Source organism: Podarcis vaucheri (assembly GCF_965113315.1).
Source record: "Podarcis vaucheri genome assembly, chromosome: 9".
NCBI classification, from domain to species: Eukaryota; Metazoa; Chordata; class Lepidosauria; order Squamata; family Lacertidae; genus Podarcis; species Podarcis vaucheri.
In genome coordinates, this window is record NC_138767.1 from 4172733 (window position 1) to 4301273 (window position 128541).

Sequence of the window (128541 nt, forward strand, 5' to 3'; positions counted from 1 at the left end):
ACAGCGGATGCATTTGCTCAGGCTCGCTAAAGCCTCTATAATAACTGTTCTGGTATTTTCCCCTTATTCCCTCATAAAAGATAAGACACAACACAGTCTTCTATAAAAGTATAAAATGAGTTTACTCACATTCTGTTCACAATCGGATCCCATAAGGCAGACTTATCTTAGAAAAGTAACATACACTTGGAAACTATCTCATAAGGAGACAGTCCCTTTGTCCTCTCTTGGCCAAGAGAGCATCTTTGGCTAAGCAGATGTTGCTTCTTCAATGCATGTAGTCAAAAAGAGAGAGATGGCTGCCCTGCCCTGTGCTTTTGTCATTACCTGCACAGGTGAGGCAACGCCCACCTCTAGTCACATGCAGAGAAAGTCTGTCCCAGCCCAGAAGGAAACAAACATTCCTTCCATGGCTGGACAAACATTCCTCCCCATGTGTAATCATGTTCACTCTAGGAACGTTGTACTTGACTACTCTTGTGTTTCACATCCCACAGCAATCACCCAGGATATCTTCAGGAGAAGAAGAGTCTCAGGAGTAGTCACCACACAAAGCCAGAGTCCCTGAGTGGCGCTTTGTATGCCTCCTTCTGGCAACTCCTGCAGCCAAGCTGGTGCCCATCGTATTGTTCTGCTTTCCTTTGGACCCTGCCTTCTCCAGGATGTCCCCATTTCCATTGGAGGAATGTTGGTGGGTGTGGGCTTCTGTTTGAAGACAGTTGTTTGGAGAGATTCGGAGAGGAACATGAGAGGCAGAGGAGACTGCAGAGAGAGGGAGAGGGAGTAAAAACGATGCTCAAAATCTGATCAAAAACCACACAGTTCTAAGCTTAAAAAAAATGTTTAAGTATAACTTTATGAAAAATGCAGACGTTTTTCTACTAGGGATAACAGACATAGGTATAGCAAGAGAAGATAAGAAAATATTCCTCTAAGCCACAGGAGCGGCAAGGATCCTAATTGCTAAAAACTGAAAAAAAGAAACTGTGCCAACATAAAAGGAATGGCAAGACAAACTGTTAGAGTGTATTGAACTGGCTAGATTAACAGAGACAATTAGAGATCACACTAGACAAGAGTTTCAAAAAGCATGGGGGAAATGTAGAGAATACTTCACAAAACAGTACCCTAAAATACATACCTGGACTTGTTTCGACTAATGTCTGCAGGAGACTTTGTGGATGTTTAAGTTATAATTAGAAAAATCTTAATAATTATTCATAAAGGAAACAGCTTATAAGAAGTAAATAAGGAGGCCAGGTACAGGATAAAGGAAGTTTTTAACTTGGTTGTTTGTATTGTTGTATGTTATGTTTATTGTATTTCTGTACTGGGGGGTGGGGGTTTATGTTATGTTGTAAACAAAATTTCCAATTAAAATTAAAAACCACACAGTTCTGTTGAATATGTTTCTGCACGGTGCAAAAGAACTTGGTGAGATCCGAAAGCTTGCCAGGGCATCCTTCGGCCTTCAGAATCACACCCACTGCAAGATCCCCCCTTTTATCTCTTCCTCTCCAAACTTGCTATGGCAACAGCCGGCGGTCCCCTGGGTGCCTCTGAATGGAAGAGTCCATGCTGGCAAGTCTTCCCTGGGCAAGACACCCTGTGGTCACCGAGCCTCCTGCCAACGTGTTTGTTTTGGAGAGGGCCCCGTGGCCTCGGATGCCACTCAACACACTTGTGGTGCTGTGATGGTTGCCAGGCTGGACGTCCTCCAAGGGGCACTCTCAGAAGATCTCTAATCGCTGGAACTGGCCAGAGGCCAAGGCGGTAAAAGAAGCCGACAGCCGGCATCAATGGAGTGGTCAGAAAGTTAATGAGGAGCAGAGGGTCAAGAGTCAACTTGGAATCTGGGCTCTCTGGCTGCTGTTTTCCCCTAACCCTGGGACTAGGGAAGGGGGTGTCTCTGCCGATTCCATTTCCTCTTGGTTTCTCACTTTTTCCAGGCTTGAGTTCAATTCTCCCCATTTCTGCAAAAAATTTTTACATACAAAGAAATCCTCGTGACGATTTGCCAGATGTACACATTTTTGCAAGAGTTTCCCCAATATAATGCATTTTATTCGTTGGTGTCGCTAATATGTGCATTTTTATGCACGCTTTCTCCTAATACAGAGAGATTTTTGTGTGTGCTTTATTTGGTGTGGGGGAACAGCTTCAACAAATTCAGAAACTGGCAGGTTTAACGGACAGCTGTGTTTCAGTTCACATGTGGTTTGGAAACTGAATTGGGTAGCTTTGTGTAAAAATCAAATCAAACCAAATTTCTCCCTCATTCCTCCTTATCGCAGGGTCTTAGAATCTGCACTTTGCACTTCCCCAGAAGCACCGCTTTATTGTTATTCCATGCCCTTCAGAATGATGCCTTAGTACCCCAAAGTAGATTCTAGATCTATTATTACCACTCTCTGGCTAGTGGTTTCCCCCAGCCCTGAGAGAGACAGGCTTGTTGCTTAGCTGGCAAGGATTTGCACTCTGCACATGCTCAAAAGCACTGCTGTTCTATTATTATTCTGTGTGTTTCAGAGGTACATTCTCATACCCAGAAATAGATTCCAGGTCTTCACGTGTCTAAAATGGCCAGGACAGAACACACAACTGTCAGGCAGCACACGTTGGCTATGGACAAGGGATCGTGACAGGTTGCCGGGTATTGAAGATGAAGGGGTGCCACTCCCTGCACCCCAGTAAGACCCCTGTGCCATCTAAAGCAGCAGCAAAGCCCATCTATTATGCTTCAGAGTTTTATAATAAGAGAAGTCCAAACATTGAATGCCTATTGACTTGCGCCTATCCCCAAATTTGAATTTCCTCCTGTCCTGCAGCTATCTAGGACAAACCACGAAACCCTTAGGAAATTTCCCAAGATCCAGAAAGTTAGTTTCAGGAGGGAAGGCCATCTGAAGCACTAAGAGGCTATAGATGACTTTGCTAAAGGCTGGGAATCCTGGACAGGATCCAAGAGCAAGGAATTGACCTATTGTGCTTGAGGCTGAATAATCCCTGTGGGCAATCGCATCTGGTTCCTATTACGGAGGGTGAATAACTCAGATCAACTTTTGAGCAGCAGCTGCATTGAACATGGCTTCCTCTCCAGACCCAATTTTAAAGGGTTTAACCTCTAAAAGGAAGCTAGGGAGCCTGCTGGCCACCAGATATGGCTGACCTCAAGATCCCATGGTCCTTGACTATTTAGCAGAGCTGGCTAGGACTGATGGGAGTTGTAGTTCCACAACATCTGGACGGCACCACGTTGGCAATGCCTGCCCCGTGTGACAGGGTGCTTTATAATTGTGCAAACCTAAATTCCCAGTATGTCCTGAGTCATCTTAATTCTGCACAAGTTACTGAATATTATGTTTTGCAGCTGAGAACAAGCTTCCCAGATGTTGTGGCTTAATATTTGGGGCAAGAGGGGGAGCTGCAACAGAGGACGGAGGCCGACAAGGCTGTATATTGTCTCCCTGCTTATTTAACTTATATGCAGAATTCGAGAACACTGTCCCACCATCCCTTCCTCTGTCGTCCCCTTCTCCTTGTGCCCTCCATCTTTCCCAACATCAGGGTCTTTTCCAGGGAGTCTTCTCTTCTCATGAGGTGGCCAAAGTATTGGAGCCTCAGCTTCAGGATCTGTCCTTCTAGTGAGCACTCAGGGCTGATTTCCTTAAGAATGGAGAGGTTTTATCTTCTTGCAGTCCATGGGACTCTCAAGAGTTTCCTCGAGTACCATAATTTAAAAACATCAATTCTTCGGTGATCAGCCTTCTTGATGGTCCAGCTCTCACATACTGTGTCGAATTTAAGAAGGATCTTGATAAGCTGGAACGTGTGAGGGAAGGGTGACCAAGATGCTCAAGGGTCTGGAAACCAAGCCTTATGAGGATTGGCTGAAGGAGCTGGGTATGTTTAGCCTGGAGAGGAGATATGATAGCCATCTTCAAATATCTCAAGGGCTGACACGTGGAAGGAGGAACAAGCTTGTTTTCTCCTGCTCTGGAGGGTAGGACTCAAACTCATGGCTTCAAGTTACAAGAAATGGGATTCCAGCTGAACATGAGGAAGAACCTTCTGATGGTAATAGGTTTTTGACAGGGGAACAGATGCCCTCAGGAGGTTGTAGACTCTCCTTCCTTGAAAGTTTTAAAGCAGAGACCATCTGTCATAGATGCTTCTACTATTCTAAGACAAAGGGATTTTGAGATGTGCAAGTAAAAAGACAATGGTCTAGGTCTAATCTCCTTTGGTTGTGGACTAGGAAGGAAGCAAAAGTGCATACGATTTACTGGGTGGGCTGATAGAATCTAGAGTAGGAACGCTGTGCCTCTCAAGCTAAAGCAGAATGACTAAATGCTTCAGCAAATTCAGCAAATTCGGCCACAAGGAGGAAGAGATGACCCATAAATTCTCAGAAGATCAAATCAGAGCTTCATAAAAACTGACGGCTTCAAACTGGCTGAACTTTGCGGAGTTTTTGTTCTGCGTGTTGTTGTGGTTGTTTCTTCTGGCTTCAGTCTGGCGTTCTCAAGATGACTCAGTTTGGCACTTCAGCCAAGAGCTGAGCTTGTCAAATCTAAACAAAGCACTTTCCAAGAAACAGTTTGCAGCTCTCCTGCAAACTAATGGTCTTTGAGGCAGCTGTTCATTTGCCACTTAGGCAAGCCCTCATAGAATGATAGAGTTGGAAGGGACCCCGAGGGTCATCTAGTTCATCTAGTTCAACTTGGCAGGGGGTTGGACTCGATGGCCCTTGTGGTCTATTCCAACTCTATGATTCTATGATTCTATGAACTCCCTGCAAAGGCAACACAACCAAAGCATCCATGACAGATGGCCATCCAACCTCTGCTTACAAACCTCCAAGGAGGAGAGTCCACCACCTCTTGTGGGAGTCTGGTCCACTGGCAAACAGCTCTTACTGTCCTAAAGCTCTTCCTGGTGTTTAGTTTGAATCTCCTCTCTTGTAACTTGAAGCCATGGGTTCAAGTCCTACTCTCCAGAGCAGGAGAAAACAAGCTTGCTGCATCCTGCATGTGACAGCCCTTTAGATATTTGAAGATCTCCTCTCAGTCTCCTCTTCTCCAGGCTTTTGTTGTTGTTGTTTAGTCGTTTAGTCGTGTCCGACTCTTCGTGACCCCATGGACCAGAGAACACCAGGCATTCCTGTCTTCCACTGCCTCCCGCAGCTTGGTCAAACTCATGTTGGTAGCTTCGAGTACACTGTCCAACCTTCTCGCTCTCTGTCGTCCCCTTCTCCTTTTGCTTGTATTGGAGCCTCAGCTTCAGGATCTGTCCTTCCAGTGAGCACTCAGGGCTGATTTCCTTCAGAATGGATAGGTTTGATCTTCTTGCAGTCCATGGGACACTCAAGAGTCTCCTCCAGCACCAGAATTCAAAAGCATCCATTCTTCGGCTATCAGCCTTCTTTATGGTCCAGCTCTCACTTCCATACATCACTACAGTGGCACCTCGGGTTACAGACACTTCAGGTTACAGACACTTCAGATTACAGACTCCGCTAACCCAGAAATAGTACCTTGGGTTAAGAACTTTGATTTAGGATGAGAACATAAATCATGCTCTGGTGGCGCGGCAGCAACGGGAGGCCCCCATTAGCTAAAGTGGTGCTTCAGGTTAAGAACAGTTCCAGGTTAAGAACGGACCTCCAGAATTAAGTTCTTAACCCGAGGTACCACTGTACTGGGAAAACCATAGCTTCTCCAGGCTAAACATACCCAACTCCTTGAACCATGTCTCAGAAGGCTTGGTTCCCAGACCTTTGATCATCTTGGCCACCTTCCTTTGTACCCCTTCCACCTTGTCAAACTCTGCTAAACCTGAGCAGCTAGATTTGATCATGGGTCAAATAAAGAGGATGGGGAGGTCAGGGTGGCAGTGTCAAAAATAGACGACGAGAAGGAGGACCTTCCTGGAGCAACCAGGATGCTGGGTCTAAGCTTATGTAGAACGATCTGTAGCCCTGAAACCACACCTTGTCCTCCCTCCAAGGTTCACCCATTTCCCTTGTTCTCCTGCCTACCTGGGGAACAAAAACTACAAGTGGCAGCGATGCTCGATTGACCTCCTGACAGCCAAGTTGCTGCCGCTTATCAGGAATGAGAGGTGCAAGCTGGCAAGGAGATCAGTGTGGTGCTGAAGCGCTGGATTAGCTGCAGTGATACATTTGCACCATGCTGACCTCCCCACTGCCTTGTCCCTCCTGGTAAGCAGCAGAGAGTCAGCTGTTGGGTCAAAAGATTCCTGCATCACAGGGGTTTGGACTAGACGGCCTTCGTGGTCCCTTCCAACTCTACAATTCTATGATTCTAGGAGGTCAGGGGCGTGTCAATGCCATGCTAGGATGCCCACTCCTGTTACTGACATCCCTGTGGTTGGGGCATCAACATTCCTTGGTGGTGGATCTCCCCACAGATCATCACTGCTTGGCCGATCCTGGTTTGTGTGTTGCTTGGAGTACTGTGAAAGCAGAGCGTGCAAATGGTAGGTTTCATAACTGAAAAGGTAAAACCAGTGGCGTAGCGTGGGAGGTGCAGGGGGGGCCGGCCGCACCGGGCGCAACATCTGGGGGTTAGGATTAGGGGGCGCAAATTCACGGGTTAGGGGGCGCAAATCCACGGGTTAGGGGGCGCAAATTACTTGCCTTGCCCCGGGTGCTGACAACCCACGCTACGCCACTGGGTAAAACAAAACATCTTTGAGTCTTGCAGTGCTTGAAAAACTTTGTTTGTTGCAGCAAAAGTTTTCATGGATTACAGTCGGCTTTCTCAAATGTTTGAGTTACGGGAATATTTATAAACGGGGGGCGGGGGCAGTGATTCTGGTTGTTGTTTTTTGAAAATAATATTTATTTGAAAATAATATTTATTCGGGGGCAGTGATTCTGAACAGTGTGAAGGAAATGAAATGCAGAGAGTGCATAATGATAATTATTAACAGTGGGCATTCCCCAAAGAGTTGGCGATAATTCTTCCTGAATGATGAAAACAAAACAAAAAAATACTTGTTTTTGTTCAGATTCAGATTCAGTTCACAGTTGATGGCATTGCACCACTTGAGGAATTGCAATTCAGCGGTTACAATTTGCCTCCTTCCTTTGCAGTTCCTTTGTTTGAAGTTGACTGTTTAAAATCTGTTACAGAGTCTCCTGCATTCATCTGGAAGCTTGGAAATTTGGTCTAACTTAATAGGATTTATTTGTGGGGGGAGGGGAAAAAACGCAGTTTGCTTTCATCTCTGGGGACTAAACCTTTTAGCAATGGGGGGAAAACTTATCCTCCTGTTCATTGGATGGTCCTGCGTCCTACGAAAATTAGAGCAGAAAAGTTCGACGAAGTGACTAAACGAATTTCAACAGGTTCCACACTTAGGCAGGAAGAATCAGATGCACAAAAATAACATGGGGACACCTGGCTTGCCAGTAGTACATGTAAAAAGGATCTAGGGGTCTTAGTTGGACCACAGGCTTAACATAAGTCCACAGTGTGTTGTTGTCGTTTAGTCGTGTCCGACTCTTCCTGACCCCCTGGACCAGAGCACACCAGGCACTTCTGTCTTCCACTGCCTCCCGCAATTTGGTCAAACTCATGCTGGTAGCTTCGAGAACACTGTCCCACCATCTCGTCCTCTGTCGTCCCCTTCTCCTTGTGCCCTCCATCTTTCCCAACATCAGGGTCTTTTCCAGGGAGTCTTCTCTTCTCATGAGGTGGCCAAAGTACTGGAGCCTCAGCTTCAGGATCTGTCCTTCCAGTGAGCACTCAGGGCTGATTTCCTTCAGAATGGAGAGGTTTGATCTTCTTGCAGTCCATGGGACTCTCCAGAGTCTCCTCCAGCACCATAATTCAAAAGCATCAATTCTTCGACGATCAGCCTTCTTTATGGCCCAGCTCTCACTTCCATACATCACTACTAGGAAAACCATAGCTTTAACTATACGAACCTTTGTCGGCAAGGTGATGTAAAAAAGCTAATGTTATTCTAGGTTGCATCAACAGAGGTGTAGTGTCCAGATCAAGGGAAGGAATAGTCCCGCTTTATTCTGCCTTGGTCAAACCATACCTGGAGTCCTGTGTCCAGTTCTGGGCACCACAATTTAAGAAGTCTATCGGCAAGCTGGAAGGTGTGTAAAGGAGGGCAACCAAGATGATCAAGGAAACCAAGCCTTAAGAGGAACGGTTGAAGGAGCTAGGAATGTTTACTCTGGAAAAGAGGAGACTCAGAGGAGATATGATAGCCATCTTCAAACATCTCATGGAAGAGGGAGCAAGCTTGTTGTCTCCTGCTCTGGAGGGTAAGGACTCAAACCAATGGCTTCGAGTTACAAGAGGGGAGATACTAACTAAACATCAGGAAAAACCTTTTTATGGTAAGAGCTGTTCAGCAGGGGAATGGTCTCTCTCGGAAGGTTGTAGACTCTCCTTCCTTGGAGGTTTTTAAGCAGAGGTTGGGTGGCCATCTGTCATGGATGCTTGAGTTGAGATTTCTTCATTGCAGCGGGTTGGATTGGATGACCCTCAGGGTCCCTTTCAACTCTACAATTCTATGATTCTGTGATTCCCTACCAGAAAGTGCCAGGTTCAATGCCCAATGGCATCTCCAGGTAAGACTGGGTGGGACTCATGCCTGGAACGTTGGAGAAGGGCTGCCAGTCAGTTTAGACAACATGGAGCTAAATGAACCGATTCTCTGCTTGTTTATAAGGGAGCTTCCTGAGTTCCTAACTTGTGAAGGATTCACTGAGTGGTGAATGAATCTACATTGCTGAGCACCAAGGAGGACTCAGATTCTAGCTATCACCGAGTTGGGATATGGTTTCAGGGCAGATATGCAGCAAGGAGAGGGTTATTTCCGCTCTCCTCCAAGCAGATAACAGAAGAGGCATCTGGAAGTCATTTGGTGTTGAGCCTTCCTGTTTCCTTGCCCTCCCTTCACCATGCAAAACAATGTCCTTTTCTCTCCCCTTATGCAACGCAGAATATTTTAACATTTCCCTCTCACCACACCGTCTTCCTTCCTGAATCTCAAAAAGTTCCAGAATTCCCCTACAATTTTCTTTTCTAGCAAGTCAACTCAAGACAATCTTCCAGTTCTTAAGAACTGGCTCGATCCCTTTAACAGCTAAAACCGCAGAGCTAAAAGAAAACTCTTAATAAGAGCACAAAGAACCCAATAACCCAGATCTGTTCCTGGAGCCGAGACAGACCTAAGATGACCTCATTTTCCAAACGCCCCATAAGTCGCCAGAGGCATGGTCCTCATTTTACAGCTTGCTTTTTAAGAGGCTTTCCATGTTCACGTTGTCAGATAGGAAAGTCCTTCCCCAAAGAAGTGAGAATTCCTTGGAAGAACAAGAAGTGAGAATTCCTTGGAAGAAGAAGATGCTTCCTCTGTGTCACCATCTGCTGGTTTGAACAGGAAGTGAGATGGACAGGCCTGGAAACTGCAGCTGTGTACAGTACGGTATATGCCTTACATTGCAAGCACATGACTTGCCCCCAAGGAATCCTGGGAGTTGGTTGCAGTTTGTTGAGGGTGCTGGGAATTGTAGCAGAGTGAGATGTAAACTACACAATCATAGGCAGTATTGTCTGCAGTGGACGCTCGGGTTGCGAACATGATCTGTGCGGGATGCACGCGTACAACCCGCAGCATTTGCAACCCGCGTCTCCCGCATGCTTGGGTTGTGATTCAGCACTTCTGTGCATGTGCAAAGTGCGATTTAGCGCTTCTGAGCATGAGCGACTGCCAAAACCCGGAAGTAACCCATTCCAGTACCTCTGGGTTTCGGCAGTCCGCAACCCAAAAAAACGCAACCTGAAGCGGACACAACATGAGGTATGGATGTGTTTGTTTGTTTGTTTGTTTGTTTGTTTGTTTGTTTTAATTGGTGTGCTGCCCTTCATCCAAAGTTCACAGGATAGCCCACGACAGGGGGGGAAATGCAAAAATAAGAACATAAAATGCATCATAAAACAAAAACAAACCGATAGTTCCCCTCTCCCACAAACATATTTAAAAGGGCATTGGATATCAACCAAACCTTTGGAACACTTTTGCCTGGTGCATTTTTGAAGGCCCCAGCTGAACCTCCCTGGAGAGAGCATCCACAGTGAGGAGCCACTGCAAAGAAGGCACCGTCTGAAGGAAAGCAAAACAATATGTTGGTCACCAGCTTGGCTGCAGGGGTAGCCAGAAGGAAGCATGTGGCCTTGTGTCTAGAGGGAGGTCAACACAAGGTAAAGACTGTTGCCTGGGCGAGATTTCTTCTATGCTGGTTAAACATCTGCCTTACATCAGATAAAGATCCTCTCCTCAGCAGAGTCTTGTCAGACCCCTTTCTTTCCCCAGGGCTACAACAGTTTAACAAGAAGGTACAGCAACTTGGGTTGTCAGTGGAACTTTTGCGATCGATGTCCCTACCATCTGCCAAGGCTATGATAAAAACTAGGTTGTGGGACATTGAACACCAAGAACTAACAGTAGCAGCAGAGAAAACATGTTCCCCACTTTATTTTCAACTTACTTGAGCACATGAAACTAACCAGAATTACCTTGCATTTCTGCTTAAGAAAGAAGGGCATTTTCGCTGACCAGGTTTAATTCAAATCCATCAAACCTCCTTTGGGAAAGGTTCTCAGGCAGGGTGGAAGGAGAAAGAACTTGCCCAGGTGAAAACCACCTGGTGGAAACCCTCACACATATGCTTCTCAATTGTAAACTACATGCTGATTTCTAGATCAACTCTGTATCCCCAAATGGAAACCAGAGTCAGAGGTCATACATTTTCTATTACTGGGGAATGATCAGGAGCTCACCAAGTTAGTGGCGAAATATCTCTATTTGGTTTTTTGTGGTCGAAATACGCTGCAGACGTCTGATCTCCCTGGAGACCAAGAGATGTGACGATAGACTGCTCTGCCTCCTTTCTTTTAGCAGATGTTTTGTGCCACTGGGGAAGTTGTAATTCTGTATTGATTTGTTTTGGATGTTGTATGTGATGCCAATAAAAGGTTTTACGATACAATACAAGGAGGCATACAAGGCACCATCCGAGCGTCTTAGGGACTCCGGATTTGTGTAGGGTTTAGCCTTTCCTTCTGCCGAAGATATCCCACAAGGCACTGGGTACAGATTGTTCCTTTGGGGTTTCCTCCCATGAAAGTTCAGCCACAAGGCAGTAGAGGTTTAGGGTCAGAGTTTTCCTTCTCCTAGATGGGCTCCCTTCCCAGATTGATGAGCTCCAACTGCCTCCTGACAGGTATCCCCGCAGAAACATGCTTGGAGGCGCATTGCTGCGCCCCCTCAGAATTTTGCACCCAGGGCCATGTCCCCCCTGTCCCTCCCACTACGCCACTGTAACCAGATGCCTCTTCTGAGAAACCTGCAAACACAAAACCATCTCTCCCCTCCCGCTGTTTCCAGCAACTGCCACTCAGAAGTACTGCTGCCCTCCAACATGGTAAATACTACTCCAAAATCCCACAAACTCCCTAGACGCAATCAAAAAAGAATGGGAGGATGACATAGGCTATGAGATTAACCCCACTCAATGGACCAGAATATGGTCTAAACCCCCCTTTAAATCCATATCAACGAAAAGAAAAGAACTCACACTGAAACTCACCTACAGGTGGTACCTAACACCAAGGAAACTAGCACTAATACGCCCAGGAATCGCACCAAAATGCTGGAGAGAGTGCACCTCCACAGGCACATACCTCCACATGTGGTGGGAGTGCCCCAAAATCCAACTATTCTGGACAACAACCATACGAGAAATAAGTAAAATAACCAAGCAAGTATTAGAAATCATCCCAGAATTGGCCTTATTAAACATCTTCCAAGACAATAACCCCCCTACTCTCAGCAGCCAGAAGCATCATAGCCAAACACTGGAGAGACCTGTCAGGAGGAAGCATGGACCAATGGTACCAAATAGTATGGGAAACAGCCCTACTAGAAAAATTAACCAATAAACTGAAACTGACACGGGGACAAACAGAAGAAGACGCCTTCACCCTGGTATGGCTTTCCTTTATCACATACACAGCCCAACAAGACAATGACAAGAATCCACCAACAGCATACAAATCATTATGGCTAACCTGATCCAAAACACCCACCCACCCCACTCACACATGAAAACAAAGACCATCACAGCCAACCACAAATGAATAACCACACCCTAGGCCAACCCCAACCTCTCTCACCACCAAAGGAACACAAGTGAATAGCAAAGAACCTGCACAAGCAACGCTGACATCAAACCCTACATATAGTAAGTAAAATAGAAACATCGCCACGCAACCCATCTCCCCCCCCCCTCCACCTCTTTCTAAAGCTATGGTTTTCCCAGTAGTGATGTATGGAAGTGAGAGCTGGACCATAAAGAAGGCTGATCGCCAAAGAATGGATGCTTTTGAATTCTGGTGCTGGAGGAGACTCTTGAGAGTCCCATGGACTGCAAGAAGATCCAACCTCTCCATTCTGAAGGAAATCAGCCCTGAGTGCTCACTGGAAGGACAGATCCTGAAGCTGAGGCTCCAAGACTTTGGCCACCTCATGAGAAGAGAAGACTCCCTGGAAAAGACCCTGATGTTGGGAAAGATGGAGGGCACGAGGAGAAGGGGACGACAGAGGACGAGATGGTGGGACAGTGTTCTCGAAGCTACCAAGATGAGTTTGACCAAACTGCGGGAGGCAGTGGAAGACAGGAGTGCCTGGCGTGCTCTGGTCCAGGGGGTCACAAAGAGTCGGACACAACTAAATGACTAAACCACAAACCACCTCTTTCCCCCTTTTCTTACTAATGTCTCAACAAATGAAACTGACTTGTAAAAATGTTACATGGGGGGGGGGATACGAGAGAGAGACTTTGCACACACTTTTGTAAATCAAGATAATCTTTAATAATAACTGTGCAGGGCAGAGGAGAGTCATTCTGGATTGTCAGTCTTTTCCTCCATGAATCTGTCTAATCCTCTTTCCAAGTTGGTGGCCATCAGTTGGTGGCCCCTTGTGGGAGCCAGTTCCATAGTCTTAACTACAGCGTTGCATGAAGGAGGAAATCCAGAGAGGAATGCCAAGCCCGGGTGAATTGGAAAATTTGGAGGCCCCGAGGGGGAGGAGGGGGCGTGGAGTGCCGAGGGTTTTTTGCGGGTCCCGGCTATTCCTGACAATGCGGTACATGTATGGAAATAAAAAGGAATGTGCAGAGGGGGAGGGAATCTGACAAAAGGGAAAGAGGGGAGCAGCATCAAAAGAGAGAAGGAGAGACAGAGCTTGGAGATTATAAGTCTGGGAAGTGTTTAGTTTGCAGAGGGGGAAAATGCTCCGTCTCTCTCTGCCTCTCCTCGCCATCTGTCTGGCAGCCTGGGCCCCCAGCGTGGTGGATGGGGCCCCCCGCACGGTCGCCCCCACCCTCCTGCAACGGAAGCCCAGCAAGAGCCCCACCGCAGCAAGCCAGGTGACAGCAGCGCTCTCCAGGGCACCTTCCACCTCACCTATGCCCTCCAGGAGCAAGCAGGTGAGGGGGACAGCCCGCCCGGAGCTCACCTCGCCCGCTAACCTCAGGACCACAGTCACACCTGGCAGACAGGGCAAGGAAGCGCCCTTTGCTACCACCAGCCAAGCCAAGAAGACCACGGTGGCCACGGAGAAGCCGGTTCTTGGGAAGAAAGGTACGGGTATTCATTGCCTCTTTACGCACAGGAAGGGGGTCTTTCTGAAAGGGAGATTGTGGATGCGCAGAGAAGTTTGTTGGGTGCAAGATTTGGAAGAGGGAAAAGTCAGGCGATGGAGCGTTCCACTGCAAGGATTTTGCAAAGACACCGGTGTTTTCTCAAAGTCCAGCGGACAGTTTGGGGGTGCAGAGCTTCCTCTGGGGAGATTTATGTAACTGGTCCGGTCTTTGTTCGTGAGCCGCCCCCACCAAGGAAAATGAAAAGCTGGTTAGAATCCAGCTTTCTGGAATTATCGTCACTCTGCCGCAACATCCGGGAGGAGTCCAGAGAACGTGTGAATGGCTGTTTGGGTGTCAGAAAGAGTCCCCCTGGCCGTGTCAGATGATCTCCTTGCAAATGCAAGAGTAGGGTCGTTCGCAGGTTAGGATTTACCTGTGTTGAGCGCCGTGTTGGGAAACAACATCCTAGAACTGTAGAGCTGGGGGGGACGGGACCCCCAGGGGTTCTCTTGTCCAACCCCCTGCGAGAATTAATTTCTACACAGGGTTCAGGCCAGAGATACTAGCTGTACAGCTTGTCACACCAGTGCCACAGGAGAACAGTGGGTTAAAATTAAGAGGCACAGAACCATAGAATTGTAGAATTGGAAGGAACACAGTGCAGGAATCAAAGAATCCCTGGCAGATGGCCATCTCATCTCTTGTTCAAAAACCTCCAGCGAAGGAGAGTTTGCCACCTTCAGAGGTAGTCCGTCCCACTGTCAAAAGTGTGAAGCAAATGACTGTGTGTGTGTACTTCAGCTGAGATGGCTCAGTCGGTAGAGCAAGAGATTCTTAATCTCAGGGTTGTGGGTTCGAGTCCATGTTGGGCAAAAGATTCCCGCATTGCAGGGGGTTGAGTTAGATGACCCTGGGTCCCTTCCAACTGTATGATTACCACTCTGGGTGGATGTGGATTGTTGTGGCATGCATTGTGCTGGGGGGGGGGATGCAGTGACCTCTGGATGTTTTGCCATTCTTGGGGGGCCTCATGCGCAAGCTCTGCAGGGCTGGACGTCAATCCTGCAAGGGTGAGGCGTTGGGAGGCTTACATTGTGCAGCGCTAAGCAATCCCATTTACTTATTTATTTTGAGTACGGAACGTGCTGCCATTTGATGCAAATAGTTCCAGTTCTGGTAATGACACACACAAAGTAACAGGCTGTATGTAACAGTATAACCTCTATTTCAAGAAACAATTCAACATATCATGTCACAATATGTAATTCCATAGACCAAATTATCATATGAGCAGAACATATTCCAGCAGACTGATCAGGAGATGCAGTCTATTCAGTTCTTATATTAGCAATAACCATGAGGTGGAATGCTTATATCAATCTTGTAGAGTTCCACTTGTCGATGCTTTTGAGAATTCTAGCATTCCTTGTAAGTAGGTATCAGATGAAAAACTTGAAAGTATATGGCACATGCAGAAAATAAGACAAGGATTCCAGGATAATTCCTTGTTTCGCCCAACAGGGCTTCGTCGGCTGTGCATACTCTGGATTATATAAACGAACATAATGTAATGTCATTTTATGCAAAACTAAGTAACATAACATAAACATTAAACAATAGATTTACATACCAGATTCTTGTATACCACAAACATGGAACATGGAACATAATGGATTCAGTCATCACAATAACTGACCAGATGTTTCTTTATGTAAAGAGTTCCTCACATGATGAGAGCCAGTGTGGTGTAGTGGTTAAGAGCGGTAGTCTCGTAATCTGGGGAACCGGGTTCGCGTCTCCGCTCCTCCACCTGCAGCTGCTGGGTGACCTTGGGCCAGTCACACTTCTTTGAAGTCTCTCAGCCTCACACACCTCACAGGGTGTTTGTTGTGGGGGAGGAAGGGAAAGGAGATTGTTAGCCGCTTTGAGACTCCTGAAGGGGAGTGATAAAGCGGGATATCAAATCCAAACTCTTCTTCTTCTTCTTCTTCTTTGCGTTGTTAGCGTGTGGCTTGTTGTGGTGGTCAGCGTGTTGTCTGGATGGTACTTTGCTACTGGGAAGGAATTGTGGTGTGCAAAACCAGTGTTGAGTTTTGCAGACCTGAGTTGGGCATTTTGCAGTTCTGGGTCATGGCACGTGCCATGTGGTTTGTTTTGCAGTGTAACCACACTGGCCTGTGTTGTTATGCAGCGTCATTCACATATATTTGCGTTCAACCGCTAACTGTTTACGCGTGTCCTGCGCTTTATGGACCTCTGTGACACCGTTTGCACTTCATTCATCTATATTTACAAGAATATTTACAGACCGCTCTTCCGTGGAAAAAAAGACATGAAGCCATTCCGTATATTGAAGAGTTATAAACAAACACTAAATTCGCCATTGGGGAAGAATGTCTTCTGAATTGCCTGGAGGAACAGAAGCTCTTTCAATAGTGTTTAAAATTGGGCGCAGAAGTTGCCCACTGAATCTCCAGTGGCAGAGAGTTCCACAGGACTGGGTCAATTGCACCAAAGCCCTCGTTTTTCGGTGTTGTCAAATGAGCCTCACCAACAATGCTAATGTATTGGCATGACCGGCATGCCTTTATGGTGTTACGCAAGGGGTCTCCGTGTTATGTGGGGCACCTTTGCACAAACAGCAGGCGGCTTTGCAGTGTTTTGAGCTGACCTACCTACTGCCCGCTTTGCAATTCCTGGTGCTGCTGGGGGGGGGTTGTGGCAGGCTGCCAGGCTGCACAGACCGCCAAGAGCTGCAGGCATCCTAGTGCCAGGGGATGCCACCCTTCTGCTGACTCTGCATTTGCAAACTTGGCATGAGAACAGAAGGCGAAGCTGCCAAAAGGAGGCTTCTGATGTAGCAGCTGCTACTCTCCACGCCTGGAAGCTGCCTTACACTGAACCATCGGCCTATCTAGCCCAATAATGTCTACACTGACTGGCAGTGGTTTTTCAGACAGGAAGACACTGGGCATTGAACCTGGCACCTTCTGCATGCAAAGCAAATGATCTACCACTAACGTACCCTCCAAGTGCCCCCATTTTCCAGGAATTACAGAAGCCATCCCGGTTTCTGACTTGATCCCATGTATATGACCCTAAATATTTTTTTTTCATATGCAAAACAGACATGGGCATAACCAGGAGCAGGGGGGGGCAGCTGCCTTCCCCAAATCAAATAAATAAATAAAAATACTTACGTATTTTTCGCTCCATAAGACACACCTGACCATAAGACGCACCTAGTTTTTAGAGGAGGAAAACAAGAACAAAAATATTCTGAACGAAACAGTGGATGTATGATTTTTGTGGTTCATGCTGTGGCCACAGACATGATATGTGATTTGACGGTGCGTTTGGGGTAGCCCAATGCAAATGTCCCGAGGATCCATGTGGATCTGTGCTTTGTAACCATGTTTTTGCACCATTGCGGCCCCACGAAACAGTGGATGCGTGATTTTTTGGTGCAGGCAAACCTAGACAGCATCTTAAAAAGCAGAGACATCACCTTGTCAACAAAGGTCCATGTAGTAAAAGCTATTCCCAGTAGTGATGTATGGAAGTGAGAGCTGGACCATAAAGAAGGCTGATCGCTGAAGAATTGATGCTTTTGAATTGTGGTGCTGGAGGAGACTCTTGAGAGTCCCATGGACTGGAAGAAGATCCAACCTATCCATTCTGAAGGAAATCAGCCCTGAGTGCTCACTGGAAGGACAGATCCTGAAGCTGAGGCTCCAAGACTTTGGCCACCTCATGAGAAGAGAAGACTCCCTGGAAAAGACCCTGATGTTGGGAAAGATGGAGGGCCCAAGGAGAAGGGGACGACAGAGGACGAGATGGTGGGACAGTGTTCTCGAAGCTACCAGCGTGAGTCTGACCAAACTGCTGGAGGCAGTGGAAGACAGGAGGGCCTGGCGTGCTCTGGTCCAGGGGGTCACGAAGAGGCGGACACGACTGAACGACTAAACAACAACAAACAACATAACCATGGACATGCTATGTGATCTGATGGCGAATCTGGGGTGACCCAATGCAAAAATCCTAAGAATCCATGTGGATCCGTGCTTTGTAACCACGTTTTTGCGCCATTGTGGCCCCACGGAACAGTGGGTGCGTGGTTTTTTGGGTAACTAACTGACCAACTGTGCCACAGAGGGGAGCCTGCATTCCTCGAAAGGCTTTCTTCCCTGCCTGAGAGCTGGCTGGCTGGCTGGCTCTCTCCGCTCCAGGCTCCCACGCCACGCCTGGTGCTGCGGATGCAAGCTGGCTTCCTCGCTTCACTTCGCCTCTCCAAAGGGGGTTGGTTGAAGGAAAGCGGCTGGATCTGATGGAGCTAAGCCAGAGAGCTGAGCTTGCACAGAGCAGGCACTGTTTGTGGGGGCCTCCTGCATCCTGTTCCACAGCGTGGGGCTGCAAGGCTGCTGGGGGTGTGGGAGGGAAGGTTTTGCCAGAGTAAGAAAGGAAAGCCTTTTTATTCGCATGCATGCAAGGGGGAAAACTTCCTGCACAGGATTTCAAGGTTCCACACTTAGGCAGGAAGAACTAGCTGCAAAAATATATACCGTATTTTTTGCACCATAACACTCACTTTTTTCCTCCTAGAAAGTAAGGGGAAACGTCTGTGCGTGTTATGGAGCGAATGCCTACGGATGGCGGGGGGGATCTGCTGCAGTTGTGAGCATAGGATCCATGGTTCCCCTTACTTCCCTCCTCCGTGGCTCGCTTTGAAACAGCAAAGCGGGAGAGGAGCCGCTGAGTGGGGAGGAGAGAGGGACAGAGAGCCTGCTTGCTTTAAAGGAGCAAAGCGGGAGAGGAGAGGAGCCTTCTCCTCTTATACCCCTCTTCTGCATTATTAACAGCATCCTTCTCCACCCACCCTATGCGTGTTCCTTTTCCCTTGAGTGCTTTTCCTTCCCTCCCCACTTAAAACGTGGTTACAAAGCACAGATCCACATGGATCCTCAGGATTTTTGCACTGGGTCACCCCAAATTCACCATCAGATCACATAGCATGTCCATGGCTACAGCTTGCACCAAGAAAATCACACACCCACTGTTGCCCAGGGCCACAGTGGTGCAAAAATGTGGTTACAAAGCATGGATCCACATGGATCCTCAGGATTTTTGCATTGGGCTACCCCAAACTCACCGTCAGATCACATGTCTGTGGCCACAGTATGAACCACAAAAAACATACATCCACTGTTTCATTTAGAATATATTTTTTTTTCTTGTTTTCCTCCTCTAAAAACTATATGTGTGTTATGGTCGGGTGCGTGTTATAGAGCGAAAAATACGGTAGTCTATTTTGGGGGGGACGGACACTCCTGGCTTGACGGCAGGACATGGGACAAGGATTGAGGGGTTTTAGTAGGCCACAAGCTAAACATGAGCCAGCTGTGTGACACAGCAGCAAAAAAAGCTAATGGTATTCTAGACAGCATCAACAGAAGTTTAGGGTACAGATCAAGGGAAGTAATGTTGTTGTTTGTTGTCAAGTCATTTGGTCGTGTCCAACTCTTTGTGACCCCATGGACCAGAGCATGCCAGGCACTCCTGTCTTCCACTGCCTCCCGCAGTTTGGTCAAACTCATGTTAGTAGCTTCAAGAACACTGTCCAACCATCTCGTTCTCTGTCGTCCCCATGGGACTCTCAAGAGTCTCCTCCAGCACCATAATTCAAAAGCATCAATTCTTCAGCACTCAGCCTTCTTTATGGTCCAGCAATAGTCCCACTCTATCCTGCCTTGGTCAGACCCCACCTGGAATACTGTGTCCAGGAGAGCCGCTGCCAGTCAGTGTAGGAAATGCTGAATTACAGGAGTCCTGACTGAAGCCCTGGAAATATGCGAGAGCACCTCCCCTTGCATGCACAAGTTCCCGGGTTCAAGATATGATCACACATTTCTGCTTTCACTGACCTGGTGCCCTCCAGCTGTGTCGAACTGCAAAGCTGTTCCAGAGAGCCAGACTCATTGCTCAGTTTCTCAGGGTCTTAGTCGGACCACAGGCTTAACATGAGTCCACAGTGTGATGCAGCAACAAAAAAAGCTAATGTTATTCTAGGTTGCATCAGCAGAAGTGTAATGTCCAGATCAAGGGAAGGAATAGTCCCGCTCTATTCTGCCTTGCTCAGACCACACCTGGAGTCCTGTGTCCAGTTCTGGGCGCCACAATTTAAGAAGGATATTGACAAGCTGGAAAGTGTGTAAAGGAGGGCAACCAAGATGATCAAGGGTCTGGAAACCAAGTCTTAGGAGGAACAATTGAGGGAGTTGGGGATGTTTAGCCTGGAATAGACGAGACTGGGAGGAGTTAGGAGAGGCATCTTCAAATATCTGAAGAGCTGTCACATGGAAGAGGGAACAAGCTTATTTCCTCCTTCTCCAGAGGGTGGGATTCAAACAAATGGCTACCACTGTATATGAAGCCCTTAACAACCTAGGGCCAGTTTACCTGTGTGATTGCTGTGCCCAGCATGTGCCCAAAGTGCCATTCCAATCTCCAAAAGGTGGCACTTCCTACCATTCCACATTGGCAAGAATTCGATACTTTAAAGTGTGGCAGCACGTACACCTGGGAACTCCCTGCCACTGGATATCAGGCAGGTACCTTCACTGTATTCTTTTTGGTGCCTGCTAAAGACATCCTTGCTTCGGCAAACCAGTCCAGATGTTTAAAAAGTCGGTGTGAGTTTTAAACTCTTTTTAGCCCGTTGTTATTTCAACTTAAATTGCTGCTCTTATTTTTCTTCTTATTGATAATGTCGTTTTATCTTTCTTTTTTTTTGTAAACTGTTCTAACAGATGGTTTCTGTCTTTTTTCTTCTTTTTCTACAATGAAGCGGTGCATAAATATTTTGAAATAATAATAATAATAATAATAATAATAATAATTATTATTATTATTATTATTATTATTATTATTTATACCACGCCCTTCCTGGTTTAAAAACTGGGCTCAGGGCAGCTAACAGCAAATATAAAACATTGATTAAAATGCGACTTAAAAACAGCATAAAACAGCAACTAAACAAAGAAAAACGTATGGCTTTGTCTTTCTCCAGTTGTGAAGAAGGTTGTGAAGAAGAAGGTCGTGAAGAAGAAAGTCAAACTTTCCCCCCAGGAAAGAGCTGCCAAAGAAGCCTCAGGTAAGCCATCTGCCATGGATGCTTTAGTTGGGATTCCTGTATTGCAGGGGGTTAGACTAGATCGTTAGCGGAGAAAACTGAGGGCTCCATTGGACAAAAAACAAGGACACCAGCCAGGAATACCAAAGCAAAAGAGCAGCCAGTAGGCTTGGCCTTTATTGAAGACTGTCACCACAGGACTCCCACCTGCCACAAGGTGGAACAAGATGGAAGCCCCGAACAAAAGAGCCCCCAAACTTTTATTAGCTGCTAATCCCCATGTTACACCCCCCCCAAACTGCATCATGGTTACATCATGAATGGGGAGGTCTGGTGGCCGGAATCTGAGCATCCTGGACCCTGCCCCATGGTCCCCCTCTCCCTCCACCAAACACCCATCAAGTGGAACAAAAGAGATATTTACATTTCCCTGTTTCCCAGCCAAGTTAATCACATCCTTTTGTCTTCATCTGGGTTTGTTATTTCTGGAATGGCTACCTGTCTGGCACTCAGGTATCAGGATGCCAGGGATTATTACTCAGGCAGAGGGGCTGCTGAGGAGCTGAGCTCACGTGTCTATATGAATTTCTGAAGTTTTCCCTGTGAGCCAGTACATAGGAACATTGATCAGTGAATTCTTACATTTGGTATCATGCAGCAAAGGCCCTTTGAATAGATAGGAAGAAACTGTGATAAAGTGTTTTGTGGGGACAAATCACAAAAGTCACAAAAGTGATTGTGCATGATATGTGGGCTGCATGTGCATGATATCTGCTGGCAGGGCAAACACCCACCCACCCCCAACCTATACATAAATTCCTGCAACATAGTTTCTAGCCCTTTTTCCAGAGCAGCCACAAGGCCAACGGCTGCGGCTTGTTGGTGGAGCCCAGAACCTCACACAACACAAATCTTGCGCATATAGGTCAGGCAAACAGACTCCCACCTGAACACACGCAACACACATCCATAGAAAACAGCAGCCGTCCCTTTAAGGCACTCTGGCAAGTGCATTCACCCTGACTTTAAAACTTCTTACATAAAGATGGCTTTGGATTTCCTAAGTTTTAGAGGCCGGCCGGCTCAGGCTCCCTCCAGTTATCCTTGGAAAGCCACCTCTGTTATTCTTTGCCTCGGGGAGGTTTGGAGGCTTCGTTTGGCATTGCGAGCTCATGTGTGTTTGGCCGTGCCAGGCGAAACACTGGCAGGGAATGCACCCTCCCTGCTCCCTGGCATCGCCTCTGTAGATGTGCACATGCCAAGTTGGCCAGGAAAGGGGAAGGGTTCTTGTTGAGCTTGGAGCAAAGAGAAAAGGGACCATTCACACAATCCCAAGACACCCATGTCAGGGTAGAAATTTGTTGTTGTTCTTTAGTCGTTTAGTCGTGTCCAACTCTTTGTGACCCCATGGACCAGAGCACGCCAGGCACTCTTGTCTTTCACTGCCTCCCGCAGTTTGGTCATGCTGGTAGCTTCGAGAACACTGTCCCACCATCTCGTCCTCTGTTGTCCACTTCTCCTTGTGCCCTCCATCTTTCCCAACATCAGGGTCTTTTCCAGGGAGTCTTCTCTTCTCATGAGGTGGCCAAAGTATTGGAGCCTCAGCTTCACGATCTGTCCTTCCAGTGAGCACTCAGGGCTGATTTCCTTCAGAATGGAGAGGTTTCATCTTCTTGCAGTCCATGGGACTCTCAAGAGTCTCCTCCAGCACCAGAATTCAAAAGCATCAATTCTTCGGCGATCAGCCTTCTTGATGGTCCAGCTCTCACTTCCATACATCACTCCTGGGAAAACCATAGCTTTAACTATACAGTGGTACCTCAGGTTAATTACCATATTTTTCGTCCCATAGGACGCTCCGTCCCATAGGATGCACCTAGTTTTTTGGGGGGGAAATAAAGAAGAAAAAATTCCTTTATTTCCCCCCCCCCAAAAGCAGGTCGGGGAAACCGAACCAGGACGAGGAACAGCGGGATGGCGCGCTGCGCCTCCCTGCTGTCCCCAGAGCTTGTGGGGCTGGCCAATGTCTGCCCGGCACGAGGGGCACGCTGCTTCAGGGCGCCCCTCGCGCCAGGCGCCAGGCTGCTATCCGCAGCATGGGGAGCCCTGCGGGACCTCCCACAGGGTTGCCTAGGCTGCGGATGTGTTCCTGAAGCCTGGAGGGCGAGAGGGGTCAGTGCGCACCGACCCCTCTCGCTCTCCAAGCTTCAGCAAAAGCCTGCATTCGCCCCCAGATTTCCCCTTCATTTTTGGAGGGGGAAAAGTGCGTCCTATAGGGTGAAAAATATGGTACTTAATTCGTTCCAGAGGTCTGTACTTAACCTGAAACTGTTGTTAACCTGAAGCACCACTTTAGCTAATGGGGCCTCCTGCTGCTGCCGCGCCGGAGCCCGATTTCTGTTCTCATCCTGTCATCCTGAAGCAAAGTTCTTAACCTGAAGCACTATTACTGGGTTAGCGGAGTCTGTAACCTGAAGCGTATGTAACCTGAAGCGTATGTAACCTGAAGCGTATGTAACCTGAGGTACCACTGTACGGACCTTTGTTGGCAAGGTCATGTCTCTCCTTTTTAAGACATCACCTTGCCAACAAAGGTCCGTATAGTTAAAGCTATGGTTTTCCCAGTAGTGATGTATGGAAGTGAGAGCGGGACCATAATTAGGCCCCCGAAACAGACTTTGGATATGCCTGCTGCAGAGGAATATTTGAAGTCACTGGAAGAGTCAAAATAGCTTCAGGATTGCTCTCCTGTACTATTTCAGACACGTGGTTTATATACTTAGGTATGTGTTTGCCTTGTAACTTTATGAACATATGATTTATATATATGAGACCTTAGAATTCCTATAGCAGATGCGGGGACAGATGGATGACAAGGCTCCTGCGCCTTTAAGAGTTGCGCAACACCCAGAGCTGTGCATGGCTTTGCCCAAGGAACATCTGCTCATGTGACTGGGCTGCTCAGGGTGCAGGATTGCTTGCCAGCTGGAAAGGTCAGCTGACTGCACAATTGGCTCCAAGCGCAGACTGTGCGGCAGAATTTGGATTTCATTTTATCGGTGTCAGAGGCAGACTGGGAATGGGGGCGGAGAGAGGGGTACGTGAACCTATTTCCCCTCCGGTTTTGGCATTTGGAAGAGTTTCAGAAAAGGGGAAAAGTTTCAGCGTTTTGAGGCTTTTCAGTTTGGAGAAAACACAACTGAGAGGTGAAATAGAATAATAATAAAAGTTAGTATAGCTTTTAAAAGTGCCATGTGAGCGAGATGAATAAACACCCAGCAATAAAAGATAATGGGAGAGGATTTACCCCAGCAAATTATTTGTCAAAATTACAAATACCTAAATACAGATGGTCATTTGCCCTTGCTAGATTCAACGTGCTGCTATCTGCCTTATTGCAGGGCAGATTTGAGGCTAAACCATATGCGGAATGAGTCTGCCCCCCCCCCCCCGAGGCTTGATGGAGGTAGAAACTGTCTCTCATGCCTTGTTACGCTGCCGTTTCTATGGGGATATACGCTCGGTATTTATTACCCCTGATATGCAAAAATCTCCAAATGAATCCGAATTTCAGTGTCTGAAATCCCTGGTAGAGAACAAGGATCCTGAGATCACAGGTCAACGACTAAACAACTACAACAATCCCTCAACAACTTCAGTCCTAAAAAAAGCTCAACAACTTTGGTGTAAAATCATAAAAAAAAGTTCAACGACTGCAATCCTAAAAACAGGTTAATAACTTTCATCAGCCTTTTGGTCTGCCCTCACGGCCCTTCACTTCATCAAATCTGGCCCTCTTTAAAAAAAGTTTGGACACCACTGCAAATGGGGAGGCAAATGTGGAAAGCCTTCCCATTGTCTTTTTGCTCACAAATCCTGTCTCAAAGGTGTATTTAGCATCTTGGCCAGGCTGCCCAGGTAATGCAATCAGTGACCATTATCAGGTATCCTGGGAGGCAGGATTTCTGCTGTAGACCGCCTCCTTCTGTGATGTATGTATGATGTTTTGTGGGGATGGTCTTGGGCTACAGGGTGGGCAGTTTCAAAAGTCTATATAAGGGCTTGCACGCTATTGTTTGGGGTTCCTCTCCTCCCTCCCTGAGTGGGGTGAGCGAGGACCCTCTTGCAACAGTTTAATAAAGATCAGGCTTCCTAGCTGCTTTGCTTCTCAATATTCTCTGGCTGGCCTCTGTTATTTTCTCCTACCGATAGGGAACCCACTTAAGGACTCTGTAGGGGCTCTTGGATAACCCATAAGGGAAAAGGAGAGGTTTTTTTCTATAACACATCCATGCACACTCACACCCCAAATCCCGGCCCCCACATGCCTCTTGATTGCTTCAGTCTGCTTGTTCTGCACAATAATCTCCTGGCTGCTGTGGAGAAGGGCAAGGAGGGGGGAGAGACCCATTTTCAAAGAGTGCGGTCAGACTTCTCACCAGCTTAAGCCTAGGCTGTGCTCTGGTGCTTTTGACTCATCCAAGAGACTCGTAGAAGAAACAGTAGTGCGGTTTCGGCGGCCCCTTACAATTGCAGGCTCCCACAGAGACAGGCAGGACCAAACCCCTCTCCTCAATTTCTTTCGCATGGGCTTGGATTTCAACTTATTTCTCTTCCCCGTGGAGAGACATCCTCTGTACCAATTGCAGACACTGGCCTGTGAGCGCTCCAATTGGAGAACGGCCTTTACCAAAGGTGTCATGGGTTTTGAAGACACTCGAACTCAGGACAAAAGGGAGAAACGTGCCAAGAGGAAGGCACGCGTGACAAATCCTCACTGTGATCAACTCCCTCTTGGAAACCAATGTCCCCACTGTGGAAGGACGTGTGGATCCAGAATTGGCCTCCACAGTCACTTACGGACTCACTGTTAAGACCATGTTTATGGAAGACAATACACACACACACACACATATAAATTTTTATTAGTGTTTTTTTTAACATATCATTTTCAACAGTAATTAAACATACTTTTACATCTTATTCAATTTTTTTGACTTCCATCAGTCCTGTCTGAAAATTTTCCACTCTAATCTCTTAGTATGCATTTCTTGTTTTCCCTGTTACATTTCAAACTCATAACCAATATCTCTGCTTTGTAACACTTTGTATATTTCTCCTTACAAAACTTCTTGTAGTCCAACTAGCGTAATTTGTTGATTACAGTTGCTCTTCAAATAATTCATATACTACTTCCAATCTTCTGTAAATCTCTGGTCCCGCAGGTTTCAAATCCTTCCTGTCATTTTGTCCAATTCTGCGTAGCCCAATAATTTTGTCTGCCATTCTTCTTTTGTCGGAATTTCTTCTTGCTTCCATTTCTGGTCTAACAATACTCTATGGAAGACAGTCTTACTCGGCTATGAGTGATCGCCAAAGAAGAAGAAGACGACACACCAAACATTTATAGCACATCAATGCCCTCCCGCAAAGAATCCTGGAAACTGTGGAGAACCCTTCACAGAGTTACCATTCCTAGCACCACCAACAGACCACCGTTCCCAAGATGTTTGGCATCTAGCAGGCACCAGCAAAGGGGGGGGTCATTGGGGGGAAATCCTCATACCTCGATAATTTTGTTGATTCCACCCCCCTCTCTTTGACTCCCATCTCACTCTCCTCCTCCTCTTCCTTTCCCATTTCTAACCAGAATGCCCCCCACTGGGCCTCGAGTCTCTGAGGGTGAAAGACTTCCAGCTCCGGGCTTCTAGCTACAAGCGAATGGGCCTCGGACCCCATCGTGGGAGACTCAACATACAGGTGAACACGCGCAGCTTGCAGTGCCCTCATCCACCAACAGGAGGAGCAGTTGGGGAAGATCAAGGTGGGCTGGGTGCAGGACTCTGGCTTGTGACATCACTGATCGCAGGAGGGCAGAGTTGCTCCTGTGTTTGGGACAGAGGTGTAGCACGCCCCGGGCGCACAATTTTTGAGCGGGCGCAAACCAGGTGCCCACACACACCTGGTGCTCCTTCCCACCCACCAAGGGCCGTGTCGGCCAGCCGGGCTTCCTCTTGTGCAGGCAGGCAGGAAAAATAAAATAGAATAGAACAGAATTTATTATTTTTACCCCGCCCATCTGGCTGGGCTTCCCCAGCCACTCTGGGCAGCTTCCAACAAAGTATTAAAATACAGTAGTCTGTTAAACATTAAAAGCTTCCCTAAACAGGGCTGCCTTCAGAGGTCTTCTAAAAATCTGGTAGTTGTTCTTCTCTTTGACATCTGGTGGGAGGGCGTTCCACAGGGAGGGTGCCACTACTGAGAAGGCCCTCTGCCTGGTTCCCTGTAACCTGTCTTCTCGCAGCGAGGGAACCGCCAGAAGGCCCTCGGCGCTGGATCTCAGTGTCTGGGCAGAACGATGGGGGTGGAGACACTCCTTCAGGTCTACTGAGCCGAGGCCGTTTAGGGCTTTCAAGGTCAGCACCAACATTTTGAATTGTGCTCAGAACTGTACTGGGAGCCAATGTAGGTCTTTCAAGACTGGTGTTATGTGGTCTCGGCGGCTGCTCCCAGTCATCAGTCTAGCTGCTGCATTCTGGATTAGTTGTAGTTTCCGGGTCACCTTCAAAGGTAGCCTCATGTAGAGTGCATTGCAGTAGTCCAAGCAGGAGACAACCAGAGCATGCACCACTCTGGCAAGACAGTCTGTGGCCAGGTAGGGTCTCAGCCTGTGTACCAAATGGAGCTGGTAAACAGCTGCCCTGGACACAGAATTAGCCTGCGCCTCCATGGACAGCTGTGAGTCCAGAATGACTCCCAGGCTGCGCACCTGGTCCTTCAGGGGCACAGTTACCCCATTCAGGACCAGGGAGTCCTCCACACCCGCCTGCCCCCTGTCCCCCCAAAAGAGGACTTCTGTCTTGTCAACCTCAATCTGTTAGCCGCCATCCATCCTCCAACCGCCTCCAGACACTCACACAGGACCTTCACTGCCTTCACTGGTTCTGATTTGAAAGAGAGGTAGAGCTGGGTATCATCTGCATATTGATGAACACCCAACCCAAACCCCCACCTGATCTCTCCCAGCATGGCTCTGCTTTGCTCCCATGGGGGTGGGGCCACATTGGTAGAGAGGGATGGACTGATGCCCCTTCCTGCCCGGTGCTTGTGCACCCATCCCGGGTGCCAGCAAACAATGCTATGCCACTGTTTTGGGTCCTGCTTCCGAGCTTCCCACGGATCCCTGGTGTTATTTTCCTTAGTGGGTTGTGTGTACTGCAGTTTTGAATAATGCTTTTTATAGGGTCAGAGACACTGGGGATGAGTTTATAGAACCAAGGGGGCGGTGACCTGAGAAAGTTTAGGGACCACTGCCATAGATGATGCCAAACAATTAAACCCCTGTGTTGCAAACAATTATCAGTAACATCCAAGGCAATACGATGACCCGAGTGCTTACATAATTTTATGACCACTGCTCCATAGCATAGACGGGTTTATGAAGCATTTCTGAATCCTTCTGCTGTGCTGAAGAAGAATACTACGAAACAGTTGGTATATCCGGAATCACTGTTCACTACGTCTCTTTGCGGACCACTTTGGCAGTGTTGGACGTCATAAAACAAAGCTTTACGGCTTGTTTTCATCAGATAAGAATCTGACCCATTGCTTCTTTCAGAGACTTGCATAGTCTACAAAGACTTTCAAAAACTTATAAGACTTATATTTATTTGGTTCTATGTTTTCAAGAGAATCCATCAAGAGTGCACATTTTGTGACTTTCAGAGATTTATAAGATTTCTGTTTATTTGGTTTTTCATATTGCTCAATGTTCCGTATAGATTATATAAAGAGTTTATATTGATATTGCGTTGTTGTACTTGGTCATGGTGTTGCCTTGGATATTACTGATAATTGTTTGCAACACAGGAGTTTAATTGTTTGGTTACTTATAGATGATGCCAGGCCAGATGAACCCATGGGATGACTCAGGGTAACCCAGGAATATTGCACCAGTCTAGAGCATCCTGGCTCGCAACACAGTGTGCATTTGCAACATTGCTTGCAAGATTGCAGAGGAACCCGGAGTGCGCCTCTCAGTTCCAGTGGTGCCACTAAATGTGTTGTTGCAATTGTATGGCTGGCCTCTGTCACACATACACCCTCCCTGCCAATGCAGCTACCAGAACCCAATCTCTGCTCTCAGCAAACGACTCCTTTGTGTCCTGCATCCTCAGCCAAAACCCCAGCTCCTCTCTGCTTTCCTCTGCTCTAGTCCGGCATCAACGATGGCGATTTCTATGACGGCGGCTGGTGCGCTGGGCATGAAAACAAGAACCAATGGCTGGAGGTGGATGCCCGGCAGCCGACCCGTTTCACCGGGGTCATCACACAAGGCCTGAACTCCATTTGGACGTAAGCCCCGGGATGTTTCCCCATGAGCGAATGTGGACCATGGGCTGAAAGGGATTCCTAGGGGTTCATTAGATTTCCCAGCCCCTAATTGATTTACCTTTGTGCATTCGCCTGTTCAGTCTGCTTTTCTTCCACCAGATATGACTGGGTGACGTCATATAAGATCCAGTTCAGCAACGACACTCACAGCTGGCAGCCGTGCATGAATGGGAGTGAGGAGATGGTGAGTCCACTCGGGTCCTCAGGGGTCCTGGATGAGATGCCAGGCTCTCCGATTGCCTGGGCCTAGAATCCCTGGTTCTCTCTGATTGGCTGGACTTGGTGATGCCAGGCTCTCTAATTGGCTGGATTTCGGGTGCCGGGGTCTCTGGTTGGCTGGACTTGGGGTGCCAGGCTGTCCAGTTGGCTGGACTTTGGGTGCCGGGCTCTTCGATTGGCTGGACTTACGATGCCAGTTTCTCTGGTATCAGTTGAGTATCCAAGAGTTGGGGTGCCACCACAAAGAAGACCTGGCTCTCAGCCAGCCACCATCACCCACTTTAACTGCAAAGAGCAGTGAGCAGCCAAAGAATGGGCTTTATAGTTTACAACCCTCATAAATCGGCAGACTGGCCTAGGAGCAGGCAGCTTTGAGAAAACCTAAATCCCAAGCCAGAAAAGCTGTGAGTCTGAATCAGTAGATTAATCAACTCAAAAGCTTTGGTTGATTAAATTGGTGGGGCTCTGAGTTAAGGATCTGCTTGCTTGCTATCTTAGTTCTTGTTTGTTGTTTCAATAGTACAGCATGAGACTCTTAAAGTCGTGGGTTCAAGTCCCAAGTTGGACAAGAGTCCCACATTGCAGCGGATTGGACTAGATGACCCTCATGGTTGCTTCCAGTTCTATGTCTTTTCTTTCTAACCAAGATGCCCTCAGGGCACTGCCTGAACTTTGTCAAGCTTTCCTTGGAGGTCATAGGGGATAGAAACTCCTTTTCTTCTTCTTATAATTGCAGTGGGAGCTGCGATTCTCAGAATCCCTTAACCTGTCCAAACTCTGGCACTTCTTCCGCAAGGCTGGCAGTGCACACATCGCCGTGTACACATAACCTGAAGTGTTCCATGTGGCCTTTTCAGCATTAAGAGCTACCCTCCGTCCTTAAGAAGCAAATGAACAATAGTTTGACTGAGCTGGGTCTTGGCACCAGGGCAGCCGCAGAGATCCAAACCTGGGTCTTGTGCCAGGAGGATGTGCCAAGCCAACCAAAGGGAAATCAAGGGCCTCTATGCCCTTTTGCCAAAGGAAACCAGGGGCCTCACTGCCTCCATTTAGGGAGGGAGCAGTAGCTCAGTGGCAGAACAACTGCTTGGCATGCAGAACATCTCAAGTTCATTCCTCACTGGCATCTTGGCAGGAGAGAGTCCTGCCTGAAATCTTGGAGAGCTGCAGCCAGTCAGTATAGGAAATGCTGAATTACAGGAAATGAAGCCCTGGAAATGTGCAGGAGCACCTCCCCTTGCATGCACAAGGTCCCGGGTTCAAGATACGATCACGCATTGCTGCTTTCCCTGACGTGGTGCCCTCCAGCTGTGTTGAACTACAAAGCTTTTTCCAGAGAACCAGACTTGTTGCTTAATTTCTAGGGGTCCCAGTCGGACCACAGGCTTAGCATGAGTCCACAGTGTGATGCAGCAACAAAAAAAGCTAATGCTATTCTAGGTTGCATCAACAGAAGTCTGGAACAAAAGTCTGGAAACCAAGCCTTATGAGGAACGGTTGAAGGACCTGGGTATGTTTAACCTGGAAAATAATAATAATAATAATAATAATAATAATTATTTATACCCCGCCCTCCCCGTCCAGAGCCGGGCTCAGGGCAGCTAACACCAATAAAATCAAAGTAAAAACATAATGGGGGGGATAGAGGAGGGGAGCCAATTTAAAATACAGGTTAAAATGCAATTTAAAATGAAGCCTCATTTTAAAGTAGCTGATAAATCAAGACATAAGGGGAGGGAAACATAAGGGTCAGACCGAGTCCAAACCAAAGGCCAGGTGGAACAGCTCTGTCTTGCAGGCCCTGCAGAAAGATGTCAAGTCCCGCAGGGCCCTGGTCTCTTGTGACAGAGCATTCTATCAAGTCGGGGCCAGTACTGAAAAGGCCCTGGCCCTAATTGAGACCAACCTAACCACCTTGCCACTTGGGACCTCCAAAGTGTTGTCTTTTGTGGACCTTAAGGTCCTCCGCAGGGCATACCGGGAGGCGGTCCCGTAGGTACAGGGTCCTAGGCCGCATAGGGCTTTAAAGGTCAAAACCAGGACCTTAAACCTGACCCTTTACTCCACCGGGAGCCAGTGAAAAGAGGAGATATGAGAGGCATCATCAAATATCTGAAGGGCTGTCATATGGAAGATGGAGCAAGTTTGTTTTCTCCTGCCCTGGAGGGTAGGACTCGAACCCATGGCTTCAAGTTACAAGGAAGGAGATTCCAACTAGAGATCAGGAAGAGCTTTCTGACCGTAAGAGCTGTCCAGACTCTCCTTCCTTGGAGGCTTTTAAGCAAAGGTTGGGTGGCCATCTGTCAGGGATGCTTGAGTTTCCCGCATTGCAGGGGGTTGGACTAGATGACCCTCAGGGTCCCTTCCAACTATGCTATGATTCTATTTTGCTGGATGGGTAGCCTCAAAATGACTCCCTCTCTCTCACCCGCTCCAGGTCTTTGCCGGAAACAAGGACCCCGAGACGCCAGTCCTCGGCCTCTTCCCCACTTCAGTGGTGGCCCGATACATACGCATCAACCCCCAAACGTGGTTCGAGAATGGGACCATCTGCCTGAGGCTGGAGGTCCTGGGTTGCGTAGTGCCAGGTGAGGGTCCTGTGTTCGAATCTTGTGGGCATTCCTGGCTCCAGGCTTGGAGCCGGACCTCAGTTTTCGGACTGAATGATGGGGGTGGAGACAGTGGCGTAGCGTGGGGGGTGCAGGGGGGTCGGCGGCACCGGGCGCAACATCGGGGGGGGCGCGCTCGCACTTGCAGCTCTCTGCCCCTACCTGGCTCACGGGTTAGGGGGCGCAAATTACTTGCCTTGCCCCAGGTGCTGACAACCCACGCTACGCCACTGGGTGGAGACGCTCCTTCAGGTATACTAGCCCGAGGCCATTTAGGGCTTTAAAAGTCAGCACTTTGAATTGTGCTCGGAAACGTACTGGGAGCCAATGTAGGTCTTTCAGGACCAGTGTTTTATGGTCTTGGCGGCCGCCCCCAGTCACCAGTCTAGCTGCCGTTTTCTGGATTAAAGGTAAAGGTAAAGGTACCCCTGCCCAAACGGGCCAGTCTTGACAGACTCTGGGGTTTGTGCGCCCATCTCACATCTATAGGCCGGGGGCCAGCGCTGTCCGGAGACACTTCCGGGTCACGTGGCCAGCGTGACAAAGCTGCATCTGGCGAGCCAGCGCAGCACACGGAACGCCGTTTACCTTCCCGCTGGTAAGCGGTACCTATTTATCTACTTGCACCCGGGGGTGCTTTCGAACTGCTAGGTTGGCAGGCGCTGGGACCGAGCAGCGGGAGCGCACCCTGCCGCGGGAATTCGAACCGCCGACCTTTCGATCGGCAAGCCCTAGGCGCTGAGGCTTTTACCCACAGCGCCACCCGCGTCCCAGCCGTTTTCTGGATTAGATGGCTTTAAAAGAGAAGTAGAGAAATTCACAGAGGAGAGGGCTATCAAAGGCTGCTAGCCATAGTAACTACAGTGGTACCTCGGGTTACATACGCTTCAGGTTACAGACTCCGCTAACCCAGAAATAGTACCTCGGGTTAATAACTTTGCTTCAGGATGAGAACAGAAATCGTGCTCTGGTGGCGCAGCAGCAGCGGGAGGCCCCATTAGCTAAAGTGGTGCTTCAGGTTAAGAACAGTTTCAGGTTAACGTGCCCAAGGATTAAGGCTTTCTGGGAGATGATATTTAATGAATTGAAAAAGGTATTTAAATATACCTTCTTGAAGAAACCAGAGGCCTTTCTCCTGAGCATAGTCAGCCAATCGGTGTTAAAGAAGGACAGAACTTTCTTTATGTATGCTACAACAGCAGCAAGAATACTTATTGCAAAGTATTGGAAGACACAAGACTTACCCACTCTGGAAGAATGGCAGATGAAAGTGATGGACTACATGGAATTGGCGGAAATGACTGGCAGAATCCGAGACCAGGGAGAAGAGTCGGTGGAAGAAGATTGGAGGAAATTTAAAGACTATTTACAAAAATATTGCAAAATTAAGGAATGTTAGAATGATGTTGGATTGAAGTTAAGTGGTTTCTAGCTGTAATGGTTTAAAAGAATATGGAAAAATTGGATTTTTAATAGGTAAAAATTTAATGTTATATTATATTAAGATTAAAGATCAGGATAATAAGGAGGGAAAGGAATTGCTGAACTAATAAATTGAACTGGAATACAAAAAAGGGAGGTATGAGGAGGTCCGGGAAACAAGTAAATGAAAGATAAGTGATGTAAAGATGGAATTATTTTTAACTTTTTTATTTCCTATTTTTTCTTTTTTCTTTTTCATTATGTAATATTGTGAAAACATAGAAAAAAAGAACAGTTTCAGGTTAAGAACGGACCTCTGGAACGAATTAAGTTCTTAAGTACCACTGTACGCTGTGCCCTCCACAGCTGGAGGCAGCAGCATTTGAATCATTCTTATGGGTTTCCACAGGCATCTTGCTGGCCACTGTGAGGACAGGACGCTGGACTGGATGGGATGTTAGCTTGATCCTCTTCTTACATCCTTATGGTGCCCAGAGCAAGAGGAGAAGTGAACAGAGGTTGCAGAGCTAAAGATAGCTCATTGATTGCTTTGCATGTTTGTTTAGGAAAAGCAAGTGAGGATTGCCTCGAAAAGCAAAGGCAACCAATTTCCCCCCCTATGTCCTGGGACCTGGCTACGTCTGTATTGGTTGGTTGGGGCCGAGTTGCTCACTTTACCAAAAAGTGATTCCTTCCTTTCTCCCATTCAACCAACCGCTCTAGTTGCCCCTTCCCTGTTGCCAAAACAGCTGGGCAGCCAGTGAAATGTGTTACCCGAAGCTTTGTCATCCTCCTCCCTCTTGTCTTTCCAGACCCCAACAACATCTACTTGTGGGACGCGGCACCTGTGACCACAGACAAATTGGACTTCAGGCACCACAACTACAAGGACATGAGGAAGGTGGGTTGCAAGACGCAGAGAAAGAAACATCTCTAGGGCTGTGAAAAGCTTGCAGTGCACTCTGTGTGGGGCTTCCCATGTACTACTACTACTACTACTACTACTACTACTAATAATAATAATAATAATAATAATAATTTATTATTTATACCCCGCCCATCTGGCTGGGCTTCCCCAGCCGCTCTGGGCGGCTTCCAAAAAATATTAAAATACTGTAATACATCGAACATTAAAAGCTTCCCTAAACAGGGCTGCCTTCAGATGTCTTCTAAAAGTCTGGTAGTTGTTGTTCTCTTTGACATCTGTTGGGAGGGCATTCCACAGGATGGGTGCCACTACCAAGAAGGCCCTCTGCCTGGTTCCCTGTAACTTGATCTGGAAGCTACAACCCAATCACTTGTCTGACCAGGGGCCTAACTTTTAGTAGGTACCTGTATAAAGGTAGGTATTATTATCATTATAATTATGGTTTTTTATATATATTAGTTTTTTAACATATATATTATTATATATATTAGTTTTTTAACATATTGCTTTCAACAGTAATTAAACATACTTTTTCATCTTATTCAGTTTTTTTTTACTTCCATCAATCCTGTCTGAAAATTTTCCAATCTAATCTCTTAGGATACATTACTTATTTTCCCTATTACATTTCAAACTCATAACCAATATCTCTATCTTTGCCTACTTTGTAACACTTCATATATTTCTCCTTACAAAACTTCTTGTAGTCCTACGAGTGTAATTTGTTGATTACAGTTGCTCTTTAAATAATTCATATACTTCTTCCAATCTTCTGTAAATCTCTGGTTCCTCAGGCTTCGAATCCTTCCTGTCATTTTGTCCAATTCTGCGTAGTCCATTAATTTCGTCTGTCATTCTTCTTTCATCGGGATTTCTTCTTGTTTCCATTTCTGGGCTAACAATACTTTTGCCGTATTACCATTATAATTATGCACCCCCTTGGATTGGTGCCCTGTTCGGGGTAATTGCCTGCCCCATCCTAAATCCAGCGCCATTGCAATCTGTTACAGTATGTGGAATGGGTGTGGGCCATTGTGGGCGCCATTTTGCCCTTTGCCTCAGGCAGCAAAATGTCTTGGGCCTGCCTTGATGATGGCGACCAGAACTGGGAGAATGACATGTGAAATTTCCCCCCGCACAGCTGATGAAGAAGGTGAACGACGCCTGTCCCAACATCACCCGGGTATACAGCATTGGGAAGAGCTACCTGGGACTGAAAATGTACGTCATGGAGATTTCCGACAACCCTGGACAGCATGAAGTTGGTGAGTGAAGGAGCTAAGCCTCATCCAAGCCAATTTCATAACAGCTTGGAATGACTCTGGGTTCAGACAAGCCTTTGCAAGCATCCTGATCTGCCACTCTTACCTGACTTGTCTGCTACTTCAAGGCAGTGGTTTAGCTTGGGGTGCTGCTGGAGCGATGGCCCAGGGCGCATTTATCGGGGGGCACCAGCTGCGTAGCATGAGGAGGACATAACAGGCATACACCCTTCAAATTTATTATTTACACCCCGCCCCGCCCATCTGGCTGTGTTTCCACAGCCACTCTGGGTGGCTTCCAACAGAGTATTAAAATACAATAGTCAATCAAACATTAAGAATTAAAAATTGATGCTTTTGAATTATGGTGTTGGAGGAGACTCTTGAGAGTCCCATGGACTGCAAGAAGATCAAACCTCTCCATTCTGAAGGAAATCAGCCCTGAGTGCTCACTGGAAGGACAGATCCTGAAGCTGAGGCTCCAAGACTTTGGCCACCTCATGAGAAGAAAAGACTCCCTGGAAAAGACCCTGATGTTGGGAAAGATGGAGGGCACAAGGAGAAGGGGATGACAGAGGATGAGGTGGTTGGACAGTGTTCTCGAAACTACTAGCATGAGTTTGACCAAACTGTGGGAGGCAGTGGAAGACAGGAGTGCCTGGCGTGCTCTGGTCCAGGGGGTCACGAAGAGTTGGACACGACTAAACAACAAGAACATTAAACATTAAAAGCTTCCCTAAACAGGGCTGCCTTCAGATGTCTTCTAAAAGTCTGGTAGTTGTTGTTCTCTTTGACATCTGGTGGGAGGGCATTCCACAGGGCAGGTGCCACCACCGAGAAGGCCCTCTGCCTGGTTCCCTGTAACTTGGCTTCTCGCAGTGAGGGAACCGCCAGAAGGCCCTCGGAGCTGGACCTCAGATAGCAAACCTGTGTGGCTTGCAGATCACTAGCTCTGTGCAGATTATTCATTAACCACCTTCTCCCAATGCCTCACTTTCTCAAAACAATGTCCAACATCAAAGAAGGTACTCATCACTATCCCTTCCAACAGATTAGGACGTTAGAGGCTGTTCTGATGCCGTCAAAGAGCTTAATAAAAGATAGGGGAAAGGAAGGATAACCATGTCAGATCACTAACACCACAAAATACAAATATCTTCCAGAAAGATTTCATACCTTGGGTTACAGATGCTTCAGGTTGTGTTTTTTCGGGTTACGGACCCGCCGAAACCCGGAAGTACCGGAACGGGTTACTTCCAGGTTTCGGTGGTGCGCATGCACAGAAGCGCCAAATCGTAACCCACGCGTGCCGCTGCAGGTTGTGAACACTGCAGGTTGAGAACATGCATCACAAATGGATCATGTTCGCAACCTGAGCGTCCACTGTACCTCCTCGGGGCGCACTTCCAGCCCATTGTGCAGGGTGGCATGAGGCGGACACAACAGCCGTGCACCCTTCGATCCCAACCTTTTGAATACCCTTTTTCAAACTTTAATAAAATCTAGGGGGGTGGAGAAAAGCTCTTCTCGATTTAGTATACCCTTCCTGAAAGGGTGGCGTAGCGTGGGTTGTCAGCACCCGGGGCAAGGCAAGTAATTTGCGCCCCCTAACCCGTGGATTTGCGCCCCCTAACCCTAACCCCCAGATGTTGCGCCCAGTGCGGCCGGCACCCCCTGCACCCCCCACGCTACGCCACTGCCATCACGACCTGCTCTCTTCTGATTTCAATATCCCCTTCCGGAAAGCCTTCTTGACATGCTCTCTTGCGCTCTTCTCCAGGGGAGCCAGAGTTCCGCTACGTCGCTGGCATGCACGGCAACGAGGCTCTGGGGCGGGAGCTGCTGCTCAACCTGATGGAATACCTCTGCCACGAGTACAAGCAGGGCAACCCTCGCATCGTACGCCTGGTCACGGAGACCCGAATCCACCTGCTGCCCTCCATGAACCCGGATGGCTACGAGACGGCCTACAAACTGGTGGGTGGAGCAGAGAAGCTGGCGCAGGGATGTTGGCAGGAGAGTGCAAGAAAATGCTATGGTCAACCTATGGGCGCGGCATGATGTGCCTCTCTCAGTCAGCTTGACCTCTGGGTCTCTGCGCTGGAGCTACAAGGGCATCTGGGATGTCACGTGCGGGGCAGTTTAAAACCTGGCTAAGACGGAAGGTGGGACGCAGGTGGAGCTGTGGGTTAAACCACAGAGCCTAAGACTTGCCGATCAGAAGGTCGGTGGTTCGAATCCCCACAACAGGGTGAGCTCCCGTTGCTCTGTCCCTGCTCCCACCAACCTAGCAGTTCAAAAGCACATCAAAGTGCAAGTAGATAAATAGGTGCAAGTAGTTAAGTAGCTACCGCTCCGGTGGGAAGGTTACCTTCCTGCCGCAGCGGTACCTATTTATCTACTTGCACTGGCGTGCTTTCGAACGGCTAGGTTGGCAGGAGCAGGGACAGAGCAACGGGAGCTCACCCCGTTACAGGGATTCGAACCGCCGACCTTCTGATCGGCAAGCCCAGGAGGCTCGGTGTGCCAGTGTAGTGTAGTGGTTAAGAGCGGTAGGCTCGTAATCTGGGGAACCGGGTTCGCGTCTCCGCTCCTCCACATGCAGCTGCTGGGTGACCTTGGGCCAGTCACACTTCTTTGAAGTCTCTCAGCCCCACTCACCTCACAGAGTGTTTGTTGTGGGGGAGGAAGGGAAAAGGAGATTGTTAGCCGCTTTGAGACTCCCTAGGGTAGTGATAAAGCGGGATATCAAATCCAAACTCTTCTTCTTGTTGTTGTCTTCCATAAACACAGTTTTAACAATGAGTCTGTAAGTGACTGTGGAGGCCAATTCTGGATCCACACATCCTTCCACAGTGGGGATGTAGGTTTCCGGGTGGGAGTTGATCACGGTGTGGATTTGCCAAGCATGCTTTCCTCTTACCATGTTTCTCCCTTGCATCCCGAGTTCAAGTGTCTTCAAAGCCCAGTTGGTAGAGCATGAGACCCTTAATCTCAGGTCGTGGGTTCGAGACTCATGTTCGACCCCCATTTCAGGGGGTTGGACTAGATGACTCTAATGGTCCCTTCCAACTCTACAATTCTATCATTCTATGTTTCGTATCCCTAAAGCTGAGTAGAGAAGGCAGAAAGGGGTTATCATGCAAAGCCATGCCCTGATGTTCTTCCCTTCCTTCTGCATAGGGCTCTGAGCTCTCCGGTTGGGCGATGGGCCGGTGGACATACGAAGGCTTCGACCTCAACCACAACTTTGCTGACCTCAACACGGCCCTGTGGGATGCAGAGGACAACGAGATGGTGCCACACAAGTTCCCCAACCACTACATCCCCATCCCAGAATATTACACTTTCCCCAATGCCACGGTGAGCCTCATCACAGATCTGCCCCCATCCCTCTGACCCCCGGGTATGGGCAGATGAGTCCTGGTTGGTGTCATATTTAAGGCCAGCACAGCTCACATCTGCCCCACATCAGCCTGCATGCCTTCTCCAAGCCTTCAGCGGCAGCAGTGATGTCCTCTCAGGGCCAACTCAAGAGATTTCATTGCCAGAGGTGAAGGGCACGATGGCGTCTTCTCACATACAGAAATTGAAATATTGAAATACTTTATTGTCACTTGTACAACTTGTATACAGTGAGATTACACGATCACCCCCACTCAGCTCTCTTAGTCTTAATTCCCCTTGTTTACTGACACACACACACCAAACCCAAAAGTCAGTTGCCCTGTTGTTATATTTACATTCAGCGGCCTAACAGCCCACGGATAGAAGCTGTTCTTTACCCTGTTGGTGCGACTAATTATGCTTCTATATCTTCTGCCCAAGGGCAGGAGATCAAGAAAGTGCCGGCCAGGGTGTGAATCATCCCTGAGAATTTTCCTCACTCTCCTGAGGCAACGTTCTTCCGCTATTTCATCCAGTGGATTCACGGGACAGCCCATAATATCTTGTGCTGTATTCACCACCCTCTGTAGGAACTTCCTATCTGCTCGAAATGACGTCACGTGCATGAGTGGAAGCGGCAAAACGCGACCCGCGCACGCACAGATGCGTATTACATTCTACTCAGGATGCGAATGGGGCTCCGGAACAGATCCCATTCGCATCCAGATGTACCACTGTACGTTTGACAACCAAGGTTCCACTGTACGAACCACTGGAAGACTTGCCAGAGAGAATTATTCTGAATCCTTTGGAGTCTGTGGATAACATAACCCTCCATGGTCTTCTGAAAGAGTTCATTAATTTCATTGTATTCTTCAGCAGAAAAGCAAAGGGGGTATAGGGCACTCCTGTCTCCATCTCCTCCCTGCACTTCAGCATCTGCCGCCCGAGGCAGCTGCTTCACTCTGCCTCATAATAGGGCCATCCTTGCACCGCTCCTCAGGCATCCCACACGCACCCCGGCAGGAAACCCCATCGTGCACAAGCAGCATCGGTGCGATTGCAAACACCATGCCTGAATCCCCGTGACCGGGCTGCCTGTAACCAGGGACGTACAGCAGATGCTCGGGTTGCGAACGTGATCCGTGTGGGATGCATGTTCACAACCCGCAGCATTGCGATTCGGTGCTTCCGCGCATGCACAAAGCATGATTTAGCGTTTCTGCGCATGCGCGACTGCCAACACCCGGAAGTAACCCGTTCTGGTACTTCCGGGTTTCGGCAGTCCGCAACCCCAAAAAATGCAACCTGAAGCGGACGCAACATGAAGTAAAAGGTAAAGGTAAAGGGACCCCTGACCATTAGGTCCAGTCATGGCCGGCTATGGGGTTGCGGCACTCATCTTGCTTTATTGGCCGTACAGCTTCTGGGTCATGTGGCCAGCATGACTAAGCCGCTTCTGGCGAACCAGAGCAGCGCACGGAAACGGCATTTACCTTCCCGCTGGAGTGGTACCTATTTATCTACTTGCACTTTGACGTGCTTTTGAACTGCTAGGTTGGCAGGAGCAGGGACTGAGCAACGGGAGCTCACCCTGTCGCGGGATTCGAACCGCCGACCTTCTGATCGGCCGACCTTCTGATCGGCAAGCCTTAGGCTCTGTGGTTTAACCCACAGCGCCAAGCATACTAACCCTGTTTCTGCTGTAACAGGTGGCCCCAGAGACTCGGGCAGTCATCAACTGGATGCAGCGCTACCCTTTCATGCTCAGCGCCAACCTGCACGGAGGGGAGCTGGTGGTCACCTACCCCTTTGACATGACGCGCACCTACTGGAAGGCCCAGGAGCTGACGCCCACAGCTGACGACGCCGTCTTCCGGTGGCTGGCAACAGTCTACGCCACCTCCAACTTGGCCATGGTGAACGACGACCGGCGCCTCTGCCACTACGATGACTTCATGAGGGAAGGCAACATCATCAACGGGGCGAACTGGCACACGGTGCCTGGAAGTGAGTGGATTGGGGGCGGGGATCCCACATGTTATCTCAGAACCCCACTGTCCCCAGTGGGATGGGATTGTTTGTGGACACCAGTGTGCCATATTTCAGTTAATGCTTCCTTATACTTCCATATTGCCAAACTAACAGGGAGGATAAGAGGAGATGTGGTACAAAAAGTGAATAAGGAGTGGGCTATCTTTATGGGATACAGCAAAATTTATGTGGGAAAAGTAGAATTTCTTACAGATATTGAGTGAATCCAGAAAATGATTAAAGTGAAATAATAATAATAATAATAATAATAATAATAATAATAATAATAATTTATTTATACCCCGCCCATCTGGCTGGGCTTCCCCAGCCACTTTGGGCGGCTTCCAAAAAATATTAAAATACTGTAATACATCAAACATTAAAAGCTTCCCTAAACAGGGCTACCTTCAGATGTCTTCTAAAAGTCTGGTAGTTGTTGTTCTCTTTGACATCTGGTGGGAGGGGGTTCCACAGGGCAGGTGCCACTACCGAGAAGGCCCTCTGCCTGGTTCCCTGTAACTTGGCTTCTCGCAGTGAGGGAACTGCCAGAAGGCTCTCGGAGCTGGACCTCAGTGTCCAGGTAGAACGATGGGGGTGGAGACGCTCCTTCAGGTATACTGGACTGAGGCCGTTTAGGGCTTTAAATGTCAGCACCAACACTTTGAAAGGAGAGTAAAGTCAATATAGAAGAAGAGATTAAAGAAATAATGAAATTTGTTTAAGCTAGTTGGAAAAATAAAGTAGCGTAACAAGAACGGCTGGAAGTCAAGTCACTTGATGGGTTTCCGTGAAGGGTAGGTGTGTAGGTATGTTGAGATGTACAGTATAGGTAGGTATTATATAGAGTAATGTGGGTATATTTTATGTTATGAAAATAAGGTAGTGTGTTGTGTATGTGTATTGTTTAAATGTATATGTATGTGTCAGGGGTTCAGGAGCAGAGGCAAGGGCAAGGGAGGAAACAGAGAGCGAGGGGGAGGAGGCAGAAGAAAGGATGAGTGATGACGACGACCCGAGATCTCCGAGTCTTTCCAGTGAATCAGAAGATTCACAGAAAGGAGCACCAGTGGCCAGGGCAAGGGGGGAGCCTAGGGGGACACCCCAGGAAGAAGGGTCCAGAGAGGGTTCAGAGGGGAGCAGTTGGAAATCGGGACCAGCGTCACCAACAGAGAGCAGGGGAGAGGAAGGGCGTCAGGTATCAAGCGCTGGCAGCTCACAACAGGAGGGAGGCCACGAGTCAGGAGTGGCCACACCTCCATCGGGGAGCGAAGAAACGGTCAGAAGGAAAGTGGAAGGTTGGGCGCGCGCGCCAAGTTCAAATGCACAGGAAGGTGGCGCAGTAAGCAGCCCGGAAAGGGAGCCAGGTCCTAAAGCCCGGCGCAAGGAGGCAGGAGGGTCCGGAGGGTCGGCGTCAGAAGAATCCAGGAAGGAAGAGACCCAGGGGGGCAGAGGGACCCAGAGAAGAACAGTCAGGCGGAAAAGGTGGAGTAAGGCTAGGATATTAAGTTGGTGTACAAGGGGCGGAGACTCAGACGGAGCTTCGCCGGTCTAACCCATAAGACGTAGAGTTGCACGCAGCAGCCGGAGAATGGAAACTGTAACTCAATAAAGACTTTTACAAAGTGATTGCTGGCTAGCGTGATCCTCTGTGAGCTAGGATCTGGAAGCAGCCCTGACAGTATGTGTTTTATATGTTAGTAAAGTAAAAATTAAAAAAGCCCTCTGGCCTTGCATCTTTCCACCTGCAGGTATGAACGACTTCAGTTACCTTCACACCAACTGCTTTGAGATCACCATCGAATTGTCCTGTGACAAGTTCCCACACGAGTCGGAGCTGCCCCGGGAATGGGAGAACAACAAGGAGTCCTTGCTGGTCTACATGGAGCAGGTAAGAAGAAGGCGTCTCCCACAGGGGAAGGCAGGACCAGGTGGCGCCCCATTGATTTCTTTATTTGTGCTTTGCTGCTAGGCACATGGGTTACTCAGTCTCAAAGGCCAGGTCCTTTCAGTAGATGTGGTGTTAACCAGGCGTCTCGTTACAGACCCGAAGGGGCATCAAAGGCATCGTCCGAGACAAAGACACGGAGCAGGGCATCGCGGACGCCATCATTTCGGTGGATGGCATCAACCATGATATTCGGACAGGTACAGTTCACATCTGAAGGCAGATCCACCCAAATCTCACTCTATGAAACATCACGAGGAAAAACAATCTCTCAAAGGACCTGTTGATGGCATTTTACCATTGTACTGTGGAGAGTGTATTAACTTATGGTCTGTGTGTGTGGTTTGGGAGCTGCACGGCCAGGGAAAAAAACAATGCTGTCCAGGGTTGGAGAGAATAACTGGGTGCACTCTTCCCACCTTGGATCAAATCTATGCTTCCAGGTGCCATAAGAAAGCTGCAGAGTGCACCCAATAGTGCGCACCCCGGAAATGATCTCTTTCAGCTTCTGCCTTCTGGAAGAAGGTCCAGGGTTATAAAGACTAGGACTAGCCGCCTGAGAAACAGTTTCTATCCAAATGCAATTCTGGTTTTAAATGCAGTATAAGGAGTCTCTGTGGGAGTATATTGTATTTTAAAATGGGGTTTCAGAGTTTTTAGGGGTTTTTGAATGTCTTATGTAGGTGTAGTGGGTATGGGGTTGCTCGTGCGTAAGTTGCCGCCTCTCCTGGCTATGTTGCCTAGTTAAACCTTTCTGTCTGGACAGCCCTTCAATTCGTGGCTGCCTCAGTCGCTAGCAGAATCCGTCAGTGGGCGTTTCTTAAATCTTTTCCAACATAAAAGTTGTTTCACACCCAGTCTCCTCCTACTCTCTCTGCGCGGAAGTCTTCTGCGCAGGGTGGGCGTGGGTAGTGGAGGACCCGTGCTCTCCCCGCTGGTGTCCGGTGAAGAGTCCTGGAGCCCTCTCGCCGATTCCCCCATCAGCCCCTCTATATCCCTGGTGTTGCGCTGATTTGCTTCCCCATCTGCGGAGCTGCCTCTCTCCCTGCTGGGCCCTTCTCCAGCATCATTTGAGAGCCTTCCCTCCGCCTCTAGCTCCGATGTCAGTTCCCTGACAGTAGGTTTTTCAATTTCATTGTTCTGTATGGGACAATGACAATAAAGATATCATATCGTATAGTAAAACATCCTTTGAAACCCGCACTTAGCTGAAATGTGCCATGCAACCTCTCCAACCAAAGGATGCTTACATAAATGCAAGTGGCAGAAGAAAGTGTGCAAAAAAATGAGTACATTAGTGAAATGAGCATACAAAAATGTGCAACATTACAAGAAACTGCTTTCAAAAAGGTGCACGTTAGTCAAAACTGCGAAGAAGAAGAAGAAGAAGAAGAAGAAGAAGAAGAAGAAGAAGAAGAAGAAGAAGAGTAGTTTGGATTTGATATCCCGCTTTATCACTACCTTAGGGAGTCTCAAAGCGGCTAACAATCTCCTTTTCCCTTCCTCCCCCACAACAAACACTCTGTGAGGTGAGTGGGGCTGAGAGACTTCAGAGAAGTGTGACTGGCCCAAGGTCACCCAGCAGCTGCATGTGGAGGAATTGAACGCGGTTCCCCAGATTACGAGACTACCGCTCTTAATCACTACACCACACTGGCTCTCAAATGCTCTTATTGGGAAAAATTTGCATTGAAATGCGCAAGAATTTCCACGATTTAAAAAATTTGCAAATCGCTGCAGAAATGTGGAGAACAGAATCTAAAATGGGGGGCAGGGGGAGGGATGAGAAAATGAGAGGACCAAAACTGATGGATTCCTTGGTGAAGGGCTGTAGCTGTGGTAGAGCACCTGGTTGGCATTCCGAAGGTTCAATCCTCAACAGCATCTCCAACTAGGGCAGGAAATGTCCTTGGCCTGAAACCTTGGAGAGCTGCTGCCAGTCAGTGCAGACTGTACTGAGCTGAATGGAGCAAAGGTCTGGTTCAGGGGGTCTCTTCCAGCTCTAAAATTCAATGGTGAGTTGGCTTCCTATGTTCCTTCCAGCTCTAGTTGCATATCAAGGTTCGAGAGCTGGACTCCCTTAGGGTGTTCCAAGCAGTCAAATGAAATAGTATTAAATGGCTTTTGCAGAAATGTGCAATTAATTGTTACTCTTTTGAATTTTATTGTGCTATTATCTTCTTTAGTGGGTCGTGCAAACTGCTATTCTGGATAATGCTTCTCATGCGGTGGTGTCCAAACTTTTTTCAAAGAGGGCCAGATTTGATGAAGTGAAGGGCCGTGAGGGCCAACCAAAGCTTTTTTTGTTGAGCTTTTTTTTAGGATTGAAGTTGTTGAGGGCTTTTTTAGGATTTTACTACAGGAAATAAATTGTCGCAGGGGCAAGATAAAACCGACCAGGTTAGGCCCCTGAAATGGACTTTGGTCATGCCTTGGCCAGTGAGGAAATGTTGAGGATAGTAGGAGAAGATATATTGATTAAATACTATCCTTCCTCACTCACAGTAGAGAGCTTGTAGCAGGGCAGATGCCTTTGCACATTGCTGGGAGCTAGTTGATGGATTCCTGAGAATCATTTGAGTTAAGCAATGCAGTTTGATTTGTCCAGATTGGCTTGTTTCTGGTCAATCCCCTTTAAAGGTAAAGGGACCCCTGACCATTAGGTCCAGTCGTGGCCGACTCTGGGGTTGCGGCACTCATCTCGCTTTACTGGCCGAGGGAGCCGGTGTACAGCTTCCGGGTCATGTGGCTAGCATGACTAAGCCACTTCTGGCGAACCAGAGCAGTGCACGGAAACGCCGTTTACCTTCCCGCCAGAGCGGTACCTATTTATCTACCTGCACTGGCGTGCTTTCGAACTGCTAGGTTGGCAGGAGCAGGGACCGAGCAACGGGAGCTCACCCCATTGCGGGGATTCGAACCGCCGACCTTCTGATTGGCAAGTCCTAGGCTCTGCGGTTTAACTCACAGCGCCACCCGCGTCCCCTTCAGTTCAATCTTAAAAACAATAATGACACAAGAGTAATGATAAGGTTTATTTACATTCAGTCCTGAAGGCAGGCTTTAGCTTGTAGTTACAGTTACAGAGAAAAGCGTGGGTTCATCCTCTGTGTGCTCCTGGCTGAGAGCCAGCAGACAGCAAAAGGCATCAAGAAGAGATGGGATCAAGAGAGTCAAGAGGAAGATGGCTGCATGACTGGCCCTTTTATAGGGCCTGCCAGGGTCACGCCAATCTATGCGGTCACACACAGAGGGAGGATGCTCCAGACCAGGTGTGACAGGAAGTCCTTCTGGCTGGAGCAACATTCCTCTGTGTGTCCACTCTGGGCAAGCAGGGAATGTTATATTTGACTGCTTCAGTGATGCTACACCCCACAGGGGCACTGGGGGTGAGTTTATGGAAGGGGATGGGGGTTGTCCCAAAAAATTGGGAACCACCGCCTTATCCACCTGAAGCTCAATGCTTCCCTTAACTCCCCTTTTCTTCTCGCCCCATTAGCTTTTGACGGGGACTACTGGCGCCTGCTAAACCCTGGTGAGTACGAGGTCACTGCTGCCGCCGAGGGCTACCATTCCGTCACCCGGAGTTGCCGCGTCTCTTACGAGGACAACCCCACCCTGTGTGAATTCCGCCTGACAAAGACACCCAAGCAACGGCTGAGGGAGATCCTGGCCAAAGGGGGCAAGGTCCCAAAGGATCTCGCCTTGCGCCTTCGCCAGCTGCGGCTGCACAAACTGCGGTCCCAGAAAAGGGCTCAGTGAGGGGGACCCTTTGACTGTCTCCAACCTCTTCCTGGATGGAAAGCTGCTTCTCAGACTCCCATTGCCGCCTTCTTCTGATCTTAGTGGATTCTTTCTTAAGCCTGAAGGTTTTGAGTTTCTAGACACAGACCTCCGTGCCGTTGGCCTTCAAACTATCTTGTGATTTCTGGCATTTGGGGAAATTAGATATAAATCAGCTCCAGAATTTGTTCCCAGCCCCTCAAGCAATCGTGACAATATTATCATCGTCATCATTGTTTCGGCACAATGTTTGCCATCTTGGCACTCATCAAGCTCTGTATATTTTTAAGTTCTACTTATTATGAACATGTCAGAAATGGTGCTGAATTTCTAAAGCAACATCTTTTGGTTTAAGCGCACCTGTGCATGCCTCTCCCGGAAGCCGTTCCCTTTAAGCTGAGATGTGCAGAGGCTGGTTGCAGCCATTCAGCGCTCTGCTCATGTACAAAGAAACACTCATTCCTCATTCCTTCACATGTCCCAGGATCAAACCCTGACACTGAAAAAAATGGTTCTGGCTGAGTCCTGAAGTCACATGAAATCCCGGTTCAAAGCAATGCCATCTGCCCAGAGGCAAGCAAGTCCGTTTTTCCTTCCTCTTGATTATCAGCCAATATTTAGTGTATGAATTGAGTTACCGAAGGACTAACCTGCATGTGGATTTTCCGTGATTTGTCTGGAGTTGGTGTCAGTTGAAGGAAAGCTGAACATAGGGGTGGGGATAAATCCCATCAATAGGGCCAGAACTTTAGAGGGCTGCTGTCCCTTTATGATGGACATGGAGGAAGCCAGGCCATTAGCTGTGGCTTCTTCCATGACTGCAGCATTCTTCTGGGTAAAGCCTCACCTATCCCAGGAAAGAAAACTTCCTTCCATAGAACTCTTAAAAGGGCAGGAACACTCTCAAGGACTGACAAGCTAGTCAAGGGATCCAAAAACGGCAAGCAAGAGAAAACCCCACAAGGACACCCCTTAATAAAATGATGAAATCCATCAAGAACATCCCTGAACTCAGGAATGGGGAACCTCCTCATGTTACTGCACTACAACTCCCATCATCCCTGGTCATTGGCTCTGCTTCCTGGGGCTGATGGGAGTTGTGGTTCATCAATGTCTGGAGCGCCAAAGGTTCACCACACTGGTGCTAACAAAATGGTTTCTTGACATCCCAGAGCCACAATAAATAAATGTTGCTATCTGGGCTCCTAGCTTCTAAGTTCAGTGGGTGCCTTGCTGCTGAGGGCGTTGTCTTCATTCTAAGGACCAGATTCACACAAACAGTGCTGGCTTCCCTTCAAGAACAGCCTTCCTCAACCTTGTTGCCTTCCAGATGTTTTGGGTTGCAACTCCCACCATCCCTGAACTTTGGGAAGAAGATGGGAGCTGGAGTATGGAGGGCACTAAGTTGGGGAAAGCTGACATAGGTAATCAAGACTGAAGAACCGCCAGCCCCAAAATTTCTTCTTCTTCTTTTGCGATCACTCGTAGCCGAGTAAGAGAGCCAGTGTGTTGTAGTGGGTAAGAGCGGTGGACTCGTAATCTGGTGAACTGGGTTCGATTCCCTGCTCTTCCACATGCAGCTGCTGGGTGACCTTTGGCTAGTCACACTTCTCTGAAGTTTCTCAGCCTCACTCACCTCACAGAGTGTTTGTTGTGGGGGAGGAAGGGAAAAGGAGATTGTTAGCCGCTTTGAGACTCCCTAGGGTAGTGATAAAGCGGGGTATCAAATCCAAACTCTTCTTCTTCTTCTTGTCTTCCATAAACACGGTTTTAACAATGAGTCTGTAAGTGACTGTGGAGGCCAATTCTGGATCCACACATCCTTCCACAGTGGGGATGTAGGTTTCCGGGCAGGAGTTGATCACGGTGTGGATTTGCCAAGCATGCTTTCCTCTTACCATGTTTCTCCCTTGCATCCCGAGTTCGAGTGTCTTCAAAGCCCAGTTGGTAGAGCATGAGACCCTTAATCTCAGGTCATGGGTTCGAGACTCATGTTCGACCCCCATTTCAGGGGGTTGGACTAGATGACTCTAATGGTCCCTTCCAATTCTATCATTCTATGTTTCGAAACAGAGACCACCGAGCCTTCCGACTCATCTCTGCTCAGCAACTCAGTTGGGCAACCCTTGAAAATGGCGGCCCCCATAGGCAAAGTTAGGGAAGTGAGGGATGCGGGCAGGTTGTGCCTTGAACAATGGATATTTCTCCCTGAGAATTTTCTCTATCACCCAAATCATTTTCTTGCATACAAGGGCTGCAGATGGATGGGTATTTCCTCAACACCCAGGCAAACCAATGGCATGTGACGCTGGCTCTGACAGGCAGGCCCTGACCAGAACATGCTGTGGTCCATAGCCTTGGTTTCCCCAGGCTGGTGTGTGGGTGGGTGGTTGTCCTTGCCTCGCAGGGGCATTTGGGAAAGTGGAGCCTCACTTTGAGAGAACTGTTTAAAACGAAAATGCTGGCATTGACATGCCCTTGCGAGTCAAGTGGCATTCCGACAGAGCGTTACCAAATAAACCTTTTGCTATTTAACCTTCCAAAGCCTGCCTCTTGTGGAGTTGCTTCTCTGCTTAAAGGTAAAGGTAAAGGTACCCCTGCCCGAACGGGCCAGTTTTGACAGACTCTGGGGTTTGTGCGCCCATCTCACATCTATTGGCCGGGGGCCAGCGCTGTCCGCAGACACTTCCGGGTCACGTGGCCAGCGTGACAACGCTGCTCTGGCGAGCCAGAGCCGCACACGGAACGCCGTTTACCTTCCCGCTGGTAAGCGGTACCTATTTATCTACTTGCCCCCGGGGGTGCTTTCGAACTGCTAGGTGGGCAGGCGCTGGGACCGAGCAGCGGGAGCGCACCCCGCCGCGGGGATTCGAACCGCCGACCTGTCGATCGGCAAGCCCTAGGCGCTGAGGCTTTAGTCCACAGCGCCACCCGCGTCCCGCTTCTCTGCTTACTTTCTCTTTAAACAACAGCCTTGCTGCGTCTGCCAAAGTTGATTGATCAGGCCTGAGACACGCAGTGCAGGATCTTTTCTTTGCATAAGTGAATACAAGAATAACCCCAATGCACACACACAAACCAAGGATGGGGGATATTCACACATGCAAGTGACTCAGGCTAGGGATCCTTACAGCAAGCAAAACTGGGGGAAATGTGATGCCTGACACAAGGAAGAGCCTGTGGGGATTCCTGCTGCTTACCGTAAGTCTTCTCCAAACTGCAATCCTTTCTCCAAGCTGTCATTTTTTTCCGCAGTTGGTCTTCTCAACATTTGGCTCCCCCCCCCCTTTTTTTTCTTTTTCTTTTAAAAGCAGAATAAAAGCAACTTAAGTAACGGACATAAAAACTTCCTAATGTCTCAACAAATGAAACTGACCTGTAAAAAATGTTACTTGGAGGGGGGGGGAAATGAGAGAGAGACATTGCACATACAGTACTTTTGTAAACCAAGAATATCTTTAATAAAAATACATTTAGAAAACAACAAACAACAACAACAAGGACTTCTAAGAGCACTTTGAATGGGGAGAGAGCGGACTACAGAAATGACCGGATATTTCAAAGAGCAGCGATGCAAATAATAGTTTATACCATGGTCTCCTCCTGCGCTGGTCTACTCAGATGTAAAGCGGCCAAGTTCAGGTAAGGGTGCCCAGGGCTGCCCTTAAGGTAGGGCTTGAAGAAGATGGTGTTTTGGCCTCACAAGAAAGGTTTTAAGGGTGACAGGTGAGTAGAGGGGAAAGAGGGAGCTCTTCATCCCACTATATGCCCTGCTAAATCAACACCTGAGTAAAACCTTCCTCCTTCTTGGAGCAGATGAATGTTGAGATGAATGGGACACCGAGCTCGCCATGGCTGTGTAGCCTTTCTAGGCCCTTTAAACCATGGGTAGGAAAAATGTTGCACCCGAGCAGAGACAAAAGGAGCCAAACGACACCAAGGGGTTAAATCCAGAGAAAGAGTTTTGACCCGGGTGGGCAGAGGAGCAAGTGTGATAAGTCACAAAACAAGCACGAAGTTCACAGCCATTGCACATAGTTTTTATATCCCCTTCCAGCTCCCTCCCCCTTCTTCAAGAGTCCTGCCCATGAGTTCCTCTGAGCATAAACAGAAAGCTTCTGTCTTGGGACCATTTTTGGACCCTTCCCAGAAAGGGGGTGAGAGGGTTTCAGTGTGTTCCAGTTGTTTCATTCTTGTGCTTTGGCATGGTTCCCGGACAGAAAGCAAGTTGCAATGTGGTTCTTAGCAAGGCCAAAGGCTCTGAGAAAGGCCTGAGAAGACAGTGGGCTCTGTTCTCTACCTTGTTGCAATCTTTTTTAGATACAGCAAGCGGTGGAATGCTTAGCTAATGCTTTTTGTCTTAGAGGAAAATGCAGTTTTAAAATGCTTAAGGCGAGGCCTGGCTGGGGGGGAATTCACAAACAGTTTTTAGGGTTTTTTGGGGGGAACCCTAACTGTTCCCCTTCAGCTGCGGCTCAAAGTCCACTAGGTTCTATAGGTCTACTCTGGAGTCATGGCTTTCCTGCCAAGGCACTTAAATAGATTTTGTGTGCGCACAAACACACTTCATTCACACAACACACACACACACACAGAGAGAGATATGTGCTGCATGTTCAGCTTGCTTTCAATCCTGTATTTATATATATATATATGCTTTCGTAGATTTTCACGGGTACAGGAATGAAGGTTTTGGTGTCTTCGGGTGTCTTCCCGTGTAAGAGTCGGGGTGTCTGTGCGACGTTTCGACGAGGTCTCACTCGTCATCTTCAGGCTGGTGCTTTCGGCTTCTTGTTACTGGAACAGAGCAGAATCTGGTGTTTGAGTTCCTATAAATACTGTTGAGGGGTGTGGTGTATAGCCTCCAACGTTCTGGGCAGAGAGGAAGTTCCTAGATTAGTGTGCCTTTTCTTCTTTTGTTCCTTAATTACTTGAGGGATATCTTGAGTGATTTCATGAGTGATATTCTGAATACCACTGGGTGGGTCATTAAGTGTAGATTAGTTGCTAAAGCTTTCGTGTCTTGACCTCTTGAGCTTGTGAAGAGTTTTTCTGAGAAGATGGCTGTGCTGCATTTAGTTGTGCTCTGGCTTGGCTTCGTGTATAGGGGCGAGCTGTGGTTTTGTGCTTTGTGCCAGCCAGATCTGTGTAGGGATTGCAGGGGGGTGCAGCATCCGGAGGTGCCACTATAGTTTGGCTACTGGATGGAGTCTGTAATATGTCTGTGGAGAGGGTCTGGGTTTGGGTCTGGTGTGGTTGATTGGTGACGGCGTTCTGTGTGCCTCTGGTTCTGGTGTCGGTTTTTGTGGGGAGGGCTAATTTCAACTCTTTTCCAACACATGAAAGAAACAGGACACGAAATTAATTTTGCAGATTCCAAATTGCTCTTTAACATGGAACATCACCACAAGAGAATAATCATGGAAGCCATCGAGATAGAGAAACACCCTCACAACATGAACAAGCGTGACGACACGTCCCGCCTGCCAGACATCTGGAAATTAGCCCTCCCCACAAAAACCGACACCAGAACCAGAGGCACACAGAACGCCGTCACCAATCAACCACACCAGACCCAAACCCAGACCCTCTCCACAGACATATTACAGACTCCATCCAGTAGCCAAACTATAGTGGCACCTCCGGATGCTGCACCCCCCTGCAATCCCTACACAGATCTGGCTGGCACAAAGCACAAAACCACAGCTCGCCCCTATACACGAAGCCAAGCCAGAGCACAACTAAATGCAGCACAGCCATCTTCTCAGAAAAACTCTTCACAAGCTCAAGAGGTCAAGACACGAAAGCTTTAGCAACTAATCTACACTTAATGACCCACCCAGTGGTATTCAGAATATCACTCATGAAATCACTCAAGATATCCCTCAAGTAATTAAGGAACAAAAGAAGAAAAGGCACACTAATCTAGGAACTTCCTCTCTGCCCAGAACGTTGGAGGCTATACACCACACCCCTCAACAGTATTTATAGGAACTCAAACACCAGATTCTGCTCTGTTCCAGTAACAAGAAGCCGAAAGCACCAGCCTGAAGATGACGAGTGAGACCTCGTCGAAACGTCGCACAGACACCCCGACTCTTACACGGGAAGACACCCGAAGACACCAAAACCTGCATTCCTGTACCCGTGAAAATCTACGAAAGCAAATATCTCACCTCTACGGGGAGGAAACCTTCCAGCTGACAAGAACCTACGAGAAACTAGAAATCCGAAGAGCCACCATCTTATGTGATCTCCTGTTCCTACGCAACTGCCGAGACAACAACTTAACTCCCACATGCTTCCAACTTAAATTCCACTCTAAAACCCCAGCTACCGAAAGGATCCTGAAACGAACTGAACTATCCCTAATCAGAAACGAAATACATAAGAAAAGATACCTACTAAACCAAACCAACAAAGATCTGCTCACTCTTCACCTCAAACTATGTAACAAAATCCACCCTGCACTCTGGGACAAATGCAAACAACTAGCCGTCTGGAGAGCTGAAACTGAGACCTCACATAAGACAGACAGACACACCAACAAACTCTACAAACTAGAGAAACGCCAGAAACCCAGCCACCCTCCACAACAACCCATGAAACAAACAGTACATAACATATCAGACAGGATCCTCACCCCAACTGAAACCAAAGTACTCTCCAAAGGTTTCAACTTTGCAGTCGCCCCGAGACGCATCCCCACGGAAAACATCATATGCGGAGTCGAAGCTAGCCTGACCAAAATCGACCCAGATGAAGCCAATAAAATCAGACTTGAAGTCACCAACATCCTCTGCTCCAGCAAACCACCCAGAAGCAATTTACACAAAGAAGAACAGAAAGCACTCACCAACCTGAGGAAAGACAACAACATAATCATTCTCCCAGCAGACAAAGGCAACGCCACTGTTGTGATGAACACATCGGACTACCAAGCAAAACTATCAAATCTACTCCAAGACCCTACCTACCAACCTATAAAAACAGATTCCACCACCTATCTGGAAAAAACCACCAAATCCAAAATAAAAGCCTCTCCTATCAGTGAAGAAATCCAGCTAAGAATCATCCCCAGAGAAAAATCATCCAGATGCCCCAAACTCTACGGTCTCCCCAAGATACACAAAGAAGGAACACCACTCAGACCAATAGTCAGCTCCATAGGCTCACCTCTACAAAATCTCGCTAAATTTCTCGCTAAGCAACTTCAGCCCTATGCAGAATCCATCGCTTCACACGTTACTAACTCCTTCCAGTTCATAGAAACAATAAAGAAGCAATACCTACATCCCGATGACCTACTTGTGAGCTTCGATGTTGTATCTCTCTTCACTCAAGTGCCCATTAATGAAGCCTTGACAGCCATTCAAAACAAATACAACCCCCCCAAATACATCCTGGACCTGACCAACCACTGCCTAACCAACACGTACTTCATCCACAATGGACAAAGATACAAACAGATAGAAGGAGCACCTATGGGATCACCCCTCTCACCGGTCATCGCAAATTTGTACATGGAACACTTTGAAACCAATGCTTTAGACAAGTCAGAACACAAACCCAAACTTTGGCTCAGATATGTTGACGACACCTTTGTAATTTGGCCACACGGGAAAGAAAAACTAGATAGCTTCCTCACACATCTCAACAGCCTACACCCCAAAATACAATTCACTATGGAAATAGAAGACAACAACCAACTCCCCTTTCTTGACGTCCTAATCTACAAAAAACCTGATGGCTCCCTAGGACACACTATCTACCGGAAAAAAACACACACCAACCGCTACTTACATGCACAATCACACCACCACCCTGCACAAATAAACTCCGTAGCCAAGACTCTCATCTCCAGAACCAAACGCCTGGCTGACAAAGACCACTTGACAACTGAGTTACAGAATCTCTCAAATGTGTTAATCGCCAATGGATACCAGAAAAACAGGGTTACGAAGCTAATCCAAAAAGAAACACCCCCCAAAAACCAAGACACAGAAGAAAACAATGGCATGGCCCTCCTTCCTTATATCAAGGGCACTACAGACAAAATCAGCAAAATCCTCCATAAACACAATATCAAAACAGCCTTCTGCACCAACCAAAAAATAGCCAATATCCTCCGAAACCCAAAAGACAAAATCCAGCTGGAAAACCAAGGGGTCTATGAAATACCCTGCAAAGTCTGCCCAGCCACGTACATTGGACAAACAAACAGACGAATAAATGCACGTATCGCAGAACACAAGAATGCCGTCAAAAAAGAAGAAAAAACTTCCTCTCTTTTCCGACACATGAAAGAAACAGGACACGAAATTAATTTTGCAGATTCCAAATTGCTCTTTAACATGGAACATCACCACAAGAGAATAATCATGGAAGCCATCGAGATAGAGAAACACCCTCACAACATGAACAAGCGTGACGACACGTCCCGCCTGCCAGACATCTGGAAATTAGCCCTCCCCACAAAAACCGACACCAGAACCAGAGGCACACAGAACGCCGTCACCAATCAACCACACCAGACCCAAACCCAGACCCTCTCCACAGACATATTACAGACTCCATCCAGTAGCCAAACTATAGTGGCACCTCCGGATGCTGCACCCCCCTGCAATCCCTACACAGATCTGGCTGGCACAAAGCACAAAACCATAGCTCGCCCCTATACACGAAGCCAAGCCAGAGCACAACTAAATGCAGCACAGCCATCTTCTCAGAAAAACTCTTCACAAGCTCAAGAGGTCAAGACACGAAAGCTTTAGCAACTAATCTACACTTAATGACCCACCCAGTGGTATTCAGAATATCACTCATGAAATCACTCAAGATATCCCTCAAGTAATTAAGGAACAAAAGAAGAAAAGGCACACTAATCTAGGAACTTCCTCTCTGCCCAGAACGTTGGAGGCTATACACCACACCCCTCAACAGTATTTATAGGAACTCAAACACCAGATTCTGCTCTGTTCCAGTAACAAGAAGCCGAAAGCACCAGCCTGAAGATGACGAGTGAGACCTCGTCGAAACGTCGCACAGACACCCCGACTCTTACACGGGAAGACACCCGAAGACACCAAAACCTGCATTCCTGTACCCGTGAAAATCTACGAAAGCATATATATATATATATATATATACACACACACACCAACATATATTGTGTGTATGTATGTGTGTGTGTGTGTATATATATATATAGATAGATAGATATACACACACACACACAAACTATGTATCTGAATCTATATATTTCAAAGTTATTTATATCACATATACACACACATATACACATTACATATACACATATATATATATTTCTATATAGATTTATAGCTCATTTCAGACAAATCTATATCTGCATTTATATATTATATTATATTATATTTCATGCTGCTCTGGCGTGCTCTGGTCCCTTGGGGTCACGAAGAGTCGGATACGACTAAACGACTAAACAACAACAACAATATATTTCATATATATATATATATATATATATGCAGGTTTTGGTGTCTTCGGGTGTCTTCCCGTGTAAGAGTCGGGGTGTCTGTGCGACGTTTCGACGAGGTCTCACTCGTCATCTTCAAGATGAAGATGACGAGTGAGACCTCGTCGAAACGTCGCACAGACACCCCGACTCTTACACGGGAAGACACCCGAAGACACCAAAACCTGCATTCCTGTACCCGTGAAAATCTACGAAAGCATATATATATATATATATATATATATATATATATATATATTTATAAACACACAATATACATATATTATATATATACATTTAAAAATCCTCATAGATATTTGTATGTATACTTCCAGATATATTCATGGTTCATATCTATATAGATATGCGCACTTCATATATAAAGATATATAATACAGCACGTCTCGTAAACTCTATGGTTTCCACCATAGAGAGAGCCGAGCCCTTCCTTCCCCCCCCCGCTCGCTGATTGGCGGCGGAGTCGGGAGAGCCCGCCCACCGCGCGGGGAGACGAGGCTCCTCCCCTTCCCCTCCTTTATAAGCCTCCGTCTCCCTGCGCCGTTCTGTGCTCGTGTATTTTTCCCCCGCCTCCTAAGGTCACGTGGTGCGGGGAGGCTCGTCTCTGGAAGCGACGTCATCGCCAGGCGCAGGGTGGCGTGGGGCGTCGCTGCCGAGGGAGAAGGTGAGGCGGCGGGGCCGCGGGGGTTGCCATGGCGACGGGGGTGGGGTGGGGGGAGGCCCGTCGCCCTCTGGGGTGGGCGAGGGAGGCCGCCTGGGGGGTCAGGGGGGAGGGAGCCCCTCAGGCAGTGGCCGGCCAGGTGGACCCCCAAAATAATGGGGAGCCCCCCCCCCAAAGGCAGGGCCTGAGAGCAGCAGCAACAGCAGCGCTGCCCCCTCTTCCCATTCCCAGAGGAGTTTCGTCGACTCCAAAAGTGGAAACACAGCACAGCCTTCCTGGCTGCTGCCATTATTATTATTATTATTATTATTATTATTATTATTATACGATACGATAATCTTAACTGTCCTTGTCCCATACAGAACAACGAAACTGAAAAAAATCTACACCAGGCATTCAGAAACCAACAACAGGTAGGTAGCCGTGTTGGTCTGCCATAGTCAAAATTAAAAAGTTCCTTCCAGTAGCACCTTAAAGACCAACTAAGTTAGTTATTGACTAAACCATTTTTCACCTTCTCACCCCTTGCCTTTTCCTGTAAGACCTATTGCAGTCATTAAGAGTCGTCAACAGGCTCATCTCAGCTATCTGCCAATCTCCCATTCCCACCACCCTTCTGAGTAATACCCCTCCCCACCTTCTCACTATATAGAAGGATCTGGCAACTTCTGTTTCAGTGTATCTGAAGAAGTGTGCATGCACACGAAAGCTCATACCAAGAACTAACTTAGTTGGTCTTTAAGGTGCTACTGGAAGGAATTTTTTTATATAGAAACCAGCAAGCCTGCTATCCCAGCCTGGTTAACCCCCTAAAAACTCTGATACCCCATAATTAAATGCAATATATTCCCACAGAGACTACCTTACACTGCGTTTAAAACCAAAATCGCATTATATAATATTATTATTACTATCACTATATTTCTATTTTATTTGTTTGTTCGTTATTGCATTATAGTTATTAGCCACACCTTGTGCATGACTTGCAGTATTTTAAGCAAGCCAACGCATGGGTATATTAAAACTAGGTTTTTTTATTTAAAAAAATGGACAACACAAAAAAACAAAGGCAGCTCTGCTTTTAAATGTGTTTGTGGGAGGGGAAGGGGGGATTATTGGGGTTTTTTTGTTCTTGCTCTTATGTGTTTTGTGGTGTGTGTGTTTTTTAAAAATGGGTTTTTATGTTGCGAACTGCCCTGAGAGGTAAGGGTAAAGGGCGGTATGCGAATTAATTAAAAGCAAGCTGACTAAAGTAAAAAATGCAAAAAGTGTTTGGGTTATGCGCTCCCTCAGTTTGTCCAGTCCTCTTCTAAAGCTATCCCAAGCTGGTGTCCATCAGCACATCTTTCACCTGTAAGCTTCATGTGATTTGTTGCTATTCCAAATGGGAACTGCAGGATTAACATGGATAACCTAATGATGATTGTGCCAACAAAACAAAACAAAAAACCAGCAGTAGGGCCACACCCTAAAGCTGGCACTTGCTTGAGGTACTTCTTAATTAAGACCATTCATCTATCTAGATCAGGGGTAGTCAACCTTTTTATACCTACCGGCCACTAATGCATCTTACTTGATGGTAAAATTTCCTTACCGCCCACCAACGCTCGCTGTGCCGTAGAACCCCCTTCAGCCCACCTAGAATCCTTAAGTGTGTGGTGGAGTCTCCTTCTTTGGAGGTCTTTAAGCAGAGGCTTGACAATCATATGTCAGGAGTGCTCTGGTGGTGTTTCCTGCTTGGCAGGGGGTTGGACTCGATGGCCCTTGTGGTCTCTTCCAACTCTATGATTCTATTCTATTCTAGGGACCAGGTTGACAACTCCTGATCTAGATGCTTTATATTAGGGATGCCGGTGGCACTGTGGGTTAAACCACAGAGCCTAGTACTTGCTGATCAGAAGGTTGGCGGTTTGAATCCCCACGACAGAGTGAGCTCCCGTTGCTCGGTCCCTGCTCCTGCCAACCTAGTAGTTCAAAAGCACGTTAAAGTGCAAGTAGATAAATAGGTACCGCTCCAGCGGGAAGGTAAACGGCATTTCCGTGCGCTGCTCTGGTTCGCCAGAAGCGGCTTAGCCATGCTGGCCACATGACCCGGAAGCTGTACGCCGGCTCCCTCGGCCAATAAGGCGAGATGAGCGCCGCAACCCCAGAGTCGGCCATGACTGCACCTAATGGTCAGGGGTCCCTTGACCTTTACTAACATTTTATATTGTAAGCAGCCTTGAGCAAGGTTTGAACTTTGGAAAGGAGGCATACAAATAAATTGTTGACTGATTGTTGACTGTTTGGTAGGTTAGGCTGAGAGGCAACAACCAGCTCCCAGGGTCACCCAGTGAACTTTGTGGCCAAGTGGGGATTCCAGTGCTGTTCTCTTCCAGGTCCTGTTCTCTTCCCGGTCCTTGTCCAACACTCACATATCTCTCTCTCATATGTGTGTTTGTGTGGTAACAACCTTTCCTTTCTGTTTGTTGATTCTAGTGTTCTCCCACTAGCCTGCCTCCTCCAGTGGTGCCCATCTCTGGCCGGTGCACCATGGCGCGTTACCACATCCGCGAGTACCGCCCCGAGGACTACGAGACGGCGCGCGACTTGTTTGCCACAGGGATGAGCGAATATGTGCCCACCCTGTGCGTGCACATGCTGAAGCAGCCCTGGCTAATCCTGCTCCTGGCCTGCACCTTTTGCTTGCTGCTGACCAGCTCCAAATCGCTCCTGCTGCCCATCCTGGCCGTCACCCTGCTGCTGGCCGTCGGCCGGCAACTCCTAGGCTACATCTGGTCCATGTACATCGACCACTGCTTGCAGGAGGACCTGCTGGACATCAAGGCTGCTTACCTGGGAGACAAGGGCTCCTGTTTCTGGGTGGCCGAGGCAGATGAGCGTGTGGTGGCCATTGTGGGTGCCAGGCCCTCTGAGGAACACCTAGGAGAGCTCATGTTGAAGCGCATGTCGGTTCGGAAGGACTATCGCGGCCTTGGCATTGCCAAGGCCCTCTGCAGGACAGTGATCTCCTTTGCCCGAGAGCATGGCTACCAGTCTGTGGTGCTGAACACCCTCATGGTGCAGCATGAGGCCCGCGCCATGTACGAGGGCGTCGGCTTCCGCATGTACCACCACTACGTCCTGCCCACCATCTACGGCAGGTTGGCCAACTGCACCGTTTCCAAGTATCGCTATGATATCCCCTCCGTGGACTGAGGAGGGAAACCGGGGAGTGGTCATGGTGTCTGCTTGGGTCTGGTCTTTCATCCCATTTGTCCCTTGGGCATTTGGTGCTGTTGATTACGTGGTGCCAAGAGAATTGGAAGTGGTTTGTTCTGGTGCTGAGCAAAGGGGTGTCTCCTTTCGGACTTTTCCAGTTTGCTGCAGAGGGCACTTGACAGCCAAGTTCCAAGGAATTCTAGTAATGAAGGAAACCGTAACTAGTAATATTTCCAGAAGGATCCTTTCCTTTTTGCTTCCAAGGTGTTTGTGGGAAAATGGGAGTCCCGGTTTGGAAGGGATGTGTGGCTTTACAGGACTGAGTTTTCATTGCCGGAGAAAGTGGGCTTCTCTGGTGGCCTCATCTCAGCACTTCTGAACTTGCACGGAAGCCGCTCTTTGCCTTGTTCCTTGAGAGGACTGGTGGTGGCCCAAGTGGCAAGCTACCAGCCCAAGTGCCAGGAGAGACTATTGCTGCTGTCACAAGGGCCTTTGTTCTTTTCTTTTTTGCCTTCTGGGTTGGGCTCAGGCCTCAGAGGCCCTTCCATCACATCACCTTGATGCAAAGATTTGTTTGTTTCCTCAGGGCATGCAGCACATTGAGCTCTGCGTCCGATTAAATGTGCAGGAAATTCATTCTTCGTGCTCTTCAATGCAACCCAAATGCTGCTGTTTTCAGATGGAACATAACCTCTTAACTACATTCATTTGAACTCGCTTAATAACTCCAGCAGTTGTCTTTGGCAGAGATCTGTGTCTCTGGTGTGTCCTTTGAGATGTGATCCTACCTGAGGAGATAATGCTTTTCCTTCTTTGCGTTCCCCTTATTATGGTCGCAAAATTATGACTACTGTTTTTCTATAAACCAAGGGCCAAGAATAAATCTCTCCAATACATTTGTACAGGGGAATGTTCTCGCAAGTTTTTCTGCCAAAACAATAATAGCATTAATTTATCATTTATATGCTGGCCATCTGACTGGGTTGCCCCAGCCACTCTGGGTGGCTTCTAACAAAAAACAGTAAAAGCACAATACAGTGGTTCCTTGGTTCTCAAACTTAATCCGTCCTGGAAGTCCGTTCCAAAACCAATCTAACAAGACCACTGATTCATAAAATGAAAACAATAAATAATGTACTACAGTCACACAATCAGTAGCTGAACTGGGTTCCACGCAAAACAAAAACTGGGTTCCAGGCAAAAACAAAAATGCAAAATAAATAGCAAAAACACTAGGGTTAGGGTCAGGGTTACTGTAACACACAAAATGGAAGTGTGGCACTCAGATTGGAAGTGTAACACTCAAAACGGAGCACGTTCGGCTTCTGAAAAAAGTTTGCAAACGGGAACACTTCTGGGTTTGCAGTGTTTGGGTTCCAAGTTGTTTGAGTACCAAGGCATTTGAGAACCAAGGTAGCACTGTACAACATTATGCACTAAAAACTTCCTTGAACGGGGCTGCCTCCAGATGTCTTCTACAAATCACATAGCTGCTGCAGAGAGGGTTTCCACAGGGCAGGTGCAACTAACAGAAAAGCCCTTTGCCTGGTTCCCTGTAACCTCATCTCTTGCAAAGAGGGAACCACCAGAAGCTCCTTGGAGCTGGATCTCAGTGTCCAGGCTAGACGATTAGGGTGGAGATGCTCTTTTAGGTATACATGGCCAAAGCCATTTAGGGCTTTAAAGGTGCTCGGAAACACACTGGGAGCCAGTGTAGGTTTTTTAGGACTGGTGTTATATAGTTCCTGCGGGTGCTCCCAGTCGCCAGTCTAGCTGCCACATTCTGGATTAGTTGTAGTCGCCTTCAAAGGTAGCCCCGTGTAGAGTGCACTGAATTCTCGAAAAAGCAAGACACTTCCGTTAGCCTTGTGGTTGCTCTAGAAAAAGGACAAGAAACAAGAACTGTAGAGTTGGAAGGGACCCTGAGGGTCATCTAGACCAACCCCCTGCAGTGCAGGAATCTCAACTAAAGCATCCCCTGCAGATGGCCAGCCAACCTCTGCTTAAAAACCTCCAAGGAAGGAGAGGGAGTCCATTCTACTGTCAAGCAGCTCTTGCTGTCAGAATGTTCTTCCTGATGTTTAGTCGGCATCTCTTTGTTTCTTGAAGCCGTTGGTCCACGTCATACCCTCCAGAGCAGGAGAAAACAATGGTCGCCACCTGTATTTTAAAGATCTAAGAGCCTATATTTCCACACTTTGCTGTATGTTTTGTGATTCTAAATCTGCTGGGCTTCTCTCACCAATGAATACTTGCACCAAACCTTGTTCTTGCCATCCAGGAATTCTCCTTTCTATACACTTACATTTTGCATTAACAGTTAGACTTTCAAAAAGTTAAAATAAGACTAAAAACAGATTAAAACTCCTACCAACTTTCTAAGCACCTGGGCTGGCATGCCTGAACGAAAACATTTGACGCAGGCACCGAAAAGTGAAGGGGCATGGCCTGATACCACACTCTTGCTCCTGAAAAAATATTGAGGAGCCATAGCTGGCTTATTGAGAGTGTTGGTTTTTGCACATCTATCGTTAGTGATCAGAAAGACTGCATCTTCCAGAAGGGTTTCCCACTGCCTGCCCCAGGGTTTAGGGTGTGCACATTCTCTCCACCTGAGAGGCTTTGAGTTACATGATACAGCCTCATAGGAGTCGAGTTACTTTCATTAATTTGTTTATTTTGTAAAATTTATATACCACTTTGGTTGTAGGGGGAGATATCAAAAGAGGTTTACAAAATAGATAATAAAAACATTTTTTAAAAAATTCAGCTGTAAAAGTAAGTAAAAAAGCAAAAGCCACAATAAAATAGACTAAAACAAATCAAAACTCATTCAGACTTCTGGGTGGGAATGACTTCCGCAGGCGCCAAAAATAACAGTGATGACTCCTGCATGATATCAATAGGGAGTTCCAAAGTGTAGGTGCTGCCACACTAAATGATCAGGTTCATTATTACTATTATTATGTTTTCACGTAAAGTTTAAGGTACCAAACAGAACAATAAAAATTGCAAACAAATGTGGGGCAATCAAATTTTCAGATCGATGGCAGAAGGGTTCCGTATCCATGTCAAATGTCGTCCATAACGTTCATTTACAATCGGGTTCTTATAATAGGGCCAGTTTTGCCATTCAAGTGGTCAACTGGGTGCAGGTGGGGCAATCAGACCTCGCAGGCAAACTGGTCCCAAGTTGTTAAGGGCCTTCCTTATATGCTAATAGTAACACCTTGCTAGAAAAATCCAACCTGTGCTGCTGATAGAAGTAGTGCGACTCACGCAACACGCTGGCGATTAATATACACAGAATAATAATTATACATACTTTATCAACCTTCTGAGAAAAATACAAAACATTAAACAAAGCCGCAGAGACTTGCGAACTACCCAGCCTAAAATGAACTTATGATGTCTGGTTTCAATAGATTTTTCAAATGCTTAACTCAGCCTTTTAGATAAGTTCATGAAGATACCAACAAAAGGTAAGTTCAGTGTTATTCACAATACCAGGAGATACTAGGGGAGCTGTAGATAGATGTTAATAAAGTTGTAGACAATGAAGTTGTTGACGGCGTTTTGCACCTGTTTCGCCCTGGCAGTCCAAGTAATCAAAAGGCCGCTGTTTGCCCCCGATGGAGCCCTTTAACTGGGGCTTGCAGGTAGCACACTCCAAATATTGTTTTCTGGGCTTCTTCAGTGGTCTAATCTCAAAGTCTTGATAACGTATATTGATATTCAGTCTTATAGAGAATACTCTTTCTTGGCTTAAGCTTAAGAGACTGATTTGCTTAGCCATTGTGAATAACACCAAACTTACTTTTTGTTGGTATCTTCATGAACTTACCTAGAAGACTGAGTTAAGCATTTAAAAAATCTATTGAAACCAGACATTATAGGCTAATAGTGTTAATAGAGAAATCTGAGGGCTCCCTTGGACAAAAAACAAGGACCCCAGCCATGAATACCAGAGCAAAACAGTAGCCAGTAGGCTTGGTCTTTATTGAAGACTGTCATGACAGGACTCCCACCTGCCACCAGGTGGAACAAGATGGAAGCCCCCAACAAAAGAGCCCCCAAACTTTTATTAGCTGCTAATCCCCATGTTACACCCCCCCAAACTACATCACTAATACATCACAGTTACATCATGAAAGGGGAGGTCTGGTGGCCGGAATCTGAGCATCCTGGACCCTGCCCCATGGTTCTCCTTGCCCTCCACCAAACACCCATCAAGTGTAACAAAAGAGAGGTTTACATTTCCCTGTTTCCCAGCCAAGTTAATCACACCCTTTTGTCTCCATCTGGGTTTGTTATTTCTGGAATGGCTACCTGTCTGGCACTCAGGTATCAGGAGGCCAGGGATTATCACTCAGGCAGAGAAGCTGCTGAGGAGCTGAGCTCACATGTCTATATGAATTTCTGAAGTTTTCCCTGTGAGCCAGTACATAGATACATCGATCAGTGAATTCTTACATTTGGTATCATGCAGCAAAGGCCCTTTGAATAAACAGGAATAAACTGTGATGAAGTGTTTTGTGGGGACAAATCACAAGAGTCACAAAAGTGTGCTGATTTTGGTAGTGGGCTGCATGTGCATGATATCTGCTGGAGGGGCAACCCCCCCCCAACCTGTACATAAATTCCTGCAACAGTTGTAACACCTTGAGCTTGGCCAGGTAGCAAGCAGATAGACCACAAGTGCAGACCTCTGTGAGCTTTGAGCAAACGAAGGCACCCAGATGGGCTTTTTCCTCCTTAAAAGTTTCAAGGGAGGAACTTCAGCTTTGCTGCTCAGCTGCCCTTCTCACTGATTGCAATGGTGGCAGGGAGGCTGTGATGCGTGCAGTGGGTGGGATCTGGCATCAGAGCACCCTGCAGGGGATGATGTGCGGGGAAGGATCCCAGCTTGCCTGGAGGGAAGAGAAGGCTGGATCTCTGCCTTGGGCTTGCGTGCAGCCTGCTTTCTGGTTGGCTGCTCCCGGAGGAGCAGGAAGAGGAGGAGGAGGAGAATCGCTCACTGGCAGCTGCCCAGCTTGCAAAACCAAGCTGCAAGCAGGTTAAGGGAGAAGGGAGAAGGGGGATTGGAGGTCCTGCGATCAGGACTGCTGACACACCTGGCAGCAGGTAAGAGAGAAAGAAAGAGAGAGAGAGGTGTGCGATATCAGGGCTGAGAGTGTTCCACATAATCAAAGCCTGCTGGACCAGGCCAGCACATAGCTGTTAACCTTCCCTTTTTTGCGGGAAATTCCCTTATTCCAGCGCCATTTCCCCCTGCTATCCCGGATTGTTAGATATCCTGTAGACTGTCCCTGGGACAGGTGAGGCTGCTAATCCCTTATTTTTGAGGCTAAAGGTAAAGGGACCCCTGACCATTAGGTCCAGTCGTGACCGACTGGGGTTGCAGCGCTCATCTCGCTTTATTGGCCGAGGGAGCCGGCGTACAGCTTCTGGGTCATGTGGCCAGCAGGACTAAGCCCCTTCTGGCGAACCAGAGCAGCGCATGGAAATGCCATTTACCTTCCCGCCGGAGTGGTACCTATTTATCTACATGCACTTTGAGGTGCTTTTGAATTGCTAGGTTGGCAGGCGCAGGGACCGAGCAACAGGAGCTCACCCCGTCGTGGGGATTTGAACCGCCGACCTTCTGATCGGCAAGTCCTAGGCTCTGATTTAACCCACAGCGCCACCCGCGTCCCTCTATTTTCAAGGCTCCTGATCCCTTATTTTCAAATCTGAAAGTTGACAGCTATGGGCCAGTATCCCACTGAAGCAAGGCATCCTAGGTAGCCAACCAGATGCCCGTTGGAGGAGTAGGAAACCCTGAGGTGGCCTCAGGTTCAAATCCCGAGTCTCCTATTAAAAAGGCGAGATATAAATGCAATACAGTGACCAGAAACGCGCTTTGCATGCTGAGGGTCCCTTGCTTCATGCCTGCGGCATCCCAAGCAAGAGAAACTTGGCTGCAGCACAGCCAGGCCTCCACTGCACAAAAGGGATAAAGCCTCTGGAATTGCAAATGACCCAGCAATAAACCAACCACAAGATGACTCAAAGCCGCCCAGCCTAATCCTGGCAAATGGGGGAGGGGGGAGCGTGGGGGGCAAAGTCTTGTAGCTGCAATGGAATGCAAGAGTAACCTGACGTTGATGGGGATGGGGGGGGAAGGGTTTCCCCTACCCATCTTAGTTTCTTGTCTTGCATACCACCAACAGATTCCTTTGGGTACTCCCCCTGCCAATAAATAAAAGTTTAATATTTAACCAACTGCTCCTCTGAGTCTCCTTCTGGGCTGTGTCAAAAGGTTTCTTGCTGACCGCTCTCAAAGCACCTCCAGTTTGTTTCCATTTCAAATCATCATCATCATCATCTATTTTAAAATTAATAGTTTGCTTTGGGGGGGGGTCAGGCTCTGATTGCTACCCCACCAAAAACTTTTTAGCGGTCCCCCCCTCACAAAAATGTATCTGTAAAAAATGAGTTTTGTGACACCACCCAAAATGTGTGTGTCCTCTTTTTTTCTTTTTTTTTCAAGGGATTGGAAATACTGGAAGTGATTGGAAGGTCTTTTGCAAAGCAACTTTAAGAACTGGAGTTCTCACCCTATCCAGTTTTGCTCATCACTTGGGCTACTTTGACATGAACCTGCCCCCCGCTCAAGAGTTTGCCATGGGTCATGGTGGTCCTAAGCCCCCAAAGGTCTACCCACTCCAGGAATAGACTGTCCTATTGGCATCTGTCTGTTTTGGGTGATGATGGAGGAGTGTGCTGTTTTTAGATATCTGGCTTTAGAGCCGTGCTTCTCAATGTATTTGGGAATACTAAAACCCACTCCCAGTGGCCTCCCACCCGACCCTGTCAAAAGCATTATTCTGAATAGTGGCTTGCACAGCCCACTAAGAGAATAACCCAATAAAGTTCAAAGCTGTCACAGCTAATTCCACCTGTGTTAGGGTTGTGATACATCCAGAATTTCCCGTACATACACGGAATACTGCAGTCAGAAGCGGTGTCTGGGCAGAAATCAGTTAAATGTCCGGGGAAATCTGGATGTATGGCAACCCATGTCTGCAGTGTCGTATTTGAAGCCAATTTTTTGAAGTTCATTTAAACTTTGGGCAAAAATAAATAAATAGCTCAACAACTCTTGTGTCCGGATTTTTTTCACTCTTTGAAATATGGCAACCCTTCCTTTGTTCAAAATCCAATTGAAGCTCATTAGTTTAATTAGTTCAACAAAACTGATGAACTTGATCCAGGGATGCCAGCTAGTCATTTATGCCTCCATGATACATGACAATATAAAAAAGATGTTTAAAATGAGTTTATCAAAACGGCCCAAAGCATTTCTGTTAGGGATTATAGAGGCAGAAATCCCACCCCCATCAAAATAAGAATGTTGAAGTTATTTATGTATGTAAGAATAGCAGATAGGAATTTATACGTGCAGAAATGGAACAAAGAAGTTCCAACTAAAATGGATAAATAAGATATGTAGAACTGGCAAAATTTACAGCAAAATTAAGAGAATCTAATGATGAGTGTTTTATGGAAGAATTGATTGCTTTTTCAGACTATTTTGAAGAATTATAATAGTACAATGAACTCGTGAGCAGGATTTGAGCTATGAGCAACAGAAGTAATTATAAAATTGTGGTTATGATTCGGTAGATCGAAAATAGGGTGCAGCAGAAGGGGAGGAACAACAGCTCTGGGGAAAGGCATGGGAAGTCGACAAAAATAAAAGACGAAATTATGTTATGACCGTTTGTGCTAAAAATGTTGAAACTTAATAAAATACATAAAAAGTAATTTATGCCTCCGACGTCCCCCTTGTCTCTTTCTGCCCCCCTAGGTGGTAATAATAATAATAATAATAATAATAATAATAATAATAATAATAATAATAATTTTTATTTATACCCCAACCCCACCCTCCCCAGCCAAGACCAGGCTCAGGGTGGCTAACACCAGGTATAGAAACAATTGATTAAAATACAACTTAAAACAAGATTTAGTACAACATTAAAATGCAGACTCATTTCAGTAGAAACTCAAATCAAACAAATTTTGGGGATGAAAACGTCAAATTTTCACCAAGGCCAACTATCCAGACTGGTCCTATGTGGGCCAGAAAAAAGCCAGGGAAGTCCCCAAATAGGAGTTCCATCACAGAAAGAGTAAGGAAAGAGGGGGAGGGGATCAAGTTGATTCCAATCCAAAAGCCAGGTGGAACAACTCTGTCTTACAGGCCCTGCAGAAAGAAATCAGATCCTGCAGAGCCCTGGTCTCATGAGACAGAGCGTTCCACCAGGCTGGGGCCAGTGTTGAAAAGGCCCTGCCTCTGGTTAAGGCTAATCTGATTTCCTTAGGGCCTGGGACCTCTAGGGTGTTGCTATTTATGGACCGTAAGGTCCTCCTTGGGACATACTGGGAGAGGCAGTCCTGTAGTTATGAGGGTCCAAGGCCGTGAAGGGCTTTAAAGGTCAAAACCAGCACCTTAAACCTGACCCTGTACTCCACCGGGAGCCAGTGCAGCTGGAAAAGCCCTGGGTGAATATGCTCCCATGGCAGGGACCCCATGAGGAGCCTCGCTGCAGCATTCTGCACCCGCTGGAGTTTCTAGGACAGCTTCAAGGGCAGCCCCGCCAAGAGCGAATTACAGTAGTCCCACTGCCCCCAAGAGGGACTGCCAATTTAGAGGCTTCCCCTAGCCGCTTGAAACGAGCAATTAGTCCTACCCCAAGGAATCCGACAAGCCGTTTGTTCTGTTTTCCAGGGAGACGAGGAAGGCAAATTAAAGATGGGCGAGTACCGTATTCGCAGGTTTGAAGATCGGGACTACGAAGCCGCCCGCACGATATTTTCCTGGGGGATCAACGAACATGCTCCTGCAGGTTTCCGGCATGTTCTTTCTTGCCCGCAGACCCACCTGTTGCTCCTGGGCGTGCTCCTCACAACCTACCTGGGCACCTCTTCCCTTCTCCTTTCCCTCGGCGCCGTGGCTGTCCTGTTGGCCGTGGGCTGGATTTTCACGAAGCGCCTCTGGGCGGACTATGTGCACGAGGCTCTTGCCACGGACATGAAGGACATCCGCCAGACCTACCTGGTGCCCAAAGACTGCAGCTTCTGGGTGGCAGAGGCTGGCGGCGAAGTGGCGGGCATCGTCGCCGCCACCCACCCAGAAGACCCGTCTCTGCGCGGCAGGGCACTGGAGCTGAAGCGCATGTCTGTGGCAAAGGCGCACCGGGGCCACGGACTCGGCAAGGCTCTCACCAGGACGGTCCTCCTCTTCGCCCAGGAGCACGGGTACAAGGAGGTGGTCCTGGGCACCTCCATGGCGCAGGTGGCGGCCCATCGGACGTACGAGGGTATGGGCTTCCGCAAAGTCAAAGAGATATGCCCCACCGTCCTCTGTAAGCTGCTGAGGTTCTACATCTACATCTACCGCTACGAAATCGGAGGATCTCACTGACACCAGCAACCCAGAGGGGAGATGCCTTGCCTCACGGAGGAAGAATCATAGAATCACAGAGTTGGAAGAGACCACAAGGGCCATCGAGTCCAACCCCCTGCCAAGCAGGAAACACCATCAGAGCACTCCTGACATATGGTTGTCAAGCCTCTGCTTAAAGACCCCCAAAGAAGGAGACTCCACCACACTCCTTGGCAGCAAATTCCACTGTCAAACAGCTCTTACTGTCAGGAAGTTCTTCCTAATGTTTAGGTGGAATCTTCTTTCTTGTAGTTTGGATCCATTGCTCCGTGTCCGCTTCTCTGGAGCAGCAGAAAACAACCTTTCTCCCTCCTCTATGTGACATCCTTTTATATATTTGAACATAGCTATCATATCACCCCTTAACCTCCTCTTCTCCAGGCTAAACATGCCCAGCTCCCTTAGCCGTTCCTCATATGGCATCGTTTCCAGGCCTTTGACCATTTTGGTTGCCCTCCTCTGGACACGTTCCAGTTTGTCAGTGTCCTTCTTGAACTGTGGTGCCCAGAACTGGACACAGTACTCCAGGTGAGGTCTGACCAGAGCAGAATACAGTGGCACTATTACTTCCCTTGATCTAGATGCTATACTCCTATTGATGCAGCCCAGAATTGCATTGGCTTTTTTAGCTGCCGCGTCACACTGTTGGCTCATGTCAAGTTTGTGGTCAACCAAGACTCCTAGATCCTTTTCACATGTACTGCTCTCAAGCCAGGTGTCACCCATCTTGTATTTGTGCCTCTCATTTTTTTTGCCCAAGTGCAATACTTTACATTTCTCCCTGTTAAAGTTCATCTTGTTTGTTTTGGCCCAGTTCTCTAATCTGTCAAGGTCGTTTTGAAGTGTGATCCTGTCCTCTGGGGTGTTAGCCACCCCTCCCAGTTTGGTGTCATCTGCAGATTTGATCAGGATGCCCGAAGAGAGATTGTGGAAGAGATTGTGGCCTGTTTGCAGACAGGTGCCAACTAGGGAGGAGGGAGAAAGAACGTTGATCCGATGAGCCTTAAAAGTGAGCCCACCTAACGTGCACTGATTTGCCAGAGATGCACATACTAGCAACTGTTAGCGAAAATAACCAGGGATTTTTCTCAGCTGAAACTCACCAGAACTCAGTTCTGGCACCCCTCAGGTGGATGCCATTTCCATTACAAGAGAACAAGAGTTCATGGTGAATTCTGGCACCTCTTTTTCAAAAATAATAGCACTGAAGAAAACCATACAGAAATGCCTCCAATTTTGCTTTGCCAAAAATGTGTATATTAGGGGGAGGTTCGCAGCAGAACGTTAGTGAATTTTCAAGAGGATTTTCACAATAAATGAATGAATGTGCAAACTGGATATGCCGAGAACTGATGACTGGGGAAATGAAATTAAATACTTTATTGTCACTTGTGCAACTTGTATACAGTGAGATTACACCAGCACCCCCCACTCAGCTCTCTTAGTCTTAATTCCCCTTGTTTACTGACGCACACCCACCAAACCCGAAAGTCAGTTGCCCTGTTGTTATCTTTTCATTCAGCAGCTTAACAGCCCACGGATAGAAGCTATTCTTTACCCTGTTGGCGTGACTAATCATGCTTCTATATCTTCTGCCCGAGGGCAGGAGATCAAGAAAGTGCCAGCCAGGGTGTGAATCATGCCTGAGAATTTTCCTCACTCTCCCGAGGCAACGTTCTTCCACTATTTCATCCAGTAGATTCCCGGGACAGCCCATAATATCTTGTGCTGTATTCACCACCCTCTGTAGGCACTTCCTATCAGATGATGTCAAACCAGGGTACCACACCGTGATGCAGTATGAAAGAACACTTTCTATTGTGGACCAGTAGGAGGAGGTCATCAAATGTTGATTGACATTGTTCTTCCGCAATGCTCTGAGGAGATGGAGTCTCTGTTGGGCTTTCTTAACCACCTGAGTTGTACTGATTTCCCAAGTAAGGTCTTCACTGAGATAAACTCCTAGGAATTTAAAGGAAGAGACTCTCCACACAGCCCTCCCCGATGTACAACGGAGCTAGTTCTCCTCTCTTCCTCCGAAAGTCCAACACCATCTCCTTTGTCTTGCTGATATTAAGGTGCAAGTTGTTCCCTAGGCACCATGTAGATATGAGACTCAAACTGACGTATTTCGTGGACCAGTTGGACGCAGAGGAATAGTGGGAGAAACCAGCTGGGGGACCCCAAGGGAAGAGGGCTCAGAGCCCAGGGATTGGCAATGGGAAGACCATAAGTGGTCAGAGGGAGAAGATGGGGGGAAGAGGTGGTGTCGGAAGCTGAGGAAGCAACAGGGCTCAGTGAGCGGGGAGAGTCTGTGGCAGAGAGAAGGCCAGACTCAGTGGCAGAAGCTGAAGCAGGCATGGGGAGGAAGGAGGCCAAGAGACAGAGATGGGGCAGAGCCACAAGTGTCTCCCCCTCCTTCTGAGACCAGCTCCCCTCCCCACTGGTCTCCTAGGAGAGGTATGAAAAGGGTTGAGAAGTGGGCAATGTGCAGGCACAGTCTCCGATTGCTTGGAAAATACCCTGGAGAGGAAGAAACTTAGGCAGCTGTGGGGAAGTCAGGACCTTCAGTCTCAGCAACTGCTTCATGGGGTCCGGAGCTGTCGGAAATGAGTTGCTGTGCTCATTAGGTCTGACACTCCTGCGCAGATCCCGTTTTTGCTAATAAAGTATTAACTCCCAGTTGCTCAGTTTGCTCTTTTCAGAGTCAAGGCCAGCGCTTGGTACTGTATACTTGAAGGAGTGCCTCCACCCCCATCGTTCTGCCCGGACACTGAGGTCCAGCTCTGAGGGCCTTCTGGCGGTTCCCTCATTGTGAGAAGTGAGGTTACAGGGAACCAGACAGAGGGCCTTCTCGGTGGTGGCACCCTCCCTGTGGAACGCCCTCCCATCAGATGTCAAAGAGATAAACAACTACCTGACATTCAGAAGACATCTTAAGGCAGCCCTGTTTAGGAAAGTTTTAAATATTTAATGCTGTATTGTTTTTAACACTCGATTGGGAGCCACCCAGAGTGGCTGGGGAAACTCAGCCAGATGGGCGGGGTATAAATAACAAATTATTATTATTATTATTATTATTATTATTATTATTATTATTATTACAGTGGTACCCCGCAAGACGAATGCCTCGCAAGACGGAAAACCCGCAAGACGAAAGGGTTTTCTGTTTTGGAGGCGCTTCGCAAGACGAATTTCCGTATGGGCTTGCATCGCAAGACGAAAGCCCATAGGGAAATGCTGGCGGTCGGGAGCAAAGACTTTCGCCCACAGCCAGCCTTCAGAAGAGGACCTCTTCTGAAGGCCGGCGGGGGGCAAAAGTCTTAAAATGCTGGCGGGCGGGAGCGAAGCGTTCGCTGCCGACCCCCAGCATTTTAAAATCTCCAAGGGACAGCAGAGAAGTCTCTGTCCTGGGGAGATTTTAAAATGCTGGGGGTCGGCAGCGCTTCGCTCCCGACCCCCAGCATTTTAAAACGCTGTTCCGAAGGGGGGGGCGGGGCGTGCTCCTGGGCGTGCTCCTCACAACCTACCTGGGCACCTCTTCCCTTCTCCTTTCCCTCGGCGCCGTGGCTGTCCTGTTGGCCGTGGGCTGGATTTTCACGAAGCGCCTCTGGGCGGACTATGTGCACGAGGCTCTTGCCACGGACATAAAGGACATCCGCCAGACCTACCTGGTGCCCAAAGACTGCAGCTTCTGGGTGGCAGAGGCTGGCGGCGAAGTGGCGGGCATCGTCGCCGCCACCCACCCAGAAGACCCGTCTCTGCGCGGCAGGGCACTGGAGCTGAAGCGCATGTCTGTGGCAAAGGCGCACCGGGGCCACGGACTCGGCAAGGCTCTCACCAGGACGGTCCTCCTCTTCGCCCAGGAGCACGGGTACAAGGAGGTGGTCCTGGGCACCTCCATGGCGCAGGTGGCGGCCCATCGGACGTACGAGGGTATGGGCTTCCGCAAAGTCAAAGAGATATGCCCCACCGTCCTCTGTAAGCTGCTGAGGTTCTACATCTACATCTACCGCTACGAAATCGGAGGATCTCACTGACACCAGCAACCCAGAGGGGAGATGCCTTGCCTCACGGAGGAAGAATCATAGAATCACAGAGTTGGAAGAGACCACAAGGGCCATCGAGTCCAACCCCCTGCCAAGCAGGAAACACCATCAGAGCACTCCTGACATATGGTTGTCAAGCCTCTGCTTAAAGACCCCCAAAGAAGGAGACTCCACCACACTCCTTGGCAGCAAATTCCACTGTCAAACAGCTCTTACTGTCAGGAAGTTCTTCCTAATGTTTAGGTGGAATCTTCTTTCTTGTAGTTTGGATCCATTGCTCCGTGTCCGCTTCTCTGGAGCAGCAGAAAACAACCTTTCTCCCTCCTCTATGTGACATCCTTTTATATATTTGAACATAGCTATCATATCACCCCTTAACCTCCTCTTCTCCAGGCTAAACATGCCCAGCTCCCTTAGCCGTTCCTCATATGGCATCGTTTCCAGGCCTTTGACCATTTTGGTTGCCCTCCTCTGGACACGTTCCAGTTTGTCAGTGTCCTTCTTGAACTGTGGTGCCCAGAACTGGACACAGTACTCCAGGTGAGGTCTGACCAGAGCAGAATACAGTGGCACTATTACTTCCCTTGATCTAGATGCTATACTCCTATTGATGCAGCCCAGAATTGCATTGGCTTTTTTAGCTGCCGCGTCACACTGTTGGCTCATGTCAAGTTTGTGGTCAACCAAGACTCCTAGATCCTTTTCACATGTACTGCTCTCAAGCCAGGTGTCACCCATCTTGTATTTGTGCCTCTCATTTTTTTTGCCCAAGTGCAATACTTTACATTTCTCCCTGTTAAAGTTCATCTTGTTTGTTTTGGCCCAGTTCTCTAATCTGTCAAGGTCGTTTTGAAGTGTGATCCTGTCCTCTGGGGTGTTAGCCACCCCTCCCAGTTTGGTGTCATCTGCAGATTTGATCAGGATGCCCGAAGAGAGATTGTGGAAGAGATTGTGGCCTGTTTGCAGACAGGTGCCAACTAGGGAGGAGGGAGAAAGAACGTTGATCCGATGAGCCTTAAAAGTGAGCCCACCTAACGTGCACTGATTTGCCAGAGATGCACATACTAGCAACTGTTAGCGAAAATAACCAGGGATTTTTCTCAGCTGAAACTCACCAGAACTCAGTTCTGGCACCCCTCAGGTGGATGCCATTTCCATTACAAGAGAACAAGAGTTCATGGTGAATTCTGGCACCTCTTTTTCAAAAATAATAGCACTGAAGAAAACCATACAGAAATGCCTCCAATTTTGCTTTGCCAAAAATGTGTATATTAGGGGGAGGTTCGCAGCAGAACGTTAGTGAATTTTCAAGAGGATTTTCACAATAAATGAATGAATGTGCAAACTGGATATGCCGAGAACTGATGACTGGGGAAATGAAATTAAATACTTTATTGTCACTTGTGCAACTTGTATACAGTGAGATTACACCAGCACCCCCCACTCAGCTCTCTTAGTCTTAATTCCCCTTGTTTACTGACGCACACCCACCAAACCCGAAAGTCAGTTGCCCTGTTGTTATCTTTTCATTCAGCAGCTTAACAGCCCACGGATAGAAGCTATTCTTTACCCTGTTGGCGTGACTAATCATGCTTCTATATCTTCTGCCCGAGGGCAGGAGATCAAGAAAGTGCCAGCCAGGGTGTGAATCATGCCTGAGAATTTTCCTCACTCTCCCGAGGCAACGTTCTTCCACTATTTCATCCAGTAGATTCCCGGGACAGCCCATAATATCTTGTGCTGTATTCACCACCCTCTGTAGGCACTTCCTATCAGATGATGTCAAACCAGGGTACCACACCGTGATGCAGTATGAAAGAACACTTTCTATTGTGGACCAGTAGGAGGAGGTCATCAAATGTTGATTGACATTGTTCTTCCGCAATGCTCTGAGGAGATGGAGTCTCTGTTGGGCTTTCTTAACCACCTGAGTTGTACTGATTTCCCAAGTAAGGTCTTCACTGAGATAAACTCCTAGGAATTTAAAGGAAGAGACTCTCCACACAGCCCTCCCCGATGTACAACGGAGCTAGTTCTCCTCTCTTCCTCCGAAAGTCCAACACCATCTCCTTTGTCTTGCTGATATTAAGGTGCAAGTTGTTCCCTAGGCACCATGTAGATATGAGACTCAAACTGACGTATTTCGTGGACCAGTTGGACGCAGAGGAATAGTGGGAGAAACCAGCTGGGGGACCCCAAGGGAAGAGGGCTCAGAGCCCAGGGATTGGCAATGGGAAGACCATAAGTGGTCAGAGGGAGAAGATGGGGGGAAGAGGTGGTGTCGGAAGCTGAGGAAGCAACAGGGCTCAGTGAGCGGGGAGAGTCTGTGGCAGAGAGAAGGCCAGACTCAGTGGCAGAAGCTGAAGCAGGCATGGGGAGGAAGGAGGCCAAGAGACAGAGATGGGGCAGAGCCACAAGTGTCTCCCCCTCCTTCTGAGACCAGCTCCCCTCCCCACTGGTCTCCTAGGAGAGGTATGAAAAGGGTTGAGAAGTGGGCAATGTGCAGGCACAGTCTCCGATTGCTTGGAAAATACCCTGGAGAGGAAGAAACTTAGGCAGCTGTGGGGAAGTCAGGACCTTCAGTCTCAGCAACTGCTTCATGGGGTCCGGAGCTGTCGGAAATGAGTTGCTGTGCTCATTAGGTCTGACACTCCTGCGCAGATCCCGTTTTTGCTAATAAAGTATTAACTCCCAGTTGCTCAGTTTGCTCTTTTCAGAGTCAAGGCCAGCGCTTGGTACTGTATACCTGAAGGAGTGCCTCCACCCCCATCGTTCTGCCCGGACACTGAGGTCCAGCTCTGAGGGCCTTCTGGCGGTTCCCTCATTGTGAGAAGTGAGGTTACAGGGAACCAGGCAGAGGGCCTTCTCGGTGGTGGCACCCTCCCTGTGGAACGCCCTCCCATCAGATGTCAAAGAGATAAACAACTACCTGACATTCAGAAGACATCTTAAGGCAGCCCTGTTTAGGAAAGTTTTAAATATTTAATGCTGTATTGTTTTTAACACTCGATTGGGAGCCACCCAGAGTGGCTGGGGAAACTCAGCCAGATGGGCGGGGTATAAATAACAAATTATTATTATTATTATTATTATTATTATTATTATTATTATTATTATTACAGTGGTACCCCGCAAGACGAATGCCTCGCAAGACGGAAAACCCGCAAGACGAAAGGGTTTTCTGTTTTGGAGGCGCTTCGCAAGACGAATTTCCCTATGGGCTTGCATCGCAGGACGAAAGCCCATAGGGAAATGCTGGCGGTCGGGAGCAAAGACTTTCGCCCACAGCCAGCCTTCAGAAGAGGACCTCTTCTGAAGGCCGGCGGGGGGCAAAAGTCTTAAAATGCTGGCGGGCAGGAGCGAAGCGTTCGCTGCCGACCCCCAGCATTTTAAAATCTCCAAGGGACAGCAGAGAAGTCTCTGTCCTGGGGAGATTTTAAAATGCTGGGGGTCGGCAGCGCTTCGCTCCCGACCCCCAGCATTTTAAAACGCTGTTCCGAAGGGGGGGCGGGGACACCTGCCCCAGCCGCCCCACTTCGGAAAGCTGTTCCGAAGTGGGGAGGGGGGGCGGGGACACCTGTCCCAGCCGCCCCACTTCGGAAAGCTGTTCCGAAGTGGGGAGGGGGGGCGGGGACCTCTTCTGAAGGCGGGCAGGGGGCGAAAGTCTTTGTCCCCCCTGCCTGCCTTCCCAGGGGCTTTTAAATCGCCCCGGACAGCGGAGAAGTCCTCCGCTGTCCCAGGGTTTTTTAAAATGCTGGGGGTGGGAAGAAAAGCCCTTGTCCCCCCCCCCAGCCTTCAGAAGAGGTCCGGGGACAGTCTGGTCTGAAGGCGGTTTCCCTAGGAACGCGTTAATTGATTTTCAATGCATTCCTATGGGAAACCGTGCATCGCAAGACGAAAAAACCGCAAGACGAAGAGACTTGCGGAACGAATTAATTTCGTCTTGCGAGGCACCACTGTATTATTATAGAAGCTGCATTGGCCTCGCTTAACCAGAGCTGGAGTCTCTTCTCAGCTAGCAGCTAAGTTAAAACCTCGTCAGAGATCCTTCTCCTCTTCCCTTCCCAATTAAGCCACCCATTAGCCTGAGCTGCAGGCCTGCAGGAAGAGCAAAATGAAAGTTATCTTCATCACAGGTCATGAATTCCACAACCAAAGTGGATTTTGCAAGCTCTTAAGGTTGCTAAGAGACCTCAAGCCTGGAAGGAGAAACACCCCACCGGCTGTGCAATAGTCAGAAGACCTTAATGCCCTTCATAATAATAATAATAATAATAATAAATTTTTACTTATACCCCGCCCTTCCCAGTTCAGAAAACCGGGCTCAGGGCGACTAACAACAAATTTTAAACACTTAATTGATGCAACAAAAGCAGCATGAAATACAGTATAAAATGTGAATAACAATAAATTCAGAATTCAAAATCAATTGGGGGGGAAAATCCATCTAATAAACATTAGATGATCACCAGGTCTAGCTGGCTAAATTAGTCCTATTTGGGCCAGCCAGGAGATGAGGGGAGGATTAGCTGTGGGATCCCAGAGCGGGTAATCTTCATAAAAGGCGGAAGAGGAGGGAAGGGAAGGAAGGGGAATAAAAGATCAGGCTGAATTCAAATTAAAGGCCAAGCGGAATAGCTCTGTCTTACAGGCCCTGCGGAAGGAAGTTAAATCCTGAAGGGACCTAGTCTCATGAAACAGAGCATTCCACCAGGTCGGAGCCAACACTGAAAAGGCCCTGTCCCTGGTGGAGGATAATCTGACTTCCTTAGGGCCCGGAACTATGGTTATTCATGGACCTGAAGGTCCTCTGCAGGGCAGACCAGGAGAGGCGGTCCCATAGATACGAGGGCCCTAAGCCATAAAGGGCTTGTAGAGTTGGAAGGGACCCTGAGGGTCATCTAGTCCAACCCCCTTCAATGCAGGAATCTCGTTTGAACATGTTTCTTATAAATGCAATCTCATGTGGATACCAACTTGGACACTTTACACCAGGGGTCAGCAACCTTTTTCAGCAGGGGGCTGGTCCACTGTCCACCAGACTATGTGGTGGGCCAGACTATATTTTGGGGGGTGGGGATGAACAAATTCCTATGCCCCACAAATAACCCAGAGATTCATTTTAAATAAAAGGGCACATTCTACTCATGTAAAAACACACTGGTTCCTAGACTGTCTGCGGTGCGGATTGAGAAGGCGATTGGGCCGCATCCTGCCCCCGGGCCTTAGGTTGCCGACCCCTGCTTTACACCAATGTGTAAGTTTCAATTAAGGTGGGGTCTTGATGGTTACAGTATTTTTAACCTGGCTGGTAAGTTCCAACCCTCTCTAAACTCCCCACCTCCCTTCTGTTTTTCTCCTCTATTCTTTGTTCAAATCGATTTTTAGAAAACTGAAAAAAGCAGGCCAAACTGAAAAAAGTCCTGCTTGCCCGTGAGTCTCTGGAGGCCTCCAGTGCACAGCTGTCAACCGTCCCTTATTTGGCGGGAAAGTCCCTTATCCCAGCACTGTGTCCCGCTGCTGTCCCTTATTGATGATGCCCCTTAAATTTGCTGTTCTGGCTTCTGGGATAGCTGCGCAGCCTGCATTCGCTCCATAAGACGCAAACACATTTCCCCTTATTTTTTAGGAGGGAAAAAGTGAGTCTTATAGAGCAAAAAATACGGTAATAACAACCCCCACCCAAAGGCACTTTAACTCTCGGCTTTTGAGTCCCTCTTCTCCCATGAACTTGTTTCACACCACTCTCGGTTCTCCACCTGTAAAATGGGGACATTTTCACTGCAAAGGCAAACAGCCGTCCTCTGAACAGAAAGACAAAAAGACGATTACCAACCACACTTTTATTATTTCCTTTCAGAGAGGAAAATGCTGCCTTTGCAAAACAGCTTTTTCCTCCTCAAAAATCTGTTCTCCTTTCAGGTAATGCACTTCATTCCAACAGACCCCAGCTGGGTTAGGAGATAAGGATTTCCCCCACACACACTGCTTCACCTTGAGGCTTTTAAAAAACATTATACATTCAGACTGGAAAAAGCTCTCCTGGGAGTCATTTTGGGCAGCTTGCCTGACCCTATGGAGAGGTCTCTGGAGCGAGTTCTTGCATAGCTTCAGTCTATCTTAGTGGGGCTTATGCAGGAGACCTGCCCACTAGACCATGCTCCCGAGACCCTAGTGCAAAAGACTAGTTTCCGTATAAAGTCATGTTCCCGTGTAGAGGAAGAAGCGGAGTAAACTGTGCTGGGAGGGGAAATGAAGATACTTCTAGTAAAAGTCCTTCCTTTGTGGATCCACAAGCGGGGCTCACCTGGGCAGGTGCGTCGCAGGTTGGAAAATGCAAAGAGATGGCACATTTTGCCCTCCCAAACACAGTGTCTGCCTACCCACCCACGCTATGGGTGAATGTGAAAATGGGCTTCCTGGGCTTGCTGAATGAAAACGCCCATAAACAGCCACATTCTCAAAGATGGATGGGAGCACAGCCGGACCTCAACTCCCTGGGGAAAGTCCAGAGGGCCTGATAAGAACATGCAGAGGGCCACATTCAGTTCCCACTCCCCACTGCTTCAAAGGCAGTCTGTCCCACCTTGCACGGCAGGGAAATAGCAGGGGGCTTTGGGAAAGAAGAGTTTCCACCCAGATTCGCTACCGCCCTGGGCGGGACGGAATGAATTTAATGGAGAATATAAAAATCCTGGCCAAAACAACCCAGGCGGTTTGTGCTGATATCAACAGAGCAATAGATCACCTGCAGGTCATCCCACGACTAGGGGCAGATCCCCAACACACCTTTGAAGCACATGGCTGTACCCCCAAAGCATTCTGGGAACTGTAGTTTAAAGGCCCTGTAGGTCTGTGAGCAGGGGAACTACAGTTCCCATGGGTCTTTTGCAGGGGGGAGCTTTAAAACGTGGGCAGAATGCGCTTTGAATGCCTGGTGTGTGTCTGAGATAGGACTACCGAGCTTGCTTTTCAGAGCTGGTAGCGAAGACATCCTTCTTCCGCAGGACGGGCGGTCGAGGTGAAAAAGTAGAAGCGTCCGGACTGGGTGGATCTCCAATAGCAGGCTGGAGATCAAGTGACGAGTCCTTCCACTATGTGCACAGAAGCCCTTGACACCCACAGGCAACCCCCCCAAAAAAACACACACACCCATCCCCAGTCCTGGTATGTTGGGCTGCTGCCTGCAAGAGAAGAACATTCATGGCTGTCGGAGCCCCTGCTAAGAGCGGGAGGGGCGTCTCCAGACGTATTTTGACCTTTGGGGGCGACGCCAAGTGTTTCTGCCGCGCCCCCGCCACGGCCTGTCGTAGGGGTGGGCTCTTTCGCGTTGCTCGTGGGGGCGGTACTGTATGAACTCGGGGCGCCGCCTTCGCCAATCTCGTCTGGAGCGCCCGGCAATTGTAGGAATAGGGGAGCCGTCGGGGTGGTTTTCTGGAGGAAAGCGAGAAAGGGGTCAGAGTGGGGAAGCAAAGCAGGCACAGGAAGTAAAAGCAGCAGGTAAACCCAGAATCAGCTGCACAATTGAGACATCGTGTGTGAGCTTAGGATGAAGCCCTCTGGAGACTTAGGAAATGTATGTACCACTTTCAGCAGCTGAACTGGTTACCAGTCTCTGTTCTAGGCAGGGTAGATAAAAATCAATGGTTTTTTAAAAAAATAAAAAATAAGATTTTAAAAATTTAAATCAGATTTTTAAAAAAATTATAAAATGCTTTGGATGGAAAAACTAAAGATCAAATGCTTTTGGTGAAATAAACTTTCTAAAGATAGTTTTCTATTTAAGTTACATTATAGTCCAAAGGCTATACATCAGGAAATAAGGATGTGTTTAAAGTTTTTCATGTGTGCTAAGTCTAAGTCGTTTGGGGTTTTTTAATCGTTTAACTGCATCTGTTAACAAACATGGATACATATGCTACAATGCTATTGTTTTAGTTAAATAAATTGTTTAAATTGTTTTTAAGTAAATGATTATTTTTCTCCTTTCAATGAAGTGCAGCAGAAAAGTTGTCCAAATATAACTTATTAAACCTCACAATAATTTCATAATTATCTGTCTATGCATTTCTAATAGTATAACCAAATCAGTAATTTTTGATATAACTGTAAAATCTACTCTGAAAATTTATTATTCCAAAAATGAAACCTTCATCTGATCGTAAATATTAAAGATTATACCAGCAAGAATCAGTCTTTCTGTAAAAAAAATAATGTAAATAAAGTCTTACTGATTAGTGATTTAAATCAAATCCACCCTGGTTCGTGGGACAACTCCAAAGTGATGACAGTTCCCTTTCCAGCCCTAAACAGCTTGGATCCAGGATTCCCTACAAAATCATTTCCTCTCCCATGCAGAGAGGGCGAGTTGATGAAGAATGCAGGGTCTTTTTACTGGTTGCACCCAGATTCTGGACTACTTTGCCCTCAGGAGGCTCAGCTGGCCTCCTCCATTACTGTTTTGCTGGCAGGTGAAAATATTAGTATTCAAGGTAAGGAATTCCTATTTTATGTCTTTGCTTTATCTGCTGAACCTCCTCTCTTATATTTATGGAATGGTAACTGTATTCATATGGGACGCAGGTGGCGCTGTGGTGTAAACCACTGAGCCTTGGGCTTGCCAATCGGAAGGTCGGTGGTTCGAATCCCTGCGACAGGGTGAGGTCCCATTGTTTGGTCCCAGCTTCTGCCAACCTAGCAGTTCAAAAGCACGTCGAATGCAAGTAGATAAATAGATACTGCAGGAAGGTAAACGGCGTTTCCATGCACTGCTCTGGTTCGCCAGAAGCAGCTTAGTTATGCAGGCCACATGACCCGAAAAAATTGTCTGCGGAGAAACGTCGGATCCCTTAGCCAGTAAGGCGAGATGAGCACCACAACTCGAAAGTCGTTCGTGACTGGACTTAACTGTCAGGGGTCCTTTAGCTTTTTAACTGCATTTTGCCATTGAGTTTTAATGTTTTAAGCTGCCCCGAGCAATGGGCAGGATATAAATCTCTCTCTCCCTCCCTCATTTTTGTACAGTTGTACCTCTGCTCCCAAATGCCTTGGGAGTCGAACGTTCCGGCTCCCGGGCGATCGAAAACAAGTGGTGAGTGTTCCGGTTTTTGAACTTTTTTTGGAAACTGAACATCTGTCGTGGCCTCTGTTATTGTTTCCAGCGTGCCCGCGCAATCGGAAACCAATTGGAAGCCGCGACTTTGTTTCCAAACATTTCGGAAGTCAAATGGACGCTCCGTCTCCCTCTTCTGCCTTCAGGGACAGCTTGCCCCGCTGTCCCCCGAGTTTGTGGGGCTGGCGGGGGGAGAAGCAGGCTTGCTTCTCCCCCCCCCCCGCCAGCCTCCAGATCAGGTCGGAGAATAGTGGGGTGGCGGCGCTCCACCATCCCCCTATCCCCCGAGCTTGTGGGGCTGGCGGGGGGGAGAAGCAGGCTTGCTTCTCCCCCCCCCCCCAGCCTCCAGATCAGGTCGGGGAATAGCGGGATGGCGGCGCTGTGCCTCCCCGCTGTCCCCAGCTTTTGGGTGCAGGCTGCTGCCCGCAAACCTTGCGAGCCCGCGGGACATCCCGCCGGGCTTGCAAGACTTGCGGATAGCTTCCTGAAGCCTGCATTCGCCCCATAGGACGCACCCAGATTTCCCCTTCATTTTTGGAGGGGAAAAATGCGTCCTATAGGGAGAAACATACGGTAGAAAGGATAATTGTGCATTAAAGGTAAAGGGACCCCTGACTATTAGGTCCAGTCGTGGCCGACTCTGGGATTGTGGTGCTCATCTCGCTTTATTGGCTGAGGGAGCCGGTGTACAGCTTCCGGGTCATGTGGCCAGCAGGACTAAGCCGCTTCTGGCGAACCAGAGCAGCGCACAGAAATGCCGTTTACCTTCCCGCCGGAGCGGTACCTATTTACTTGCACTTTGATGTGCTGTCGAACTGCTAGGTTGGCAGGAGCAGGGACTGAGCAACGGGAGCTCACCCTGTCGCGGGGATTCGAACCACCGACCTTCTGATTGGCAAGTCCTAGGCTCTGTGGTTTAACCCACAGCGCCACCCGCGTCCCATAATTGTGTATTGGTCCACAACAAACTGGTTCAAGAAGTGGAAGTTAGTTTCTTGTTAGAACACAAAGAGAACCAAACTTGTGTCTCAGCTCTAGCTGACGACACTGAGCCGCACTCTGTGCAAGGCAGGTTCCTATGTTCCCCTCTAACATTGGCTCCCTCTCCAGTTGCACAGGACCCCAATGCTCCTAATCCATATGAGAAGAGCCTTCTGGCTCAGAAGCCCAGGAACTGATGAGGAGCCCAATTGTGGGACGTCCTTCTGCTTTGGATTCCCCTTCCTCCCCTGGTCCTTTCCCCTCTCCCCGTTCCTGGCAAGCAAAGCCTCTCTTACCACCCACCCCTGCCCTTTGCTCATCCCCACCCCCACCCTTTTGGGGCTGCTGCCAAACCCCTTCTCATCCGTCCTCCTCTGCCCTCTAAGGAGACAACTCTTCCCAGGTGTATCGTGATAACGGATCGTGTTTGGCTTTGCTGAACTCAGATTGTTGCAAGCAAAGAACCAAGTACTTGCAGATTAAGTTACATCATGCAAGAGAGTGTATTCAGAAAGGACTCATTCGGGTGTCCTACATGCCAGGAAATGAAATTCCTGTGAATCTGTTGTCTAAGGTTGTTAACAGAGAACAACTTAGGGTTTATGTACAGCGGTTGCAGTTGGGTTAAAACACAGGTGATACAGGTTACAAGGAAAGGGGGAGGATGTTAGAATATTCCGTTCCACCTTAAGAGGAACAGACATGATTGTTGTATGTCACATGTCTGTTTACACTCTTGCTGCGAACTTCCGTTTGTGTGTATAGCTATTGCTTTTGCTCCTTGGGCTTGGACACGAAGGGAGAAGATATGTTTTTCCTTTTTCCTGATGTATGCTGAATAAACTACCTGTAGATATGCTCTCACAGCCATCTCCTGCCACCTCTGTTTGCGCAGTGTTATTTACTCGGCTGAGTAGAGTGTGCTCCAGCTTCTGAAGCTGTTTCATGCTGAGCCAAGGACAAGAGATGGCCCGGCTTACCGGCCGGTGGGCTGGAGCCAGCTGGGGGCTTGCAAATTGCCCCCGTTTCCTTGGATGCATCCCAACAGTGGGCTCCTAAACGTATCTCAGAGGGACAACGGTGGTTTGCAGGGACATACCTGGGGGAAAAGGGCCGTTCCAAATCCCACCCCTGTGGCTGAAGGAACCATTCCAATGGTCATTGAACTGAAGGTCAGGAGTGAGCTGTCCATCATCAGGTGGATAGTCGTGACAGTCCAATCCGCCCCCTGGCCCGTCGTCGTACGGATTGCTGTGGTGTTCAAACGGTGGGTGGGCAGGAAGGAGCCGGCCATGGTGGGGCGAGGGGTCCTGGGGATTGTATTCGAATCCAGCCACAGGTCTGTTGCCATAGGGAGCACCATAGCTGTCAGGGGCTTCTCTGTCCACAAGGAGCTGCCTAATAGGAGCGTCACCAGCCAAGAAGTAGTCACGGAACAACTGGGGTGTGGAGGGCAGCTGAGGGGAAGCTGGCTGATGTGTTGCAGTCCCGTTCCAACCAATCCCTGCAAAGTGAGAGGCCATTATTCTGGGGAGGTGGAAATCACACCTGCTGTTCTTTGCAAGAATCTCAACACCAACAGCAGGCTCTGTGGGATTGGGGCAGCCCCTCTCTTTTTGCCCTCCTTCTCTCTTAATCTCAAGGTCATGGGTTCTAAGCCCCACGTTGGCCAAAGGACTCCTGCACTGCACGGGGTTGGTCTAGATGACCCAAGTGGTCCCTTCCAATGCTACAATTCTAGGATTCTAGAGCCATTATCCCAAGGGGCACAAAGGATGACTTCCTGGTCACCCACTCACACACAACCCCCCGAAAGCAACTCTCATGAGTCCCTGGTGGGGCAACTGCATTTTTCCAAGATAACTTCCAAATCCACACACACAATTTTGCATATTAACTACTCTGTTAGTGAGTAGTTAGTGAGTATACTCCTGTTAGTGAGTATACTCCTTGAAAGATTCCAAAAAAAATTGGTTTGTCCAAAAATTTTTGCACATCACTTTGTAAGACAGGCAAGCTAATGCCAGTGTACCAGAAGAAGCAAAGATCACCAGTGTTGAAGCAATGATTCTTCAACATCAATTTCGTTGGACTGGTCATGTTGTGCGGATGCCTGATTATCATCTTCCAAAGCAACTGCTCTATTCTGAACTAAAAAATGCAAAGCGTAATGCTGGAGGTCAACAAAAGAGGTTTAAACTGTCTAAAGGCAAATCTAGTATAAACTAGATTTGATTTTTGTGTGTTGTGTATTGTTATCTTTTGATATCTTTTGATATCTTTTGTGTTGTTGTTGTGTGGAAAATACTAATTCACCAACAACTGGGAAACACTGGCCTGCGAGCGCTCCAGTTGGAGAACAGCCTTTACCAAAGGTGTCATGGGCTTTGAAGACGCTCGAACTCAAGACGCAAGGGAGAAAGGTGCTAAGGGGAAGGCATGCGTGGCAAACCCTCACCGTGATCAACTCCCGCCCGGGAACGAATGTCCCCACTGTGGAAGGACGTGTGGGTCCAGAATTGGCCTCCACAGTCACTTACAGACTCACTTTTAAAAATCTTACTTTTTACAGTCTTACACGGCTACGAGCGATTGCGAAAGAAGATCCACTGAGATCCAGCGCTGAGGGCCTTCTGGCGGTTCCCTCATTGCGAGAAGTAAGGTTACAGGGAACCAGGCAGAGGGCCTTCTCGGTAGTGGCACCCGCCCTGTGGAACGTCCTCCCACCAGATGTCAAAGAGAAGAACAACTATTTTACTTTCAAAAGTCATCTGAAGGCAGCCCTCGTTAGGGAAGTTTTTAATGTTTGATGCTGTAATGTTTTTAATATTCAGTTGGAAGCCGCCCAGAGAGGCTGGGGAAACACAGCCAGATGGGCGGGGTATAAATAATAAATTATTATTATTATTATTATTATTATTATTATTATTATTATTATTATTATTATATAAGAAGCAGCAGCAAGTGAAGCCCCAAAACCCCCTTCTCAAAAACTCTTTTACAGCTATAGTCTTCCGGACCTTCTGCAATCTCTGCCTTCCATCCAGCTCTTCCCCTGTTCACACGCTCACCTGTGCCGGACTTCCTCTTCTCAAGCTCGACTCCCCAGGAATCAGCAATGTAGGTCAGCAGGTATCTGGTAATAAAGCGGTGCGCCAAGAAGTTCCAGTGCACCCCGTCTTCAATGCGGAGATGGTCCACAAAGCGAAAGAAGAAATGGAGGTCCAGGACGTCGAACCCGTAGCTGCGGGCGAGGATGGCGCCGTAGAAGTTGGCTTCAATCACGTCCACGGGAGTCGCTTTTTCTACATCCTGCATTTATTTATTTATTTTATTTCATTTCATAGCATGCACACAATGCTTGATTGCGTAAAAAAAATAAAAAAATAGTCCCAAACCGTCTACAAAAAAGATAAAATAAAATTCATCAATAGGAAAAATAGCGCAAGACTTTCAAAAAGTTAGACGCGAAAGACTAAAAAAAAAAAAAAAAGGTTAAAATTCACATCGATTTTCTAAGCATCTGGGTAAGCAATAGGTGATATCAGGCAGGTGGCTGAAAAGAATATAGATATGTCATCGGCCTGGGATCAATAGGCAGGGAGTTCCAAAGTGCCACATTAAAAGATTGAGTTCTTACAAATGCGGAAGAAGTACTAATGGTATACCCTTCAACATTTCACCGGGACATCCCATAAATAACAACACTTTGGAGGTCCCGAGCCCCAAGGAGGTTAGATTGGCCTCAACCAGGGCCAGGGCCTTTTCAGCACTGACCCCGACTTGGTGGAACGCTCTTGTCACAAGAGACTAGGGCCCTGCGGGATTCAACATCTTTCCGCAGGGCCTACAAGATGCAGCTGTTCCGCCTGGCCTTTGGGAATGGACTCAACACCCCTCCCCCGCATTTATTTATTTATGGAACGCCTTATAAGGGATTTTTGCATATACATTTTCCCTCGGCTCTTTTTGCTGGCCCATGTAGGACCAGCATGGATAGTTGGTCCCGGTGAATATTTGACGTTTTCTCCCCTTATGGCTTTGATCTATAGGCTACCACTAAAACGAGGCTGCATTTTAAGCTGCATTTTACACTGTATTCTAACTTATATTTTAATCAACTGTGTGTTTGGTTTTTGTTTTGTTTTGTTTTGTTTTGAATGTTTTAATGTTTTAACTGTATTCATATTTGGTGTTAGCCGCCCTGAACCCGGTCTTGGCCAGGGAGGGTGGGGTAAAAAAATATTATTATTATTATTATTATTATTATTATTATTATTATTATTATTATTATTATTATTTTAAGAAGGATCAAAAGGGGAACACCAGGAAATAATCTTAACTAAGAGATTCAAATGAATCTGCAAACTAGCTTCCAACTATAGTGAGGAGAATCTGCTCTGCTTTATCACTTACTTGCATGAGTGAAAGAAGGATAATACTTATTCAATATATCCTTTCCTACAATCTTAAACCACAGAGCCTAGGGCTTGCTGATCAGAAGGTCGGCAGTTCGAATCCCCGTGACAGGGTGAGCTCCCGTTGCTCGGTCCCTGCTCCTGCCCACCTAGCAGTTCAAAAGCACGTCAAAGTGCAAGTAGATAAATAGGTACCGCTCCAGCGGGAAGGTAAACGGCGTTTCCGTGTGCTGCTCTGGTTTCGCCAGAAGCAGCTTAGTCATGCTGTCCACATGACCCGGAAGCTGTACGCCGGCTCCCTCGGCCAATAAAGCGAGATGAGCACAGCAACCCCAGAGTCGGTCACGACTGGACCTAATGGTCAGGGGTCCCTTTACCTTTACCCTTTTAACAACCAAGGAAGGGACGCGGGTGGCACTGTGATCTAAACCACAGAGCCTCTTGGGCTTGCCCATCAGAAGGTTGGCGGTTCGAATCCGTGTAACGGGGTGAGCTCCCGTTGCTCAGTCCTTACTCCTGCCAACCTAGCAGTTCGAAAGCACACCAGTGCAAGTAGATAAATAGGTACCGCTCCAGCGGGAAGGTAAACTGCATTTCCGTGCGCTACTCTGGTTTGCCAGAAGCGGCTTAGTCATGCTGGCCACATGACCCGGAAGCTGTACGCCGGCTCCCTCGGCCAATAAAGCAAGATGAGCGCTGCAACCCCAGAGTCGGTCACGACTGTACCTAATGGTCAGGGGTCCCATTACCTTTTTATACTATACATATCAACATACCTACACACCTACCCCACACGGACACCCACCAAGTGACTTGACTTCCAGCCGTTCTTGTTACGCTACTTTCTTTACGCTACTTACTTTCAGGGGTCCCTTTACCTTTACAATCTTTAACATTCCCACATGTTGAAGGGAGAGCGAGGGCATAGCTGTCCCTTTTTAAAAGGGAAATTCCCTTATTCTGAATAGGATTCCTCGCAAGAAAAGGGAAAAGTTGACAGCTATGGGCTAGGGGACAGGTTGACACCCCACCCCGCCCCGCCCTGGGTGGGAGCTGGCCCCCCAGTCACCTCAGCTGAGCAGTAGTCTCCCTCCATCTCTTTGTAGAGGGCTCCAGAAGGCTCCTTCCGTATGGGGAGGGCCGTGTTCCAGATGGCAAGGCAGGTCTGAGGAAGGGCCTGATCCAGCCTCTCAAAGAGCTTTTCCAGGTTGAGCTTGTACTGCCTGATGGCCCTCGGCAGCCGAAGCTTCCTGGCCACCTTCTCTTGGTACCTGCACGGAAGAAGGGGGGACCATCAGGATCTTGGTGGGAAGACACAAAAGGATAACAGCATTGGTCTTGGCCAAGAAAGCTGAAGGGTGTTAGGGTGGATTTGATTTAAATCAAATTGATTTAAATCGTGAGTCAGTAAGACTTGATTTAAATCATTATTCTTTTTTACAGAAAGACTCATTCTTGCTGGTATAACCTTAATATTTACAACCAGGTGGAAGGTTTTGTTTTTGGAATAATAAAGAGAGTAGTTTTTACAGGTATATCAAAAGTTACCCATTTGGTTATAATTATTAGAAACACACAGACAGGTAATTATGAAAACGTTGTGAGGTTTCACTGTTTACATTTGGACAACTTTTCTGCTGCTCTTTACTGGAAGGAGGAAAAGAGTCATTTCCTTAATAACAATTTAAACAATTTGTTTAACTGAAACAGTAACATCATAGCATATGTATCCATGTTTGTTAACTGATGTGGTTAAACAATTTAAACAACAACAACTTAGACTGAGTTTTAGCACACATGAAAAACATGAAACAAATTCTTATTTCCTGATGAATCGCCTTTGGACTATAATGTAACTTAAATAGAAAACTATCTTTAGAAAGGTTTTTATTCCAAAAGCATTTTATTTTGAAAATCTGATTTAAATAAAAAAATCTGATTTAAAATGATGATAATAATAATAATAATAATAATAATAATAATAGATTTTTATCCACCCTGCTGTATGCAGAGGAGGGTGAGCAAGATGATCAACAAAGCCTGATGAGGAATAGTTGAAGGAGTTGGGTAGGTTTAGCTGGGAAAAGAGGAGACTGAGAGGAGATATGAGAGTCCTCTTCAAACATCTCAAGGTCTGTCACATGGAATAGGGAGCAAGCTAGTTTTCTCCTGCTCTGGAGGGTAGGACTCAAACCCATGGCTTCAAGATATACAAGAAAGGGGATTCCAAATAAACATCAGGAATAACTTTCTGAGAGTAAGAGCTGCTTGGCAGTGGAATGGACTTCCTTGGGAGGTGATGGACTCTCCTTCCTTTTAGGTTTTTAAGTAGAGGTTGGGTGGTCATCTGACATGGATGCTTTGGCCGATATTCCAGCGTTTGGGCAGGGGGTAGGACTAGAATTCAGTGAACACCAGTAACTCCCAAAGGGAAAATATTTCATAACATGTATAATACATCATTTTGTTTGCGTGCCCCCTTTCCATAGTTCAAACCATCCTCAAGGCAGCTAATATGAAAAACAAATACCGTATTTTTCGCTCTATAAGGTGCACCAGACCACAAGACGCACCTAGTTTTTGGAGGAGGAAAACAAGAAAAGAAATATTCTGAATCCCAGAAGCCAGAACAGCAAGAGGGATCGCTGCGCAGCAAAAGCAGCGATCCCTCTTGCTGTTCTGGCTTCTGGGATAGCTGCGCAGCCTGCATTCACTCCATAAGACGCGCACACATTTCCCCTTACTTTTTAGGAGGGGAAAAGTGAGTCTTATAGAGCAAAAAATACGGTAAATACGTAAGTTGCAAACATAGCCAGAATAGTCATAAGGCGGCATCAGATACTGAATCCTTATGAAAATTACTATAAAATATCTTACAAGGCAACAACACACACACACACACACACACACACGGTCTCATGTTCCCTTGATTTTCAAACCTGGACAGATGTGAATATAAACAAAAGGGTATTTTCCCAATTCTCCACCCTCCAACATGGGATCTTCTTTGGTAATCAACAAAATAAAAAGGTTGTTTTGGAGACCACCCATAGAGGAGTCTGCCCACCACATCTCTGCATGACTAACTGCTCCAGCGGTTATTTTTTACGGAGAGGGAAGCGCAGTTTTTCTGCTGAGTCCCTGCAAAAAGCAGCAACGAAAGCATCCCCAATCTCAGCTGATGCAGAGACATATGAGGTTTCTGATCAGGGATCAGCAACGAAGGGCTGGATAACACAAGGCAGAGGCCGCAGGATCACAGCAAGGTCAGTCCATCTGGACAGCAAGAGCCCAGCACCCGGTTTCCAAGCGTAGGTCAGCCAGATATCTCAGAGAAGCCCACACACTGAAGCAGAGGGCCCTGGTGCCACAGGTAAGCCCCCCTTACCTGTTGAGGTCCCAAAGGCAGGAATTGAAGATGACCACGTCCGGTTTCGGCTCTCTTTGGAGGTCGTCCAAGATTTCCTCCACGTAGTCCGAATAAACGCGGGGAATGAAGTAGTATCGCACCAGGTGGTGATCCGAGCGGAACTCGCGCACCTCCTGGTATCTGTTCCCGCAGCCTACCCCACTATATTTCACCAGTTTGTCATTGGCAACAGACGGCTCTCCCTGCAAGTAGAGATCAGGATCGTACACAAGGCCTCTTCTGCAAGCCCCTTGCAGCCAACCCATTACTGCGAGACCGCCTCTCCTGGTATGCCCCGCGGAGGACCTTAAGGTCTACAAAAAACAACATTTTGTAGGTCCCAGGTCGCAAGGTGGTTAGATTGGTCTCAACTAGAGCCAGGGCCTTTTCAGTACTGGCCCCGACTTCATGGAACGCTCTGTCCCTAGAGACCAGGGCCCTGCAGGACTTGACATCTTTCCACAGGGCCTGCAAGACAGAGCTGTTCCACCTGGCCTTTGGTTTGGCCTTTGGCCTTTGGTTTGGACTCACTCTGACCCTTATGTTTCCCTCCCCTTATGGTTTTGATCTATCAGCTACTTTTAAAATGAGGCTGCATTTTAAATTGCATTTTAACCTGTATTTTAAATTGGGTCCCCCCCCCCAATTATGTTTTTACTGTGATTTTATTGGTGTTAGCCGCCCTGAGCCCGGCTCTGGGCAGGGAGGGCGGGGTAAAAATAAAATTTACTATTTACTTTACTACTACTACTAGAAGTCTCACTCCAGAGAACCACAGAATGAGGGGGTCTCGGTTGGTCAAAAGCCAGCTAACCCCCCCCTGTTTCCATCCTACTGCCGAAAAACTGTCCAACCAGTCGGACGCCCCCCTCTAAGTATAAGACAGGGACTGCTGTGACTGAATAAAAGGAAGAAAAGTTATTGATCAGGGAATATGGATCCAGTTCTGCCCTGAACTGGGGCAGCCAAGTACAAGTTTGCACAATTATTGCTTGTGCAGCAGCTGTGTCCTTGAGACATCTAGGTTTGACTGTTATGGTCCCTTCCAACTCTAAAATTCTAGGATTTTATGAAAATACTTTAAAGAAAAAACCACCTTTTTCTTCAGCTCATCAACAGTGAGCAGCTTGTCGGCCTGCAGGATGGAGATCAGGTCTTTGTATATCGATCGGTAAACTAGAATGGGAAGAAAACATGTCTTGTCGACTAAGGATGCATACAAACATTTTATTCTAGAATCTATGGAGACCAAATACAAGCGGGTTTTTTTTTTAATGTAGTCCGCACACAATCTAGAGCAGGGGTCAGCAAACATTTTCAGCAGGGGGCCGGTCAACTGTCCCTCAGACTTTGTGGGGGGCCGGACTATATTTTGAAAAAAGAATACGAACAAATTCCTATTCCTTGCAAATAACCCAGAGATGCATTTTAAATAAAAGCACACATTCTACTCATGTAAAAACACCAGGCAGGCCCCACAAATAACCCAGAGATGCATTTTAAATAGAAGCGCACATTCTACTCATGGAAAAACACGCTGATTCCCAGACCGTCTGTGGGCCAGGTTTGGAAGGCGATTGGGCCAGATCCGGCCCCCGGGCCTTAGTTTGCCTACCCATGATCTAGAGCTATTGCATATTTCCCCCCTCCAAGAAGCACTTCCGGAGAAATTGGGCTCGTTCCAAAAACGAAACACCTTTCTGGTGTGATTCTGCATTACCCTGCATAAGCATAATCCATTTGAAAACAGATTGACAAAGATGCAGATTGCAAAGGAAACTTCAACTGTGTTTCTGCATGTAACCAGAGCGGCATGGAATACTGACAAATGAAGAATGGCTGATGGAAATCATGGAACATGCAGAATATGTTAAAACTGGCAGCTCTGATAAGAGACACAAACCTAGAATCTTTCAAGGAGGACTGGAAACTCTCTCTGGTCTACTAAAAAATAATTTTCCAAATGCGAAATTTAAGGGGGGGGGATAGAATATATTAAGAAACCTACGTATTTAAGAGGGTGAAATGGGACATGATGGAATTTTAAGAAGCAACTGTATGCAATTGTGCTTATAAACATAGAGGATGGATGAGCAGGAACTCATTCGTATTATAGAATTATAACTGTTGAGCGATAAATTGTGACTCTGAATCTTGAAATACAGTCATACCTCGTTAGGTTTCCTTCAGGTTAAATCTTTTCAGGTTGCGTCCCGCGGCAACCCGGAAGTACCAGAAAGGGTTACTTCCGGGTTTCGCCGCTCGTGCATGCGCAGACACTCAAAATGACTGTCATGGCTAAAAAATTGGCTGCTATTTCTTTAATGCTTAAAAAAGCTGGGTCAGCATGAGTCAGCGGCCTGCAGCGGGTTGAATATATAGAGTGAGAAATGTTAGTTTTTGTTTGGGTTGGTTGGTTGGTTAATGAAAGCTGGTAGTGTTGATGTGTACAGTTGCTCTGTCATTTTTGCACAAAGTCTTTTAAGAATAAAAGCAAAAAGTACTCTGCAAGGATACTCTTCTCATGGACTCTTTTATGCCAACAAGAGTCCGAGGGCCAGGCTAAGGTGACAAAGGGAGGTCAGAACCTTTTTTTTTTTTTGCAAACACTGACAATGCGCAGAAGCGGTGAATTGCGACCCGCACACGCGCAGATGTAGGTTGCGTTCTGCTCAGGCTGCAAACGGGGCTCCGGAATGGATCCCGTTCGCAACCAGAGGTACCACTGTAAAAGAAAAAGAAATTGGGGGGGGGTTGTAATCACCACTTCCTTTCTCGTCGCCCTGTGTCACCATGCAGGCAGGGAATGGTTTGGATAACCTAATGAGCTTTTAAAGTGTCTCAAACAGGCACAACCACTCTCCTGGAAAGCAGGATCTAGAGTCAACCCAGATTGAAAGGAACATATTGAGCACAAAGTGCTCTGGAGTGGGGAGGAAACAGATTTCTGCACTGCAAAGGGTTTGGGGCAGTAGTTCTCAAAAGATGCAATGCATCACACCGGTCTGGCAGGAGAGCACAGCAAGTGTCGCGGGAAGATTCAATGGCAAACAAAGAAACATTTAAACATTTCAGTACAGTTTGGTATCAAAATAAAAACTTTCTGGGGGTGATATGCAACCAGAAACAATATCCCCACGTCTCTTCAAGGGCACTGGCTATTCTTCTACAGTTCTCCACAACATATTGTTGCAAACAATATGCAAACCTATTGTTGCAAATCCCTATTTTCAACCGTGATGAAAGATCAGAAAAGAGAAAGGCTTCCTTGTGTCGAGAAGAGTTTGATTGTCTCAAATTAGACCAAGATTACCCAGGACTGGGACGTGGGTAGCTCTGTGGGTTAAACCACAGAGCCTAGGACTTGCCTAGGACTAGCAGTTCGAAAGCATGTCAAAGTGCAAGTAGATAAATAGGTACCGCTCCGGCGGAAAGGTAAACTGTGTTTCCGTGCGCTGCTCTGGTTCGCCAGAAGTGGCTTAGTCATGCTGGCCACATGACCCGGAAGCTGTACGCCGGCTCCCTCGGCCAATAAAGCGAGATGAGCGCCGCAACCCCAGAGTCGGCCATGACTGGACCTAATGGTCAGGGGTCCCTTTACCTTTACCCAGGACTATCTAGCCCAGGGGTAGGCAACCTAAGGCCCGTGGGCTGGATGCAGCCCAATCGCCTTCTCAATCCGGCCCACGGACGGTCCGGGAATCAGCGTGTTTTTACATAAGTAGAATGTGTCCTTTTATTTAAAATGCATCTCTGGGTTATTTGTGGGGCACAAGAACTCATTCATTTTAAAATACAGTGGTACCTCGGGTTACATACGCTTCAGGTTACATACGCTTCAGGTTACAGACTCTGCTAACCCAGAAAGTGCTTCAGGTTAAGAACTTTGCTTCAGGATGAAAATAGAAATCGTACGGCGGCGGCGGCGGGAGGCCCCATTAGCTAAAGTGGTGCTTCAGGTTAAGAACAGTTTCAGGTTAAGAACGGACCACTGGAACAAATTAAGTACTTAACCTGAGGTACTAATGTATTGTTATTATTGTTAATGCATTGCTGGGGCTTCGGCTAGATAGGGGAGGCAACCTTTTTCAGCCATGGGCCAGTCCACTGTCCCTCAGACCATGTGGTGGGCCGGACTATATTTTGAAAGAAAAATATACAGTGGTACCTCGGGTTAAGTACTTAATTCGTTCCGGAGGTCCGTACTTAACCTGAAACTGTTCTTAACCTGAAGCACCACTTTAGCTAATGGGGCCTCCCTCTGCTGCCACGCCGCCAGAACTCAATTTCTGTTCTCATCCTGAAGCAAAGTTCTTAACCTGAAGCACTATTTCTGGGTAACAGAGTCTGTAACCTGAAGCATATGTAACCCGAAGTACCACTGTACTGGTGGTGCAGTGGTTAAGAGCGGTGGACTCGTAATCTCATAATCTCGATTCCCTGCTCCTCCACCTGCAGCTGCTGGGTGACCTTGGGCCAGTCACACTTCTCTGAAGTCTCTCAGCCCCACTGACCTCACAGAGTGTTTGTTGTGGGGGAGGAGGGAAAGGAGAATGTGAGCCGCTTTGAGACTCCTGAAGGGGAGTGATAAAGCAGGATATCAAATCTAAACTCTTCTTCTTCTAATCTTTTGTTGGAAGCCGCCCAGAGTGGCTGGGGAAACTCAGCCAGATGAGCAGGGTATAACATTGTTGTTGTTGTTATTTATTTTAAAGATCTCTGTTGTTGGGAAGCATTTGCTGGTAGTAATGCAGAGTGGCAAATGATGGGTTGCATATCCTCAACAACAACAAAGCTTCAAGGTTTTAGCAAGCAGATGGATTGAGCACGATAAGCAGTTAAGAAGCACATCAGCGTTCAGACACACGCTAAGCATCGAGATCTGCAACCCACAGTGTTTCCGCAGATCATGTTTCCAATTTATCAAGATAGAAATATACAGAGAGGCAGTTTGAAAGAGGAAGTGAGGCTGCGCTCAAGAGATGGAGAGGCAGAGAGAGGAGGGAGGGACGCGCCGAAGGACAAGGGCAGAGAATTGCTTTCATTCTCCCGGCAAGAGAAAAGGCACCCAGACTGTGTTTCGAAGGCCAGGAATTGTTGCAGCTGAGGAACAAACCACATCCTAATTGCCACATCGAGAAGATACTCACTGGAATCGCCCATGATCACAACAAACTTGTTGTGGAGCAGCTGCTGGGCTTCTTTCGAGGAGAAACTGTGGGTTTCTACCAAGGGGAGACTTGTCATGGTTGCATTCGCGGCGGAACACCTCAGCCCGGCCGGCGTTTTCTCCTGCAAAAAGGAGACAAATAAGGACAGGGAAGACAAACAAGGAACAAAAAAAAACCTCCCATGCCTTTCGGAAGGCATAAAACTATTAGCCCTGCAGCGAAATGTCTCGGCTTGTGAAATGTCTCGGCTTTCCGTCACCTATCTGCCACAGGAAGGACCGTATTAAAGGGTTTATTACCCCTTTGGGGGTCTCCCCTTCAGGGCAACAACAACTGGGACGGGCTCACCACTGGGCAGCCCACTTTCTCCAGCATCCCTGACTTTTCTCCCCACCCAGTAAAAGGTGCATACACTGGAGCACGTAGATAGACTCCGCAGTGTGTCTCCCACTTGGGTCCCCAGCCATTGTCAAGAGTACAGCTCCCACCACACCAATGGCTGTATGTTGGGAAACTATCTCCCGATTGCCAGGAGGCCAGCACAGCTGAACTTTGTTTAGGCTCAGAGACCTTGAGATCAAAAGACTCCCTCTCCCTTCTCAGGCTGCTCTGACACTTACCAGGCTCTTGAGTTGTAAATTACTTTGATAGCCTCCTGAACCTTTTCACACCCAATCCACCCTCAAGCCCCCAGCTGTGCCAGGACCCCGCAGATCAGATAACATCTCATCCTGCCTAGAGTCAGGATGTAATTGTCTCACACTTCTAAAGACAGGGAGTTTTAGAATTAAAGAGACCAGATACCCATTCCCCAGAAGTCCACAGTTTTAACTCTCCCGCAATGCCGTACTCCTGCGTGAACCAACGTTTGACATACCAAGATTTGCCAACTTCGCTACACCGGTAGCCAGGGAAGATGGGAGTTGTAGTCCAACAAAAGCTGGGGAAACCAGAGATTAAGAAACACTGGTCTGCTGAGTCTGCACAAAGCATTAAACAGCCTTCCAGAGACCAGGCGTTCTTTCTTGATAACCCAGCTGATCACCTCTGTTGTTGCTGCCAAAATGTTCCTTCTGGCCCTGAACACTTCTGCACAGTGGCAGCTCACGAACACTGCCCACCCCCAACCAAATTTGGTGGAAGGTTTGAGCAAAGCATTTAGCACCGAAGCTGCAAATCAGCAGGAAGTCAGCTGTTTTGAGCTCACTTCCCTTTCTCTATAGAGCAGCTGGTGGCACCTCTGTCTTGGCTGCTAAGATGTTATCTCCCCAAACCCAGGTATCACATCTCGGTTTGTCTGGGGGAGATAAACCACAGCCGAAGGTTCAGCTGTAACTCTCGAGTAGGGCTCTGCAATATCAGGCTTTCAACACTGTGATATGCCACCAACTAAACATTGAGATATACTGATATACCACAATGTCTGAGCTGGTGGAGCTGCTTTGGAACTTTGTGACATATCACCAGCTAAACCACTATCATTCAGCCCAGACACTGAGGTCCAGCGCCAAGAACCTTCTGGCAGTTCCCTCCCTGCAAGATGTCAGGCTACAGGGAACAGGCAGAGGGCCTTCTCGGTAGTGGCTCCTGCCCTGTGGAACACCTTCCCACCAGATGTCAAAGAGAAGAAGAACTACTAGACTTTTAGAAGACATCTGAAGGCAGCCCTGTTTAGGCAAGTTTTTTATGTTTGATGCTGTATTGTTTTAAATATTCAGTTGGAAGCCGCCCAGAGAGGCTAGGGAAACCTAGCCAGATGAGCGGAGTATAAATATTATATATTATATTATATTATTATTATTATTATTATTATTATTATTATTACTACTACTACTACTACAACTACAACTATGCAAAGCACCCTGCAAGGCCACAGCAGGCAAAAGCTGCTTTCACTGTGATGTCAGGTGATTTGATGAGTGGCAAATCAGCAACATGGAGTAGACCTGTTGAACCAACTTAGCAACGTTCATTCATTTCACCAGGTCTACTCAGAGTGAAATTTTATTGATTACCACCCAAAGTGCCCCTGCCTTCAATGGGTTAGACTCCTTGCAAGGCACACACAGTATGGCAGTCATCATCACCACCATCATATTTATTCATACTCCGCCAATCTAGCTGGGTTGCCCCAGTCACTCTGGGTGGCTTCCAACACATAAAAACATAATGGCCGTCGGGGTCCCTTCCGATTCTATGATTGTTGTCTTGGAAGGTTTTGTGGGAAAGACTCCCACAAAACGACGGTTAAATGACACCCAAAATCCCAAGTCCCCAGCACAGCCTCTAACAAAAGCCAGGACAATGACCTTTGGCACAGGCACCTTACATACAGAACAGCAGAGGCTCAGAAAAGCAGTCTATAAAATTGTAGCAATAAGCGGATCCCATGTTTCCTCTGACTATCCAATATAGAATCACATAACTGCTAAAATTCACCGGTTTGACCGATTTCCTTGGTTCTAAGGCCTAATGACTCCTCTGGAAGAGGGGAATCCACCATCCCTTAATGATAAGGTCACATACTCCTTCCCCCTCGTTGCAGGAATTTATGTATAGGTTGGGGGGGGGGTTGCCCCTCCAGCAGATATCATGCACATGCAGCCCACTACCAAAATCAGCACAATCACTTTTGTGACTTGTCCCCACAAAACACTTCATCACAGTTTATTCAAAGGGCCTCTGCTGCATGATACCAAATGTAACAATTCACTGATAGATGTATCTATGTACTGGCTCACTGGGGAAACTTCAGAAATTCCTATAGACATGTGAGCTCAGCTCCTCAGCAGCCCCTCTGCCCGAGTGATAATCCCTGGCATCCTGATACCTGAGTGCCAGACAGGTAGCCATTCCAGAAATAACAAACCCAGATGAAGACAAAAGGATGTGATTAACTTGGCTGGGAAACAGGGAAATGTAAGTATCTCTTTTGTTACACTTGATGGGTGTTTGGTGGAGGGAGAGGGGAACCATGGGGCAGGGTCCAGGATGCTCAGATTCCGGCCACCAGACCTCCCCTTTCATGATGTAACTGTGATGTATTAGTGATATAGTTTGGGGGTGTGTAACATGGGGATTATCAGCTAATAAAAGTTTGGGGGCTCTTTTGTTCGGGGCTTCCATCTTGTTCCACCTGGTGGCAGGTGGGAGTCCTGTTGCAACAGTCTTCAATAAATACCAAGCCTACTGGCTGCTGTTTTGCTCTGGTATTCCTGACTGCTGTCCAAGGGAGCCCTCAGATTTCTCTGCTAACATCACAAAACAGAGAAACCAGTAGGAGAACACTTCAATCTCCCAGGACATTCTATACAAGATCTCAAAGTAGCTGTTTTACTACAAAGGAATTTCAGAAATAGACTGGAAAGAGAAGCTGCTGAATTGCAACTCATTACCAAACTTAAAACCATGGAGAGACCTGGTTTGAACAAAGACATTGGATTCTTATCCCATTATACATGACTAAGCCATTTCTCACCTTTTCACCCCTTGCCTTTTCCTGTAAGACCTATTACAGTCGTTAAGAGTCGTCAACAGGCTCATCTCAGCTATCTGCCAATCTCCCATTCCCATCACCCTTCTGAGTAATACCCCTCCCCACCTTCTCACTATATAGAAGGATCTGGCAACTTCTGTTTCAGTGTATCTGAAGAAGTGTGCATGCACACGAAAGCTCATACCAAGAACTAACTTAGTTGGTCTTTAAGGTGCTACTGGAAGGAATTTTTTTTTATTTTGACTATGGCAGACCAACACAGCTACCTATCTGTAACCCTCCATAAGGTGTGAACTTAGCCACACGATGGGAGGCAGGAGGCCATCAATGGCAGCACATACCCCAGGCAGAAACCCATCAGGATGGTGGATTGAATCCTGATACTTCCAAAGGAAACGCACAGGAAAGCCTTACAGCCAGGGGGATGTGTAAATATCTTTATTGTTCCTTGGGGAAGAGGAACTGGGGTTATTGACAGGGGTGGGTGACAGGCTCATGTTTCTACATGCCAAACACTCCTACTTTTTGACATATTTGTGATGTATCAATGATGCTGTTGAAAAATGTATCATGGGAAATGGAGAGAGGTCTTAAAAGTCCACACAACTACCGTATTTTTCGCCCTATAGGACGCACCGTCCCATAAGGCGCACCTAGTTTTTTTGGGGGGGAAATAAAGGGAAAAAATTATTCCCCCCCCCAGGCGCAGGGCTGGGGCGGGGGAGGCCCAAGCTTCCCCTGACCCCAGCCCCCAAACAGGCAGCTCTCTGCAAGCCGTGGGAGCCCAGCGCTGGCTCCCGCTGCTTGCGGAGAGGTCCGCGAAGCCTGGACGCGCTGATCCCAGCGCACGCAGGCTTCGGCATGCAGGCAACTCTCCGCAAGCAGCAGGAGCGCTCCCGCTGCTTACAGAGAGGTCCGCGAAGCCTGCATTCGCCCCATAAGACGCACACACATTTCCCCTTCATTTTTGGAGGGGAAAAAGTGCGTCCTATAGGGTGAAAAATACGATACATGCTCGGGGTTCCTACTCTTTGTGTATTTGAATCTCGTCGCAACAAATAAAGATCAGGTCTACTGACCACTGTTTGCTTCTTCAACTTGGTTGCAGAACCCTCCTTTTGCTGACCAGAGAGTCCCGCGGGGAGTGGCACCCCCACGGAGTAAATCCACACCCCAGGACTTTTCCTTATCAGAGCCCACTGGAAATGCAGGAAGTGTTAGTAGCATTGCACAGGAACGTAGTACAGAGCAGGAGGGTGTGTGCATCAGCTGAAAGGCCCCAGAGTGTAAATGACAAACCCTTCATCGCCTCTATGCAAAGCTTGAATATATACAAATATAGGCAGACACACACACACATTTTTTGCAGTGACCAGCTGCTAACAGTAGCATTTTCAGTATTGCTAATCTTTCCAACTCTACAGCTCGATGAACTCTCGACTGAACTTAATCAAAGCTGGCTGATCTATTTCGAGTCCAGTAATTTCATATAACTTTCAGGTCGCCAGCAGGGTGGGGAGGGAGACTAAATGCTCGAGTTATTGAAAGTTAACCACACAAAGGAATCTGATTACCTGAATTGCTTTCCCCAGGCCACAGGCCATAACAAATCGTACATTGATTCAGATGTCAAAATACTTAAGGCCCAAATACCGTATTTTTCGCCCTAGAGGACGCACTTTTCCCCCTCCAAAAATGAAGGGGAAATGTGTGTGCATCCTATGGGGTGAATGCAGGCTTTCGCTGAAGCTTGGAGAGTGAGAGGGGTCGGTGCGCACCGACCCTTCTCACTCTCCAGGCTTCAGGAAGCTATCCGCTAGCTGTGGATAGCCATGCGGCTCTCCCAGGGCTAGCGGAGAGCTTGCCTGCACCCAGAAGCTTGGGGCACGCTGAGCTCCGCACGCCCCAAGCTTCGGGATTAGCGCAGTGCACCTGGGGGGGAAATAAAAAATTTTCCCCTTTATTTCCCCCCCAAAAAACTAGGTGCGTCCTATGGGCCGGTGCGTCCTATGGGGCGAAAAATACGGTACATATACAAATGCCTCTTTGAACTAAAAGGTACAAACGATAAAAAGTGTGCTATGCTTAGAATTCAACTGTGCTTAGATTATGTTGAGTTAATATTATTTCATAGATTAGGAATGCTGTGACTTTGTCACCCTTACATTATAATGTTGCAATTGTGCTGATTAGCTTATTGTTTTAGAAGAAGAGTGGGCTGAGAGACTTCAAAGAAGTGTGACTGCCCCAAGGTCACCCAGCAGCTGCATGTGGAGGAGCGGAGACGCGAACCCGGTTCCCCAGATTACGAGACTACCGCTCTTAACCACTACACCACACTGGCTCTCTTTAGTTGTTTTGTCACATAATTCAGTTGTTTTAACTGATTATTTGTTACTTGTTCTATATGCTTTACGTCGTCAATGTGATGTTCTAGAATTTTATTGCTATTTATTGTTTATAAACCATTTTGCGACTTTGGGGGATGAAATGCCACATGTTGTTGTCATCCATCTGTCTTGAGAGATGTTTGAGACAGACAGATGCCAACAAGAAGAAGGATGAGCTGCTTTTCATTCACAAAATAGCAGCATAGATATATAAATCATATCATTATCTGTTTCTTTGTTCTTTTAACTGGGCATGTCAGGGTTTGGACATTCAGTGGGTATCTTCCACCCTGGGCAATAATAATAATAATAATAATAATAATAATAATAATAATAATAATAATAATAATAATTTGTTTATTTATACCCAGCCACTCTGGGCGGCTTCCAACAAAACACTTAAATACAATAACCTATTAAACATTAAAAGCTTCCCTAAACAGGGCTGCCTTCTAAAAGTATTCTAAAAGTCTGGGAGTTGTTGTTCTCTTTGACATCTGGTGGGAGGGAGTTCCACAGGGTGGGTGCCACTACCGAGAAGGCCCTCTGCCTGGTTCCCTGTAACTTGGCTTCTCGCAGTGAGGGAACTGCCAGAAGGCCCTTGGAGCTGGACCTCAGCGTCCGGGCAGGACGATGGGGGTGGAGACGCTCCTTCAGGTACATTGGACCGAGGCCGTTTAGGGCTTTAAAGGTCAGCACCAACACTTTGAATTGTGCTCGGAAACGTACTGGGAGCTAATGTAGGTCTTTCAGGACCGGTGTTATGTGGTCTCGGCGGCCGCTCCCAGTCACCAGTCTAGCTGCCACACTCTGGATTATTTGTAGTTTCCAGGTCACCTTCAAAGGAAGCCCCACATAGAGCACCTTGCAGTATAAATTTATTATTTATACCCCGCCCATCTGTCTGGGCTTCCCTAGCCACTCTGGGCAGCTTCCAACAAAATATTAAAACACAGTAACACATCAAACATTAAAGGCTTCCCTAAACAGGCCCCCCAAAGATGGCCATGCAAACAGGGGGCAATTTCAGGCATGGCAAGATGCACTCGCTGAAATCTCCTCTTCTATACAACCATTAAAAAGGTCCAGTGGTCCCATCCAGTTTTGCAGTTGGGTACCACGCATATCCCACTTTCCCCGAGAAATGACCAAAGCATCCCCGCTGCGCCCCCCCCCCCGGTAATTCTAAGGTGTCAAAACCCAAAAATGTTCATAAATACACAGAGTGGGCGCACACACAAGGGTACATAAACCATATTCTGACCCAGAGATGAAAAGAAGATAAAGTCCCTACCAGAGAAGAATGGCAAATTGAATTATTGGACTATGATGAAATGGCGAAACGGACAAGACAGCTCAGGAACCAAGAAGACCAAAACTTCAATAAGGAATAGGAGAAATTTATAATTTAACTTTGAGACAAACTGTAAACAGATGGAATTTTTTTGATTAGAGGAGCCTCTGCTTTTAATTTTGTAGTCTCCTTACCTTACTTAGTGGATCGTGCAAACCACTTTTCTGAACAGTGCTTTTGGTAGCACAGGGATGAGTTTATTGCAACCGAAGCAGGGGTCTGAAAAACTTCGGGAACTGCTAGGCTTGGTAGTATTTTCAGTCTGTTTGGACAAGATACCAGAGTTTTCACTTTTTAAAGACCTGCAGGACCCTGGGCAACTGTCCAGCCCAACAGCAGTCTGTCTGCAGTGAAACTAAGCCCTGGGCAAGCCCAGACTTGTCTGGTGGGTGTCTGTATCCCTAGACCACCTTAAACAATTATTATTTTTTTTACACTGCAAGTATTTCCAGAGAGAGTTTCCACTCTCAGTGCCCTTCCCAATACAATCCCCAGTCCAGATTTTAGGTCAGTGTCTTCAACGTGGCACCCAGGGTATTGGCTAATCAGGTTATTACTCGCCAATGTACAATTAAATCCCTGCTAAGAATTCCCCCATGCATATTTTCCTGATTGCATTTTTTTTTAAAGGGAGGGGTGTTTTAAGCCCCCAGCCACAACTGGAATTTATCCCGGTCCAGCAGAAGCACAGGATGTCTTTTATTACTTACTTATTCCTAAAACAAATATTTATGTACCGTTGCATCATAAAGATACATCGCAGCAGTTTGCCACAATAAATGCAAAACCAAAAAATAAAACCAAAACAGGTTAGCAAAAACAAGTTAAAAGCAGAAATAAATTAAGAATGAAGATCAATAGACCACGGTGGGGGATGATGTATTCATACTTTTCGACCAGGGCTTCCCCAAATTGGGTCTCCAGCTGTTGTGGACTACAGTTCCCATCATCCCTGACACCTGGTCCTGCTAGCTGAGGATGGTGGGAGTTGTAGTCCAAAAACAGCTGGAGGCGCAAGTTTGGGATGTTTTATCCATACAATCAAACACCTGAACAGCAAATAAGCTATTCCAGCAGAAGTCCTGCTTGCAGGTGTGATAGGAATTTTGAGGTCTTAGATATATGTTAAATGTTCATAAGTGTACCAACCAAGCACGGGTAGGCCGACCTGAAACCATTTTTAAACTGTCCCAAACTGACCAAATGTTTTCTCTGCAAGGTCAAAGGAAAATGGCTAAGTCTCCCCATTCATTGTCTTTTCCTTCACAAATCCTGTCTGTGTTTGAATAGGGTGAGCCTGTGATCTGGCTCAGGAACTAAGTATTTATCATTACTAAGTATTTATCATTACAAAAGACTGGCCAGGCTCCCCAGGGTATCCAATCAAGTAAGCAGGCAATGCTTTTGAATTCCGGTGCTGGAGGAGACTCTTGAGAGTCCCATGGACTGCAAGAAGATCCAACCTCTCCATTCTGAAGGAAATCAGCCCTGAGTGCTCACTGGAAGGACAGATCATGAAGCTGAGGCTCCAAGACTTTGGCCACCTCAGGAGAAGAGAAGACTCCCTGGAAAAGACCCTGATGTTGGGAAAGATGGAGGGCACAAGGAGAAGGGGACGACAGAGGACGGGATGGTTGTACAGTGTTCTCAAAGCTACCAGCATGAGTTTGACCAAACTGCGGGAGGCAGTGGAAGACAGGAGTGCCTGGCGTGCTCTGGTCCAGGGGGTCACGAAGAGTTAAAGGTAAAGGTAAAGGTACCCCTGCCCGAACGGGCCAGTCTTGACAGACTCTGGGGTTTGTGCGCCCATCTCACTCAAGAGGCCGGGGGCCAGCGCTGTCCGGAGACACTTCCGGGTCACGTGGCCAGCGTGACAAAGCTGCATCTGGCGAGCCAGCGCAGCACACGGAACGCCGTTTACCTTCCCGCTGGTAAGTGGTACCTATTTATCTACTTGCACCCGGGGGTGCTTTCGAACTGCTAGGTTGGCAGGCGCTGGGACCGAGCAGCGGGAGCGCACCCCGCCGCGGGGATTCGCACCGCCGACCTTTCGATCGGCAAGCCCTAGGCGCTGAGGCTTTTACCCACAGCGCCACCCGCGTCCCTCACGAAGAGTTAGACAGGACTAAACGACTAAACAACAACAAAGCAGGCAATCCAATCAAGTGACCATTAAACAGGTAACCTGGCAGACAGGAGGTAAACAAACCACTCAGATTTCTGCTTTAAACCACCTTTTCTGTGATGTAGGTATGATGTATGGAGGGGTTGTCTTGAGCTCCAGCGCAGGGAATTTAAATTGTCTACATAAGGCCTTGCACGCCATGGTTCTGGGTCCCTCCTCTCTCCTGCGTGTGAGGGGAGCACCCTGTTGCAACAGATCAATAAAGATCAGGCTTACGAGTTGCTTTGCTTCTCAATATTCCCTGGTTGGCCTCTGTTATTTTCTCCTACCAATAGGGAACCTACGTAAGGATTCTATATGGGCTCTTGTATACCCCATAAGGGAAAAAGGGCAGATTTTGTTTACAACACAGGCTTCCTTGAGGCAGCTGTTTGGCCACTGTAAGAATAGGATGCTGGATTTGATTTAGCTGCAAGCCTCCCCTTCATGACCAGGAATCCACCCAGTTTGGCATTTTGCTTCCACCAGCGACTGGCAGCTTCCAGGGAGCTTTCAACGCAAGGCAGGAACGCCACAGCCCTCTCCCTGTTTTCTGCAACACTTGATATTCAGATGGAGGCTCCATTTTGCCATCACAGCAGTCCATGCTTTGCATGCAAAAGAAAATCCGTTCCTGAACGCGTGACCTTCAGGTGTGGAGCACACTTCCACCCGCAGACAAAGCCACAGCTGTCCTGAACATCATGCCCTCTATCTATCTAACCTTTGGCTTTCTCAGTGTTCTGCTGTGCCCTGTCTGTGACCTTTGTCTCCTTCGTCATACATTACTCAAGGGGGAAATGACATGGTGGAAACAGGTGCCAAAATAACTTTGTATTGTGGGATGTGAAACACAAGAGCAGTCAAGTACAACATTCCTAGAGTGAACATGTTTACACATGGGGAGGAATGTTTGTCCAGCCAGCAGGTCAACTTCCTGTTCCCTTCTGGGCTGGGACAGACTTCCTCTGCATGTGACTAGAGGTGGGCGTGGCCTCACCTGTGCAGGTAACAACAAAAGCACAGGGCAGGGCAGCCATCTCTCTCTCTTTGACTACATGCATCGAAAAGCAACATGTGCTTAGCCAAAGATGCTCTCTTGGCCTCCATCCAAGAGAGGACAAAGGGTCTGTCTCCTTATGAGATAGTTTCCAGGTGTATGTTACTTTTCTAAGCTAAGTCTGCCTTCTGGGATCCGATTGTGAACAGAATGTGAGTAAACGCTTTTTATACTTTTACAGAAGACTGTGTCGTGTCTTATTATGAGGGAATAAGGGGAAAATACCAGAACAGTTATTATAGAGGCTTTAGCGAGCCTGAGCAAATGCACAAACTGGAAAGGCTATTATCAGATAATATATCCTCTCCTGCATCCCTGAACATTCCCACATGTAACACCCCATGATTGCGTGATTGGAAGATGTAAAGGGCACAGTCCAGAATGTATCTGACTGGTTTTGCATATTGTGCTAATAAAAAGAGCCTCAGCAGAGCTAGCTGGCAACTTGCTTGTGCATTACCAACTCCTGCCTCATGTCCTTCACTTCACATTCCACCTGAACGTACAACCTCTAGGTTGTGTGTGTGGGGGGGGGGTGAATTAGATCCAGCCAACAGGCCAGATCCTGGGTTCCCCCAAATCCAGCCCACCTGCCAATCACGTGACATCAGGTGACTGAAAGCCCCATTACCAGAAGGATAAGTGATGCAAGGAGGGAGCTGCAGACCAAGATAGGAAGAGCAGTGGTAAGAGAACAGCTAGGCTGCTTAAATTACCATATTTTTTGCTCTATAAGACTCACTTTTTCCCTCCTAAAAAGTAATGGGAAATGTATGTGCGTCTTATGGAGCGAATGCAAGCTGCGCAGCTATCCCAGAAGCCAGAACATCAAGAGGGATTGCTGCTTTCACTGCACAGTGACCCCTCTTGCTGTTCTGGCTTCAGGATATTTTTTTTCTTGTTTTCCTCCTCCAAAAACTAGGTGTGTCTTGTGGTCTGGTGCGTCTTATAGAGCGAAAAATACGGTAATTCAGATCTCCAAGGCCTGGTGAGCTGCACCCAAGGGTACTAAAGGAGCTTGCAGATGTAATCTCAGAGCCTTTTTCTATGATCTTTGAGAATTTTTGAATAACAGGGGAGGTCCCTGCAGACTGGAGGTGGGGAAGTTTTGTGCCCGTGGTAACTACTGACCAGTGAGCTTGACATCAATACCAGGAAAGGTCCTAGAACAGATAACTCAACAGGAAGTCTGTGAGCACTTGGAAAAGGATGCTGTGATTGCGAAGACCCAGCATGGGTTTCTCACAGGTCATGAATCTCATTCCTTTTCTTTTGATGAAGTTTAAGCTGGTGGATCAGGGGAATGCTGTGGACATAGTGTATCTTGATTTCAGTAAGACTTTTGACAAAGTCCCCCACAATATTCTCGCGAGGAAGCTGGGAAAATGTGGGCTGAACAAGCTAACTGTTGGGTGGATTTGTAGTTTGTTGAGTGATCAAGCTCAGGGGGTGCTCATTAATGGTTCCTTGTCATCCTGGGGAAAAGTGACAAGTCGGGTGCCGCAGGGTCTGTCCTGGGCTTGGATGAAGGACTAAGTATTATGAGGAACGATTGAAGGAGCTGGGAATGTTTAGCTTGGAAAAGAGGAGACTGAGAGGAGACAAGATAGCCATCTTCAGATATCGGAAAGGCTGCCACATGCCAGAAACTTCAAACTCTGCAATTCTATGATCCAACCTGAAGTTGAAACAAAGGGATCGAAGGTCACTCAGCCGATCCAGCAGACATGAAGTCAGTGCCAATCAGCAGACAGACCGTAAATGCTAGCCTTTTTAATTTTTTAAAAAATACTAATGATTTTTATTAGTTTTATTTAAGCCTCTTATTGATCATTTTGTTGTTTTGTCTTTCTTTGTAAACCACTCTGCGGGTTGATTTTTTTCTTACAACCAAGCACTGTGTGCCTTTTATGAAATAAATACTACAGTGGTACCTTGATTCTCAAACTTAAGCCGTTCTAGAAGCCTGTTCCAAAACCAAGGCGCGCTTTCCCATGGAAAGTAATGCAAAACGGATTGATCCATTCGAGACTTCTAATAACAAACCCCAAAACAGCAATTTAACATGAATTTTACTATCTAACGAGACCACTGATCCATAAAATGAAAGCAATAAACAATATACTGCAGTCACACAATCAATCAATCAGTAGTTGAACTGGGTTCCACACAGTCACAAAAACAGAACAAAAAAAAGAGCCGCAAAAACAAAAACGCAAAATAAATAGCAAAAACAGACAGACCTCAGTGTAACACTCAAAACAGAAGTGTGGCACTCAAAATGGAAGTGTAAGACTCAAAATAGGGGGACGCGGGTGGCGCTGTGGGTAAAACCTCAGCGCCTAGGACTTGACGATCGTATGGTCAGTGGTTCAAATTCCCGCGACGGGGTGAGCTCCCGTCGTTCGGTCCCAGCTCCTGCCCACCTAGCAGTTCGAAAGCTTAAGTGCAAGTAGATAAATTAAGCAGTTCGAAAGCTTAAGTGCAAGTAGATAAATAGGTACCGCTTTATAGCGGGAAGGTAAACGCCGTTTCCGTGTGCTGCTCTGGTGCCGGTTCACCAGAGCAGCTTCGTCACGCTGGCCACGTAACCCGGAAGTGTCTGCGGACAGCGCTGGCTCCCGGCCTCTAGAGTGAGATGAGCGCACAACCCTAGAGTCTGTCAAGACTGGCCCGTATGGGCAGGGGTACCTTTAAGACTCAAAATGGAGCATGTTCGAAAGTTGTTTGAAGACCAAGGCATTTGACAACTAAGGTACCACTATACTGTTTCAAACATATTAAGCCACCCTTAGCTTAGTGATTGCATGCTAATCAGCAGTGCCAGAATGTTTTCCACAACAAATATCACTTCTTTGACCACCTTGTTTTTGTTGATAATAAAATTGTTTGTCGATAATAAAATTGAAATCTTAAATGTATTTTTGTTCTCCCTGTTCAATTTAGCTGTTGGCTAAAGCACATGTCTTTTCTCCATCTCTGAAATATACACTATTTGAAACACTATTTGAGTGTGGCACTCAAAACGGAGCACGTTCGACTTCCAAAAAAAGTTTGCAAACCGGAACACTTACTTCTGAGTTTGCCATGTTTGAGTACCAAGGCGTTTGAGAACCAAAGTACCACTGTATTTACGGTATTGGAAACACACCGGAAGATGGATTGTAACTCCAAGAGGCGTAGCTGGCCTGGAACAGTAAATTCTTCCTGCCTCTATTAAATGAGGGTTGTTAAGAGAAGCAGACCCCCAACTCTGTCTCTCAGGCCTGACAGTTGTTTATATTTGCTAGGTTCAAATTCCTAACAGGAGCTCCTCGTACCTGCTGCATTCCAGAGGCATAACACAATTGTGAATTATTGGCAGAATCGCAGAGTTAAGAGTATTGTTGGCACGCAGCCCAGACCACAAGACCTTAATGCAGCGATTCTCCAACTTGGGTCCCCAGTTGGACTACAACTCCCATCACCCCTAGCTAGCAGGTCAGGGATGATAGGAGTTGTAGTCCAACAACAGCTGGGTAGCCAGAGAAACACTGTCTTAGTTATTAATTTGCCAATTGGATTTAGCAACGACCTCATGCATGTAAACCCCTAGAATTTGACCCCGAGTTTGGGGCTTCAACGCAGATCGGGAGCGGCATTGGTGCTGCATTAACTCATTGTCTAGGGACGCGGGTGGTGCTGTGGGTTAAACCACAGAGCCTAGGGCTTGCCGATCAGAAGGTCGGCGGTTCGAATCCCCGCACTGGGGTGAGCTCCCGTTGCTCGGTCCCTGCTCTAGTAAAGTGAGATGAACGCCTTTTAACTCATTGTTTACCTTTTAACTCATTGTCTAGACTGGCATCATTTTGCAAGACATTTATCTGTACACTGCTTAGTTATCCAAATAGCTTCTAAACCGTCTAGGCGCATAAATCCAATTCTTTTTTTAAAAAATAGGTAAAGGTAAAGGTAAAGGTACCCCTGCCCGAACGGGCCAGTCTTGCCAGACTCTGGGGTTTGTGCGCCCATCTCACATCTATTGGCCGGGGGCCAGCGCTGTCCGGAGACACTTCCGGGTCACGTGGCCAGCGTGACAACGCTGCTCTGGCGAGCCAGAGCCGCACACGGAACGCCGTTTACCTTCCCGCTGGTAAGCGGTACCTATTTATCTACTTGCCCCCGGGGGTGCTTTCGAACTGCTAGGTGGGCAGGCGCTGGGACCGAGCAGCGGGAGCGCACCCCGCCGCGGGGATTCGAACCGCCAACCTTTCGATCGGCAAGCCCTAGGCGCTGAGGCTTTAGCCCACAGCGCCACCCGCGCCACGCATAATTGAAACGCACAAGAAAACAATTTCATAGAAACGTTAAAACAAAAACATGTACAGTACCTTGGGTACCACTTAATTCGTTCCAGAGGTCCATTCTTAACCTTGAAACTTTTCTTAACCTGAAGCACCACTTTAGCTAATGGGGCTTCCTGCTTCCGCCGCGCAATTTCTGTTCTCATCCTGAAGCAAAGTTCTTAACCCAAGGTACTATTTCTGGGTTAGCGGAGTCTGTAACCTGAAGCATTTGTAACCTGAAGCATCTGTAACCCAAGGTACCACTGTATATTGAGAAGCAAAGTGGCTAGTAAGCCTGATCTTTATTAAAGGAACTGTTGCAACAGGGTCGCTACTCACCACACGCAGGAGGGATGAAAGGAACCCCGACCAATGGTGTGAAAGCCCTTATACAGAATTTTGAAATTGCCCACCCTGTAGCCCAAGACCACCCTCAAAACATCATGCATACACCACAGAAGGAGGCGGTCTACAGCAGAAATCTTGCCTGCCAGGATACCTGATAATGGTCACTGATTGCTCTACCTGGGCAGCCTGGCCATTCTTTCATGATGGTTCATACTTTAGATCCTGAATGCAGGTCACAGGCTCACCCTATTCATATACAAATATGTCCTTTAGGCAGGATTTGCCTGCATAAAGACAATGGGAAGGCTTTCCCCATTTGCCTCCCTTACTGCAGAGGAATATTTGAGGTCATTGGGAGAGTCAAAATGGCTCCAGATTGCTCTCCTGTACTATTTCAGACACATGGTTCGTGTATTTCGATATGTGTGCATTTATGAACATTTAGTCTATATTTGAGACCTTAAAATCCTTAAAACACTTGGAGCAACAAACCCTCCAGACTGAGCCATCAATGGAGAGACAAAAATGTGATGAAGTCGACTTTAAAGATCTTTCACACCATTGTTACGTCACCATCAGGAAAGAAGCAGACTCATGTTCTCCTGTAATGCACGGGGCGGGAAGTATTTTTATTTATTTTTTGCAAAAAGCAAGTTGGGTTGGGGGGGAATGTGGGACTGAAAGAACAGGTGAGGCAGTTAGTTCACCTAAGAGTCAAATCCTTAACAGACCAGCAGTGTTGAGGGATACAAGCTCAATCGCCTCTCGTTTTGCAAAGCCGGAATCCAAAACCGCTATCTGCCTTAAAGGCAGAGTTTAACAGAGCAACACCCACGCACCTCCGCCGTGTGTCTCATCTGCAGAGAGCAGCAACCACAACAGCAGACAAAACCGAAAACTTCCGGCACCGAAAATAAGTACCAGAACAAAAGCCAAGTGTTTATTCGGCTCTAGGACTGCCGAGTGCTTTTTAACACTGGAAATTTGCTGACAATAGGGGTTTAGCAGCAAAGCAGTCAATATCACGAAGGAAACAATCTTGAATAATTTGATAAAAAGGGGAAACAAACAGACGCCCAAGGATCTCTCTAAACCGTTTTTTTGTTTGTTTGTTTGTTTGTTTGTTTGAGGGGGAGAGAGAATTGGCTTTAAACCTGCCAAACATGGCTCATTGTTTTAAGCAAGCCTAAAGAGGTGCAGATTTTTGGAATAAATGAACGACTGAATAAATAAATAAATCCTGACTTCACATGTACACTGATGGCTCCCAGTTGTCAGCAAAATGGCCAGCAAAAGGAACTTGGGGGTATAATATGGTGGGCAGATGAATGAGACTGTTAGCCCAGTTTATAGCAGCTGTGAAAAAGGTTACTGATCGTTAGTAAAAGGAACCAAAAACAAACGTGCCAATATTGAAATGCAAATATATAGCTCCACCACGTATGGAATACTGTTCAATGCTTGTTGACCTTCAAAAGGGGTGTAGTAAGGTTGGAAATGGGCAGAAACTCCTGTAAGGGAAAATGACAATATTTGGGGGCTTTCTTGTTTAGAGAAAAGGCAGGTAAAGATGCATATGACACAGGTATAGAAGATTATGCATGAGGACAGATACAGCCACCTGTGACTTCGGTGTGAAACACATTCCCAGAAAACTGACTATATTAATTTCATTAAAAAATATGCAACAAAAACCTCAAAGCAGTTCACAAGAAAAGATTAAACAATTTAAATTGTTACATTATTTAAATTATTAAATTTAAATTTAAAACAATTTAAATTATCCCTAAGAAACAAGAACTTATTAGGCTAAAATAACATTGGCCTAAAGACAGATCAACTTTCCAAACATCTGTGACCTCTGGCTTATTCCCCTCAATGCCTTGGTGGAGATGCTGAATTTGCCTACCTCTCCTCCTCCTCCAATCCTCTAACTCTTTCTTTTAAAACAGGTTATTTATTCTTTTCATGAAGAAGGAGGAGTTTGGATTTGATATCCCGCTTTATCACTTCCCAAAGGAGTCTCAAAGCGGCTAACATTCTCCTTTCCCTTCCTCCCCCACGACAAACACTCTGTGAGGTGAGTGATCAGGGCTGAGAGACTTCAGAGAAGTGTGACTCGCCCAAGGTCACCCAGCAGCTGCATGTGGAGGAGCGGAGACGTGAACCCAGTTCCCCAGATTACGAGACTACTGCTCTTAACCACTACACTACACTACACTGGCTCTCCAGTGTGGTGAGCAGCTTTGAGGCTTTGTTCCAATCGAGCAGGGACTTAGTAGTTCTACGCCTCTCTCTGCATACCCCTCACCCCAGCGCTGAAATATACTGGTAAATACTTCTCTAGCATGCTTAGCAGAGAAGTTGGTTGGCCCTCAACACGCTCCTAATGTCCGCCACTAACTTTTGCTTTCAATCAGAATTACGGAAATAAGGAATTTGGAAGCCTTTTGTTGAACAGTCACAGCAAGGTTAAAAGAAAAATGCAGAAAGGTAGAGGAACTCAAGGAAATTGCAACCAAAAGGAGGAAATAAGGAGCCACTGAAGGCTCCAAAACCACAGACCCAAACCATCAGTAGACAACTAAACCAGAAGCCCTCTTGGACAAGGGATGTGAGCAAAGAAAGGAGCTTTCAAGCCCTTTTTGCAAAAGCTGTTACGCAGCTGTAAATGACACAGTAGCTCTTACTGTAACAATAATGGAATCAGAATTGCAGAGCTGGTGGGGACCCCAAAGGTCCTGTAGACCAACCCCCTGAAATGCAGGGGTCTCAGCTAGAGCATCCAGGACAGATGGCCACCCAACCGCTGCTGAAAAAGCTCCAAGAAAAGGGTCTTGCCAAACGCAAGGTGGTTCTTTTAAAATGAGATACGGAAGCAGTACAAAGCACAAGTAAGTGAGGTGATTAAAGATTTTACTGTACAGTCACACCTCATGTTACGTCCGCTTCATGTTATGTTCTTTCAGGTTACGTCCCGCGGCAACCCGGAAGTACCAGAAAGGGTTACTTCCGAGTTTGGTCACTTGCGCAGAAGCGCAAAATGGTGTCACACGCATGCGCAGAAGCGGCGAATCGCAACCCGCGTGTGTGCAGATGCGCCGCTGCCCATTCACAACCAGAGGTACCACTGTACTTAATTCATTCCGGAGGTCCGTTCTTAACCTGATCTGTTCTTAACCTGAAGCACCACTTTAGCTAATGGGGGCCTCCCGCTGCTGCCGCCGGAGCACGATTTCTGTTCTCATCCTGAAGCAAAGTTCTTAACCTGAGGTACTATTTCTGGGTTAGCGGAGTCTGTAACCTGAAGCGTAAGTAACCTGAAGTGTATGTAACCCGAGGTACCACTGTATTCTAAACAGCAAGCAAAATATACATAGCGAGCAAGCACCTCAATTTGCCACTTGGAAGCCCTCAAGAAGAAGCAAAGTTTGCCACAGTTTGCACGGCCCTGTGGCCATCAGTCCTTGCAGGAGCTTCTCCTAATTCTGCCCCAAACCATCCAATTTACAGATAGCTAGCCTGTGTGACCAGCCCCACTGGCTACGTGCAGATTATTCCTTAGCCGCCCCCTCCCAATGCCTCACTTTCTCAAAACAATGTTCAGCGTCAAAGAAGGTACCCAGCAATATCACTTCCTCCCAACTGATTAGGACATTAAAAGCTGTTCTTCATGCCATCAAAGAACTTAACAAGAGACAGGGAGCGTGAAGGAACAGAGGCAGGGAGTGTAACCATAGAATCATAGAATCATAGAGTTGGAAGAGACCACAAGGGCCATCGAGTCCAACCCCCTGCCAAGCAGGAAACACCATCAGAGCACTCCTGACATATGGTTGTCAAGCTTCTGCTTAAAGACCTCCAAAGTAGGAGACTCCACCACACTCCTTGGCAGCAAATTCCACTGTCGAACAGCTCTCACTGTCAGGAAGTTCTTCCTAATGTTTAGGTGGAATCTTCTTTCTTGTAGTTTGGATCCATTGCTCCGTGTCCGCTTCTCTGGAGCAGCAGAAAACAACCTTTCTCCCTCCTCTATGTGACATCCTTTTATATATTTGAACATGGCTATCATATCACCCCTTAACCTCCTCTTCTCCAGGCTAAACATGCCCAGCTCCCTTAGCCGTTCCTCATAAGGCATCGTTTCCAGGCCTTTGACCATTTTGGTTGCCCTCCTCTGGACACGTTCCAGTTTGTCAGTGTCCTTCTTGAATTGTGGTGCCCAGAACTGGACACAGTACTCCAGGTGTGGTCTGACCAGAGCAGAATACAGTGGCACTATTACTTCCCTTGATCTAGATGCTATACTCCTATTGATGCAGCCCAGAATTGCATTGGCTTTTTTAGCTGCCGCGTCACACTGTTGGCTCATGTCAAGTTTGTGGTCAACCAAGACTCCTAGATCCTTTTCACATGTACTGCTCTCAAGCCAGGTGTCACCCATCTTGTATTTGTGCCTCTCATTTTTTTTTGCCCAAGTGCAATACTTTACATTTCTCCCTGTTAAAATTCATCTTGTTTATTTTTGCCCAGTTCTCTAATCTGTCAAGGTCGTTTTGAAGTGTGATCCTGTCCTCTGGGGTGTTAGCCACCCCTCCCAGTTTGGTGTCATCTGCAAATTTGATCAGGATGCCCTTGAGTCCATCATCCAAGTCGTTGATAAAGATGTTGAATAAGACCGGGCCCAAGACAGAACCCTGTGGCACCCCACTAGTCACTCTTCTCCAGGATGAAGAGGAACCATTGATGAGCACCCTTTGGGTTCGGTCAGTCAGCCAGTTACAAATGTCAGATCACTAACAATTTATCTTCCAGATAGATTGCCCATACAGAAGGAGAGTTAATATTTGGCTATACAGTGGTACCTCTGGTTGCGAAAGGGATCCGTTCCGGAGCCTCGTTAGCAACCTGAGAAGAATGCAACCTGCATCTGCGTACGTGCGGGTCACAATCTGCCTCTTCTGCGCATGATGTTATTTTGTGCGTCTGCGAAAGCACGAGCAGCAAAACCCAGAAGTAACCCTTTCCGGTACTTCTTGGTCGCTGCGGGACGCAACCTGAAAAGTCGTGACCTGAACCAAACGTAACAAGAGGTATGGCTGTACTTTGCCTCTGGCACCCACTTGTGAATATTCCCCACCCACCCCTCAGTAATCGCAAACCCAGGGACTTTTGACAGGTGGAAATTCAACAGGTCCTGCTCAGTGACAGGGAACTCTGGCAGGGTGGGGGGGGCAACTGTGCCAAAGTACAGCCAAAAACCAGAACCAAAGAGCCGATGTTGGCAAAGAAGAGTGTTTCAGATGGCTCCAGGAAATTCCAGGCGTATGGCAGCCCTATAACTGCTCACTTTGCCAGAAATACGTCTGGATTAGTATTGGCAATGTGGTCTGTCTCATGTGGAAAACCATGTGCCAGAAGGTCAGCCCTGGTAGGAAGTCGCTTTACTCCTGAAGCCTGTCCAGCAGAGAAACTATAGCAGATCTGGGAAGATTCATAGAATTCATAGTTGGAAGGGAATCCGAGGGTCATCTAGTCCAACCCGTCGGGACTGGTTTAGAAATTGCCCTGTGTGATAGCATTAGCCTGTCAGAACCATACACCAGTTCTGAGCAGGGTCTGGGATCTTTCCCCGAAGGCCGAAGAAGCAACAGGGAGAATTTCCTACTTTGAGGAGGGTTTTATGCATGGCTAAATTAGTATCTTCATCAAGCTATCTACTATGGCCCCAGGTCTGCTTCACCAAATTGCAGAGTTAGAAAGGACTCAAAGTGTCAGTAGTCCTAGCCTCTGCAAAGTCACTGACAGTTCAGGCCTTATGAGCATATATGTGAAATTAAGGTTTTGGGGCCCTGGCATCCATCAGTTTACACCTGTTTACATTGAATTGCATTTGTCCTTTTACCACCCATTCACTCCAGTTTGGAGATGTCCTTTTGGAGCTCTTCACAATCTCTTTTTGCTAAAATAATAATAATAATAATAATAATAATAATAATAATAATAATAATAAAAAAAAAAAATTTTATTTATAACCCGCTCTTCCCGGTTCAAAGACCGGACTCAGGGTGGCTAACAACAAATTTAAAACACTTAATTATAAAAGCAGCATAAAATACAGTATAAAAACATGAATAACAATAAAATTCAAAAATCAATTTAGGGGAAATAAGCATTAGATAATTCCCAGGGCTAGCTGGCTGAATTGGTCCTACTTGGGCAGTGAGGAGGCCAGGGGAGAATTAGCTGTGGGGTCTCAGAGCGGGGTGATCTTCATAAAAGGGAAGGGAAATAAAGGATCAGGCAGAATTCAAATTAAAGGCCAGGTGGAATAGCTCTGTCTTTCAGGCCTGGCAAAAGGAGGTTAAATCCTGCAGGGCCCTGGTCTCCTGGGACAGAGCATTCCACCAGGTCGGAGCCATCACTGAGAAGGCCCTGGCCCTGGTGGAGGATAGTCTGACTTCCTTAGGGCCTGGGACCTTTAAACTATGGTTATTCATGGACCTTAAGGTCCTCTGCAGGGCAGAACAGAAGAGGCGGTCCCGTAGATACAGGGGCCCTAAGCCACAAAGGGCTTTAAACGTCAAGACCAGCACCTTGAACCTGACCCTATACTCCACCGGGAGCCAGTGCAATTGGTAAAGCACTGGGTGAATATGCTCCCATGGCAGGGACCCCGTGAGGAGCCTCGCTGTATAGGGAAGCTTAATGTTTGATGTGCCCAGAGTGGCTGGGGAAGCCCAGCCAGATGGGCAGGGTATAAATAAATTATCATTATTATTCTGCACGTGCTGGAGTTTGTGGGCCGGTTTCAAGGGCAGCCCCGCGGAGAGCGAATTACAGTAGTGAAGCCTGGAGGTGACTGTCGCATGGATCACTGTGGTCAGATCCGGGGGGGGGGGGGAGATAAGTACGCAGTAAGGTATGTTGTAAGGACGCAGAACAGTTTAGCATCATCAGCAAACTTGGCCACTTCACTGCTCACACAGAACTCTGTATCGTTTAAGAGCAAGTTTAAAAGCGTAGCGTCCCCCGCCCCCCAAACCGTGGGAAAACACTGTCTCCCTCCGCCTGAAAGCGAGATGGGCGCCGCACCCCATAGTCGCCTTTGACTGGACTTAACCGTCCACTGCTCCTTTACCTTTTCCACCTTTTAACACATCTCTCCATTTGGAGAGCTGTTCACTTGTTCCTACCATTTCCTTCCTGCAACTTCACCAATTTCTGGTCCCAAAGAGGACCTCTCCTCTGGCCTTCGCAGCATTTGCCCCGCGTCGTCCCGCTGCTCTTAAATTTCGCAAACCCGGCCCCGCAAAACCACCGCTTTTCCAGCCCACAACCTCCTTTCCCCCCATCTCCAAATAAGAGAACGCGCTTGCCGGAACGCTTCGGGCGTCGCCTGGGCATGTTTCGGACACTGCCCACCTACGACCTCCTTGAAAGCCAAAACGCGAACCCCGCAAGGTTAGACCAGCCCCTGCCATGTCCCCTTGGATGCGCAGAACAGACCCAGGCAGCCATCCCGAGCGGCGGCCGCTCCAGTCTCAGGGAGTTCCAGGGTCGCCCTCGGAAAGTGGCGGCGGGGGTTGGACTATGGGGGTCCCTTCCAACGCTACCATTCTCTCGTTCTACAAGTCCCGAGGCCGCTCTCCCCGGGACGGTACCTCCCTTCCCTTTGGTCACCCTGCGCGCCCACGGCCCGGAGCGCAACACTCGAACCCAGAGCTCTGCAACGCCCAGCTCCCCCTGGCCAAGACGAAGCCTCCCCGCCAAGTCCTTCTCACCGCTCACAGGCTGCCTGCCCGAGCTGGCAGGAGGCGCTCCAGCAGGGAAAAGAGCCGTCCAAGCCCCTCGGGCGACCAGGGAGAGATGCGCCCGGGAGCCGCAGGAGGAGAGCTTTTCCCCGAGGAAGACGAGCAAAGCGCCAAGCCGCCCCTCCATTCACTCCCCGAGACGCCACTCCGGGCCAGCCCCAGCTGGATTGGACGGCCTGAGGGCCAGGGAGGCGAGGACTTCGGAGGTCAGTCCCCTTTCCATGCAGCGCCGCAAACTTCGCGGAGTTTTCTTGCAAAGCGCGCAAAACGAAAAAGCAACGCGTGGGAAGCAGGTGCGCGCGCTTACTTTCCGTTTGGAGATGCTTCTGGAGAGCTCTGGGCACTTTGGGAATTTCCAGCAACTGGTGCCCGTTTTCAGCAAAGCCTTGCCCAGCCACTGCTTGTTCCCGCCTTTAAAGAAGAAAAAAAAGCAAGTCAGAAATCCGGGAGGTTTTTGCCTCAGCAAAGGGAAAGGAAACCGAAAGCGGAGAGCGGCTCCTGCTGCGTTTCCATAGTTTTGCCCAATCCGGACTCTGCCAGATCTGAGTCATCCTATGAAAGCAGAGACGCGACTGGATGCAGCTCTCCCCGGCAGAGAGAAAGAAGGATCCCTCTTAGGATCTCCCCGTGGATTTTACGCAGTGCCCTGTCTGTCCGGAATGATTCTTTGCAGGGGGTTTCTAAGGGGACAGGGCTGAAACCGAGTAGTAGAATAAACGTGCGCGCAAAAAGCTTGTTGAAGTTTTAAGTGTAATGTACTGTACATAAAAGGCTGTGTTTAACAGCGTTGTATTTAGAAGTGCTTCATAGGAAGTTCTTTCTTTAAACACAAATCTAGTGTTTTTCCATTGTGCATGAGCAAAACTAATCCCATGAGCCATCACGGGATGTAACCTGAGAACTGGTGTAAGTGAATTTACCCCTAGAGGACGCCTGCACACCACAGAAGCAGTGTATTACAATGTTGGAGAGATATGCCCTTTTAATAAAGATGCTTAATATCTTACTCTGGGAGTAGAGAGGAACTTTATGGAACTGAAACTCGCTTGTTTTTGGAGTGTATTACTTTGTTATTTTGTAACTCGGTATTTAAGACTGTTCTGTAGTAAAGCTTGAAATTCATTCTGACGGTGGAGAGAATTAATTTCTACACAAGGTTCAGGCCAGAGATACTAGCTGTACAACTTGTAACACAAGTGCCACAGGAGAACACTGGGTTAAAATTAAGAGACACAGAACCATAGACTTGTGGAGTTGGAAGGAATATCCTACAGTGCAGGAATCTCAACTAAGGCATCCATGACAGATGACCATCCAGCCTCTGCTTAAAAACCTCCAAGGAATGAGAGTCCACCTTCTCCCAAGGAGTCCATTCCACTGTCAAAACAACTATAATCACCAGAAAGTTGTTGGAATCCCCAGCCAGTGTGGTGTAGTGGTTAAGAGTGGTAGTCACGTAATCTGGGTAACCGGGTTCGCGTCTCCGCTCCTCCACATGCAGCTGCTGGGTGACCTTGGGCTGTTCACACTTCTCTGAAGTCTCTCAGCCCCACTCACCTCACAGAGTGTTTGTTGTGGGGGAGGAAGGGAAAGGAGATTGTTAGCCGCTTTGAGACTCCTGAAGGGGAGTGAAAGGCGGGATATCAAATCCAAACTCTTCTTCTTCTTCTTTATCATCTTGGTTTCCCTCCTCTGCACACCTTCCAGCTTCTCAACATCCTTCTTAAACTGTAGTGCCCACAATTGGACACAGTACAGTGGTGCTTTGCAAGACGAAATTAATTTGTTCCGCGAGTCTTTTCGTCTTGCGATGTTTTTCATCTTGCGAAGCACGGTCCGTCGCAACTGCGCCTCTTCAAGCGGCTTTAAGAAAAAAGCGAACAAACTCGCAAGACGTTTTCGTCTTGCGAAGCAAGCCCATAGGGAAATTCGTCTAGCGAAGCAACGCAAAAACCGAAAAACCCTTTCGTCTAGCGAGTTTTTCGTCTTGCGAGGCATTCGTATTGCGGGGCACCACTGTTGTGGTCTGGCCAAGGCAGAATAGAGTGGTACTATCACCTCCTGGCAAATAGAAGGGGAACAAATGGAAGCAGTGAGAGATTTTACTTTCTTGGGCTCCATGATCACTGCAGATGGTGACAGCAGTCACAAAATTAAAAAACGCCTGCTTCTTGGGAGAAAAGCAATGACAAACCTAGACAGCATCTTAAAAAGCAGAGACATCACCTTGCCGACAAAGGCCCATATAGTTAAAGCTATGGTTTTCCCAGTAGTGATGTATGGAAGTGAGAGCTGGACCATAAAGAAGGCTGGTCGCCAAAGAATTGATGCTTTTGAATTATGGTGCTGGAGGAGACTCTTGAGAGTCCCATGGACTGCAGGAAGATCAAACCTCTCCATTCTGAAGGAAATCAGCCCTGAGTGCTCATTGGAAGGACAGATTCTGAAGCTGACCTGGAAAAGACCCTGATGTTGGGAAAGATGGAGGGCACAAGGAGAAGGGGACGACGGAGGACGAGATGGTTGGACAGTGTTCTCGAAGTTACCAGCATGAGTTTGACCAAACTGCGGGAGGCAGTGGAAGACAGGAGTGCCTGGTGTGCTCTGGTCCATGGGGTCATGAAGAGTCGGACACGACTAAACGACTAAATAACTAAACAACAACAACAGGACCTTTCCTGGGGTTACAGGAATTCTAAGGTTATATATATATGAATGTACATAGATGTACAAGACAAACACATACATAAGTATATAAACCACGTGTCTGAAATAGTACAGGAGAACAATCCTGAAGCCATTTTGGCTCTTCCAAATTGACCTCAAATATTTTTCTGCAAGGAGGAAGGAAATGGGAAAAGCTTTCCAATTGTCTTTGGATTGTAGGGGCTTACACCTCCCTTTTCAAATACAGTCTGGCAAGGATCTGTTAAGCTGAGCACTCTCAATATGCCTAAGAGATTCAGGAACTAAGTCTTTACCATCTCAAAGGAATGGCCAGGCTACCCAGAAAAGGCAATCAGATAAGCTATTATCAGGTATCACACTCAAATTTCTTCTGGGGACCACCTCCTTCTGTGATGTATGTATGGTGTTTTTGGGGGTGGTCATGAGCTACAGGGGAGGCAATTTCAAAAGTCTATATAAGAGCTTGCACACCAATGTTCTGGGTTCCTCTCCACCCTCCCTGCGTGGGGTGAGCAGACCCTGTTGCAACAGTTCAATAAAGATCAGGCTTACTAGCTGCTTTGCTTCTCAATATTCTCTGGTTGGTTATTTTCTACTGATTAAAAACCTACATAAGGACTCTATACAGGCTCTTGGATACCCCATAAGGGAAAAAGGAGTTTTTTCTTATAACACTGGTATAAACATCAAGCTGATCAGTCAATTGTTATCCAGGTCTCCGCTTTCCCCCCTTTTTCAAGATGTGGCCTGTCTGAGCAGAAGTGTTTTTACGCCTTGCACACAAAGCCAAGCAGATGAGATAAGGCATGACAGAAATTGCAAGCTTCTTTAGGATGCACAAGATCTTGTATTAAGAGGATGCAGGGTTTCATCTTGGGCTTTCAGGTCATTTGCAGAGTGTTCTGAGCAGCTGAAATGTCCCTGGTCCTCAATAGTGGCTTTCCTGGAGCCAGGCAGCATCAAAAGGAGACTGTAAATAGAAACCCCTGAATTGAACTGTATCAAGCAGTTCAGTGCTAACACTTGTGGATTAAACTATTTTCAGCACATTATGTTTTAATTGGCATACCTATGCCAGGATATCTACTGAAATAAAAAAATTAAGGTCTTATATATATAATAAATGTACCAAGCAAACAAATACATAAATATATAAACCACATGTCTGAAGCAGCCACTCGCGCATGCGCAGATGGTAAAAATGACGTTACGCGCATGCGAACCGGGCTTTGGAACAGATCCCGTTCGCATCCAGAGGTACCACTGTATTTATCATTACAAAAGACTGGCCAGGCTGCCCAGGGTATCCAATCAAGTAAGCATTAACAGATAACCTGCCAGACAGGAGATAAAAAACACACTCAGATTTCTGCTGTAGACTGCCCTTTCTGTGATGTAGGTATGATGTTTCTGGGGGTCTTGGACTCCTGGGCAGGCAATTTAAAATGTCTATATAAGGGCGGGCACACCTTTGTTTGGGGTCCTCCTTTCCTGCGTGTGAGGGGAGCACCCTGTTGCAACAGTTCAATAAAGATCAGGCTTACGAGCCGCTTTGCTTCTCAATATTCTCTGGTTGGCCTCTGTTATTTTCTCCGACCGATGGAGAACCTGCAAAGGACTCTATAAGGGCTCTTGTGTCCCCCATAAGGGAATACGGGCAGATTCCAATGCTTCCAATAACTCTTTTACGAATTGTGGCTGTCAGCTGTGTTTTTTTCTGTGCTTCATTTCCAGCGACCTCACACTTTGCAAAAAAAGGAAAACCATGCACATATATTCCTGTGACCCAGCATAACAATTAAAGCAGTCCATAAAAGCTTGTGCCATTATGCATTCCTAAGTCTTCAAAGTGCTGCAAGGCTATTTATTGGCTAGCTGGTGTGTTTTTTTAAAAGCTTGCTGGCATTTGGACATATTCAAGGAGCTAAGGAAAGACACTATCCCAGCATTGTCCAGAAGTGATCAATCTCTTTGCAGATAAGAATCAGTTGCTTGCATTTAAATTCCGTTGTGAGGAGTCGTTTCACTCCAGGGAAACCATTAACTACAAACCCCAAAGACTGGATTATTCTGTTCTGCCATTGGAACCAGAAAATGTGGTTGGCTCAACCAGGCTGACTTGGTGAAAACATACATTAATTTCTTTGATCTAATAATTAAAAATACAAATAAATTAGGGTTGCCATATTTTGAAGAGAGCAAAAAAGAGGACATATTTGTCAATTTCTACTTTTAACTATGGGATGCAGGTGGTGCTGTGGTGTAAACCACTCTTGGACTTGCCAATCGGAAGGTCGGCGGTTCAAATCCCCACGACAGGGTGAGCTCCCATCGCTCTGTGCCAGCTCCTGCCAACCTAGCAGTTCGAAAGCACCTCAAAGTGCAAGTAGATAAATAGGTACTGCTCCGGTGGGAAGGTGAACGGCGCTTCCGTGCACTGCTCTTGTTTTGCGAGAAGTGGCTTAGTCATGCTGCCCACATGACCCAGAAAAACTATGGACAAATGTCAGCTCCCTCAGCCAGTAAAGTGAGATGAGCGCCGCAACCCCAGAGTCGTTCGCGACTGGACTTAACTGTCAGGGGTTCTTTACCTTTACCTTTATTTTTAACTATGGATCGCAATGACGACTCTCATTTTTTCATGTAGTAAGTGGCCTTGAGTGTGTGGAAATGTGGCATACGAATAAAATTATGTATGTATGTATGTATGTATGTATGTATGTATGTATGTAATAGTCTGAACTCCAGTGGGGTTGCTAAATTGGTCAGCTGCGCCAGAAAGATGCAGATGGACCCAAGTAAATCTTCTAATAAAAACAATTTGAAAAAAGAAAGATGCAGATGGCCGTACAACAGAGATTTCCCTGAGCTGTGATTCCTGTGATGAATTTTAAGGGGTCTGTTGGCGGGGGGGGGGGTCCCCAAAGGAGTGGCAGACAAATACAAACTCTGAGCAAAAACAAAGCCTATTATTGGCACAAACACACGCAAGGACAAGTCCCTCTGAAGGAGCCACAGGAGGCAGTGGCGTAGCGTGGGGGGTGCCAGGGGTGCCGGCCGCACCGGGCGCAACATCTGGGGGGGGCGCGCTTGCTGCCTCCGGAGTCGCCGAAGAGCCTCGGGCGCAGGCTGTAGCAGAGCCGCATGTCTCGCGGAACCGACGAGCTGTGTGCGCGTCCGGGCTGAAGGCGCCCGGCAGGCAGCGGCTCTCAGTGCTCGCCGCGAAGGACGCGCCAGGCAGCCCCTCCTCACAGCCCCGCCTCCGCCGCTGCAGCTGCTGGGCTGTTGCATTTTCCTCGCCTCTCTGCCCCCCTCCTCCTCCGGGCAAGCGGCATCATTTGGGCAGCAGCACCAGCGGCAACTCGCAGGTTAGGGGTTAGGGGGGGGCGCAAATTACTTGCTTGCCCCGGGTTAGGGGGCGCAAATTACTTGCGTTGCCCCGGGTGCTGACAACTCACGCTGACAGGAGGACTGTGATGTGCTTTTTACCTTTATAGGTGAAGAACATTCTTATGCATGGGTAGTCAACCTAAGGCCCGGGGGCCGGATCTGGCCCAATCGCCTTCTAAATCCGGCCCACAGATGGTCCAGGAATCAGTGTGTTTTTACATGAGTAGAATGTGTGCTTTTATCTAAAATGCAACTCTGGGTTATTTGTGGGGCATAGGAATTTGTTCATCCCCCCCCCCCACAAAAAAATATAGTTCAGCCCCCACAAAGTCTGAGGGACAGTGGACGCTTCAGGTTACAGATGCTTCAGGTTACAGACTCTGCTAATGCAGAAATAGTACCTCCAGTTAAGAACTTTGCTTCAGGATGAGCACAGAAATTGCGCGGTAGCAGCAGGAGGCCGCATTAGCTAAAGTGGTGCTCCAAGTTAAGAACAGTTTCAGGTTAAGAACATACCTCCAGAACGAATTAAGTTTTTAACCCGAGGTACCACTGTATAACCATCACAACACACAGTGGCAAGGCAAAGCCAATCCAGGGATTTTTCACAAAGACTTCACATCCTTCCTTTATTCATTAACTTTTGATTAAATGCCGCTATTCCTCAACATCCTCATTAATTAACTAATGAATAATTGCAGTTGTTCTCCGTGGCTGACTCCATTCTTCTATATTGACTTACGATTGATAGAGTCGTTCTAACCCGCTGAATTCCTTGCCTTCTGCCAGAGCATGGGAAATCTGGTTGCTATAGTCGCTATCTATAAACATCAGTCTACTGAAAAGGGCTACCTGAAGTTCATGGGCATATGGCTAAGCTGCAAAATGAATTCAGATAAAACAAGAAAACAGAGCTTTCCCCTTCGCCTGCATTGCAGGGGGTTAGACTACATGACCCATGGGGTCCTGACTCTACAGTTCTATAATCACAGAATATTTTATACAGTCAATTAATATTAGGGCAGTTTCCTATGCTCCAAATTCACAGCTCAAACATGCAAGCATGCAACTCTGCATGATCCTTTCTTAAAAAAACAACAACAAATAATTGCATTGATGTCAGGTTTTCAATCGTACATCAAACTTTCTTGAATGCACTAAATAAAATCAGCTGCAGGCAGTGCTTTTTTCGAGGACGACGTGGAGGGGGGGCATAAAGGTAAAGGGACCCCTGACCATTAGGTCCAGTCGTGGCCGACTCTGGGGTTGCGGCGCTCATCTCACTTTATTGGCCGAGGGAGCCGGCGTGCAGCTTCCAGGTCATGTGGCCAGCATGACTAAGCCGCTTCTGGCGAACCAGAGCAGCGCACGGAAACGCCGTTTACCTTCCTGCCGGAGCAGTACCTATTTATCTACTTGCACTTTGACGTGCTTTTGAACTGCTAGGTTGGCAGGAGCAGGAACCAAGCAATGGGAGCTCACCCTGTCTCGGGGATTTGAACCGCTGACCTTCTGATCGGCAAGTCCTAGGCTCTGTGGTTTAGCCCACAGTGCCACCCGCGTCCCGGGGGGACGAATACTCCTAAATATTTTGTGAATCTTAAGTTTGGCCTCATTGAAGTACAGTATTTCAATAGGAGTAGGAAAATGAGAGTACCCCTAAACATTTTTTTAGGGGGGGAAAGCACTGGCTGAAGGAAACAAGGAACCGGAACAGACACAGACAGGCTTTTAAATTAATGTTGCACCCCATCCCAGCCTCCGATTCCAGGTCCTTAATTCGTGTTTCCTTTTGCGAACGAGGCAAAGCGGAGACTGTGGTGTCTTTGGATATATGAAGGAGCATTAGAAGGAGGAGCACAAACTTCTAAATTTTGTGCGAATTGAGGGGCACTTGATGTCTCACACAGAGCCCTGTCTCTTTGCCTTCCTTAATGGCCCATCACTCAAGAAATGACCTCAACCCAGGAACTAGCTTGGTTTACAGTATATGCTAACATTTGCTAGGATTATATGCATTTTTAAAATATTATTTTTCAGTTTTTAAAAAATATTTCGACAACAAATCCAATATTACAATAAACAAAAATATTCTGACGTCCTCCCACTCCCATCCCTTTTGGGGTTTCTAATTTTATTTTAATTTATAACCTTGCATTTACTTCATTAATCCAAGTATTAATTACCCCTTGGTTTCTCTTTAAGTTCTATTTTACTTGTTTGGTTTAAATTAGTCCTGCTAACAAATTTATGTGTGCACAATAACATTTCAAATAATCTACCATTTCCCCCCAGTCTCTGATGCAAGTTTTTCTTCTCTTGATACCTTATTGCTCCCGTTAGTTTTGCCATTTTGGCATAGTCCATAAGTTTATTCTGCCACTTCTCCTTGGTTGGTAAAGGTAAAGGGTAAAGGGACCCCCGGCCGTTAGGTCCAGTCGTGACCAACTCTGGAGTTGCGGCGCTCATCTCGCTTTACTGGCCGAGGGAGCCGGCGTACAGCTTCCGGGTCATGTGGCCAGCATGACTAAGCCGCTTCTAGCGAAGCAGAGCAGCATACGGAAACGTCGTTTACCTTCCCACCACAGCAGTACCTATTTATCTACTTGCACTTTGATGTGCTTTCGAACTGCTAGGTTGGCAGGAGCAGGGACCGAGCAACGGGAGCTCACCCCGTGGTGGGGATTTGAAC

General features: G+C 47.5%; 5 protein-coding genes across 5 annotated transcripts; 4 read left to right on the forward strand and 1 right to left on the reverse strand.

The window, feature by feature from the left end:
• The first annotated feature begins 13237 nt into the window (after nucleotides 1-13237).
• CPXM1 (carboxypeptidase X, M14 family member 1) lies at nucleotides 13238-49355 on the forward strand. The gene is made up of 14 exons (XM_082236414.1): nucleotides 13238-13697; nucleotides 20766-20849; nucleotides 26479-26588; nucleotides 29044-29183; nucleotides 29322-29406; nucleotides 31879-32029; nucleotides 34285-34373; nucleotides 35542-35665; nucleotides 37443-37639; nucleotides 38846-39025; nucleotides 40762-41059; nucleotides 42832-42971; nucleotides 43126-43228; nucleotides 46528-49355. Exons 1-14 carry the CDS (start codon nucleotides 13346-13348, stop codon nucleotides 46788-46790), a joined length of 2316 nt encoding a protein of 771 aa, XP_082092540.1. The 5' UTR covers nucleotides 13238-13345; the 3' UTR covers nucleotides 46791-49355.
• Nucleotides 49356-56889: 7534 nt separating this feature from the next.
• Nucleotides 56890-61089, forward strand: LOC309540096 (putative N-acetyltransferase camello). The gene is made up of 2 exons (XM_082236771.1): nucleotides 56890-56989; nucleotides 59465-61089. The coding sequence occupies exon 2, from the start codon at nucleotides 59519-59521 to the stop codon at nucleotides 60182-60184; it is 666 nt and encodes a 221-aa protein (XP_082092897.1). The 5' UTR covers nucleotides 56890-56989; nucleotides 59465-59518; the 3' UTR covers nucleotides 60185-61089.
• Nucleotides 61090-65044: 3955 nt separating this feature from the next.
• LOC309540095 (N-acetyltransferase family 8 member 3-like) lies at nucleotides 65045-69850 on the forward strand. Its single transcript, XM_082236770.1, has 2 exons — nucleotides 65045-65311; nucleotides 68964-69850. The coding sequence occupies exon 2, from the start codon at nucleotides 68988-68990 to the stop codon at nucleotides 69657-69659; it is 672 nt and encodes a 223-aa protein (XP_082092896.1). The 5' UTR covers nucleotides 65045-65311; nucleotides 68964-68987; the 3' UTR covers nucleotides 69660-69850.
• A 2218-nt stretch (nucleotides 69851-72068) lies between these two features.
• Nucleotides 72069-73925, forward strand: LOC309541043 (N-acetyltransferase family 8 member 3-like; the record flags this gene model as incomplete). The annotated part of the gene is made up of 2 exons (XM_082238461.1): nucleotides 72069-72140; nucleotides 73124-73925. The coding sequence occupies 2 exons, from the start codon at nucleotides 72069-72071 to the stop codon at nucleotides 73718-73720; spliced, it is 669 nt and encodes a 222-aa protein (XP_082094587.1). The 3' UTR covers nucleotides 73721-73925.
• A 6860-nt stretch (nucleotides 73926-80785) lies between these two features.
• On the reverse strand, nucleotides 80786-120565 carry LOC309540031 (PC-esterase domain-containing protein 1B-like). The gene is made up of 9 exons (XM_082236615.1): nucleotides 120536-120565; nucleotides 120079-120182; nucleotides 96800-96941; nucleotides 92746-92825; nucleotides 91629-91852; nucleotides 89310-89511; nucleotides 86894-87134; nucleotides 84922-85326; nucleotides 80786-81163 (listed from the first exon to the last, which is right to left on the reverse strand). Exons 3-9 carry the CDS (start codon nucleotides 96894-96896, stop codon nucleotides 80952-80954), a joined length of 1461 nt encoding a protein of 486 aa, XP_082092741.1. The 5' UTR covers nucleotides 96897-96941; nucleotides 120079-120182; nucleotides 120536-120565; the 3' UTR covers nucleotides 80786-80951.
• Between the last annotated feature and the right edge of the window lie 7976 nt (nucleotides 120566-128541).

Coding starts and splice junctions, on each gene's coding strand:
- CPXM1 (XM_082236414.1), top strand. CDS start 13,346: ATGCTCCGTCTCTCTCTGCCTCTCCTCGCCATCTGTCTGGCAGCCTGG. Junction 13,698..20,765: donor GCCGGTTCTTGGGAAGAAAG/GTACGGGTATTC, acceptor GTCTTTCTCCAG/TTGTGAAGAAGGTTGTGAAG. Junction 41,060..42,831: donor CTGGCACACGGTGCCTGGAA/GTGAGTGGATTG, acceptor TTCCACCTGCAG/GTATGAACGACTTCAGTTAC.
- LOC309540096 (XM_082236771.1), top strand. CDS start 59,519: ATGGCGCGTTACCACATCCGCGAGTACCGCCCCGAGGACTACGAGACG.
- LOC309540095 (XM_082236770.1), top strand. CDS start 68,988: ATGGGCGAGTACCGTATTCGCAGGTTTGAAGATCGGGACTACGAAGCC.
- LOC309540031 (XM_082236615.1), bottom strand. CDS start 96,896: ATGACAAGTCTCCCCTTGGTAGAAACCCACAGTTTCTCCTCGAAAGAA. Junction 92,826..96,799: donor TGTGATCATGGGCGATTCCA/GTGAGTATCTTC, acceptor TTCCCATTCTAG/TTTACCGATCGATATACAAA. Junction 81,164..84,921: donor GAACGGCCCTTTTCCCCCAG/GTATGTCCCTGC, acceptor GCTTTCCTCCAG/AAAACCACCCCGACGGCTCC.